Raw genomic sequence first — 144,179 nt, forward strand, 5'->3', positions numbered from 1 at the left:
CTTCGGAGTTACCTGTTAAGCTCAATGAACTCCTGTCCTGAACTCTTAGGAGTTTCCTATTTAGCCCAGATAAGCATCCTGTTACATGGCTCATCTGAGTATCCTGACATATGGCTTGAGAGTGTGTTTCCTGATCATGTGCCCTAATTGGGTACCCCTGGATATGAATTGACGGATTTCAGTTTTGTACACTTTAAGTGTACTACATGAACGTATCCATCGATATTTCAAATAAATTAAATGGGTAAAGTTTTGACATGGCTAAAATGAACTTGAAATGATTTGTCATGGAAATGTACATGTAATATGGAATAATGATATGGAAAGCATATGTATATGAAAATCATTAAATGATGAGCTCATCCATGTTCTTAGTATTATGTGAAATACTTGACTAACATGATTGATGAAGTTGTGTTTTAGGCTATTAGCCAAATTGCTTGGATGCATTTTTGTGTGCTTATCTTAAATGAAAATATATGGTAATTAAATTTATGTTATACGAACTTACTAAGCATTTGAAATGCTTACTCAGTTTTCTTTCATCTGTTTTACAGTACTTGGAAGCTTGTAAAGGTTGGAGAACGGTCGGAGCATCATCACACTATCCTCTAGCTTGTTTTGGTATAAATAGGAAACTTACTTTGATATAATGGCATGTGTAGGCTAATGGTGACAAGTAAGGGTATGTAAATGTTTTGGTTGTAATTAGCCATTAGAATGGCTAGTGACAACATATTTAATATATTGATGCATGAAGTTTTATCATGTTTGGTATGTGAGTATGCTAGGATTAGTAACTTAGTTCTAATCACACTTGGTATGTGAGCAACATGTCATGTATAAAACTTGAATATTAGTTTATTTATATGCCTTGAATTGGTTTGTGAATATATTGAAGTGTTGATGTAGGTGCAAGGTAAAAAGGGTGAGAAATAAGGCTTGGAAAATGGCCTTATTCTGTCCACACGGGCAGACACACAGGCGTGTGTCTCAACCATGTGTGACACACGGCCATATGCACGGGTGTGTGGTTTGGCCGTCTGTCCCCTTCATTTTAAAAACTGAGGAACAAAATGCTCAAAATTGGTCACACGAGCAAAGACATGAGCGTGTGTCTCAGCCGTGTGAGTCACACGACCTAGCACATGGACGTGTGACATGGCCGTGTGAATCTTGCAACTAATTTTTGAAAAATTAAATTGTCCACACGGCCTACCACATGGGCATGTGGATGGCCGTGTAACCCAAGTCAGAGAATTACACCGGTAAGGACACGGGCTGGGACATGACCGTGTGCCTTACATCGAATGCCCACACGACTTAGGACACGGGCGTGTCATTGGCCTTGTGAGCCACACGGCCTAGCCACACGGGCGTGTGTCCCCTGCACTTAAGAAAAAATTTAAGATTTTTCGAAATATTTACTGTGATTCTGATTTAGTTCCGATACGACTCTAATATGTATTTTGGGCCCCAAGGACCCATATGAAAGACATTATGATTGATTGTGATTGATTCATAGAAACAAATAGTAAATGATATAATTTAATTATAATTGAACTCTAAACTTTGGTAATGCTCCGTAACCCTGTTCCAGTGATAGATACTGGTTAGGGTGTTACATGAGATTTCTACACGGTCGTGTCTATTTTGCACTTAATTTTGGCACTTTTGGACAGTGAGTTACACGGGCTACTCATACGACTCTGTAGCTTGGTCACACGGGCATGTGTCTCTTCCACACGGGTACGTGTCTCCTCTACACGGGTGTGTGTCTCCTCCATACGGGCGTGCGTAGTTTTCACATGGGCGTGTAGGCTTCCACACGGCCTAGGCACTTCCACACAGTCTTGTGGCCCTATTTTGCAGATTTTTGTTCTGTGTCAAATTTTGACTCGTTTTATGTTTCTATGTGTACCGACTCTCGACTAGGCCTTAGTAAGGGTGATTGGGACTCTGTTTCAACTTGGAATCGTGTGTTAATTCGTAATTATAGAATTATTTTAACGGTCTGTTAAGGTAGTAAAGTGTTGTATCAGTTGAATTTGAGATGATACCTAGTAGTTGAATACAGGTATAACTATTTATGAAATTGATTGACTGAATATGTGAAAATCTGTTTTTGTACGATTGTCTATAAATTGTGTGCACACATTCATTTGCATAAATTTTGGGATTTTGGTTGTGAAGAGAAGGAAGACTGATTTGGAAGTTTAAATGTATTGTTTCCTTGCAGCGGGTTACCGCACTATTTTATAAATATGTCAGCTCAGCTACATATTCGATTTGAGTGGCTGAGACCCACTACGTGGTGTGTAGGGTGGATGTGTCTATCATGGTCCTATGTGGTGTGTAGGGTGGATAGGCTTATCATAGCCTATAAGTGGTGTGCAAGGTGATCGGAGTGGCATTCGGTTAGTGGGGTGGAATTATTTTTAACTTATTGCATTCATCACACATCTGGATATATGTTTGTCTATGTGAGCATTGGTATGTTGAGAACATGATTAATATACAAATGTGCATAAATCATATGTGTTACGGTATGCTTGGATATATGTTATACTGTTTACCATTATGAGCTTTTTGCATGTGATTCATGAGCATTTACTTTTCTGGACCAACCGTTGAGTTACTCTGTCTTTTGGTTGATTTCTTTTGGTTTCGGACTCAACTAAGCTCGCGTAGCTCACTCCCTTTTAGTTATTCCTTTCCAGTAATTCGCGCGGTTGAGTTTTGGATTCAGCGTTGGAGGTATTAGAAAATGAATATGATTTGATTTAGTTAAGTTTTTCATAATTTTTTATATGGTTTGTTTAAAATTGTCTGTAAAACGATTATATAAACTGTGGTATGGGTAAACTGTAATAAGGGTTCAAGTTTAAAGTTTTCGTTAAACTACATGTTTTTTATTTTGAACCACAATTTGAAAGTTTCGCGCACGATTTTTAATTGGATTTTCTATTATTGTTTCAAAGTTCATACTTATTTGAGAAAACAACATATGTTTCTACACAAATTCTAATCTGGAATTTCAAGGTACATTTAGAAAAATTGATGCATTTTGAAATTGTATAAGGACATCAATTTGATTTATTTCTAATTTTTTGTAGTGCGAATTAATTATTGTTTGTAAACATAAATTGCATAAAAATTCAGTACGATTTTTGCAAACTGTATTGTAAATGAGTTTTAAACAAGTTTCTTTTAGTAAATTGCTTTTAGATCACTTTGGTGATCAATGTGACCTTCGGTATCTGGTCGAAACTTTTGGGCCAGGTTTTAGGGTGTTACAATACATGTCCTTCAAGGCGACACCACGAAAAGGGTTTACTAATTCTTCAAAATTAAAAGTTCATGGTTAGTCATGGCATGACTCAGTGGTAAATAGGTACACCTTATGGCTAAAATGGACTCCCCCAACACAGTGAACAAGGAAGCCTGCCAATGAATAAAAAGGGAAGCCATTGTATGACTTGCGCAGCGAGCAGTCTAACATGGTGATCATAGAGAGTTTGAGAATGTTGACAAGCGTGCTAACAAGAGGATCAGCCAAAATGCGAAGGTAAGAAAAACTGGTAGAGGTGTCTTAAACGCGGACATATGTGAAAGGAATGGGTATTTCTTTCAAAGTCTTTGAAAATAAGTATCCACCATTATGAGTCTGCCAGAGTTTGACGAGTAAACCAACATTCGTTATGATAGAGCGAGATGATTATGTAGATTTTAATCATAAGTATCTGTGGGTATAAGAGGTCGCCAGAAATGGGGAAGAGTCTGCCAATGACTCTCTTAAAAGGGAAATCCACCGGGAATTAAAAAAAGAAGCAGATGTTTGTTAGGACTATATAGCGCGAGAAAGTCCACTTAGGGCTATCAAATGTGGAAGTCCACTAAGGGTAATCTAAGTAACAGATAGTCCACTGGGAACTATCTATTGTTGGGAGATAGTCCACTGGGAACTATCTATTGTTGGGAGTATCTTAGAAGAATAGTTTGAAGTGGGAAAGTCCTATAGAACTATCTTATAAGTATGAGTTCACAAAAAGGGGGTGCTTATTTATAAGCCAAATCTCAAATTCAAGGCCGCAAATGAGGATATCAGTAAGTGGGTCTTGCTTAAAAGTGTGGTTTATGCATAGGTTAAGTCATAAGAAGATAATTGTCGAGGTAATAGAGTAAGTCTATATTAAATACAAAATGGAATGAAGGGATTAAGGTAACAATCTGCAGTTGTGGTGAAATACCTACTAATCCGCCAATAGTAGTCGTTAATCTGTATATTTGCACATATGGTTAGCATTAATAAGTCAAACCAAGAAAGGTAAAATGGAAATCTAAAATGAAGTTAGACAAGTTCAAGTTTAAGAAAGAGGTCGTCAGTAAGAGTGAAACTGCAACTAAATCAACCTGATTTGTCTGCCAACTATTCATTTGAGAAGAATGTGTGGGCCCTGTCTATGCTAGTCAAATACGAAACCTTCTATGACATACAGGGAGTTTAATTATGTGTCTTAGTAATGTAACACCCAAAATTCGACCTAGAAGTTTAGACTGAATCCTGGATGTCACATTGATCACCGAAGTGATCGTAAGTAATTTTTTACAAAACAACTGATATGTCAAATTGTGATATTTAATCGTTTAGTAACCAGTCAGAAAAATTACAATTAATATCGTGTATATATATATAAGCAAATTAAAACTTAAAATAAACCGAATAAAACTTAAATCAAAATTTGTACCACAGTTTTATAAAACTTTACATTTCGAAACTGAATGGCAAATAGATCTGAAAATATAACTTATATTGAATTTTCACCAAGACTGCCCGAGACCTCCTCATACCTAGTCTAGCATCAATAATCAGAAAAGGTACCTGAAAGGGAAACACTAAGAGGGGGTGAGCTACGCGAGCTCAGTGTGAGTTCGAATCAAGACAAAGAACAGAAATGCAATATTCAAATCAGAAACGCAACAGAATTTCAAACACACACAGAGTCAAAGAGTATGCTTGGAACTAACATCCCAACCAAACGTAACAACCAGAGCATACCAAATTCATACAGAAAACTCTACACGAGTGATGAACAGACAACTAATCTTATAGACAGAACCCATAGACAGATACAAATGAAATGCAGTCAGATGATAAAACCCACCTATCCAGGCAACACACTTCCCCGTCCCCCGACCACATCCCAAAAAAGCTGTTAAAACTTATCCAACCAATCACACCAATTTGGACCACGAAAGACCCATCCAACCCTACACGCCACATATGTGGACTAAGCCACTCAAATAATACGAAGCAGAGCTGGCATATGTGCTATACAGTGCAATGCGGTAATCCGTTATATAGTCCTGTTGCAGTTATCTGCCAAATCAAATAATAGCACGCAACAAAGCTGACGCCCATGCAGTACAGTGCGACAAATCGTCGTACAAAAATGATGCAGTAAAACGGCTAAATTAGATCAAAATCAGACTCCCTTCTCTTTATACAAGTGTATGCATGCACACAGATTCAAAGAATAGAGACTGTTAGACAGACAGTCAGACAGAATAGATATGCAACACACCCCATAGACCAGATTCAAAATCTTACATCACATACACAATCATCGCAGATAACAAGTTTGAAGCACCATCACTAAATTTAGCTAAGGGTCGGAGCACACACAAATACAATTTCAGATCAGAAACACACTCGGAACTGATATATGTGCCTAAGGACCACACGCCCGTGTGCTCTGGTAGTGTGAAAATGCCTAGGCCGTGTGGAAGGTCAATAGCCCATGTAAAAAGGGGCACACGGTAGTGTGGTAGAGGCACACGCCCATGTGAAGAAAGGCACACGCCGATGTGGACCAGGGTCATGGCCGTGGGAACAGGCTGTGTAACTCTCTGTCCATTTGTACTAAATTGGGGTACAGAGCAGACACGACCATGTGAGGGTCTCACATGCCCATGTGACTACTAGACACGGTCGTGTATCCAAAACACACGCTTGTATAGAATCCTTAAATCTCCAAATTAGCCTCATGGCCGTGTGGCACCAAATCACTCAAACCCTAATCCCCAAACACACAAGCCCTTGTGCCCAAGGGACACGGCCATGTGAAAATTGACAAAATCCCTAAATTAGCCACACGACCGTGTGACGCCAAATTTTACCCAAAAACCTTAATTCCTAATTCCACATGGCCGTGTGAACCGGCACATGCCCGTGTGGCCACAAAAATGCCTACAAATAGCCTGAAAACTAAGTTTTTTGGTCACTAAAATGACCCTCAGTCATGCTGCTTCAAAACTAACCATAACACACTACCTTTCAGAAAATTTCAAACAACATGAGCCTAACTTGCCCAATTACTAGGCACGCTAAAAGATTGCCGAATTTCCACAGCAAATCAAATTACGCAAATAAAGTAAAATAAAGGAGTTTCGAATCCCACACCTGATCCAGCGACGAAAGGCGAAACTCTTTGAAATCTGCCAGCAAAGCCATTTCCAATAAAAATGAAGCAAGGGAAAAAACAAAGAAAACCAATACAGAGGGAAAACATCCAGCAAAGAAAAGAAAAGAAAAATAAGAAATAAAAATAAAATAATAATCAACCTTTTAATAAAATATAAAAAAATTTATATATATTAACTTAAAACAAAACTACTATTTAACAAAACAAAACAAATCTAAAATACTTCTCCAAACCGTTCAAACAAGGACTCAGACCTAGAACCCAAGGACAAATTAACACAGAACAAACCACCAAACCAGAAAACCCATTTTGTCACTTAAACACACAACCATACATAATAGTTGCCACCTTGTCACTGGCCCTAACCATAAAAGTCAAAACTTCCAGCCCCAAAATTCGGATTGTTACAAGTAATTTATTTCTTAAACTTCAAGACATTTGTAAACACTATTGTATAGATTCTCACTAAGTTTTTTTGAACTTACGTGTAATTTACCTTAAATGTAGGGTCAGGGATGACTCAAGGACCGTGTGGAGGGACCAAGCCAGACACCACCAAATTCACGCGAAGGATGTAGTAGTTGTTTCATGTATATAGAGGGGTACCCTTAAAGGCTACGTCTTGGGGGTTGATTAAGTGTATTTGTAGTGAAGTCTTAAGTTTCAAGTTAATGTAAATATTATTCATGCCTAATAAGGTAAAATGATAGTAAGAACTTTAGTAAACTTAGAAAGTGTATTTGAAATTATAATTCGCACATGTTTTCATGTAAAATATTAGAATAACGTTATGTGGTAGATATGGATTAAGTTAGGCGTGGATTAAGTTGTAAACAAACCAAATTAGAAAGGCAGTTATGTAACTCAAGTCAATTGTGACCCTTGGTACTCAGGCCTAGCGATTGGTTGGGTATAGGGTGTTACAGAAGTTGATTGACAAACCTTATTTGGTATTATTTGCTAGAAGCTTTAGAAACAAATGAATCTTTGTGTGATCTAAGGAAAGCAGTTCAACACTATCCACATCCTTCAGTCTTCGTGGTATTTGACAAAAGCCATCAAGGATATGACTGGTAGTTTAGATGGTACTCCCAAAAGACAGAATCGATGTCGAATTTGGTCTCCTCCGCCTATAACATCCATTAAGTTGAACACAAATGGGGCATGTAATCTAGGCTTGAGCTTAGCCCTCGACAGCAGTGGCTAGAGATGAACACAATAGGTGGATTTGTAGGATTGGAAGAAATATCAGCAAATAGAGTGTTGAACAAGCAGAGTTTGGGTGATTTATGATGGTCTCCAATTGGCTTGGTCTACCGAATGGACTAATATCATTGTCGAAACTGATTGTGCTCTAGTTATTGAAACCCTTAATGGTAGGCTTCAAAGACAATTGAATAGGGATTTGGTTCTAAGAATTCAAGAACTTTGTAGAAGAGATTAGAGGGTGAAAATTCAGTAAGCTTCGAGGGAGGCAAATATTGCTGCTTACACTCTGGCTAGGTTGATGAAGGAATTTCGTTATGGTTCCCACGTTTTCCAGGATTTACCCACCGTGATTGTTGTTCAAATAAGGAATGAGAGTTAGAATTTGTTTTATGATTTTAATGTTCTTTATAATTAATCTTTCACCTTTTCTACTAAAAGAGAATTAAATTAACATTATTTTTCATAATAATTCGGAAAATACTATTATTCTCGTAAAGTTTCAATTTTAAAAAATAATATACTAATTTATAACCTTTTCTTTAAATATCAGACATTTATTATTTCTCACTAAAAAAAGAGATGAGAGTTTCTTTTAGCAAAACACACACACACACACACAAAATCGTATAGAAGAAATAAAGACAAAAAGAGAAAACGGTGAACTCTATGTACCGATTTTTGCCAGAAACTATGGAGAAAAGCCTAATGACTAGTTTGTCTTGCTAGACTTTGTAGATTTAATCGAAGAATATATTATAAAGAGAAGCCGCAGATCAAACCTGGTTCAATCGAATGGATTACCTATAAATATTTCTACCTATACCATCAAATCCTTAAATCAAAACTACGTATATTGAATTTACATAAAGAGATGTCTTTCTTAAACCATCTCCTTATCTGTACATATATTGAACTACATGATCAGATTACATACATAACCAGAAAAAAGAAAATCTAAAACCTTAAAAGAAACACAAGATTAATTTACATCACCTGAGCTTAAGCGACGAACAGCTATGGTGGACATCTCGGTCAACCCTCTATTATGGGCAAAGTGTAAGCTAGCAAACACCACCTAGTCTATTCTAACACAAAGCAGCTAACAAAAAAAACTACTCAGTAGTGGTTTGATCTAGTTGAATTTGTAACCACGCTTCATAGTATATTTAACAAGCTTGTCAAATTCAGCCTCGTTGATATACCCATCACCGTTGACATCCGCATGCTGCAACGCTAACCACGCTCGCACACCAGGCATACGAGAACCGAGGCTGGAAAAGGCGTTCTTCAGTTCTTGCTTGCTAAGAAGGCCATCTCTGTTAGTATCGTAACGATGAAAGATACCCCTCACCTGCTCCTCAGTTATCGGAACCGACGCACGCTTTTTTCCGGTGGCTGGCCAAGTAGCCCTTGGGCAAGCTTTGTCTATGCCTTTAGGAACAAAAGCACCCTCGTCCAGATTGCTGTTTTGAGTTGAAGTAATTGAACTGAAGATGTGCATCATTGTGAAAACTATGTTATAATTAGAAAGAAACAGTAAAAGAAAGGTTAAGAAGATTGTTCGTTTGGTTTTTTGATGTTGTGGATGAACAAGCAGGATATATATATAATCCTTATAAAGTAACAATTTTCAGATGCCTTCAAATAATTTAGGAAAAAAAGTAGGGAATAAAGTATGAGAAAGTTTTTTCTTTTCAATAAAATACCAAAGAATATAAAATAAAGTGAGATGCTAGAAAGTGGAACAAGAGTGTTACTTAAAAGTATTATATATTTTGCATATAACGAAGTTGGAAGTGTAAAATTATGTATAGGTTTGTATTAAAAGTTAAGTTATATTTTATCTTTTATTTAAAATATAATAAAAATTAGTCTTTATAAGTTAGACTAAACAATAAATTAGTTTTTTATTAAAATTTCATCTTTTTACTGTTAAAACTAACATGATTAACAGAATAACTGGACAATTATATGTGGTATGCACATATACCTTATTTTGACTTACAAGACCAATTTTTAACCATAAAAATAGATGAAATTTTTATGAAAATGATCAATTTCCTTTTTGATATAACGTTTAGAGACTAATATGTCTATTTTATGAGTAAAGGAAGCAATTTAACTACTAGTACAATGACCTCCATAATACTTTTACCGAGTTGGAAATTTAGCCTTTAAAAAACAAAAGCTTTGAGCTTTGCTTATACATATTGTAACGATATGGCTAGTGCAATTGTTTAAAACAAGTTTGTGCTCGATTCAATTTAGTTTCAACTTAATTTAATATAAAGATACAATTACTTAAACAAAGTTCATCAAAGTCAATTACTTAATATAAAATGATTTTTCTCGATTTTAAATTAAATTATTTGTCCACAAATGAAATTTAAATTAAACAAAAGAAAATTTTGATTGAATTCACCATACAACCATAAATATATATAATTCAAGTTTTTCTTTTAATCAAATTCAAATAGTTTGAGAGCTCAATAACTATTATGAGTTATATGGATAAGCTTTGATTGATAGTTTATGAGATAATTTGATCTGATTAATGTTAAAATAATAAAAAAGTTCATTTAAAGTTAATTATAAGTATAGAACAATAATATATAAAAGTAACTTTAAAGAAAATGAATGGAGTTTGGTATAGACAAAAAGAAAAAGGTAATGGAATCCATATTCATTAATTATTAGGTTTTAGCTTTTTTTCTTCAAATTAGTTAGGAGATGAAAATAAATTAAACCCAACAAAGAGAAATAGAAAAAGAAAAAGCTACCGTGATCAACAAGTAACTAGTAAGACATACTTATGGGTATCTTATTTAGCTCTTTGAATCGCATTAGTGGTGGAAGAATATATTATCAAAATGTTTAAGGGTTTGATTGCTGGTTTTAGATGGTAGGATTTTGAATAAGATATTTTTTTTGCTAAATTTAAATTTATTTGATTCAGTCTGAAATTTTGTTTAATAATTAAAATTTTATGTAAATTTAAATTTTCTTTTTGTAGTTAAAAGAGGCTACATCGTTGTAAATTCTTTACAATAACAATGGAGCCTCTCCTCTAAACAAGGTAGAAGAGCCTCATAAATGACCACATTTAAATCTTGAGATGGAGCAAGTTTAGCCATTTCGGTATGTTGTACTATTAGGTCATAAAGAGACATGAGCAATCTTCACATCCTAATGTGTTCCAAGTAATGCCTTAATTGTCCGAGCTAGCGGTATGTTGTTTTCCCTTCATGCGTTCGACATTTTAGCAGCTATTAAACTGTCAGGTTCCATATCAACTCGCCTAAGCCCTTACCCCAAGTAAGATTTAGACTCTCATAAATCACTCACAATTCAACTTCAAAAGTAGAGCATATTCCAACTAATTTGGTGAAGCCAACACCCCATCTCCCAAATTCATCTCGAATCAAACCCCATTTGAAATGGTATTCACCATTGTATCTGTATTAAGCTTAACACATCAACTCTCTTAGTGGCCTCCACTTCTTGCTCATAGTATTACCATGCCGCCAAGGACTACAAGCAACATAAGAGGTTTTCAATTGCCTTGCCTACTCAAAGTTACGAGTAATCACATTAACAGTATCCATTACAAAATGAGAAATAATTCTTGCATTCCTATTCTTCCATGCTTTCCAACTCACATTTGCAAATAAAGACATTCAGTCCAGATCATTAAATAATTAAAAATTAAAGTTGTTTTTACAATTAGCCAGCAACGAATTGCTCAAAAATAATTGAAAGAAACTATGGTAAGCTAATTGTGGGACTACATACTTCCATACAGTTCTTGCTTGAAAATAGTCTCTAAGGACATGCAAAATGGATCCATCACTGTAGCTACAAGCAAGTCATCGACCAAGCCCCTTTTGCGTAATTCAATATTGGTTAAAACTGTTGAACTAAGAAAACAAATGAATGAAGTTTGACAAAAACTTGAGCTTAAAGGCTTGATGTCTTGCTGTGCAGACAAGAAAATCAGCTGTGACCTTTGAGCAAATTGCTTGAGTAAAAACCAGAAAAAATGAATAAGAATTCTGAATATTTTCATTAATTTTGAATTGAAGCATAATGCCAATGCATATACCAGTCAATAAGTTTGTCAAAACAAGCAAATGTCACTTAAACAACTACCTACTACCACTAAGTAGTCTTGAAACTAGCTAAACATAGCTTGCACACATAGCTATGCTAATTTATCAATATATCAGCATTTAATTTCATCAAAGCAATACCAACTTAGTTCATTTTCAACTAAGTAACAAAACAAATACTTGAAGTAACAAAATAAATCAGTAACGTGAACTTCAACTGCAACTTCATAGCTCGGGCAGCTTCTTTGCTTCTTGTTTGCATGCAGGCCAGCTTTATCACTCCTCCTTGGCTTACATGCTACAAACTCCCATTTTAGCTCTCAAATACTTAAACTTTCACACACAAAGAGGCTTTTTCAAGATATCAGCAAGCTGGTCCTCAGAACTGCAATTAATCAGTTTCACTTCTTGAGATTGTTCCATTTCCCTAACAAAATGAAACTTTATCTTGAAATGCTTGGTTCTCCCAAGAAACACTGGATTCTTTACAAATGCAACAGCAGATTGGTTGTCACATTTGATCTCTGTTACTTTCCTTTGGTATAGATTCAAATCAACCATGATTTTTCTTAGCCAAATGGCTTGATTATCAACTTCTGCAGTTACCACATACTCAGCCTCAGCTGTCGATTGGGCAACAACACTTTGCTTCTGAATGACTGAGCTTTTTGCAATGTGGGCAATGTGTATATCTTCTTTTTGCTCCATCATTTCTAGGCTTGTTTGACCAAATCTTATTCCCTTTGCAGCTAGAGGAGCACGAGGTTGGTCTACTCTTGGCTTGGAAGGCACCTTCTTGATGCTTTTCTCGTCTGTTGGCTCTTCTTTGCTTCTGAGCATAAAGAGCATTAATCAGCTCAGTCAAAGTAATGCTTGATAGATCTCTTGAATCTTCAAGGGATGAGATCTTGGCTTCATATCTCTCAGGCAAGGTTGCAATAACCTTTTTCACTATTCTTGCTTCACTAAACTGGTCCCCAAGCAATCTAATGCTGTTCACAATAGACATGATCCTGTCTAAGCATTGCTTCACTGTTTCTTCTTCCTTTATCTTTAAATTTTTAAAGTCCAATCTCAAATTCAAGAGTTGTTGTTGTCTTATTCTTTTAGTACCTTGAAACTCCTTATTGAGCTTATCCCAGGCCTGTTTTGGAGACTTACAAGCCATGATCCTTGTGAAAATCACATCAGACACACTGTTTTGGATGCATGATATGGCCTTGAATCTTTTGGCTCTATCATCAGAGTGTTGCCTGATCTGAGCCACTGTGGGATTGGCTCTCAAAGGTGTGGTTCAACATCCGAGTTGACAACCTCCCACAAGTTGAATGCCTGCAGATAGGTCTTCATTACTACCCAAATGTGGTAGCCTTCACCATTGACCACTGATGGTAGAGCTAGAGAGAATCCGGATGAAGACATGGTTTTAAGGATTGAAAAATGATAGGTCCACTAAGAAAATGAACTCTAGATACCAATTGTTAGAAGTAAGAAAACAAATGAATGGAGTTTGATAGAAAATTAAGCTTAAAGGCTTGATGTTTTACTTGCAAACAAGAAAATCAATTGTGACCTTTGAGCAAATTGCTTGAGTAAAAACTAGAAAAATGAATAAGAATTCTGAATATTTTCATTAATTTTTAATTGAGGCATAATACCAATACATATACTAGTCAATAAGTTGGTAAAAATGATAAGCCATAAAAGTAACATATTTTAATCCCATGCTTGACAGGTTTTTGGATGTTTTATTATTTAATTTAGTGAATTTGATGCTCCTAATCCTTTAATTTCATGTTTCCATACTTAAGAAAGCATAGGGGAGTAAAAGGAGAAGAAAAAAAGCCAAAACCAGACAAAACAAGCTTCTTTCAGAATCTACACAGCCTAGCCATTCCCACACGGGCTAAGCACACGCCTGTGTGAGCCACACGGGCTGGCCATACGCCCATGTGCCAGCCCGTGTCGATATCGCTCCCTGTTTCTCAAACACGTGAAAAAAGCCAATTTTTAAGGGTTCTAAGCATTCTAAAATCTATAAATACACACTAGAAGAGGACCTAAGGGAACACGTAAAGTAGGACGAAGAAATTACTTGAAGAGCACTGTCGGAATCAACTCAGAAGCAAGATCTCCTTCAAGATTGAAGATCTCCAGTCATCTTTTCTAGAAGTTTTTGGGTTTCTTTATGTTTTGTAGTTTTTCAAATTTTGAGATGTTTTCCTCCCAAAGTATAAACTAAATTCCCTAAATACCTAGGGAAGATGAAACCTTTGATGGATCTTATTATTTAATTATTCTGAATTACATGATAAATACTTGTTTTCTTGATCTCAATTATGTGTGCTTATTCCATGTTTTAATGTTTTCAGGATATTAATTCATGATTGATGTGCTTAATTCAGTGGAGCAAAAGTCCCTGTTTAAGAGTAGATCTGCCATAATTGAGTGGAGTTGCATGCCATCCTAGAAATAAGACGATATAAATATAAAGATTAGAGCCAAATCTAATAGGGGAATCCGTTGATCGAGTTAATGCGACAATAGGGGCTTTAATTAGAAAGAGATTTCAATTAATCAACCTAGAGTCAGTTATTTTTACTCTCGAAAGAGATATTAATATAATTTAGGGATTTCTACGGATCAAGGCAAGTGAATAAATTGTTTAATTCAGATTCTGAATAATAAGTGAAGTCTAGGTGGAGTTATTCCTGGGTATTGTCTCTCATATTGGTTTATTTGATTATTTTCTTACTTTATTCTCTGCCAAGTTCTTAATAATTAGTTTAGATAATTTTAGATTAAGACAAACTTCTTTAATTTACCAGCTAGATAATAGAAAGATAGTAAGTACTAGTAATTTTAGTCCTTGTGGATACGATATTCCCGACTCACCAGCTATACTATTATTCGATAGGTGCGCTTGCTTTTGTCGTGATTTTAGTTAGTTAAGTGAATCACCATCAGGTTTTTGGTGCCATTGCTGATGACTAAAATATTAGGAACACTTGATTTTTATTACTTTAGCCATTTTATTTTATTGCATTTTATTTTTATTTTTAGTTTAATTTTGTTTACTAATTTTTCTTTTTTGTTTGCTTCTGGCAAGTTCCTTTAGTATATGACTAGAAGAAACCCATCAGGACCTCTCGTATTTGACAGTGAGATAGAAAGTACAGCTCACAGAAATCATAGAGAGGTAAGGCAGAGTCGACAAAGTACAGTGAAAGAGCAAGAGGAAATCATTAATATTACTGAAGAGATGGCTGAAAATCAGAATAATCAGCTACCTCTTGTAGTTGCCGCAAATCCTACTCCTCGTACTATGTACGACTATGCCAAGCTTAATTTAACTGGGCCGAATCGAGTATTGTTAGACTTGCTATTGCTGCAAATAATTTTGAAGTGAAACCTAACACTATTCAAATGATTCAATAGTTTGTTCAGTTTGATGGTTTGCAGGACAAAGACCCAAATACTCATTTGGCTAATTTCCTAGAATTCTATGACACTTTTAAGATAAAAGTCGTTTCTGATGATGCCATTCACCTTTGGTTATTTCCCTTTTCATTGAGGAATAAGGCTAAACAGTGGTTGAACTCCCTACCACGAGGTTTTCTCACTACATGGGAGAAAATGACTGAAAAGTTTTTATTAAAGTATTTTCCACCAGTTAAGACAGCCAAGCTGAGGAATGATATCTCTTCATTCGTGCAAATGGATTTAGAAACCCTTTACGATGCATGGGAGAGGTATAAGGATTTATTGAGAAGGTGCCCTCACCATGGGTTACCTCTATGGCTACAGGTTCAAACTTTCTACAACGGTTTGAACCCCTAAACTAGGCAACTAATCAATGCAACCTCCGGTGAGACTTTAAATAACAAAACATCTGAAGTGGCTTATGAGTTTATAGAAGAGATGTAACTGAAAAATTATCAGTGGAAAGTCATGAGAACAAAGTCGATGAAAATAGCCGGTGTTTTTAACGTTAATGCGGTCACAATGTTATCAAATTAGGTAGAACTTTTAAGTAAAAGGATTGATGGTTTATATGGTTCTACGCAAGTACATCCAGTGATGCAATGCGATACAAAAGGAAGAGGAATGAACAATCTAGAATGTCTATCCTACAAACCTAGCAGAAAAAACAAACAAGTCAACTATATGGGTAATAATTCTAAACCTCAAAATAACCCCTATAGTAACACTTATAATGCAGGTTGGAGGAACCATCCCAATTTCTCTTGGGGTGGTCAAGGAAATTAAAGACCACAACCCCCTCTAGGCTTACAACAATAACCTTACCCGTAAGAGAAGAAGCCGAACCTTGAAGAGATGTTGACAAAATTTATTTCGGTGTCAAAAACCTGTTTCCAAAACACTGAAACAGCACTCAAAAATCAACAAGCATTGATTCAAGGACTCAAGAACCAGATAGGTCAACTTGCTAAGCTGATTTCAGAGAGACCACAAGGTAGCTTGCCTAGCAACACTGAAACTAACCCAAAAGAGTAGCTTCATGCATTTATAGTTCGAGATGAAGAAGGGTTAGCTGAACCTGAACCAGAATTAAGGCAAGAAAGTGTGGTAAGTCAAGGTAAGGTTGAGGTGAGCCACGGTGTACAAAAGCTAGTAAGTAAGGAATATAAACCTCATGTGCCCTTTCCAGATGCGACAAGGAAAGACCACACAAACGAACAATTCGATAAATTCCTTAAACTGTTGAAAAAGTTACATATTAACTTACCATTTATTGAAGCACTTTCGTAGATGCCAAATTTAGTAAAATTTTTAAAGGAGCTTTTAGCAAACAAACGGAAGTTCGATGATTCGTCGCATGTGGAGCTAAACGCAGTTTGCTCAGCTATCTTGCAGAATAAACTACCCAACAAATTGAAAGATCTAGGGAGTTTTACTATTCCTTATTTAATTAGTAGTTTAAATGTTAATAATGCTTTAGCTAATTTAGGGGCAAGTATTAATGTCATGCCTTATAAAATGTTTAAACAACTAGGTCTTGGGAAACCCAAACAAACTAGGATGAGTATTCAATTGGCAAATAGAACTATTAGATTTTCTAAGGGTATTGTTGAAGACGTGCTTGTTAAAATTGATAAATTCATATTCCCAGTCGATTTTGCTGTTTTAGACATAGATGAGGATAGTGACGTACCATTAATTCTAGGTCAGCCTTTTTTAGCAACTGCTAGAACCGTCATTAATGTTGGTACAGGTGAATTGATACTTCGTGTAGGTGATTACACGATTAAACTTCAAGCTCGTGATTCTGCTAAGTTATCTAGTAACCAAGATGATTATTGATGGTCGTGAAACTAACTAAAAATTTAACTTAAGGCAAGTGCACCTATCAAACAGTAGTATAGTTATGATGAGACCATAAATATCGTATCCACGAGAACTAAAAGTATTAGTAATTACTATCTTCTTATTATCTAGCTTAAAATTTAAAAGAATATTTTATCTAGAACTAATTACCTAATTAACTAAGATTAAGAAAGAGGCTAAAGTTGAAAAATACTTTTTAAAAAACCGAGGGAGAAGACAATACCCAACGAAGAATCCACCTAGACTTCACTTATTACCTTTGAATTAGACGATTTATTCACTTGACTTAATCCGTAGAAATCACTGATTTATGTTAATATCTCTTTCGAGACTAAAAATAACTAACTCTAGGTTGATTAATTGAAATCTCTTTCTAATTAAAACCCCTATTGTCGCATTAACTAGATCTATGGATTCCCTTATTAGATTTGACTCTAATCCTGCAGATTTATGTCGTCCTATCTCTATGATTGCATGCAACTCCGCTTAATTATGGATTATCTACTCTTAAATAGGGACTTTTATTCCACTGAATAAGCACATCAAAAACCTGAATTAATATCCTGGAATATTAAAGCAAGGGTTAAATTCAAAATTAAGAATAAGAACAAGTATTTATCATATAACCCAAATAATAATAAGATCCATCTTAGGTTTTATCTCTCTTAGGTATTTAGGGATTTTAATTCATAATAATAATGGAAAACATCTCAAAGTTTGGAAAACAACAAAACATAAGAAACCCAAAGAACTTCTAGGAATTGGATGGAAATCTTCAGTCTTGATGTAGATCCTGCCTCTGAGGTGATTCTAATGGCTGTCTTTGAGTATTTTCTGCTTTTCTCTCTGTGTGTCCCTTCTAATCCTCTTCTAGGGTGTTTATATAGACTTTCAAATGCCCAAAATAGCCCAAAATTAGCCTTTTTCGAGTAGAACTAGACTTGGGTTCGATAGGGACACGGCCGTGTGCCACACCCGTATGAAGGTGCTAAGGCCGTGTGCAATTTTGACTTGGATTAATGTCGACATGGCCATGACACACGGGCGTGTGGTATACTTGTGTGTCACACAGGAGCGTCTAGATCACCCATGTGGAAGTGCCTAGGCCGTGTGAAACACTGATTTAGGCCTAATTTGTCCATTTTTGGCCCATTTCTCGCTCTTTTTGCTATCCTAAGCTTTCCTGAGTATAAAACATGAAATTAAAGGATTAGGAGCATCAAATTCAATGAAACCAAGGAAAAATCATCCATAAATATGCCAATCATGGGGTAAAAATATGTATATATTATAGTTTATCAGATATCCCCACACTTAAGCATTTGCTTGTCCCCAAGCAAAATCTTCAACTCACAAATAAAATAAATCCTTCTTAACTTATAATTCTTATTAATATTGTTTGAAATAATCCATAAGTATTCATACGTTAAGAGCTTAACTATAAGAACATTAAAGTTTCAAGCAATCCAAATTGAGCATTTCAATCATAAAATCATAGGTGTCCCCATTTATCTAAGTAATCACATTTAATTCCAAATTGACAAGGTTGACATCTTCACTAATGATTCACTCAAATCACTCAAAGTGTTTAAGGTTTAATAATTAAGCACTCAATAGTCAAACATGAAAAGTTATTACCATAGGCTTGCATGAAAATCAAATCTCCACCACTGTAATGAGATGATATACAAAACAAAAAGGTCTTTAATAAGGTTGTAATGGGGCTTGGGTTAAAGTTGTGGATAGAGGCTAAAAAAGAGGGTTAATATCGAGATTAATTTAATAGATTAGCAATCTTAGAAAAACAAAGCTAATCACTGAATTACAAACAAGTGCCAGAATTAACACTAACTAAAACTAATGAAGGGAGCTTTTCTCTTAACATGATAACTTATCCAAGCTCTTTAGAACAATATGATCCAAGCTTTTTAGAACAATATGTAATTTGAATGAATATACGGGTTTTTTTTTAAGAACAAGAATAATAATGGAAAATACATAATAAGAAATAATTTTGCAACTGGAATGAACGAACATAACTAGGTAACTAATCAAATTAAATCTCGATAAAAAGGGAGACAATAAAAAGGGAAAAATTCTTAATTAATCAAAAAGGGTTAAGTTGTGGGTTAAGATTAAGGGGAAAATTAAGAAATAATAGTTAAGGCTCAAAGGGGTTCACTAGGGGTCAATTATATGGGTAGGCTTTTTATGGGGTAAATGGGTTAAAACCTAAGTGCCTTTATCATTTTAGTATATCAAATCAAAGGTGTGGTCTTGACATGTATAATTGGTGCAAGTTCTAGAATAGCAAATCAATGTTGACATATTCATAAAAACAATCAGTGAGCAAAAAAGATATATGCTCTAAAAGGCTCAAAATATCACGAAAGTTATGGGTGTTTGATGTCAATCCTGTAAACTCAAAACTTCAAGATAATACTTCAATTCAGGGAAATAACCTAACAATTTTAATTCTCAAAATTCAACTTATCATGCTTGATCCTCTAATGTCTAAAAGTTTAAACAATCAATGCACAATTACCTATGATTTAATTCAAAACATATCAATAAAAATCATAAATCAATCAAATTCATTCTAATAGTAATATGAGAGATTTACTTGAGAACAAGATAAATATTCAGGGATTTTCTGATAATCATAAATAACCTCCCCACACTTAATATGTACATTGTTCTCAATGTACAAAGTTAGATAATAATATAAGCATAATATCAAAAGAGAGGGAGAGAAGCGAAACTGTGCTGAATTTTTGGATGAAATCCTTGGAATAGTAAAAGCCAGAGTTGTGGATAAGGCTAATGAAAGGTATTATTCTGAGTTGCTAATAGGAAAATAAACACAACTGTGGAAGATAATTAAGGGATCACTCGATAATAACCATAAAGATAAACATAGTTCAAAATATAAAACATAAGTCTTAAGAAAATTAAATAAAAGACAAATAAAAAGAAAAAGAAAAAGAAATAAAATAAATGGACTCAGAGGTCCTCATCATCAGATGCGTCAGCGTCACAGGGTGGTGGTGGAGGCGTGGGGGTGGATCTTGGGTTCGGACGGGTGAAGGGAGAAGGGGAGGAGAGGAAGTAAAGAAGGGAAAAGAGAGGGGGAAAGGGATGGGAAAAGAAGGAAAGGAAAGGTGAGAAGGGATGATGGTGGCCGGACGGAGAGTGGAAGGTGGCTGGAGTAAGAGGATTAAAAGGTTGTGACGGCTAGAAGAAAGGTGGGATGAAAAAGACAAGAGAGAAAAAATTAGGGTTTGGGGGTTAAAATAAGGGTACGGTCGTGTGAAGGCCAGTGTAGCTCGATTTCAGCCCATGTTAATCACAAAAATTAAATGCCCAATCATCACACGGCCTGGGACACGCCCGTGTGTCCAGGTCGTATGGTTCTCACGACCGTATCGTATGGCCGTGTCCTTCGTTGTTCGCTTCTCCTATGCCCATGTGGTATCCCACACGCCCGTGTGTCTGAACACACGACCGTGTACCTTGCTCGTGTAACTCTCTGACTTGTTTGAAAATTAAAAATTTAGTTCTAGTTTTCACATAGTCTAGGACATGCCCGTGTGTCCAGGCCATGTGGTCCATACGGCCGTGTCGCACGCCTGTGTGGATTTATCGTAGGCCGTGTGGCTCGATACTTGGGAATTTTTTAGTCCTATTTCCACACGGCCAAGGACACGTCTGTGTGTCCAGGCTATGTGGGTCATTGTTCCTATATAAAGAAATACGAAAAATAGCTAAAATAAACTAGTTAGTGGTGTTAGTGCTCGGGTTGCCTCCCGAGAAGCACTTATTTAGAGTCTAAGCTTGACTTTCCTCTCATTCGCATAGTCATGGCTGATCACGGAGTTGAGACTCTTTTTTCTCATTATCGATTCTATTATCCACATAAAATCTAAACCGAGTAATATTTACCTTAAAAGTGTCGAATTGAGAATGATTTACCTCGATTGTACAGTATGGGAAAACATTCAATACCGTGAAAGGAATCATTCCGTTTGCATTAAGCTCTAAAAACATTCAATACCGTGAAAGGAATCGTTCTGTTTTCATTAAGCTCTAAAGTAGCAATTCGGGAGTCTTTTTCATCTAACAATACTTTATCATCGACCTTAAATTGCGTTGTTTCATCCCTACGCCTATCGTGGTGCCACTTTGATTCATCGTGTGCTTTTGGTTTCTCCTTGACATGTGTTCACCATTCGTCTAGTTCATCGATTTGTAGTTTTCGTTCCTCATGACTCATTCTGTTTTTATCATATGGACTAGAATGTGTCTCTATCACATTCTTCCTAGGGGTTTCCTGAAAATAAGTTTGAGCCATAATGTTATTTATATCAACAGAACTTGTATAGCCATCTTGCTTACTGGATAATTTAATCAAATCACGAGCTTGGAGAGTAATCGTGTCATCTCCTACACGAAGTATTAGTTCTCCTGTGCCAACATCAATGATAGTCCTAGCAGTTGCTAAAAAGGGTCATCCTAAAATCAAAGGCACATCACTATCTTCTTCCATGTCTAGAACAACAAAATCAATTAGGAATATAAATTTATCAATTTTGACAAGCACGTCCTCAATAATACCCCTAGGAAATCTGATTGTTTTATCTGTCAATTGAATGTTCATCCTAGTTTGTTTGGGTTTCCTAAGACCTAGTTGTTTAAACATTTTATAAGGCATGACATTAATGCTTGCCCCTAAATCAGCCAAAGCATTGTTAACATTTAAACTACCAACTAAGCAAGGAATCATAAAACTCCCTGGATCTTTCAACTTGTTGGGTAGCTTATTTTGTAAAATGGCTGAGCAAACTGCGTTTAATTCCACAAGTGATGCATAATCTAACTTTCGTTTATTAGCCAAGAGCTCTTTTAAAAATTTCACTGCGTTTGGCATCTGCGAAAAAGCTTCAATAAACGATAAGTTAATATGTAATTTTTTTAATAATTTAAGGAATTTACCAAATTTTTCGTCTGTGTGGTCTTTTCTTGTCGCCTTAGGGTATGGTACATGTAACACCCCGAACCCGAGACCATCGCCGGTGTCGGACACGAGGGGTTAACGAGACAAATCCTCTTAAAGTACCGACCAATTTGGCATTTCCAGACAGGCTGGAAAACTGCGTCACTGTCGTCTTAAAAATCATATCTTGAGTTTCAAAACTCGGAAACTGATTCCGTAAATTTTCCATTAATTTAGACTCATATATCCATCCATGGATTTATTTCTAGAATTTTTGGTTGGGCCAATTGGTACAGTTTATTAGTTAAAGTCACCCATGTTACAGGGGTCGACTACACTGACCTTCGCGCATTACAACTTGAATATCTCTCTGTACAGAGCTTTAATACTGGTGCCGTTTGTTTCTAATGAAACTATACTCAAAATGGAATCTGAAAATATAATACATGACTTCTAATTTTTTCTGGATAATTTATAGTAAATTTTCAAAGTTGCGTCAGGGGACCCAGAAACCGTTCTGGCCCTGTCTCACGAGAACTTTAATATCTCTCGGTATACTGTTCATATGATTGTTTCATTACTTTCATATGAAAATAGACTCGTCAAGGTTCATTTTCATAACTTATTCACAATTTAATACCCTTCCTACAAATTTTGGTGATTTTTCACATCCACATCACTGCAACTGGCAGCATCTGTTTTTAAGGTAGGCCTTACCTATTTTGTAGTTTCCATGGACCAACTATAGTCTAGTCATACATAGGTCCACCTATGATCATGTTTAGCCATTCAAATGGCTGATCATGTGACCAACACTCCCATTCCAATCCATAATAACATCATGAAACCATATAAAATTACAAACCACAAATGGTCTAATTCCATACTCCACTTTTACAAACCATTTTCGCATGGCCGTACACATATACATCACAAAAGCACTTGAAAACAACCGAGGGTAGTCCTATACATGCCATATCCAAAGTTCAACTAAAAGAGTACCAAAGGGGGTTTGATAGTGTGGATGACTTCACTTCAATGATCCCGAATCCGATCGCTAGCGAGCAAAATCTATAAAACAGAGAGCCAAAACAGCAACGGGTAAGCATGTTTATGCTTAGTAAATCTCAAGCAATGAAATCGGCTTTAACTAAAGCATTACATTCACATAATCATACTTACTTCACACTTCATCAACATATACATTCACAAGATATCAACCAATTCAAGAGCTGAAAATTCGTTAGTCGATTGACGAATATTATTCAAACGTATCGACTTTTCCATTGCACATGTAAACATACCTTATCCTTTGGGCTTTTCGAGCGTACTAATTAAATGTATTACAGCAACCAACGCTCACCTTCAACCCAAGCTTCTTCGGAATACAACCGGATATAACCACACGCACGAATGCCTTCGGGTCTTAGCCCGGATATAACGACTCGCACAAATGCCTTGGTATTAGCCGGATATAACAACTTGCACGAATGCCTTGAGTCTTAGCCGGATAAAGTCACTAGCACAATTGCCTTGGTCTTAACCGGATATCATTCAATTGCTCATGCACACATACATCCATAATCATTACACATTCATGTTTCATTTTCGTTACTAAGGCTCAAACACAAATATAATCACTAGCGTAATTGCCTTGGGACTTAGCCGGGTACCATTCAAATACTCATACACACGTATATTAGTAATCATTACACATCCATAATTTCATTTCACATAATTCAAGTAGGGTCATTACTTGAAGACTTACCTCGGATGTTGTCGAACGGCTTCAACGGCTATTCGATCACTTTTTCCTTCCCTTATCCAATTGTGGCCTCTAAGCTCTTGAGCTAATTCAAACAAATTCAATTTATTAAAGTCTCGCACTAGCCTTGGCGAATACACACATCATTGACTCAACATCACATAACTAAGCACTTTAGTCAATTTTCTTTAATTACGCACACATTCGGCCTTAGCTCACAACAAGGTAGCCGATTACCTAAGTCAAGAATAGGCACCATTAAGCTTGCCTCTAACCGAATGCATGCACAATAATTCCCCTCATGTGGCCGATTATACTTAGTCATACTTGCACAAAATCAACAATAAATTGCAAGATTTTCACATCATATGTGTACTAGGCCGAATGTACTTGCAATTTCACAAACATTCTTCAACACTTTCTTCTTTAAACAAACATATTTATCACTTACTTCATAACCAAAACATCATGTGCAAACATATATACACATATAGGTGCAAGGTCAATTTCAAGGTGTCCATAACCATCCAAAACACAAATTTTAACTAACATGCAAGAAGCATAAACCATGCTCATGAGCATACCATGGCGAATACATCACACACCATACCCCTTTTAATTTTTTGGTCATGGTTAAACAAAGGATTCAATGTCTTACTCAAGAATGCTAAAAGAAATTTCAAGAGTAGTCAATCCATCATTGCATGCATCATCAACAAGCTTCACATTTAGCATGCAATGGCTTTAACACAATATCAACCTTGGCCAAATACCATTTCCATGGCACAACAAGGATTTGGACCATGGGCTAACATGAACATCAAGTTAGCAACTAAAACATGCATGAATCTCATGACACAACCTCAAACATACCTTAATCTTGATGCAAGTATAGCCAAATCTCCTTCTAGATCTCTTCTAAACCAAAAATGGAGCAAAAATCCCTCCTTCTTCCTTAGTTTTGGCTCAAAGAAAGGATGAACAAATTTTTTTCTTTCTTTCTCTACAACTCACGGCAATGGGGGGGAATACCACACTCACACACATTTTTTTTTCATTCTTTTCTTACCCATACTCCTTTGTTTATTATTTCTCCCTAATGCACCAACAAAACATGTTTATGACATGTTTTGCCCATCTCTCTTGCCATGGCCGCCACCACCTATAAAAAGGGGGTATTTGACATGCAAGTCCATTGTTTTGCATGCATGCTTTAATTAGTCATCACACATTTCCCTATCATACTTTCAAAGTTTACTACTAGGCCCTTTCTAGTGAAATTCACATTTATAACACTAAATCAAATCATCAAAAATGTCACACACAATTTAACACATATCATAGGCATCAAAATAAATTTTAAATTATTTTTATGCCTCGGTTTTGTGGTCCCGAAACCACATCCCGACTAGGGTCAATTTTGGGCTGTCACAACTCTCCCCCACTTAAGAAATTTTCGTCCCCGAAAATCTTACCGGTAAATAGGGTTGGGCGATCTCTTTCATAGAGTTCTCGGTTTCCCAAGTAGCTTCTTCTATCCCGTGTTTGAGCCATAACACTTTCACTAGCGGAACCCACTTGTTTCGCAACTCTTTCACTTCACGTGATAGGATACGAATCGGTTCTTCCTCATAACTCATATTGGCTTGAATTTCAACCTCTGATGGACTAATCACGTGCGATGGATCAGATCTATAGCGTCGAAGCATCGAGACATGAAAGACGTCGTGAATCTTTTCGAGTTCAGGGGGCAAAATCAAACGATATGCAAGCTGGACCGACTCGCCGGATATCTCATATGGCCCAATGAACCTCGGGCTCAACTTGCCCTACTACGGTAGAATCGAGTATCTTTTTCCAAGCGAAACCTTAAGAAGCACTTTATCCCCACCGATACTCAATGTCTTTTCGTTTCAGATCCGCGTCGACTTCTCGACGATCGGAGGCTATCTTTAGATTTTCACGGATTACTTTCACTTTTGTTCAGCATCTTTAATCAAATCCACCGAAAATTTTGCTTTCACCGAGCTCGTCCAAAACAATGGTGTACGGCATTTACGAATCGTACAAAGCCTCGTAGGGTGCCATCTTAATACTTGATTGAAAACTATTGTTGTGGCGAATTCAATCAAAGGCAAATACCGTTCCCATGAACCATCGAACTCGAGGATGCAACATCTCAACATATCCTCAAGTATTTGAATTATCCGCTTGGATTGACCATCGGTTTGGGGGTGAAAGGCGGTCTTTGAAATGCAACTTGGTACCCAAAGCTTCTTGCAACTTCTTCCAAAATCGCGAGGTAAATCTCGGATCTCTATCCGACACGATGGAAATAGGCACCCGTGTAATCTCACAATCGAGAAGCGTACAATTGGCTAGTTTGTCCATTGAAAAATCCGTGACGACGGGGACAAAGTGAGCCGACTTAGTCAATCTATCTACCACGACCCAAACCGTATCCTTCTTACTCACGACAATGGCGGTCCGGATACAAAGTCCATTGTGACTCGATCCCATTTCCACTCGGGTATCGTGATCGATCAAGTAATCTCAAGGCACTTGATGTTCCGCTTTCACTTGTTGACATATTAAACATCTCAAACAAAGTCGAGATGTCTCGTTTCATACCATGCCACCAAAACCGACGTTTCAAATCGTTGTACATCTTCATACTCCCGGGTGGATTGCCATTCGGCTACAATGGGCTTCGTCGAATTATCGAAATAAGTTCAATTCTTTGGAACACACAGACGACCTCGAACCTCAAACAATCGTCATCATCGATCCGAAACTCCGATTCCTTGTTCGAACACACATTTCGCGTTTTGCAACCAACTCATCGTTGACTTTTTGAGCTTCACAAATTTGATGTATCAATAATGGTTTGCCTTTCAATTCAGCTACTAACACATTGTCGGATCGAACGGACAAGTGCACGTTCATCGCTCGTGAAGCGAATAATGATTTACGACTTAAGGCATCCGCAACCACATTCGCCTTTCCCGGGTGATAGTAAATGACCAGCTCATAATCCTTTAACAGCTCGAGCCAACGTCTTTGTCGCAGATTTAAGTCTCTTTGAGTCATCAAATATTTGAGACTTTTGTGATCCGAATACACATGGCACTTCTCACCAACTAAGTAATGTCGCCATATCTTTAAGGCGAATACGATGGCAGCCAATTCGAGATCATGGGTCGGATAATTTTTCTCATGTGGCTTTAATTGCCTCGACGCATAGGCCACAACTCGACCTTCTTGCATCAATACGCAACCTAACCCAAGTAGGGAGGCGTCACTAAAGATGACAAACTCTTTGCCAGATTCGGGTTGCACTAGAATTGGGGCTTCAGTCAAATAAGTTTTCAGTTGATTGAAACTTTTCCGACATTTCTCCATCCATTCGAACTTAACATCCTTTTGGAGTAGCCGTCATTGGCGTGGCTATCGTTGAGAAACCTTTACAAATCGTCGGTAATAACCCAGTAAGCCCCAAAAAGCTCGAACCTCGTAATATTTCTGAGGCTTCCAGTTAAGTATGGCTGAAATTTTGTTCGGGTCGACTCGAATACCCGATGCAGATACCACATGCCCCAAGAAGCTAACCTCTCTTAACCAGAACTCACACTTGCTGAACTTAGCATATAATTGCTTATCCCGTAAAATTTGCAGCACTAACCTCGGTGTTCAAGATGTTCGGTCTCATTTCTTGAATAGACCAAGATGTCATCAATGAACACGACTACGAACTGATCCAAATATAGTCTGAAGATCCGATTCATCAAATCCATAAATACCGCAGGGGCATTAGTAAGCCCAAACGGCATCACTAGGAACTCGTAGTGACCATATCTCGTTCTGAAGGCAGTCTTGGGTACGTCCGAATCTCGAATTCAGAATCGATAATAGCCCGATCTCAAATCTATTTTCGAGAACACCGAGGTTCTTCAGTTGATCGAACAAATCGTCGATACTGTGATAACGGATATTTGTTCTTTATCGTCACTTTATTAAGTCGACGATAGTCGATGCACAGCCTCATGGTTCCATCCTTCTTTTTCACAAACAACACTGGCGCACCCCAAGGTGAAAAACTCGGACGAGCAAAACCTCTATCCACCAATTCTTGCAACTGAGCTTTCAACTCCTTTAATTCCATTGGTGCCATACGATACGGAGCTATCGAAATTGGAGTGGTACCGGTACCAATTCGATGCCAAACTCTATTTCCCGACGGTGGTAAAACCGCAATTCTTCAGGAAAACATCCGGTATTCACAAACCATCGCATGATTCGGGTCTCTTTTCGACTCCTTGTCATCGAGCACATACGCAAGGTACGCCGCACCCTTTTCTTACATATTTCGGGCCAACATTGCTGATATTACAGCTAGCAACCCCTTTAAGTCCGTAGACTCAACCCGAATTATCTCGTTATTCGGGCACCTCAGATCGATAGTCTTGCTTTTGCAATTTACAACCGCATCGTGCATGGTCAACCAATCCAAACCAAGAATAACGTCGAATTCGTCAAACGGCAAAAGCATCAAGTCCGCCGGAAAATAAGAACCTCGAAATACTAGGGGACTTTTCTTACACACTTTGTTGACAAGCACGTAATGACCCAAGGGGTTTGACACCAATTACAAACTCGAGAGACTCAATAGGCAAAGTCTTCTTTGGATGCTAAGGTTTCGCATATATAAGAATGAGTAGAACCGGGTCAATCAAAGCAATCACATTAGTATCGAAAAGAGTGAATGTACCGGTAATGACATCCGGTGAGGCAAAGATCCTCGCGTCTGGCAGATGGCATAAGTCCTAGCAGAGCACGAGCCTCGGGTCTTGTTGTAGCATCTCTCGACCCTCTCGGCTGCCACTAGCATTGCCCGTATTTGGATGGCCTACTTGACGTTGGTAGCACCGGGTTTCCACTCGACTTACATTTTGTTCAAGCAACCTCGGGCAATCCTTGATAAAGTGGTCGGCCGATCCACACTTATAGCAGAGCGATCACGGAACCTACAGCTCCCGAATGCCATTTGCCACAATGTCGACACTCCATTCGGTTTCGACGATCATTCCCAACACCGAGACAAAGTGCCTCAGATACCCATTGTGGGGTCGATCACGATTTCGTCTAAAAAGCCCGGCGCCTCTAGACCGGCTCACATCTTCTCGAAATCTCTTCGATGCTGTTGAAGAGACTTTCCGAGGACCTTTTCAAATTCTCCGGTTCCCATATCAACTTTTTGATTCTCCTTTCTAAGCTCTTTGGCTTTACAAGCTCGCTCAACAAGTACTACGAACTCTCGATTTCGAGAATGCCAACAAACATCCTTATATCATCATTCAGCCCATCCTCGAAGCGTTATACATAATAGCTTCGGACGAAACACATTCCCGAGCGTATCTCATCGAGTCTAACAAATTTTCGCTCGTAGTCGAAGAACGGACATAGAGCCTTGCTTAAGATCAAGAAATTCCTTTCGCTTTTGGTCGATGAATCTCGACTAATATACTTCTTTGAACTCGGTTTAGAAAAACTCCCAAGTTACTTGCTCCGTAGGCACAACCGAAGTCAGAGTACTCCACCAATAGTAGGCGGAATTGCGTAGCAAGGAGATAGTACACTTTAAGCACTCATCGGGTGTACAAGATAGCTCATCGAGCACCCGGATAGTGTTGTCCAACCAAAATTCAACTTGCTCGGCATCGTCGTCATCCGTAGCTTTAAATTCAGTGGCCCCATGTTTTGAATCCTGCCGACTGGGGCTTACTTGACCTTATTTGGTCGATTCACGGAGGTATTGTAGGTCTTGGGGTTGCATTAGTCGGGAATGGAGGTTGTGGAACAACGTGTTAGTTCGAATGTATTGGTTGAACCAATCATTCATCACGCTATAAAAGGCTTGCCTAGCCTCATCATTCGGATTGTTGGCCATAGGTTGAGAGTCCGCCGCGCTGTCCCTTGCGGGAGCAGCGCCACACTCTCCACATCATCAGCTATTGCTCGGTTGGGATCGGGATCCATTTCTATAAACAAACACAAATTCAGAATGTCAGAAATCACCACACTATCAATTATCACTTAACGGCATGTATAGCTAGACCCCAAACATATCACGGTAGTCCTAGAATCGACTAAACCGTAGCTCTGATACCAATAAAATTGTAACACCCCGAACCCGAGACCATCGCCGGTGTCGGACACGAGGGGTTAACGAGACAAATCCTCTTAAAGTACCGACCAATTTGGCATTTCCAGACAGGTTGGAAAACTGCGTCACTGTCGCCTTAAAAATCATATCTTGAGTTTCAAAACTCGAAAACTGATTCCGTAAATTTTCCCTGAATTTAGACTCATATATCCATCCATGGATTTATTTCTAGAATTTTTGGTTGGGCCAATTGGTACAGTTTATTAGTTAAAGTCACCCATGTTACAGGGGTCGACTACACTGACCTTTGCGCGTTACAACTTGAATATCTCTCTGTACAGGGCTTTAATACTGGTGCCGTTTGTTTCTAATGAAACTAGACTCAAAGTGAAATCTGCACATATAAGGCATGACTTCTAATTCTTTCTAGATAATTTATAGAAAATTTTCAAAGTCGCGTCAGGGGACCCAGAAACCGTTCTGGCCCTGTCTCACGAGAACTTTAATATCTCTCGGTATACTGTTCATATGATCGTTTCGTTACTTTCATATGAAAATAGACTCGTCAAGGTTCGTTTGCATAACTTATTCACAATTTAATAACCTTCCTACAAATTTTGGTGATTTTTCACATCCACGTCACTGCAACTGGCAGCATCTGTTTTTAAGGTAGGCCTTACCTATTTTGTAGTTTCCATGGACCAACTATAGTCTAGTCATACATAGGTCCACCTATGATCATGTTTAGCCATTCAAATGGCTGATCATGTGACCAACACTCCCATTCCAATCCATAATAACATCATGAAACCATATAAAATTACAAACCACAAATGGTCTAATTCAGTACTCCACTTTTACAAACCATTTTCGCATGGCCGCATACATATACATCACAAAAGCACTTGAAAACAACCGAGGGTAGTCCTATACATGCCATATCCAAAGTTCAACTAAAAGAGTACCAAAGGGGGTTTGATAGTGTGGATGACTTCACTTCAATGATCCCGAATCCGATCGCTAGCGAGCAAAATCTATAAAACAGAGAGCCAAAGCAACGGGGTAAGCATGTTTATGCTTAGTAAATCTCAAGCAATGAAATCGGCTTTAACTAAAGCATTACATTCACATAATCATACTTACTTCACACTTCATCAACATATACATTCACAAGATATCAACCAATTCAAGAGCTGAAAATTCGTTAGTCGATTGACGAATATTATTCAAACGTATCGACTTTTCCATTGCACATGTAAACATACCTTATCCTTTGGGCTTTTCGAGCGCACTAATTAAATGTATTACAGCAACCAACGCCACCTTCAACCCAAGCTTCTTCAGAATACAACCGGATATAACCACACGCACGAATTCCTTCGGGTCTTAGCCCGGATATAACGACTCGCACAAATGCCTTCGGGTATTAGCCCGGATATAACAACTTGCACGAATGCCTTCGGGTCTTAGCCCGGATAAAGTCACTAGCACAATTGCCTTCGGTCTTAACCGGATATCATTCAATTGCTCATGCACACATACATCCATAATCATTACACATTCATGTTTCATTTTCGTTACTAAGGCTCAAACACAAATATAATCACTAGCGTAATTGCCTTGGGACTTAGCCCGGTACCATTCAAATACTCATACACACGATATTAGTAATCATTACACATCCATAATTTCATTTCACATAATTCAAGTAGGGTCATTACTTGAAGACTTACCTCGGATGTTGTCGAACGGCTTCAACGGCTATTCGATCACTTTTTCCTTCCCTTATCCAATTGTGGCCCTCTAAGCTCTTGAGCTAATTCAAACAAATTCAATTTATTAAAGTCTCGCTTGCTAGCCTTGGCGAATACACACATCATTGACTCAACATCACATAACTAAGCACTTTAGTCAATTTTCTTTAATTACGCACACATTCGGCCTTAGCTCACAACAAGGTAGCCGATTACCTAAGTCAAGAATAGGCACCATTAAGCTTGCCTCTAACCGAATGCATGCACAATAATTCCCCTCATGTGGCCGATTATACTTAGTCATACTTGCACAAAATCAATAATAAATTGCAAGATTTTCACATCATATGTGTACTAGGCCGAATGTACTTGCAATTTCACAAACATTCTTCAACACTTTCTTCTTTAAACAAACATATTTATCACTTACTTCATAACCAAAACATCATGTGCAAACATATATACACATATAGGTGCAAGGTCAATTTCGTGGTGTCCATAACCATCCAAAACACAAATTTTAACTAACATGCAAGAAGCATAAACCATGCTCATGAGCATACCATGGCGAATACATCACACACCATACCCCTTTTAATTTTTTGGTCATGGTTAAACAAAGGATTCAATGTCTTACTCAAGAATGCTAAAAGAAATTTCAAGAGTAGTCAATCCATCATTGCATGCATCATCAACAAGCTTCACATTTAGCATGCAATGGCTTTAACACAATATCAACCTTGGCCAAATACCATTTCCATGGAACAACAAGGATTTGGACCATGGGCTAACATGAACATCAAGTTAGCAACTAAAACATGCATGAATCTCATGACACAACCTCAAACATACCTTAATCTTGATGCAAGTATAGCCAAATCTCCTTCTAGATCTCTTCTAAACAAAAATGGAGCAAAAATCCTCCTTCTTCCTTAGTTTTGGCTCAAAGAAAGGATGAACAAATTTTTTTCTTTCTTTCTCTACAACTCACGGCAATGGGGGAATACCACACTCACACACATTTTTTTTCATTCTTTTCTTACCCATACTCCTTTGTTTATTATTTCTCCCTAATGCACCAACAAAACATGTTTATGACATGTTTTGCCCATCCTCTCTTGCCATGGCCGCCACCACCTATAAAAGGGGTATTTGACATGCAAGTCCATTGTTTTGCATGCATGCTTTAATTAGTCATCACACATTTCCTATCATACTTTCAAAGTTTACTACTAGGCCCTTTCTAGTGAAATTCACATTTATAACACTAAATCAAATCATCAAAAATGTCACACACAATTTAACACATATCATAGGCATCAAAATAAATTTTAAATTATTTTTATGCCTCGGTTTTGTGGTCCCGAAACCACATCCCGACTAGGGTCAATTTTGGGCTGTCACAGTACACGAGATTTATACTCTTTACTTACATCAACCTTACCGTTATCTACCAGATTGTCTTGCCTCGGTTTCGGTTCATCCTCAACTAACCCTTCATCATTGTGCACAGTAATGGCATGAAGTTGCTCCATTGGGTTAGTTTCAGCGTTACTTGGTAGGCCACCTTATGGTCATTTAGAAATCAACTTAACAAGCTGTCCTATTTGAGTTTCGAGCCCTTGAATCGACGCTTGCTGATTCTTAACCGCTGTTTCGATATTCTGAAAATGAGTTTCTAACATCGAGATGAATTTTGTGAGCATCTTTTCAAGGTTCGGTTTCTTCTCTTGTTGGTAAGGTGGTTGTTGAAAGCCTGGGGGATGTTGTGGCCTTTGATTTCCTTGACCACCCCACGAGAAATTGGGATGGTGCCTCCAACTTGCATTATAAGTGTTACTATACGAGTTATTTTGAGGTTTAGAATTACTACTCATATAGTGGACTTGTTCTTCCTTGGTGCTAGGGTTGAAGGATGGACAATCCGTGTTGTGTACTCCTACTCTATTTGAATCACACCTCATTACTGGATGTACCTGAGTAGAACCATACAAACCATCAATCTTTTCATTTAAAAGTTCTAGTTGATTATATAACATAGTGACTGCGTCGAGGTTGAAGACACCGGCTGCTTTTGTCGACTTTGTTCTCATGACTTGCCATTGATAGTTATTTAGTAACATCTCTTCAATAAATTCGTAAGCCTCTTCAAGTGTTTTGTTGTTTAAGGTTCCACCGGTGGCTACGTCGATAAGTTGCCTTGTTGAGAGGTTCACACCTTTGTAAAAAGTCTAAACCTACGACCATAGAGGTAACCCATGGTGAGGGCACCTTCTTAATAAGTCCTTGTACCTCTCTCATGCATCATAAAGAGTTTCTAGATCCATCTGTACAAAATAAGATATATTATTCCTTAATTTACCTGTTTTAGCCGGTGGAAAATATTTAAGTAAAAATTTTTTGGTCATTTGTTCCCAAGTGGTGATTGACCCTTGCGGTAACGAGTTCAACCACTGTTTAGCCTTATTCCTTAATGAAAAGGGAAATAACTGAAGGGAAATAACTGAAGGCAAATGGCATAATCAGAAACACCATTAATCTTAAAGGTTTCGCAGAGTTCCAGAAAATTTACTAAATGAGTGTTTGGATCCTCGTCCTGCAAATAATCAAACTGAACAAACTGTTGTATCATTTGAATCGTGTTAGGTTTCAGTTCAAAATTATTTGCAGTAACAGTAGGCCTAACTATACTCGATTCAGTTCCTGTTTAAGTAGGTTTAGCATAACCATACATAGTAAGAGGAGTAGGATTTTGATCTACTGGATTTGCAGTAACGACAGGAGGTAACAGATTATTCTAATTATCAGCCATTTCCTCGGTTGTGGTATGAATATTGTCCTCTTGCCCTTTCTCTATGTATTATAGGCTTCGCCTTATTTCTCTTCAGTTTCTGCGAGTTGTGCTTTCAATCTCAATGTCGAAAAGTAGAGGTCCTGATGGGTTTCTTTTAGTCATAAACTATAAAAACCTGCAGAAGTAAATAAAAGAAAATTTAGTAATTTAAAATAAAAACAAAATTAAATTGCAATAAAAATAAAAAATGGCTAAAGTAATAAAAATTAAGCGTTCCTAATATCTTAGTCCCCGGCAATGGCGCCAAAAACTTGATGATCGTGAAACTAACTAAAAATTCGACTTAAGACAAGCGCACCTATCAAACAGTAGTATAGTTATGGTGAGACCGGAAATATCGTATCCACGAGGACTAAAAGTACTAGTAATTACTATATTCTTATTATCTAGCCTAAAATTTAAGAGAATGTTTTATCTAAAACTAATTATCTAATTAACTAAGATTACGACAGAGACTAAAGTTGAAAAATACTTTTTAGAAAACTGATGGAGAAGACAATACCCAAGGAAGAATCCACCTAGAATTCACTTAATACCTTTGAGTTAGACAATTTATTCACTTGACTTAATCCGTAGAAATCCCTGATTTATGTTAATATCTCCCTCGAGACTAAAAACAACTGACTCTAGGTTGATTAATTGAAGTCTCTTTCTAATTAAATCCCCTATTGTCGCATTAACTCAATCTATGGATTCCCTTATTAGATTTGAATCTAATCTGGCAGATTTATGTTGTCCTATCTCTAGGATTGCATGCAACGCCGCTTAATTATGGATTATCTACTCTTAAACAGGGACTTTTGCTCCACTGAATAAGCACATCAAAACCTGAATAAATATCCTGGAATATTAAAGCAAGGGTTAAATTCACAATTTAGAATAAGAACAAGTATTTATCATATAACTCAAATAATAATAAGATCCTTCTTAGGTTTTATCTCCCTTAAGTATTTAGGGAGTTTCGTTCATAATAATAATGGAAAACATCTCAAAGTTTGGAAAATAACAAAACATAAAGAAACCCAAAGAACTTCTAGGAAATTGGATGGAAATCTTCAGTCTTGATGTAGATCTTGCCTCTAAGGTGATTCTGATGGCTGTCTTTGAGTATTTTCTGCTTTTCTCTTTGCGTATCCCCTCTAATCCTCTTCGAGGGTTTTTATATAGACTTTCGAATGCTCAAAATAACCCAAAATTAGCTTTTTCTGAGTAGAAATTGGGCTCGATAGGGACACGGTCGTGTGCCACGCTCGTGTGAAGGTGCTCAGGCTGTCTGCAATTTTGACTTGGATTAATGTTGACACAGCCATGACACACAGGCGTGTGGTATACTCGTATGTCACACCCGGGAATGTGGATCACCCATGTGGAAGTTCTTAGGCTGTATGAAACACTAATTTAGGCCCAATTTTTTTGTTTTTGGCCTGTTTCTCGCTCTTTTTGCTATCCTAAGCTTTCCTGAGTATAAAACATGAAATTAAAGGATTAGGAGCATCAAATTCAATGAAACTAAGGAAAAATCATCCATAAATATGCAAAGCATGGGGTAAAAATATGTATATATTATGGTTTATCAATTATATGAGTTCTATTAATATGAGTAACCTTGCGACTCAACCTTCTTTGTAGGAAATTCCTCGAAAAAAGGTGATAGAGCCACGGTCCAGCTCAAGCGACAAAAATAGAACAACTCATGAAGAATGAAGGCTTCAGATCAATGAACTAGACGAATAGCGGACACATGTCAAAGAGAAACCGAGAATACACAATGTAAAACTGAATTGACTCCATGACAAGCTTAAGGATGGGACGAACCAATTTAAGGTAAGGGACCAGGTACTGTTAGATGAAACCGACCCTCGAATAACCACTTCAAAGCTTTAAGCAAATGGAGCAACTCCTTTTACGGTACTCAATGTCTTCCCATATGGTACAATCGAGGTAACTCATTCTCATTTCGGCACTTTTAAGGTAAACATTACTCGACTTAAACCTTATTTGAATAAAAGAACTGACAGCGAGAAAGAGGAGTTTCGACTCTGCGAACCACAGTAACTGTGCGAATAAGAGGTAAGTCAAGCTTAGACTTTAAATAAGCACTTCTCAAGAGGCAACCCGAGCGTTAACATTCCTAATTTACTAATTTTATCTTATTATATTTTTTAAAATTAATTAATTTAAAAAATTGGTTTTTTAAAAAATCCACATGGCCTGAACACACGGGCGTGCCCTTTGCTGTGTGGATCATATGACTTAGTTTTTAAAATTGAAAAAAGTCGACAGTAAGTTACACGACCTGGCGACATGGCCATGTAACCCACACGGCCTGGGCACACGGGCGTGTCCTCGGTCGTGTGAACCTTGGGATTTGATTTTTCTAAAAATCGACAGAGACACAGCCTAAAATAGTCTACACGGGCGTGTGGCACGGCCGTGTACAACCTGGAGTTAAAATTTTCAATTTTAAAACAAGTTAGAGAGTTACACGGGCAAGGCACACGGCTATGTATGCAGTCACACGGGCGTGTGGGCGGTCACATGGGCATGGGAGAAATGAATGAGATTTCACATGACTGTGTGAACCACATGGGTGTGTCTTAGACCGTATGAATACTAGGCTTGAAATTTCATCAACACGGGCTAATAAGAGACCACACGGGCACGAGACATGGCCGTGTGGCCCAACATAGGCCTCACATTATCGTGTCACCCTTTTAAACCCAAAACCCTAAATTTTTTTTACTTTTTCTTCTTCTTCAAACTTCCCCACCCCAGCCGCCATTTCCCTCTCCCCACCATCCAACCACAATCAACCTACAGCCTGCCTCATCTCCCCTCTCCTTCCCTTTTCCCATTCTTCTCAACACCTATTTACTTGCGCTGACCCCTCCCTATCCCCATATGTCGAACCCCTAACTCTCTCTTTCCCTTTTTCCCTTGCGCTCCCCCCTCTGGCCCTCGTACAAACACACCTACACACAACCCATGCCCCACCAACCCCCTCCATTGTCCCACCCGCACGCCCCTCACACTACCGCCGTATGTACCTCTAACTCCCACTCTATCGGTCTCATCTTTTACCCATTCTTTATTTTATTTAATCTTTATTTATTTCTTTATTACTTATTTTCTTTATTTCTTTATTATTTATTTGTTATTTGTTATTTTATTTTCAGGTTACTCCTTATGTTATTTCTAGTTTATGTTAATTAGTTTTTCCGTTTTTATGATATTGCCTTCTATTTAGATAACTATTACTCTCATACTTATTCTTGTTACTAGCTATATTATATATTATTATTTCTACTTAAGTCTTGTATATTATTATTTCTACTTAATTTTTGCTACTAATTTTATGTTTATTTTTCTTGTCTTTGTGATTCTTTACGTTAACATTACTCATTATTAACTCATGTTTGGTAATAGCATGATGTTTCTTAACTTTATTTTGTTTTACATCTATTTCTTTATTAGTTTAATTGTTGAGTTTAACTTAAATTTCAGTTTCTTATTAGATGCCTCTTTAATGTAGGTTTGTCTTTTTTTTTTCTTTATTTGACCACTATTTTTCAGGCATACCATGACAAATACTCGTGGCAAGACTAAAACCCCTGTCCCCACTTTAAAAAAACGGAAGGGCCTCTGTGGGACCTCCTCCTCGAACGCATCCACCGAGGCTCGCCACCTTTTTCTTCGATTTGCAACAGGCCTATAGGAGGATTTATATCAACTCCTTCAAGCACGACCACTCGGTCTAGGCCGCTGCATTGATTGGCCTCGTTTGAGCAGGTCCAACTCGCTAATGACATGCGCGCCCTTATTGCCATAGCTCCGTAGGACAGATTCTTCGACATCATCGAGCCCACCTACACAGAGCTTACCTTTGATTTCTATGCTACAATTTTTGTCCAGCAGGTCATGACGACCCATAATGAGCTAGGCACCATCATATTTCGCCTTGGTGGTTTGGTGCACCAGATGACTGTGCTTGACTTTGGAGCTACTATAGAACTTTACACGGAGGAATTTATGAGTGCCGAGGAATTTCTTAGACTTTATCGGCACATCTACCATGCGCCATCATATTGTTAGACCCACATTACAGCTAGTCAAATACCTTATGAAGTGAGTCACTCGAAGGCGACTTCTCTTTCTCTCTCTAGCCTTACGGTACATTCACACCCTTTTAGCTTACACTTTGACAAGTCAGAGAGAAAGCACTAGAGTCGTTAGCACTCACGACGCTTACTTTCTATGGAGCATTGCGCATGGGCATATATTTGACTTGGCATACTTCATTGCTCTAGCCTTCTGTCATCAGACCGATCACCACAGGAAGGGTCCCATCTGCCTAGGTCTTTACGTGACTCCCCTCGCTTGACACTTCGGTCTCTTAGACACACCGGAGTAGTCCTCCATACTCACACTTGTCGGCCAAATATCCCTACAGGCCATCTCGAGCATGATACACAAGAGGATGAACGACCGGCATCGTGGAGTAGATCCTCATTAGTACATATTGTTTCATTCTGACGCTCAAATTGTACCCAAGGACTTCACTGATGACGTTCCTCCTTATCACGAGGACCCACCACAACCTCCACCTTTGAGTCACTGTCCTGTTCCTTCTGCTGCTAGCTTTCAAGGAGTATCCACCGAGGAGTTCACTAGCTTCCGTCAGTACTGCATTCAGAGGTTCGACAGTATTAATGCGGCATTGTAGCAAATTTGTCAACATTTCCATATTGCCCCTCCTGTGCCAACGACTCACAATGCTGATGTGTCTGATGATGAGGACCATTGAGTCCATTTATCATTTATTTTATTTTTATTTTTATTTTTATTTTTATTTTTATGTTTATTATTATTTTTTTAGACTTCTTTTGTTTTTATATTTTGAACTTCTTTTAATTATTCTGGTTGTTTCTAATTGAGTAACCCTTTAATCTTCGTCAGCATTGTGTTTATTTTCTTATCAGTTGCTCAAAATCATTCCCTACATCTATATTTATCTACTATTCCGCTTTTCACTATTCTAGGCATTTCATCCAATATTCAGGGCAGTTTCAATTCTCTCCCTCTCTTATGATATTTTGTTTCTACTTGATTATCTATTTTTTTACATTGAGGACAATGTGCATCTTAAATGTGGGGAGGTTATTTATATAATTATTAGAAAATCCCTGAATTATGTCTTGTGTTCAAGTAATTTTCTCATTTTACTATTAAAATGAATTTTTTTCGATTTGTTATTTTTATTGATATGTTTTAGATTAAATTCATAGGTAATTGTGCATTGATTGTTTAAACTTTAAGACATGAGAGAATCAAGCATGATAAGTCTATTTTTAGAAAAAAAATTGCTAGGTTGTTTCCCTAAATTGAGGTATTACCTTGAAGTTTGAGATTTGCAAGATTGATATCAAAAATCATAATTTTTGTGAGATTTTGAGCCTTTAGAGTATACACTTTTCTTACTCACTTTATTATTGGTTATAAGTGTGTCAATACTGATTGGTTATTCTAGAACTTGCTTCGATTATACATGTCGAGACCACACCTTTGATTTGATATACTGAGATGATAAAGGCACCTTGGTTTTTAACCCACTTATCCCAAAAAGCCTACCTTCATAATTAACCCTTAGTGAACCCCTTTGAGCCTAATAAACCGTTTCTTGATCTACCCTTAATATTAACTCCTAACTCATTCTTTTTGATTCATTGATAATTTTTCCTATTTTATTGACTCCTTTTTGTCGAGATTTGATTTGGTTAATTGCCTAACTATGTTCTTTTCTTCAGTTGTTAAATTATCTCTGATTATCTTTATTATAAAAAAATGAATGAAAAAAATTATTATTATATTTATTTACATTTATATTTATTTATTGTTACGTAGTTTTATGTCGATTGAGCTTAAACAGTTAATTTCGCATTTTGAGAAGAAGCTCGTGCTATTATTGACAAGTTTTTAAATGATGTAATTATTCAGTATTAGTTTATTTTTCTAGTTAGGTAAATTATCAATTCGATTTCGATTCTAACCCTGATTTTCAGCCTTTATCCACACCTTTAACCCAAGCCCCATTACAACCCTTTAAAGACCTTTTGATTTTTGTATCATCTCATTTTACAATTGTGGAGATTTGATTTTCATACAAGCCTATAGTAATGACTTTTCATGCTTGACTGTTGAGTGCTTATTTTTGAACCCTAAACATTTTGAGTGAATCTTTAGTGAGGATGTCAATTCTTGTCGGTTTTGGATTAAAGGTAATTACTTAGATAAAGGGAAATACCTGTTTTCATGCTTTAAAAGTGCGTGACTTAGATTGTTTGAATCTTTAGTGCTCTTTTAGTTGAATTATCAATTTATGATTATTTGTAAACTACATTATTGATGAGAATTATGAATTGAGAAAGTTTAATATTTATTTGTGAGCTTAGGATTTTTCTTAAGGACAAGCAAACGCTTAAGTGTACGGATATTTGATAAGCCATAACAGAAACATATTTCAATCCCATGCTTGACATGTTTTTTTGATGTTTTATTATTTAATTTAGTGAATTTGATGCTCCTAATCCTTTAATTTCATGTTTCTATACTTAGGAGAGCATAGGGGAGCAAAAGGAGCAAAAAACGGGCCAAAATCAGACAAAACGAGCTACTTTTAAGATCCACACGGCCTGGCTATTCCCACACGGGCTGAGCACATGCCCATGTGAGCCACATACCCATGTGCCAGCCTATGCCGATATCACTCTCTGTCTCCTAAACACGCAAAAAAAAGCCAATTTTTATGGTTTCTGAGCATTCTAAATCTATAAATACACACTAGAAGAAAACCTAAGGGAACACGCAGAGTAGAACGAATAAATTACTCGAAGAACGTAGTCGGAATCAACTCAAAAGCAAGATCTCCTTCAAGATTGAAGATCTCCAGTCAACTTCTCTAGAATTTTTTAGGTTTCTTTATGTTTTGTAGTTTTCCTAATTTTGAGATGTTTTCCTCCCAAAACTAAATTCCCTAAATTCCCTAGATACCTAGGGAAGATGAAACTTATGATGGATCTTATTATTTAATTATTCTGAATTACATGATAAATACTTAATTTCTTGATCTCAATTATGTGTACTTATTCCATGTTTTAATTTTTTTAGGATATTAATTCATGATTGATGTGCTTAATTCAGTGGAGCAAAAGTCCCTGTTTAAGAGTAGATCTGCCATAACTGAGTGGAGTTGTATGCAATCCTAAAAATAGGATGACATAAATCTACTGGATTAGAGTCAAATCTAATAGGGGAATCCATTGATCGAGTTAATGCGACAATAGGTGTTTTAATTAGAAAGAGATTTCAATTAATCAACCTAGAGCTAGTTATTTTTATTCTCGAAAGAGATATTGTAACACCCCTCACCCGTATCTGTTATCAGGATAGGATTCGAGGTATTACCGGAACTTCAAATTTAAAACATACTGAATCGACTCACCAGGTTTAGCTCAGATTTGAAACTTTCAGACAATCACATCTTGTCCCTTAAATGGACCTTCAAGGCCCTAAATATACAAAGAGATAGTTCGGGATAGGACCGGGAACATTTAATAACTTTAGAAAATTTCCTTATTTAGAAGTGTCGCACGCCCTTGTATGATGGGCTGTGTGGTCACCCACGCCCGTGTGGCCTAGGGCAGATCCATGCCTCTAAGCCATGGGTAACACTAACTTTTAGGCACGACCAAGACACACGCCCGTGGGCTCACCCCGTGTCCAAAACTTGAGCATTCTGTTAAATTAACACGACCAAGACACATGCCTGTGTGTCCTACCCGTGTACTAATTTGACTTAAAATTTTAGGTGCAGGGGACACACGGCCATACCACACGCCCATGCCTAGACACACACCCGTATGTCTAACCATGTAGACCTTAATAGGCTATTTTCCAAGCCTTTAGTCACCCATTTCTACTCCCTCTTCTTCTTATAGATACCAAATTCAAAGTAAAACATGATTATACACTTGTAAATGATCTTAGTGAAATTAGTTGTATGAAAACCTCATATCATTGGTTTCATACAAAAAGGTTATTTCCCACCTAGTATTTATGGGTTCTTGTGTTGTTGTAGCACATTCAAAATTTGGCTCGTTTTTGAACTCATTGCCAATTGTAGCAACTCATCATATAAAAACATAAACTTGCATATAAAGGCAGGTCATAGCCTACTTTCAAATATGCCAATTTCCATGGCCTTATATAAGAAGATGAATACATCTTTACATGCCTTCATTTGGCAATTCAAATAACACATATGACAAAATACTCAAAGCCCTATACATGCCATTAACAAAATAGAAGTGTCTTTATACCAAAGCTTGACTAATTAATAGTGTGTTGCTTCTCCAACCATCTTCCAATCCTTATGAGTCATTGAGCTCTGTAAAATAGGGAAAAGAGAGGGGGTAAGCATTTTCATGCTTAGTAAGCTCGAATAACCGAAAAGTAAACTTACCGAGTAATTAGCATACATCCCACTTAAATCATGAAATCATCAATTATGAAGTGATTTCCTATCACATACACTCAATCAATGAGTTAGTCACATAACAAAGCATCATGTAATTTATGTAGATGAGCTCATCATTCATCATCTTATTAACATACATCATATTAATCTCGTTGAGTTTCTAGGAAATCTCGATGGAATACCCATTATCCGTCAATTCTTACGAATGATCATTTCACATATATGCACTCCCGCGAACCTCACATCTCATGGCAGGATTACCAGTCCAGGCTAAATCCCCCATATCATAAACTCATAAGGTGATGTCGGGATTACCAGTCCAGGCTAAATCCTTTATAAAGACAAACACCCTTAATGAACTCAGATCTGAATTACCAGTCCAGGCTAAATTCAGACCCTAATAGGATTACCCATCCGGGCAAAATCCTCAATGCACATATATTCTTCGGGAGGCTCGATCATTAGAGGAACACCCATCCAGGCTAGATCCTTTCCATACTCGAGATCACGGATTACCCGTCCCCGCTAAATCCTTACTGCAACACATGCAGGATCTCTTTACACATATCAAATTCCATCGAATTCCCTTTGTCAACCTCATCCGAGACATTTTTCACATGTTACCATCAAATATGCATTTCCATGATATTTCATGCTAATGATAAATGCAATCATCATGCATTCATAAATCATTCAATTACGCATATTAGGGGTTTACTTTAAGTTATCCAAATTTACCCAGTATTCGTTTTAGAGATATGTTTCGGTTATTTCGAAACCTTGCGTTTACCACGATCGACCTCCGAAATTTGTTTCTCGGGGTCTATAATAGAAAAATTAACTCATTAATACCCCACATTATACATTTCAAGTTTAATATTTACCCCCGGTCCAAATGACTGTTTTGCCCCTAACCCTTTACATTTTTACGATTTAATCCCTAGGCTCGTATAATGAAACACATGCACTTTTTATCTTACCCAAGCCTAGCTGAACACCTTTCCTTCTTATGGTAGCCAAAATTATCCATTATTTTCTCATTTCTACCACACATTTATATCTTTTGCAAAATAGTCCCTATAAGGGTTTTTCATGAAAATCAACTAGGAAAAAATGTTTAACGCACATTAATCTTTCATATTCCTCGATAATCTATCAAAACACAAGAAACACATGCATGGCATGAAATATGGGTAGAAATGGAGAGAGCAAGCTACCGGGATTTTAAAAATACAAAGAACATTAAAAACGGGGCTTGGGAGCACTTACTATTGAACTTGGAAAGCTTGAAACCCTAGCTATGGTGACAAGAGAAATTCGGCAGCTATGGGGAAGAAAATGGCTGATTTTGGCTTGATTTTTCCCATTTTATTTCATTAAAAATCTAAATGACCAAAATGCCCTCATGCCCTTTCTTTAAAATTTTAACCATGCAAGCCCATTTTTGTCCAAAAATTTAGAATTTGTGCAAATTGCTCTCCAAGACCTTCTAATTCATAATCTAAAGCAATTTCATACAAATTGCTTCTAGAAATCAAGTTTTGCAATTTATTCAATTTAGTTCCTAATTTCCAATTGAACACCTTATACTTAGAATTTCTTCATGAAACTTTAACACATGCTTATACTCATATTCTAGGCCTTATAATAATCATCAAAACAAATATTTTGATGTCGAATTTGTGGTCCCAAAACCACTATTCCGACTAGGCCCTATTTTGGGATATTACATTTCTCCCCCCTTTAGGGGCTTTCGTTCTCGAAAGTCTTACCAGAAAAAAAAATTGGATATTGGATTCTCATGGTTTCTTCCGGCTTCCATGTAGCCTCTTCTACACCATGTCGATGCCATAAAACTTTTACAAGAGCCACATCTTTATTTCTCAACTGTTTAACTTCACGAGCCAATATTTTAACCGGTTCCTCTCCTTCAGTTATGTCCGGTCGAATTTCAATATCAGTCGGTGAAATCACATGAGAGGGCTCTGATCGGTATCTCCTTAACATGGATACATGGAACACGTCAAGAATATTTTCCAGTTCGGGTGGCAACGCCAAATGATAGGCTAACGGTCCAACTCTTTCAGTAATCTCGTACAGTCCGATAAATCGTGGACTCAGTTTACCTTTCCGACCAAATCTCAATACCTTTCTCCATGGAGATACTTTTAAGAACACTCTATCTCCAACTTGAAACTCAATTTCCTTTCTTTTCAGATTAGGATAAGACTTTTGCCTATCTGATGCCGCTTTTAAACAACCCCGTATCACTTTAACTTTTTCTTCAGTTTCTTTAATCAGGTCAACTCCATGAATCTGATTTTCTTTGAGTTCTGTCCAATACAATAGAGTTCGGCACTTCCTACCATACAAGGCCTCATAAGGCGCCATCTTCAAACCTGTTTGGAAACTATTGTTGTAGGCAAATTCTACCAATGACAGATATTTTTCCTAGCTACCCTGAAATTTGAGGATGCAACAACGCAACATGTCCTCGAGAATCTGAATCATCCGCTCAGACTGGCCATCGGTCTAAGGGTGAAAACATGTACTAAAGCTCAACTTTGTACCTAAGGCTTCTTGTAACTTCTTCCAGAATCTCGAAGTGAACCTCAGGTCTCTTTCCGAAATAATCGACAGTGGTACTTCGTGTAATCTTACTATCTCAGAAATGTACAAATCAGCCAATCTATCAAGACAATAATTTGTCCTTACCGAAATGAAATGAGCCGACTTTGTCAATTTATCCACTATAACCCATATGGCATCTTTCTTTTTCGGAGTTATAGGTAGTCCTGTCCCAAAATCTATAGTAACTCTGTCCCACTTCCATTCGGGAACCATTACAGGCTGTAACAAACCTGAAGGCACTTGATTTCAGCTTTAACTTGTTGACATACTATTTGATACAAATTTAGAAATATCTCTTTTCATGCCATTCCACCAGTACATTTTTTTCAAGTCGTTATACATCTTGGTACTTCCGAGTGAATAGACAAACGAATGTTATGTGCTTCTTGCAAAATCTTCTGAATAAGTTCATTGTCTTTGGGTACACAAACCCTATCTCTGAACATCAAACATCCATCAGGACTGATTCAGAAATCTGACTCAAGACCGACTCACATTGAGCCCTTTTTGCCTGCAAGTCGTCATCATTAAGCTGAGCATCATGAATTTCCTGCAGAAATGTCGGCCTAACCTCCAGCTCGACCAAAACTGAACCATCATCAAACAATGTCAAACGAGCATCCATAGCTCTCAAAGCATACAGGGATTTCCTACTCAATGCATAGACGACCACATTTGCCTTTCCCGGGTGATAGTCGATAATCAAATCATAATCCTTAATTAATTCCAACCATCTCCGCTATCTCAAATTTAATTCTTTCTGAGTCATCAAGTATTTCAAACTCTTGTGGTCCGTGAATATAGGAAAGTCTCGCTATACAAATAATGCCTCCAAATTTTCAAGGCAAAAACTATAGCAGCTAGCTCTAGGTGGGTCAGATAATTCTTCTCGTGGGGCTTCAATTGCCGTGAAGCATAGGCTATCACCTTGCCATTTTGCATAAGCACACAACCCAATCCGTTTAAGGATGCATCACTATGGACCGCAAATTCTTTCCCGGTTCAGGTAGTACTAAAATAGGAGCTTCGGTTAGTAATGTCTTTAACTTCTTAAAACTTCGCTGACACTTCTCTGTCCATTCAAACTTAACGTCTTTCTGTAGCAGCTTCGTCATCGGAGTCGCTATCATGGAAAATCCTTTTACAAACCTTCGATAGTAACCGGCTAAGCCCAACAAGCTTTTAACCTCGGTTATATTCTTAGGCGATTTCCATTCAATAATTGTAGAAATCTTTCTTGGATCAACTCGTATACCTTCACCGAAACTATATGACCCAAAAATCCAACTTCCTGGAGCCAAAACTCACTCTTGCTAAACTTAGCATACAGTTGCTTCTCCCGCAAGGTCTGCAACACAATTCTCAGGTGCTTCGCATGCTCTGTCTCATCTTTAGAGTAGATCAAAATGTCGTCAATAAACGCAATGACAAACTTATCCAAATATAGCTGAAAGATCCTATTCATTAGATCCATGAACACAGCCGGTGCATTCGTCAACCCAAACGGCATGACAAGAAATTCATAATGACCATACCTCATTTTGAAAGCTATCTTGGGTACATCTGAGTCTTTAACTCACAGCTGATAATAGCCAGACCTCAAGTTTATCTTGGAGAATACGGTGGCTCCTCTCAACTGGTCAAACAAATCATCGATCCTTGGCAAAGGATACTTATTCTTGATAGTCACCTTGTTCAGTTGCCGATAATCGATACATAGTCTCATCGAACCATCTTTTTTCTTTATTAACAACACAGAGGCACCCTAAGGTGAAAAACTTGGCCTAGTGAATCCTTTATCCGTCAGCTCTTACAACTGTGCTTTTAACCCCTTCAACTCGATAGGTGACATTCTATACGAGGCACTAGAAATGGGAGTCATCTCTGGCACCAATTCAATACCAAACTCTATTTCCCTTTCAAAAGGTAATCTGGGTAATTCCTCCGGAAACACATCTGCGTATTCACAAACTATCGGCACAGACTCGATCTTCAGCTCTGTTTCCTTAGTGTTCATCACAAACGCAAGGTAAGCTTCATATCCTTTCTTCATATATCTCTGAGCAACCATTCCTATGATTACAATCGGCGGTGAGCCAAATTCTCTTAATTTGACCCGTAGAATCTTACTATCGGGACATTTTAACTTAATATATTTGCTACCACAATTTACAGTTACATCATGAAGGGCTAACCAATCTATACCAAGTATTACATCAAATTCGTCAAATGGTAACAACATAAGGTTAGCCGGAAAAAAATGACCTTAAATCGTTAAAGGACAATTCTTACAGACTTTATCAACTAGGATGGATCTGCCTAGTGGGTTCAACACTCTAATGATGAATTCTGTAGGTTCAACAAATATGTTCATACTAGATGCCAATCTCATACAGATATATGAATGTGTTGACCTCGGGTCAATTAAAGCAACGACACTTGTATTAAAAAGAGAAAGTACCCGTAATAACATCAGGAGCAGCGACTTCCTCTCAGGCACATATTGCATACGTTCTTGCCGCGGCTCGAACTTCTGATTTTGCACGACTCGACTGCCACTAGCACTCCCAGGGTATCTCGGAGGTCTACCTCATGGAATGGGAGCACCCGACTTTGGAGCTATTTTCTCATCTTTTTCAACTCGTTTCGGGTAGTCTCTGAGAAAGTGATCAAGAGAACCACATCTGAAACATGCGCCGCTCTTCATTCGGCACTCTCTGAAGTGAATTTTGTTGCATCTCTTAAACTTCAGTTTTTGATCATCTACACTCCCAACACAAGTCACCATCGGAGAGGAAGATTTTTTACCTCGTCGCATAGAGCTTCTTGATCTACTAGAATATCCCACTGACGAAGTGGAGCGTTCATGTTGGCTCCTGACTTTCTTCGTGGAGAACGAGAGTGTTTTACTGCTAGGCCTCTTGCTTGCAACTCGAGCCTCTCTTTTAGCTTTTTTTCTTTCACTATTAAGTTCCTCGGCCTTCTTGGCTCGATCGGCCAATGCGAAAAACTCCCGTATTTCCAAGATCCCAATCAACAACTTGATGTCCACTTTCAGGCCTTCCTCAAAGCGTTTACATATTTCCAATTCCGTTTGGACCCATTCAGTCACGTACTGACTTAGTTTTATGAACTCTCTCTCGTATTCCACCACAGTCTTGTTCCCTTGTTTGAGTTTCAAGAACTCCTTTCGCTTCGAGTCTAAAAACCGTTGGCTAATATATTTCTTCCTAAACTCTGCTTGGAAGAAATCCGAAGTAATATTTTCCTTCGACACTATCGAGGATACAGTCTTCCACCAATTGTATGCAGTGTCCTTCAAAAGGGACACAACACACTTCAAACATTCCTCGGGTGTGCATGACAAATCATCTAGCACCCGTATAGTGTTCTCGAGCTAGAACTCGGCTGTTTCAGCGTCATCATCAACTTTCACTCTAAATTCCTCAGCCTCATACTTTCTAAGCTTATCTACTGAGGCTTTACCGATTCTTACCGGTGCCATACCTCGTGGCATATCCTCATCAGGTTGGTTAGGGGGCAGAAGAGGTCTTGGTATATTGAGGCGATTTCTCAGATAATCCCCAAACCATTCATCCATCATATCAAAGAAGGTAGCTCGGGCCTCTTCTCGGCCTTCTGACATTAGCATTCTACTATTACTAGATACAGCTCATTGTACGGAAGCTGGAGCATGGCTCTCGGCTCCCTCGGACTCATTTTGTGCTTGATTGGAAGACATTTACTATAATCAAAACAATTTAAACAATTAGGAGACGTCACACTATCAACATTCAAATAATGGCATGTATAACAAACTTTAACATCCTCTACAGTAGTCCTAGAACCGACTAAACCGTGGCTCTGATACCAATAAATGTAACACCCCTCACCCGTATCCGTTATCAGGATAGGATTCGAGGTATTACTGGAACTTCAAATTTAAAACATACTGAATCGACTCACCAGGTTTAGCTTAGATTTGAAATTTTCAGACATTCACATCTTGTCCCTTAAATGGACCTTCAAGGCCCTAAATACACATAGAGATAGTTCGGGATAGGATCGGGAACATTTAATAACTTTAGAAAATTTCCTTATTTAGAAGTGTCACACGCCTGTGTATGATGGGCTGTGTGGTCACCCACACCCATGTGGCCTAGGGCACGTCCATGCCACTAACCCATGGGTAACACTTACTTTTAGGCACGGCCAAGACACATACCCATGGGCTCACCCCGTGTCCAAAACTTGAGCATTCTGTTAAATTAACACGACCAAGACACACGTTCGTTTGTCCTACCCGTGTACTAATTTGACTTAAAGTTTTAGGTGTAGGGGGCACACGACCATACCACACGCCCATGCCTAGACATACGCCCGTGTGTCTAACCATGTAGACCTTAATAGGCTATTTTCCAAGCCTTTAGTCACCCCTTTCTACTCCCTCTTCTTCTTATAGATACCAAATTCAAAGTACAACATGATTATACACTTATAAATGATCTTGGTGAAGTTAGTTGTATGAAAACCTCATATCATTGGTTTCATACAAAAAGGTTATTTCCCATCTAGTATTTATGGGTTCTTGTGTTGTTGTACCACATTCAAAATTTGGCTCGTTTTTAAACTCATTGCCAATTGTAGCAACCCATCATATAAAAACATAAACTTGCATATAAAGGCAGGTCATAGCCTACTTTCAAATATGACAATTTCCATAGCCTTATACAAGAAGATGAATACATCTTTACATGCCTTCATTTAGCAATTCAAATGACACATATGACAAAATACTCAAAGCCCTATACATGCCATTAACAAAATAGAAGTGTCTTTATACCAAAGCTTGACTAGTTGATAGTGTGTTGCTTCTCCAACCGTCTTTCAATCCTTATGAGTCATTGAGCTCTGTAAAACAGGGAAAAGAGAGGGGGTAATCATTTTCATGCTTAGTAAGCTCGAATAACCGAAAATTAAACTTACCGAGTAATTAGATACATCCCACTTAAATCATGAAATCATCAATTATGAAGTGATTTCCTATCACATACACTCAATCAATGAGTTAGTCACATAACAAAGCATCATGTAATTTATGTAGATGAGCTCATCATTCATCATCTTATTGACGTACATCATATTAATCTCGTTGAGTTTCTAGGAAATCTCGATGGAATACCCATTATCCGTCAATTCTTACGAATGATCATTTCACATATATGCACTCTCGCGAACCTCACATCTCATGGCAGGATTACCAGTCCAGGCTAAATCCCCTATATCATAAACTCATAAGGTGATGTCGAGATTACCAGTCCAGGCTAAATCCCTTATAACGACAAACATCCTTAATGAACTCGAATCTGAATTACCAGTCCAGGCTAAATTCAGACCCTAATAGGATTACCCGTCCGGGCTAAATCCTCAATGCACATATATTCTTCGGGAGGCTCGATCATTCAAGAAATACTCGTCCGGGCTAGATTCTTTCCATACTCGAGATCACGGATTACTTGTCCAGGCTAAATCTTTACTGCAACACATGCAGGATATCTTTACACATATCAATGAGGGTTTATCCATCGAATTCCCTTTGTCAATCTCATTCGAGACATTTTTCACATGTTGCCATCAAATATGCATTTCCATGATATTTCATGCTAATAATAAATGCAATCATCATGCATTAATAAATCATTCAATTACGCATATTAGGGGTTTATTTTAAGTTATCCGAACTTACCTGGTATTCGTTTTAAAGATATGTTTCGGTTATTCCGAAACCTTGCGTTTACCACGATCGACCTCTGAAATTTGTTCCTCGGGGTCTATAACAGCAAAATTAACTCATTAATACCCCACATTATATATTTCAAGTTTAATATTTACCCCCAGTCCAAATGACCGTTTTGCCCCTAACCCTTCATATTTTTACGATTTAATCCTTAGGATCGTATAATGAAACGCATGTACTTTTTATCTTACCCAAGCCTAGTTGAACACCTTTCCTTATTATGGTAGCCCACATTATCCATTATTTTCTCATTTCTACCACACATTTACATCTTTTGCAAAATAGTCCCTAGAAGGGTTTTTCATGAAAATCAACTAGGAAAAGATGTTTAACACACATTAATCTTTCATATTCCTCCATAATCTATCAAAAGACAAGCAACTCATCCATGGGTAAATTTTTAAACATGAACCCTAGCATGAAATATGGGTAGAAATGGAGAGAGCAAGCTACTGGATTTCAAAAATACAAAGAACATTAAAAACGGGGCTTGGGAGCACTTACTATTGAGCTTGGAAAGCTTGAAACCCTAGCTATGGTGACAAGAGAAATTCGGCAGCTATGGGGAAGAAAATGGCTGATTTTGGCTTGATTTTTCCCATTTTATCTCATTAAAAAGTGAAATGACCAAAATGCCCTCATGCCCTTTCTTTAAAATTTTAACCATGCAAGCCCATTTTTGTCCAAAAATTTAGAATTTGGGAAAATTGCTCTCCAAGACCTTTTAATTCATAATCTAAAGCAATTTCATACAAATTGCTTCTAGAAATCAAGTTTTGCAATTTATTCAATTTAGTTCCTAATTTCCAATTGAACACCTTATACTTAGAATTTCTTCATGAAACTTTAACACATGCTTATACTCATATTCTAGGCCTCATAATAATCATCAAAACAAATATTTTGATGTCGGATTTGTGGTCCCGAAACCACTATTTCGAATAGGCCCTATTTTGGGATGTTACAGATATTAATATAATTTAGGGATTTCTATGGATCAAGGCAAGTGAATAAATCGTTTAATTCAGATTCAGAATAATAAGTGAAGTATAAGTGGAGTCTTTCTTGGGTATTGTCTCTCATACTAGTTTATTCGATTATTTTCTTACTTTATTCTCTGTCGAATTCTTAATAATTAGTTTAGATAATTTTAGATTAAAACAAACTTCTTCAATTTACCGGCTAGATAATAGAAAGATAGTAAGTACTAGTACTTTTAGTCCTCGTGGATACAATATTCCTGACTCACCAGTTATACTATTATTGGATAAGTGCGCTTGTCTTTGTCGTGATTTTAGTTAGTTAAGTGAATCACGATCACAAAACAAGCAAATGTCACCTAAACAACTACCTACTACCACTAAGTAGTCTTGAAACTAGTTAAACATAACTTGCACACATAGCTATGTTGATTTATCAATCTATCAGCACCTAATTTCATCAAAACAATACCAGCTTAGTTCATTTTCAACTAAGTAGCAAAACAAATACTTGAAGTAACAAAATAAACCAGCAACATGAACTTCAGCTACAACTTCATGGCTTGGGCAGCTTCTTTGCTTCTTGTTTACATGCAGGCCAGCTTCATCAAAAACTCACCCCTTAGCAACCAACCAAAGAAATTGACTAACACGTCGAGGAAATTTAGTCCTCCAAAAAAACCCCCATATACATTCTTCTGGTTGTTAGTGGTCCTTGTTCAAAAAACAACCTCTAATTGACATACATCCTTCCAATTCACCGAATATATTTTTATTGTAGATGATGACCCTCTCTAGAAAAAACAACAAACAATTTGCTAAACCTCTTCACAAACCTTTAAAGGTATGAGTGTTGAATATAATAATTCAGAATTGATATAGAACTGATTTCGCCAAAGTAACTCTACTAGCCAACTTTGCATCCCACTCGTTCAATCTACTATGAACCTTGTCAATTACAAACTGAAAAGTACTTTTCTTGTCACGATTATGAAAAAATGGTACACTAAGGTACTTGCTAAGATCTAACACCCTTTGAAAACCCAAGAAAATACTTGTAGCATTTGCATCAACCTCTCCCACATTCTGCGAAAAATAAATATATGTGTTAAAAGCATTAATCCTATGGCCTGAAAACATACTAAACTAATCAAGGATATTACAATTCATTCTCTCTTGTGCCATATCAGCCTCATACAACAACACTAAATCAATGGGAAAAAAAACAAATGGGGGATTAGCGGACCCTATCTAGCCAGTCGAACCGATCGCCATTCATTAACTTCTATAGACTTCTCAATGGTATGTCCTAGATACTCCATCCCAAGAATAAAAGATAAGGCAACAAAGAATCACCTTATCTAATTCCCCTCATTGATTTGAACTCCTCAACTATGCTCCCATTTCATAAAACCTACATCGAAAACGAAGAGATGCATCGCATAATTTATGGAACTAGCGTTTTCCAAAATCTTACTTCATGCAATGCGTCTTTTAAAAAAAAACTCTTAGCCGCACCGTATAATATGTTATCTCTAAATAAACCTGAATAGCCATACACTTTAACTTACCTTTATTGATCTGCACAAAATGAATAACTTACTGAGCAATGAGAATATTATTAGTGATTATTAGGTTTAGTCTTCACTCTTCAGCAAAGTAATTGAAAAAGGTTAAAAAAGGAAAAGAAAAAGATGTTTAGATTATGCCATAGATACCTACATTTTATAAAATACAAAATTGAAAAATCTATATGATATTGTGATTATGAAGTTGGATTTGAAATTTAATTAGTTAGTCGAGATTACTCAATTTGAAATAAGTAAAGCTATTCAATTAACTATTAATATAATTAATTAATTCTAACTTTAAAAGAATTTATATAAGCTCCTTTACTACTATTCTAAATTCTTTTAGTACCCAACCCTAAAGAATTTGTCTTTTAAAAATGTTTTTCTTCATACCATTTAAAAATTAATGTCAAGGTAAAACTTCTCTTTATCTATACAATTTTTGAGAAATAAAATACAAGATGGTTGATTAAGTTTAGAATTATCATAAGTAAAACGTAAGCTTATTCCTTCTTATCTCAATATTAGGCTTACTACTTTTATTAGTTTTTGTATTATTTCAATTAATGTTTAATACATATTTTAGAAAAGATATGTTGTCATAAAAAACATAATGATTTATTTGACTCTTTAATTAAAAAAAAAATTATTTTAGCCTTTCAATTAATTATATCTTTTTTAGCCTTTAAATTTGTGTTGTTTGTCAAATCACCTTAAAATTAACGAAAAAATTAACCTTGTTAGTTTTGCTGATACACGTGGATTGCCATAATGGATACCATGTCAGTAGTTAATTAATTTTTTAAAATTTTAAAAAAAAATTAATTGTTGATGTGGTCACGTGGTCATTTCAGCAAAATTAACAAATATTAACTTTTTTTTTATGATTTGACAAATAATATAAGTTTCAAAAGCTAAATGAAGCAAAAAATTAAATAAAAAGTTAAAATGACTCTTTTTAAGTTAGAGGGTTAAATAAGTCATTTCCTCTTATCTCTCTAATAAATTTTATAAAAAAAATATTAACTGAACTATAAAAGGAATAATATCACAAATGATCCTTGAAATTTATTAGAAAATATAATTTACAGTCCCCAATTTCTTTGGTCAATCCGAAGTAGGCTTCGGTAACATTTTAAACCCAATAGACTGAAATGGGGTTGAAGCCCTTATAACGAATTGGACCATCGAAAAATGTCCGTTGAACAAAACAAATTACATTTCAGGCTCATAACTTCATTTTCTTTTTCCCTCAGAAAAAAAAAATGGAATTCCCAAAACCTCCTCCATTCCCCTCAAACCCTCTCTTATCCCTCTCCACCTTCATCCACCGTCTCGGCGCTGAGCTCGCCACCCGCCTCCACCATACCAACCGTCTTGCCTCCAACTTTGCCGCCGGTTTCTCCCCCTCTGCGACTTCCCACCATCGTCCGCTCTTTGCCTCAGTTTCTCAGCCGAAGGCTGCGGTAGCGGCGGCTGCCACGTTGAATCCCGAGCAAGTTGCGAAAACTCTAGCCGGCACCGCTGTCTATACAGTGAGCAACTCCAACAATGAGTTCGTGCTTATCTCTGATCCCAATGGAGCCAAGTCTATTGGCTTACTTTGCTTTCGCCAAGAAGACGCCGAGGCTTTTCTTGCTCAGGTTAGTTAAATTTTTTTAAAAAATTTAGAGGAAGTTTCGAACCTTTTTGTGTTTATTTTATTTTATTTTTTCATAGGTTCGATTACGGAGAAGGGAGCTGAGAAGTAATGCTAAAGTCGTGCCGATTACACTTGATCAGGTTACGCTTTTTTTTTTGTTTCTTTTTAATTACCGGTTTTCCAATTGTCATTTATGTTCAAAAAAATTTAAAATATTAACTAAAATTGATTTGGAAATAACAATATTGATTTTTATGATTGCTGGTTTCATAATATATATACAGGTATACTCACTGAAGGTTGAAGGAATTGCATTTCGTTTTCTACCGGATCCAATTCAAATAAAGAATGCACTAGAGGTTAGTGTTTAATGCAATTTGGTTTTAAAGTTGTTCTTAAAAGGGAACATAAATAGCTGAACTTTGCTACTTAATGCAGTGGACTTATTTCATCTAGATTGTGTTTCTTTTAAGAAATTTTAACACAATGAAGGAAAAAATGTTTCAATTTTCATTTAGGTGTAAGATTATTGGGTGTCAGTTTTTATGTGGACTGGTTGTTGGGTACTTAGAGTAGACAACTATGCTTCAAATGAGATTACAATGATTATTCTTTTGTACTTGAGTGAAGATGTTACTTACTTGGGCAATTCTACACCATTACTCACAATAGTTTCTCATATCTATTAGCTGAAATCTGGTGACATCAAAAGTGGGTTCGATGGAGTTCCAGTTTTCCAGGTATGCTATATATTTTATTCAATATATATGTATACAATGTATCGCATGGTTTTTTAGTTGGTACCAAAACCTTATTTATGCATGTATATGGTTACTCACAGTGGCGCATTGAATCATTCGCAATTCTTTTTTCTGTATTATCATAGCATAAAGAGACTTTCCTTACTTCTTGTTGTGAATATGAGACACTTCCGGTGTTATTATAAATTGATGAATCAGAACGTTTTTTACTGAAAGATATTGCCACTTCCAACATGCTGTTTTTCCATTAGGAGTGCATGAGGAGCTGAACTGTGATAACAATTTCTATGTCACCACAAATTAATGTTAGATTTTTTTTCTTTAATGCCTCTTTCTACAGTCTGACCTCCTTGTTGTGAGGAAGAAAAACAAGCGTTACTGCCCAATATATTTCAATAAGGTTAGCTTGATCCATCAAGTTGTTATAGACACTTTTTTTTTTTTTTTTTGTTTATTATTCATTTATAAATATTTGTTAACCATACATGATTTCTATTATTTTCTTGTTATTGTGTAGGAAGATATTGAAAAAGAACTTTCAAAGGTTTCAAGGGCATCGAGAGGACCTGGTGTTTCTCAGCAAATCATGGTATCGCGCATGTGTGTGTGTGTGTGTATTATGTGTCTGTTTTGGAGATTCAAATTGTACATGCATGCATGGATTAAAGATTAGACATCAAAACCCCTCCACTCTCTCTCCTAAATGCTTTCAATTGTTCCATCTGTGTATAAGTGCTTTATTAATGGTATGATTTTCGGTTTGGCTTTGCCTTTCTTAGTATTCATTTCATCCAATATGTTGGAGCAGGTTGGAAGCTTGGAAGACGTTCTGAAGAAAATGGAGGTAAGAGAATCTAATTGCTGAGTAGGTCTATGTAACACTTAGAATAAGGAACTGGAATCTGATAGTTCAACATTGTTTGATGCAGATGAGCGAGAAAAACTCGGGCTGGGAAGATCTAATATTCATTCCACCCGGTAAAAGCTATTCTCAACACCTCCAAGATGTGGTGAAAGTATGAGGCAGTTGGGATGTGACTTTCGCCTGTCCATTTGATAACATAAAAAATGCGATTACAGCAACTCAGAAGCTCTTGAAGTAGAATTTGGAATGGAAGAGATGGTAATTAAGAGTGGGATGTACACTGTCTGATGGGTTCTCCATATGTTACCGGAAAAAAAGGAAGAGAAAAGAAATAGGCAAGGAAACCTAGTAGTGCGGTCATTGATATGCATATTTATACTTTGAACGAGTAAATTGGTAGAGAAAGCATTAGTTGTGTCTTGGCTTACATCTTACATTTCTTCATCAAGGAAGAGTTTTAAGAAAAGCAAACATAGAATTGCAAATTATTTGCTAAAAATTATTCTTGTTTGAGATCCCTCATGAATCCACTTTTCTTCTCCGTGATTTGTTGGCCTTAAAGTAGTTGGTCTAATGTTGATCCAATTAGTTTTGATCATCTTTAAACTTAATTGGCAGACATAGTTTTAATCAATTTAATCCAGTCGATTTAATATCAGTAGGTTAAATTAGTTGACTTTTTATTTGTTATGTTTCACTAATTAAATTAGCTCTAAATAAAAGTTAATTAACAAAGAAATTAATTTGATGTATCTCGAAAGTAACATCATTCTGAGCCGGTCTACTTAAACAATCAACAACCCTACATGGCAAAACTTTTTTAAAAATCAAATAAAATTTTCATGTTCTGAGCCTCGTGTAACATATGGCCCAATAACGACAAATGTAGTAATAATAATAGCAGAACCGCTTTCCACACGGAAGCCCATGGAGTGCGCCGCCTCCGTCCACAATGACTCCCTCAATCAGCCACACTCGTCGCTAGCCCATCAGAATCACGGATCACAACCCCAATGCCCACCCATCAGCATTTACCTTTAGAACCTGTCGAAGGAATCGGTGGATTAACCAAATTATGAATTCGAAAATCATCGTTAAGCCCTTTCACCCCGTCCAAAATCATGTGTGGTGCTGTCCAACGGCCTCGCATCACCACGTTGTTACGCTCATTCCATAGGTTCCAAATTAGGACCAACAAATCCACAAAAGGCGGCCTCATCCAAAATAGGCATGGCCATCTCCGACCAATCAATACAACTAACATTAGCTTGTAACTGGTCATCATGAATACTAGCAAGAACTGAGGTGTTGTAAGAAGCTAGGCAATCACGCAATGCATCCATAGGGTGAGCACATCGGTGGCATCTTGCATAATTAGTCAGTGGGTTCGAGGCACCAAGCAAACACCCGATTCTTGGGAAGAGTCACCACTTTCCTAGTAGCTTTCCAATAGAACTGGTGAAGACCCAACCCAAAATTATGAAGCAGAAACCATGTATAGCTCGATTTGGTCGAATAACAGCCCGTCTGCTAATGTCCCCATACTAACATATTCGGTGGCCCCGGCGTGGCAATTGTAATGCACAGAATCTGATCCGCCTCCTCCACTGAAAACAACTCCCGAACCCCCTTGGCATCCCACCCTACACCTCTCCCGAAATAAACATTAATGGCACGTTTGGTTCACTGGAATGAAATAGAGCTGTAATATAATAGAGCTGTAATCAGTAATTCAATTATTTAGTTGAATGAAATGGAATAGATCTGTAATAGTATTATTATGTTTGGTTGAATGGAATAGATTTGTAATAGCATAAGGAGAAAAGTTAAAATGACCAGAGTACCCTTAACAAAAAAATTAGATAAATGATTATTTTATTAAATTTTAATAGAATTATTATTAAATATGATTTAATAAAATAATAATAAATAATTTAATTATATTTTAATATAATTATTATTAAATATAATTTAATAAAATAATATATAATTTAATAATATTCTTAATATAATTACTTTTATATTAAATTATATTAAAATATTTTTATTTTTATATTAAAATATTTAAAATATTTTATTTAATACATATTAAAATAATGAACTATCATTTGAATCCTTTGTTTCTCAAATTATGTTCATTATAGTTGACACACAACAAATACATTCTATAAGCTTAATTATGAATGAATTTAATATTTAAAAATATTTTAGATTCGACAAGTTCATATCTTCAACTCTTTTTAATCTAGTTTTATTTGTTTAAAATATATACATTTTATTCTTATTATTTACATCTTCCTTTTTTTTAAAAAATAATTAATATTAATGGTTAAAAATATTTAAAATTTAAAATTTATATATCAAAAATTAATAATGAGCGAATAATAAATTATTTTCTTTTATATCCTTACTAAAAATAATATAATATTAGTGAATTTAAACATCATATAAATACATATTTTATATCATAACATCACCTCTAAAGTAAACATTTTATCTATCAAAAGTACTTTTTAATAGTAAACTAAACACTTTTAAACTAAATTCTTTAAAGTATTTGTTCTCTTTTGTAATATCGTCGTTCCAAATTGTGTTGTAAAAAGAAAACAATTTGCTCTTTACTTTAACGTAAATGTACTAATTTGTATATTTCTTAAATAGAGATCAAAATACTCTCAGACTCAAAATATAAGAGTCTCAATGATAATTCTACCTTTAGGCAATCTCACCACCAGTGATGAAAGCTTTCCATGGCCGAGTTTACAAGCTAATCCAATGTTTAGGGGTGTTCAATCGAATTAACCGACCTTTTTAAACTGTTAACCATTAAATGAACTGAATTTTTTTCAAAAAAATTAACCTAACCGAACTTTTTTGATTAATTCGGTCGGTTAACCGAATTAAACGAAATTTATATATATATTTTTTATTTTTGGTTAAAACAAGTATAAAACATATAAAAAATTAACCAGCTTAACTAACCGATTAATTTATATTCCCAAAAAATTAACTGAACCGACTGAATACTTATATATTATACTATTATTTATTAAATTATGTTAATTAGATTAACCGACCAATTTTGAACCAAATTAACCGTTAACCAAACTTCCAAAAAATTATTAACTGGCCGATTAACTGAATTCGGTTGGTTAATCGAATTAATTCAGTTTTACCCAAAATTTGCACACCCCTACCAATGTTAGACTTTATGCCTATACCTTTTACCAAGTTCTATACCAAGTAAATATTGTTCTCAACAAAAAAAAAGGTACAACTCTTATTTTCCTTTATTAGTAAACTCCATGAAAAAAACAAAGAGTGCCTCTAAAAAAAATTATGGGACAAATCAAAGGTATTTCACCTCAATTAAACAAGGAATGAATAAAAACAATTATCACATTTTTTTCACTTTATTCTTTTTTAAAATGAAAAACCATTGACATAAAAGGGAAGATGACAACACCATGAAAGTCAACAACAATCTAGAACTTAAAAAATCTTTTTAAGTCTACCATACTCTTACCAAAATGAGTTTTTTTTTTAAGCTCTCAAAGCTTGAGTGTCAAAGCAAGTTTGACCTTAGGGCTCTTATCGATGGACTTTGTATCCACCTCTCTAAAATTGGTAAAGAGGGATTTCGGGCTCCACTCGTGCTGAATGAGTGTGCTTGCCTTGTCGGCATTGTTCACCGGTGCCTTGATTGTGGTTAATGGATCCAATGCATGTTGTGTACCCATAGTGACAGTGTTCACATTGCTAGAGAACCTGTGGGTCACCTCAACACCAACAACAATGTTGGTCAATGGATTCACAATATGGTAATAAGATGCGTTAACTGAATCACCCTTTTCATTCCTGCATTGACAAACAGGGTATTAAACTTGAGATTATATCATTTGGAATGTTCAGCTGTAGATAAGCATATAGAACATAACCACATGAAAAGCCAAAAAAGCAATAAGGTCTGCATTGGTGAAGCTCAATCCCGTGTTGCATTTGGTAAAATTCCAAACCTTTGTGTCGAATGAGATATCGATACCTAGTGTAAGAACATTTGTTCTAAGCACACTCGAGAACTTAACTATCGGTTTGGCAGTCAATCCAATGCTTGAGCTTATCCTAGCATACTCATGCAAATACTGGAGTTCAATCTAATATATACAAAAGTGAAAAAATAGACATGTCCAACAGCATCTCAAAACAGACATAAAGATTCACGACCTTCAACTCAAAATCCTCAACACATGGTATTTTTTCTGGTTGGCCATATACAGTTGCAGGGGATGAGAATACCATTTGCTTAGTAAAAAAAACGTGTGAATACGTATAACACCAAAGTAAGAGAAGAATAAGGACGCAATCGAGTGGTGTTCATGTTTACTAACACTTGAAAAATTTAGTGGAATTGAAGCAGTATAAGCAAAAAGTATTGTTTTCTTGGCATAAAAGCATTGACATATAATAAGCTCCTTGATTCTAGTAAATAGGAACAATTATACTAGTTTAACATCTTCTTAGATAAAATCATAGAGATAAAAATGGGCCTTCTTCGAAGACTAGAACAAATAGGAACAACTCAACAAGGAATTCTAGCAATTATACTAATTTAACATCATTCTTAGATAAGTTGAAATGCAACTATGAAACCAAAAAGATACCATATAGAGGAAAACAAAGAGTTTTGAAGAAATTCTCATAACTTTTTGCAATTATATTTGGTCATGATCTCATACAAATTGATAGTGCCAATCAAATTATTGTCAAAATACTGACTGTTAGAGTATGCCCAAGGACCAATAATGAGATTATTGTAATAACATACTTGTTTTACCTCATTTATTAATATAAAGTATTGCCATTATTATTTCAGCTTCTTTTCTGTGTATATAAATAAATTGTTTTATAATAATATCTTGAGAATAATATGATTTTTATTAAAAAGTCTTTAGTCGAGTATTATTGTGGACTTGGACAACAATAATGTATTAAGACTAACATGGAGTTGATTGATGATAAAGTGTTGCCATTGACATAGAGATGTCAAAATCAATACATGAGTATATGTTAGAGAACGACATATTGGACTGACCCACTATGAGTATGTTTCTTGCATTATTATGTAATAGTCACAACATTACTTATAGTGATAACTATGTATACAATCCTTAGACTTGATATCATCATTATCCCAACATCGTGAGTCGTATATTTTGATACAATCAAACGTCTACTGTAATAGGTTGTACTATAAAGACTGGCGTTGGGTATGCCACAATCTATGTAGTGGGATATGATCAAGATAGGATTTGTCCCTCTTAAATAATGGAAGCAATATCTTAGGCCACTTCATAAAGTGAGACTAGAAATGCATGGCCAATCTCAAATAAGTTAATATGAGATATTACACTTATTAGTTTATTGTAGTCTACTTCAAGTATTAAGAAACATGAGATCAGACTTTGCAAGTGTGACCATTCCATGACTAGTGTCCAACCGAGATATAAAGGACAAAAAGATATTATACATGAAAATTTATAACAAAAAGGTTATGTTGAACCACGACTTCTTGTAACTTGGGTAGTGATGATGCATTGCTAGATGCCACTCATAACTTGTAATGTTAAAAGTGTTCTAGTATTACTACCAATGTTACAAGAGTCTACAAGGTCACACCTTATGGTTGAAACAAACAGAATCTAAACACAATTGATATTAAATTTAACTGTCATGAGAATTATATTAATTACTGAATTAATTTAATTCGAGAGTTAAATAATGAACACAATACATGTACAAATTCATTGTACAAGAATAGAGAACATAATTAAAAAAATGTATATATTTGATTCATATAAAATATTAAATATGACTTATTTACGAAATTATTAAAATAAAGTATTATAATAATTAATTTTGGTCAAACATAAAATATATATGGAAATTAATATCCTTTCAAAAAGGATATTACAATGTGATATTTTCATATATATTCTAGCACCAAAAAGGGGATTCCATTTTTTTAAGGAATATTAACCCTAGGGTGCAGAAAAGTGTTGACCAACATTAACCACAAAAGAAAAGGAACCTAGGTCTAGCAGCCACATTTTCTTTTCAGAAAAACTTTTTGAAATGTTCTGTGAGAGTTTTTTTTCATTCGTTTGTAACAGGGTGGACTATGTAGAGGCTGGGGCAATTCTGTTGCGGCTTTGGATCGGCAGCACTCGAAGGGGATTAAAACAGAAGTGGTTCCTTCCTATTTTTAGAGTACGAAAGGTATATTTTTCAAACCTTTTCTTCCTGATTCGTTCCTTGTGCATAGATTCCTGGTTTGGTTCGCCAAAATAATTTTTCCACTGCACCATAGGGCTTCCCAGCAACCCATTACTGACAAGGGTTACCGACACTCTCCTCAACAACCTTAAAGGCAGCAAAATGTATGACGACATCAAACCTAAGCCAATTGTTACAAGTGAAATCCAATTCAACATTAGTCAAATTACATTTATTTTAAGTCATTTGCAAGCATAATCTCAAATGAAACTGTAAAATGACAATAAATTTATGGACCATTGTGATGCAAACAATCAAAACAAAAAAAGATTACAATATATATTCAACTGGCAGTACTTTGTTTTAGAGAAAAGCTTGTCCAAGTCATCCCTGTTCCTCAAATCATCCTGCAAGCAAACAAAACCAAAAATCTATATGAAAAAGCTTTGATCCCATCATAGATCTTAAAACAAATAAAAACACAAATGTGTGATCATCATAATAAAATGATACATACAACAAAGGTTTCATCTTTGGAGTAAAAGATGGAAAAAAATTTGCTTTCCAAGTTGAACTGGAGTTTCTTAGAGAGTTCAGGACCCACTAATTTCTTAACCCTATCAATAGCTTCAATAATAGAGTTATCATGATTGTCAATAATTGACACTTTAAAACCTTCATTGAGTAGTTGTACCATAGTGTGAGTGCCAATGAACCCAGCACCACCAGTAATAAGAATAGTTTTCTATGAAGCATCCATTTGTAAAAAACAAAAACAAAAACAAAAAAAGATTATAAAGTATGTAAGGCCCATAACGATTTTTCTGACAACCTTATCATCGATTTCAACAGCAAAAAAACACTTGGTCGTTTCTTTTTCTTGCAACTCTGCAACCATAGGTGAAGAAAAACAAGAAGAAAATGGAAAAAAAAAAAAAGGTCCATGGAACTAATTAAAACAAAAAACAAAACAACTATTGCTTTCACTAAATTATATATATAATTTTTACAATCACCTAATTCATCAAACTGCAAATACAAGCTAGAACCAAATCAAGAAATGAAAATTAAAAGAAATTTACCTATTAGAAAAGAGCATTCCAGCATAAAAGTAACCAATGCAAAGCAAAAGATTCAACTTTTTTGTTACCATAGATTTTGGATTTGGATCAAATCTTTTGCTTTTCCAACTCATTTTTTCTTCTTCTTTGATAGTACTGAAAAATCTAAATCAAAAGAAAAAAAAACCCAATTCTTATCTCAAATCAAACAAAGTCAAAATAACCCAGAATTTCAAATCCAAAACCTTCAAATTTCTAGAAAAACAAAACAAATAAAAGGAAAAAAACAAACCTAAAAATGGTGAAAACGAACCTAAAAATGGACAAATCAATAGAGATATTTATTTCGATTCAAATAGAGGCTATGACAACTCTATTGAAAAAAAGAAAAGGAATTCAAAAAGAGAGAAAAAAAAAAGGGCAGAAAAATTGGAAGAGAGGAAAATGAAAGGAATGGAGGGAGAAAATGTTTACTTGAAGGACACTGCGATAAAGGTGAGGAGTGCTATGGCCAGAGTCAAAGGAAGTAAGAGAGTGACTGTCTCACTACGTGGGAGCTTTTTTGAGGTGAGAAGGGAAAGGGTAAAGTAGGGAGCATCTTTGTGGTGATGGCCTCCTTAAGCACCGAATCAGTAATCAATAGTGAGGAAACGAAATAGAAATCAAACCATTTCACTGCATAGGCTCGTAATGAAATAAGCCCGGGCATTCCATTTAACCAAACATCTGTTTATGGTGGGCCCGCGAAATAATTTAACGATTATGCCATTACATTGAACTAAACATGACCTAATTGTCGAGTCTCGAAATTGACACATTATAGCTCGACTCATTTCCCATTAAACTCTCTACCCCTAACGGTCATGCCAAATATGGATAGATGACCCCGTACCAACCTACCAAAAGAACTCCGAAGCTAGCTTCCTCGAAGCTGCAAGTGTAACTACTCAATTTTTATCGATGTTGAAAAACTCGATTTAAGGTTGAATTTTCTTAAACCGAGATAATCCGAGTATTAAACCAAAAAATTATGAATTAATTATGAATATTTGTAATGAGTGATTTATTTAATTTATTAAAGAAAATAGTACGGAGACTAAATTGTGTAGTTGTTAAAACTAGTTGAACTTTAATTGGATTTGAGTAGAGGTTTAAATGTGAATTAAATCAAGGGTTAAATAATGATTTAACCATTAATTAATTAGGACTACTAATCTTGGCCGTTCATGTCCATTAATTGTTGTAGATTAAATGATGGCCTTTGATTTGGTTTTAATTAATTAAATAAATATTAATTATATAGATATGGGATAAGGGAGAGAAGAAAAAAAACATGATTTTCATCTCATTTTCCTCCATCGAACATCAAGAGAAAGAAAAGAAAAACTTGTTTTCTTATTTCACTATTGTCGTGTGCTATACGTTAAGAAATAGCTGAGTTTTCTTTTGAAACTTTGTTAATTCTTGATATAGAATAGTTGGGTTTTCATGGATATATTATAGTAGATTAGTGAGAAAGGTTTCCTGGTAAAATTTTATGGATTTTTTTTTATAGAAAGCTTGTATTAAGTCAACCCATTGATTAGTTTTTATAATTGTTAGTAATTTTTAAAATTGCGATTAGAGAAGTCTTAATGTAATTGAGACTAGAAACATGAAAATCATAATAGATTAAACTTGATTATATGAAAATTATGAAAATGATGAAATAGGTTAGCTTGGAATGTAGTTAGATTAAGCTCAAATCTTAGAAATTATATTTAACTTAACAAGGACCCAAGTGTAAGGGAAAGTATAGAATGGATTTTCTAATAAATAAATACAAAGTCAGATTTAGATTCGATTAAGTAAATTGTAAAATGTAAGATTTAAGATATTAGCGACATAAAGGACTAGATTGAAAAGTATGTAAAATGAGTTTTAATTGAATAATTATAGGTTAGTAAATGAGAATTCAATATATTTTTTATACTCGATTTAGTGAATGAGGTTAAAAACAAGATTGAAACGTCGAGGGACAACAAAAAGATGAGAATGGACACAAACAACGAATCTAGTTTATGCTTTCATAATTTGTTTCTAATTTATTTTTTAATTAAGTAGTTATTTATAATCGAATCATATTGGTAACGAACATAATTGAAGTATGTATACATTTGGCTACGTGATTCGATTGAGCTATGTCGAATTATATACACATATATTATTGCGATCATGAATTAGGTTTGATAATGTGATACTATATATGATACAATGAGTTTTAGTAATATTAAGCAATAGAGAATAATGCCCTATTTGTTGGAAAGATTCTGTTTAGAAAACGATTTTCACTCACAAGGGTAAATTAAAATTTTGAAAATCGAGCTGGTTTGTGATATTTATAATAATAAACTTTTTTTCGAAAAGTACATGTGTTTTGTGCGAGATGGATCTGAAACATTCCCGTCTTTCAACCGAACGACCTTCTCTGCTATCTCATACCTCAAATTGCATCGAGTGTGGGCTCAAACAACGAGAACCAAATACAGAACCAAAAACAATTTATTACTTCCAGTAGAAAAAATAATTCTCTCAAATAGAAACCAATGCAAATTATTATTCCTAGAAAATAAAATTTATTCTTAGAAAATAAATTCTCACTACTTTCTCGCAGAATAACAATATATGCAACTTTTGTATAAAAACTTGTTTAATAGCTCTACCAAAGAAATATTTGTTTTTATTTCTAAAATAAATATTAATTAATTTTAAAATTAACTAAATTAATTTCTCAATTATATCATTTTCTCAACCCAATTTTAAATCAATTAAAGTTATGACGACTTTACCGTAAAAGAATCTTTGAGGAAAGATATGTTGATAAACTGTAATTTATACATATTTTTACCCCATGCTTGGCATATTTATGAATGATTTTTCCTTGGTTTTAGTGAATTCGATTCTCCTAATCTTTTAATTTCATGTTTTATACTCAGGAGAGCTTAGGATAGCAAAAGGAGCGAGAAACGGGCCAAAAACTGACAAATTGGGATTAAATCAGTGTTTCACACGGCCTAGACACTTCCACACGGGTGATCCATACGCCCGTGTGTGACACACGGGTAGACCACACGCCCGTGTGTCATGGCTGTGTCGACTAGGAACCAACTCAATATTGCACACGGCTTGAGCACCTTCACACAGTCGTGTCTCTACCGAGCCCAAGCCTAGTCCTATTCGGAAAAGGGTACTTTTGAGGGTTCTAAAGCATTTTAAAGCCTATATAAACACTCTAGAGGAGGATTAAGGGGGATACACAGAGTTGGAGGTAGAAAATACTCGCGATTAGCCATCGGAATCACCTCGGAGCTAAAATTTACAAAAAGACTGAAGATTTCCATCCTAGAAGTTCTTGGGTTTTCTTTATGTTTTGTTGTCTTCCAAACTTTGAGATGTTTTCCATTATTATTATGAACTAAACTCCCTAAATACCTAAGGGAGATGAACCCTGTTACGAATCCTATTATGCTTTGATTTATATGATAAATACTTGTTCTTATTCTTAATTATAAGTTTTAATTCTTGCTTAATATTTCAGGATATTAATCCAGGTTTTTGATGTGCTTATTCAGTGGAGCAAAAGTCCTATTTAAGAGTAGATCTTTCATAATTAAGCGGAGTTGAATGCAATCCTAGAGATAGGACGGCATAAATCTATCGGATTAGAGTCAAATCTAATAAGGGAATCCATAGATCGAGTTAATGCGACAAGAGGGGTTTTAATTAGAAAGAGATTTCAATTAATCAACCTAGAGTCAGTTGTTCTTAGTCTCGAGAGAGATATTAACATAAATTAGGGATTTCTACGGAATAAGTTAAGTGAATAAATCATCAAAGTCAAGGGTAATAAGTGAGTCTAGGTAAATTTTTTCTTAGGTATTGTCTTCTCAATTGGTTTTCCTAAAGTATTTTCCAACTTTCGCCTCTGTCGTGATCTTAAATTAGAAAATTAGTTTAGTTTAAAAACAACCTTAAATTCTTTGGCTATATAATAAAAAGAGAGTAACTACTAGTACTTTTAGTACTCATGGATATGATATTTCGGTCTTACCATAACTATACTACTGTTTGATAGATGCGCTTGCCTTAAATCGAATTATTAGTTAGTTTTGTGACCATCAAGTTTTTGGCACCGTTGCCGGGGACTAAGATATTAGGAACGCTTAATTTTTATTACTTTAGTCATTTATTTTATTGCAATTTAATTTTTATTTTAATTTTTTTATATCACTAAATTTTCTTTTATATACTTTTGGCAGGTTTTTAATAATTTATGACTAGAAGAAACCCGTCAGGACCCCTACTTTTTGATAGTGAGATCGAAAGCACAGCTCGCAGATATCGAAGAGAAATAAGGCGAAGCCTAAGATACATAGAGGAAGAGCAAGAGAAAGATATTCACGCCACAACCGAGGAGATGGCTGAAAATCAGGAAAACCCGCTAACTCCTGCGATTACTGCTGATCCAGTAAATCAGAATCCTGCTCCTCGTACTATGTATAATTATGCTAAACCTAACTTAACAGGAACTGAATCAAGTATAGTTAGACCTGCTATTGCTGTAAATAATTTTGAACTAAAACCTAACACGATTCAAATGATAGAACAATTTGTTCAATTTGATAGTTTGAAAGACGAGGATCCAAACACTCATTTAGCGAATTTTCTGGGACTCTGCAACATATTTAAAATCAATGGCGTTTCTGATGATGCCATTCGCCTTCGGTTATTCCCCTTTTTATTAAGGAATAAGGCTAAACAGTGGTTGAACTCGTTACCACGAGGGTCAATCACTACTTGGGAACAAATGACAGAAAAATTTTTACTTAAATATTTTCCGCCAGCTAAAACGGCTAAATTGCGGAATGATATCTCTTCTTTTGTGTAGATGGATCTAGAAACTCTTTATGATGCATGGGAGAGATACAAGGACCTATTAAGAAGGTGCCCTCACCATGTGTTACCTTTATGGTTGCAGGTTTAGACGTTTTACAACAGTGTGAACCCCTCAACAAGGCAACTGATCGACGCAGCCGCTGATGGAACATTAAACAGCAAAACACCTAAAGAGGCTTATGAATTTATTAAAGAGATGTCACTAAATAACTATCAGTGGCAAGTCATGAGAAGAAAGCCGACAAAAGTAGCCGGTGTTTTCAACCTCGACGCGGTTACTATGCTATGTAACCAAGTAGAACTATTAAATAAAAATATTGACGGTTTGTATGGTTCTACTCAGGTACATCTAGTGATGACGTGCGATTCAAATGGAGGAGGAGTACACACAGAATATCAATCCTTCAACCCTAGCACCAAGGAGGAACAAGTTCAATATATGGGTAATAATAATTCTAGACCTCAAAATAACCCATACAGCAATACTTATAATGTAGGTATAATGCATGTTGGAGGAACCATCCCAACTTCTCATGGGGTGGTCAAGGAAATCAAAGGCCACAACATCCCCCAAGTTTTTAACAACTACCTTACCAGCAGGATAAGAAGTCGAACCTTGAGGAAATGCTAACGAAATTCATCTCAGTGTCAGAAACTCATTTTCAGAATACCGAAACAACACTTAAGAATCAACAAGCGTCGATCCAAGGGCTCAAAACTCAGATAGGCCAGCTTGCTAAATTGATTTCTGACCGACCATAAGGTAGTTTGCTTAGTAATACTGAAACTAACCCAAAGGAGCAGCTTAATGCGATTACCTTTTGAGATGAGAAAGAGTTAGTTGAACTTAAACCAGAATCAAGGCAAGGACTTGTGGTAAGTAAAGGTAAGGATAATGTGGACCATAGTGAACAAAAATCAGTAAGTAGAGAATATAAACCTCATGTGTCATATCCAAGTGCAACAAGGAAAGACCACACAGATGAACAATTTGGTAAATTCCTTAAATTATTAAAGAAATTACATATTAACTTACTGTTTATTGAAGCTCTTTCGCAGATGCCAAACGCAGTTAAATTTTTAAAGGAGCTTTTAGCAAATAAACAGAAATTGGATTAGGCGTCGTATGTGGAGTTGAACACAGTTTGCTTAGCCATTCTACAGAATAAGCTACCCAACAAGTTGAAAGATCCAGGGAGTTTTACGGTTCCTTGTTTAATTGGTAGTTTAAACATTAACAATGCTTTGGCTGATTTAGGGGCAAGTATTAATGTCATGCCCTATAAAATGTTTAAACAACTAGGCTTTGGGAAACCCAAACAAACTAGGATGAGCATTCAATTAGCAAATAAAACAATCAGATTACCTAGTGGTATTATTGAAGACGTGCTTGTTAAAATTGATGAATTTATATTCCCAATTGATTTTGTTGTTCTAGACATGGAAAAGGATAGTGACATGCCTTTAATATTAGGAAGGCCCTTTTTAGGAACTGCTAGAACTATCATAGATGTTGGCACAGGTAAATTGATACTTCGTGTAAGTGATGACACGATTACTCTCCAAGCTCATGATTCTGCTAAAATATCTAGTAATTGAGATGATAGTTTAAGTTCGGTTAATTTAAATAATATTACAACTCAAACTTCTTTGCAGGAATCCCTTAGGAAGAAGTGATAGAGCCTTATTCTAATCCATACCAAAAAATGGAGCGACTCATGAAGAACGAAGGCTTCAGATCGATGAACTAGATGAATGGTGAACACATGTCAAGGAGAAGCCAAAAGCACACGAAAAATTAAAGTAGCACCACGATGAGCGAAAAGATGTAACAAAGCAAATTAAAGTTGGGGATAAAGTATTGTTAGATAAAGAGGACACCCGACTGATACTTTAGAGCACAATACAGACGGAGCAACTCCCTTCACGGTAATGAACATCTTTTCACATGGTACAGTCGAGGTAACACGTACTAAATTCGAAACTTTTAAAGTAAGTATGCTCGACTCAGACCTTATTTTGATAAAATTGATAGCAGAAGTGAGGAGTTTCAACTCCTCAATCCACCATAATCATGCGAATGAGAGGTAAGTCTAGCTTAGACTCTAAATAAGCGCTCCTCGGGAGGCAACCTGAGTACTAACACCACTAACTAGTTTATTTTAGCTATTTTTAATTTTTTTTTGCAGGTACAGTGTCTCACACGGCCTGGACACACGGACGTGTCCTTGGCCGTGTAGAAATAGGGCTAAAAATTCCCCAAGTATAGAGCCACACGGCCATTAATTCAATCCACACGGGCGTGCGACACGGCCGTGTAGAGCACACGGCCTAGACACACGAGCGTGTCCTAGACCGTATGAAAACTAGAGCTAATTTTTCAAATTTTAATTAAGTCAGGGAGCCACATGGGTAAGGCACACGGCCGTGTGTTCAGACACACGGGCGTGTGGTAGACCACACGGGTGTGAGAGAAGCGAAGAACCTAGTACACGACATGCGACGCGACCATGTGCACTACACGGCTTGACCACATGGGCGTGTCCCCAGGCCGTGTGATGATTACACATTCAAATTTCGCGATAAACATGGGTTGGACGTGAGCCACACGGCCGTGTGACATGGCCGTGTGGTCCAACACGAGGCTCATACAGCCGTGCCCCTTTTTAACCCCCCAGATGTCTCCTCAGGGAATTTCTAATATGATCCATATAAGGAAGATAGAGTGACGCTGTGGATTCGACCCCCTTCAGTACCGACTCGTTCAATCTGATGACCAGGATGAGCCAGAGGACATTACTGATGATGTCCCTCCCCCTCACGAGGATCCACCATAGCCTCCACCATCGAGTCACCACCATGCTCCTTCTACTGCCAACTTTCGAGGAGTTTACTGATTTCCGTCAGTACTATGCTCAGAGGTTCGACAGTCTTGATGCGAGGTTCGATAGTATCGACGAGACTTTGTGGCAGATTCGCGAGCACCTCCATATCGCTCCTCCAGCGCCACCGGCTCACGACACCGATGATGAGGACCTTTGAGTCCATTTATTTATTTTTTTTTTCTTTTTCTTTTTCTTTTTAATTTTATCTTTCTTTTTAATTATTTTTGAAGACTTATGTTTTTATATTTTGAACTATGTTTATCCTAATGGTTATTATCGAGTAAGCCTTAATTCTCTTCTACATGTTTATTTTCTTATTAGTAACTCAGAATCATGCCCTTCATTGGTCATACCTACAAATCCAGCCTTCGCTATTCCAAGGATTTCATTCAAAAATTCAGGGAAGTTTCGCTTCTATCCCTCTCTTTTGATATTATGCTTATATGATTATTATATATCTTTGTACATTGAGGACAATGTACATCTTAAGTGTGGGGAGGTTATTTATGAGATTATCAGAAATCCCTAAATTTTTATCTTGTTCTCAAATAATTTTCTCATATCATTATTAGAGTGAATTCTTATTGATTTATGATTTTTATTGATATGTTTTTGAAGTAAATCATAGGTAATTGCATTGATTGTTTAAACTTTAAAGACATTAGATAATCAAGCATGATAAGTTGACTTTTGAGAATTAAAATTGCTAGGTTATTTCCCTGAATTGAAGTATTATCTTGAAGTTTTGAATTTATAGGATTGACATCAAATACCCATATATTTCGTGTGATTTTGAGCCCTTTAGAGCATATATCTTTCTTGCTCACTAATTTTATTGGTTATGAGTGAGTCAACATTGATTTGTTATTCTAGAACTTACTTCGATTATACATGTCAAGACCACACCTTTGATTTGATATACGAAAATGATAAAGGCACTTAGGTTTTAACCCATTTACCCCATAAAAGCCTACCCACATAATTGACCCCTAGTGAACCCCTTTGGACCTTAACTTTTATTTCTTGATTTTACCCTTAATAATAACCCACAACTTAACCCTTTTTGATTCGTTAAGAATTACTCCCTTTTCATTGACTCTTTTTTATCGAGATTTGATTTAATTAGTTACCTAACTTTGTTCTTTCATTCCAGTTGCAGAATTATTTCTTATTATGTATTTTCCATCATTGTACTTGTTCTTATTCTTAAAAAAAACGTATAGTTACAATTAGTTATTGTTATAAAGAGCTTGGTTAAGTAAATTTATTATATTGAGAAAAATCTCTCATCATTTGCTTTAGATAGTCGAATTCTGGCACTTTCTTGTAATTTAGCAATTTGCTTCATCCTTCTAAATTTGGTAATTTATTAAATTAATATCGATTCTAACCCTCTTTTGCAGCCTTTATCCACACCTTTAACCCAAACCCTATTACAACCCTGCTTAAAACCTTTTGATTTGTGTATCATCTCATTCAATATGGTGGAGATTTGATTTTCATGCAAGCTTATGGTAATAACTTTTCATGTTTGACTATTGAGTGCTGGATTATTAAACTTAAACATTTTGAGTTATTTGAGTGAATCTTTAGTGAGAATATCAACCCTTGTCAATTTGGAATTAAAAGATAATTACTTAGATAAATAGGGACGTCTAAAATTTTATGATTAAAATGATCAACTTTGACTATTTGAAACCTTAATGTTCTTTTAGTTAATTTTTCAATGTATGATTACTTGTGAATTATTTTGAAACATTATTGATGAGAATTATAAATTGAGAAGAATTTATTTTGATTGTGAGTTGAGGATTTTGCTTGAGGATAAGCAAATGCTTAAGTGTGGGGATATTTGATAAACCGTAATTTATACATATTTTTACCCCATGCTTGGCATATTTATGAATGATTTCTCATTGGTTTTAGTGAATTCGATGCTCTTAATCTTTTAATTTCATGTTTTATACTCAGGAGAGCTTAGGATAGCAAAATGAGCGAGAAACGGGCCAAAAAGGGGCAAATTGGGCTTAAATCAGTGTTTCACATGGCCTAGGCACTTCCACACGGGTGATCCACACGCCTGTGTGTGACACATAGGTAGACCACATGCCCGTGTGTCATGGCTGTGTCGACTAAGAACCAACTCAATATTGCACACGGTCTGAGCACCTTCACACGGGCATGGCACACGACCGTGTCTCTACCGAGCCTAAGCCTAGTCCTATTCAGTTGGGGGTTCTGAAGCATTTTAAAGCCTATATAAACACCCTAGAGGAGGATTAAGAGGGATACACAGAGTTGGAGGTAGAAAATACTCGCGATTAGCCATCGGAATCTCCTCGGAGCTAGGATTTACATCAAGACTGAAGATTTCCATCCTAGAAGTTCTTGGGTTTTCTTTATGTTTTGTTGTCTTCCAAACTTTAAGATGTTTTCCATTATTATCATGAACTAAACTCCCTAAATACCTAAGGGAGATGAACCTTATAACAAATCTTATTATGCTTTGATTTATATGATAAATACTTGTTCTTATTCTTAATTATGAGTTTTAATTCTTGCTTTAATATTTCAGGATATTAATCCAGGTTTTTGATGTGCTTATTTAGTGGAGCAAAAGTCCCTGTTTAAGAGTAGATTTTTCATAATTAAGTGGAGTTGAATGCAATCCTAGAGATAGGACGACATAAATCTGCCAGATTAGAGTCAAATCTAATAATGGAATCCATAGATCGAGTTAATGAGACAATAGAGGTTTTAATTAGAAAGAGATTTCAATTAATCAACCTAGAGTCAGTTGTTCTTAGTCTCGAGAGAGATATTAACATAAATTAGGGATTTCTACGGAATAAGTTAAGTGAATAAATCGTCTAAGTCAAGGGTAATAAGTGAGTCTAGGTGGATTCTTTCTTCGGTATTGTCTTCTCAATTGGTTTTCCTAAGGTATTTTCCAACTTTCGCCTCTGTTGTGATCTTAGATAAATTAGAAAATCAGTTTAGTTTAAAAACACCCTTAAATTCTTAGGCTAGATAATAAAAAGAGAGTAACTACTAGTACTTTTAGTCCTCATGAATACGATATTCCGATCTTACCATAACTATACTACTGTTTGATAGGTGCGCTTGCCTTAAATCAAATTATTAGCTAGTTTTGCGACCATCATATGTAATTTTTATATTCAATGGATTCATAATGACTAATCAATTTAATTTCATTTTCAAACTTCAATTATTTAATTAATTAAATAATAATTCAAAAGCCTTAAAGCAATTCTCAAGTCATTTCTATACTAAAAAACATTCATTTGTGAATGTGACTCATTTCTCTAATTTCATCATTTCTATTCATTTCTGTTAATTTGGTTCTACTTGCAATTCATTTCTGATTTCAATAAGCTAGCAGAGGGATCAATTGGACATATGTAATTAGGGCTCAAATAATTTATAATTAAGTTTTAATTTTTTTCTTATTAACTATAAACTTATTTAGTTGCGAAATCATTCCATTATAATATCATAATTGAGTTCTCCCTAATTATATACTCTTATGAAAGCTACTTAATCAGTGCTCGTCTACTGACCTTGTGATCAACATGTTACCCTTATAAGATATTCTTAATCTCTTTGAAATAAATCCATTCTCCCAATATGATCTTATTTATCTCTTGGTAACCATTACATCTTCCTTCATTAAAAACCAATTACTATCAAATAGTAATTAAGTCATTTATCACAAAGACAAACAACCCATGACCACTTTTAATTTTCATCTATCATGTAATGCCGATGAGAGGATATAATTTACCTATTAGTTGGACTACGAATTCCACTATTGTGAATGATGCAACATACAACAAAAGTCTACACCCAACACACTAGCTTTCAATTTCTTATCTTTTTACTTAAACTTTTACTTGTATCAAAGTATACGAGTCATACATACATCATCAAGCATCCACTTAGGATTAAAGTATGCCACACTTTGAATGTTATAAGTGAATAAGATCTAGGATTTATTCTACTTGGGTCCTGTCTGATGTATTGTCAGTCCAATCAATCACATCTATGTCTATATCTTCTAGGAGTCATTCACTTTTATGCTCAAGAAAAAGCATCTCCCCAATTAGACTTGACAGATGACAAATTAGTCTTTCAATCAGTTTACTCAGAAAATTGATTAGACTAAGTACATGTGTAGGTTCATCTACTAATACAAGTTGTCTTTCCGTATTACTATCTGACCACATAATACCGCTTGGTATTAGTTAAACGATAGATAACCAGTGAGTCAATATTTGTTTCCATTTTGCTTTGCTTACAAAACATCGAGGACAATATACAAAGGGTATCCATGTAATTAATGAATATTATTATTAAACCAATTTATTCAAAAAGATAAAAATGTAAATAAATGAAAATACTACAGTTAAGGCATCAGATCCAATACTATTAATAGTATCAGATAAAGTTACATGTATAGTTGGTATGTCATAGGATTTGTTATACAAAGTTACTTAGTTCAGTCACATCTTACTTTGGTTATGTTCCGTGAGTGTTGGGCACCATTACTTTGGTTTATACCGATAAGTGTTGAGCGCATATTACTTCGGATGTATTGATGCGCACTGGGTGCAAATATATTTAATGTCAGTTGTATATTACTTCGATAGTTCTCTAGAGCACTAGGCGCCCGCGAGAACATACCAATGAGCCCTGTGTGCATTTTATATTGGTGTGATGGTGGATTAATTTGCGTATCCAGTCTTGATAATAGGGATGATAATACAAGTATGAAATGTTAAATAATATAAAAATGATATGTGTTATGACTATGAAAATGGTAAAATACTATTTGATAATTGACATTAATTATGAAAACTTGAATAGCATGTGAAAGACCATGCGAGATTATGGGAAAAGAGTCTTAAGAGCATAACAATATGTACTATACGAAACATACATCGAATCACGACGATCTTAAGAAATCATTAAATAACAATATTGTGATGTAGTAATTATACCATATATTGTTTATAATTGTTTTAGTAGCTTGATATTTGTTTATCACATAGAAGAATTGTTGTCATATTATATAAGCACAACTGAGATTTTTTGGCAGCGTGTGAATTGTTTGTTTCAATGTGCAGATGGCGACTAGGTTTGGACTGATTGAGAGAGTTAATAGCATCCAGGTCTCACATCTCGACTAAGCTAAATCTTTGTAAAGTTCCATTATGTTTGTGAGTTATAATGGCATGTACCTAGGTATTTGGGGCCTTATAAGGTCATTTAAATTAAATGAATTGTTAATTGATAATTAAGTGTTATATGGTTTCATATAGGAATGAGTTGGCATCCTTATAGAGTGGAGTAAAATTGCATTTTGGCAATATTTTCCAATTGGTCTCAAGACAATAAGGCTATTGTGTCAAGACAACACAAACAAAAAAGCCTTTCCAAACATTTTTACAGAATGGTCTTGAGACACGTTGAACAATAGCTACTAAGTCTCGATACAAGAACCCGTTTGTCTCGAGACACCTAAACAACAAACCAAAAAGTCCAAAACAAAGGAGTTAAGTCTCGAGACATGAACACATCAAAGTTAGGGGTTTAAAAATAGGGGAAGCCTATCTTGAGACATCGTTCTCTATGTCTCGAGACATGGTTCTCTATGTCTCGAAACACAACATTGAAATTTGATATTTGGATTTGGATTTGGGTCCTAGCTCTAAATTTGACCTTACATAACTCCGTAAAATGATGAAATTGAATCCTAAACATTATGAATGGATGTCTGAATATGATTGGTGTTTAAATTGAATTTATTTGTATTTATGAACTAAATTTTGTGATATTGTAATGAGATAGACTAAGTTGCTTTGGTAATGTAATTTGGCATTGCACATTAGGATGCGAAGACCAGGTAGGGTGTAGGGTGTTACAACAAGAATACTCGACTAAGCATATGACATTTTTCTACTCTTTTCGTGTTAAAGACATGTCCCTCGAGAAAATATTTAACACTAAAGGCTTTACAACAAAAAGTATTTTTATGATTGACCAACTACTACACCTATTGACCTAAGAGTGCTAAGTTAAAACCCCTCAAGTCAAGAAAACCCAATCCTCCCACCCCCTTCAACTAACACAAGTGGTTATAAGCTAACATCGACCATCCGCATCCTTCCTTCCCTCTCACCAACCAAAATTGTCTAATGGCTTCTAGTACACCATCAAGAATAAATAGAGATAGCATGTAACACCCTTAACCCGTAACCGTCGCTGGAATAGGTTAAGAGGCATTGCCGAACTTATAACTTAATTCAGAACAAATAGACCTCATATTTCAGTCAATATCATTCATTCACATTCCATATGTATTCAAATCAAGCATATAAAGCTTTAATCATACATTCGGGACTAAATCTGTAATATATAAACATTTTAAGAACTTAGAAAATTTTCAACATTTCAAGGGGCACACGCCCGTGTGAACAGGCAGTTTACCTTACACGGTTACCAAACACGCCCGTGTCATAGACTGCGTGAAAATAGAGTGTACATACTGACTTGTACCACACGGCCGGAGACACGCCCGTGTGCCTTCGTCGTGGTCGAAACTAACTTGGGTCACATGGCTGACCACATGCCCATGTGTCTAGCCCATAAACACTTTGAAATGGCCGCACACGCCCATGTATCAAGGCTGTGTGCCTCGCACGGCCACCAGACACGCCCTTGTGTCTAGGCCATGTCAAAACTGTAGGGTATACTGCCTTAATTGAAAAGGGTACCCTAGGGGACACACGACCATATAGCATGACCGTGTCGCACATGGCTGAGACACACGCCCGTGTCTCTGACTGTGTGGACAAAATAGGCCATTCACAAGACCATTTTGCCACCCAATTTGGGTCATCCCTACAAGCATCAAAACAAGCATATATCATGTCTCAAAGACATTCAAAAACATACCAAATCATGTGCCAATTGAACCATAATATCATCATTCATTCTCATATACAAATCCAATTTAGACATACCAATTCAATATACTAACTTCATATCAAAAGCATATTATTCATACATCATATTAATCCATTTCAATTTATAGCATTTCTCATCATTTCAACTTCCCAAAATCAATCATAAAACTTACCAAAATTGACCATTTCATTTGGCCATTCATAAACGCATTAAAACATATTATTTTTGAACACAAAGCATATACCAAAATTCATTCATAATCAAGCCATATTAAATTGCTAGATATACACATCTCAAAACATACCACATTAATCCTAGCCTATACATGCCATACTTTGATATATATATATATATATATATATATATGTTCAAAAGGTACCAAAATAACATTTGATAGTGTGGTGATGATCCTCGACGATCACTGAGCTTCCAGTAGCTTCGATATCTAAAATAAAAACAATGCAAACACACACAAAGTAAGCTTTCAAAAGCTTAGTAAGCCATATACAAATAAACTTATCATTTTAAGCATATAAGCATCATAAAATACATATACTCCATAGTTAAATACTATCACAAACCTCATAGTTCATATACATTTCATATATTTCTAATTCATTTGCACATATGGTATATTTTCTCATTTTTGAATCGCATATCATCACTTGCACATATACTTCCTTCACATTAACAAATGTTGAACACATTTCAACGTACCTAATCAGTTATTCATTCATTCAATCACATATTTCTCGAAAATGCCCGTTGAACCGTATGGAATCAAATAGGATAAGCGGATAGCTCAGAAAGCTTGTACAATGCCAACGTCCCAGACATGGTCTTACATGTAATCAAATATCAATGCTACTGTCCCAGACAGGGTCTTACACGAAATCAAATGCGATGCCGATGTCCCCGACATGGTCTTACACTTAAATCTCAAATCGATGCCAACGTCCCAGACGTGGTCTTACAAGAAAACACATATTGAAATCCTATGTCATGACATATGTATCTAACTATTCCTATAGTTCGTACGGGACTTTTCGGACGTCGTCATATTATCGAAACTTTCTCGGATTTCTCATATTCAAATCAAAATAGCCATTCATCATTATTCATTAACACATAAGCAATAACAATTCAATTCAAACACATTTATTTGCATATCAACTTACCTAGTACGAGAATTAAAGGAAATGAACGGCTATTCAACTACTTTCGATTTCCCCCGATCTAATTCTGTTTTCTTTGGTTCTTAATCTATACACATTAAAATTTAACTCTTTTATGCACCAAATCATTCAATTCAATCGATTTACACATATTTAGGGTATTTTACAAATTAGCCCTCATATTTTCACATTTTAATACTTTAGTCCCTAATTCATAAAATCACAAAATACACATAATTTCCTTATACACATACTTAGCCGAATATTCATGTAGTTCATATAAGCCCACATATTTCATTTATTTTACATTTTAGTCCCTCCAAATATCATTTTCACAATTTAGCCAAATTACTCAAATTCATCAAAAATTCAAATACAAAACATATTAATTTAACATATGACTTTCATTTTTCATCAATTAACATCACAAAGCTCACAAAATCAACAATGACATAACTCAAAATCATCATTGTAGAAAGCCCAATTTGCCCGGAGCCTATAAGCAACCTAAAACCAAACCAACCTAAACTATATTTTTCTCTTATTTTTCTCTCAACCTTCGGCTATATGGATGATTATAACACCAAATTTACCATATTAGCCTTACTGTCCAACTATGTCCATGCATTAATTCAATGGTATAATTGCATCATAAGGACCCCACATATATAAAGACAAATCAATTCGACACTTTAACAAATATTACACATCTTTTGCATTTTCTGCGATTAGGTCCTTTTATCCAATTAAACACATAATCGATAAAATTTTCATACGAAACTTTCACACATATCAAATATCATGCTGTAAACACGAAAAATGATATTAAAATATTTTTCTGACTCAGATTTGTGGTCTCGAATCCACTGTTCCTACTAGGGTTTAAATCGGGTTGTTACATAGCATAAGTGGGAATCGACTGAAAAATCGCCTTGATAAATACCTATTTACCCCCATACAATAGAACCTGCTTGAACCAACTCTAAATACAAGTAGAGATCTTTTCAAGGACCTGCTAGAAAGCTGATGTTTTATTCCTACCCACCAACAAGGGAAGCCTTAAATTCACCTCCGAGAAATCAAGCACATGCATCACCAATGAATTGGCTATTATTCCCCTATCCTTTAGTCTAGTGTTCAGGCTAAAATAGACCGTAGACTTTTCTACATTAACCTTTTAGCCTCAAGCATTCTCAAATAGTAACGAGATTTCCATTAAAGCATCCACCTCTTCCATTCTAGTTTAAACAAAGAGTAAACAATTGTCCATGAAAAATAAATGATTAACCTAAGGGCTATTCTGACTAACTCAAATACCCCTAATTCATTTTTCACTTTGGGCCTTAATCAAAATTGTAGAAAAGGCCTCCATGCAAAGAAAAAATAAATAGGTAGACAAGGAAACCCTTATTGCAAGCCTCACTTAAGATAAAAGGTCTTTAAAATCAAATCGATATATTTAACCACATAAGAGATAAAAGTCACACACTACATAATAAGTTCAATCCACCTTTGATAAAAGCCCATTTGATATATAACCTATGCCAGGAAGTTCCATTCCACACGGTTATAATCCTAGCTCATATCCAATTTAACCGCAAAACCCTTATTAGGGTCATTCGTAGAGCACTGAAGATAATGCATCAACTCTTGAGCACTAAAACATTATCATGTATCATATGACTCGGCACAAATACACTCTAATTTTGGCTAATGCAATGAGGAAGGACCACTTTTAATTGGCTAGAAAGCACATTAGAAACAATCTTATAGATAACCCTACAAAGACTAATCGGTCAAAAGTGTGACATATTTACAGGATCTTTCCTTTTCGGGATCAAAATAATAATTGTATTATTCAATAAACCCATCCCAACCAAACCATTCAACAAGCCCAGGAAAAGATCAACCACATAACAACTAATAAGATCCTAAAAAATTTGAAAGAATAAACCTAGAAAACCATTAATACCTAGAGCCTTAGAAGAATCCATATACTTACCTTAGTTGTAAAGGGAGTACATAGCACATCATTCATGGACTACGTAATAGAAGGCTTAATTGCCATGAGCATCTTCAAGCTCTCCCTTGGCCAAGATGACCGAAAAAGATTGACAAATTAGTCTAGTGCTACTCGTTTAACCCCCTCTGTCCCTTCAACCCGAATCCTATCATTAGCCACAAGGTAAGTAATCAAATTCTTCCACCTTTACCTTGATTCTCTCACATGGAAAATTTCTCTTATTAAATTAAAACATTGATTACTATCCCACTCCTCCATCAACTCCTTACAAGCCAATTCACCAGCCCAACATGCGTCATATCTAAACCGTACCCTCAGATCACCTCCACCTGTCCACTAGCCGAATCTAAATACGAAACTCTTTTATTTAGTATTTATCTCTTATCAATTAATTAATTAAGAGATAAGATAATCATTTAAGGTTATCCTTAATTATTTTAACTTAATTAGTGATAATATAAAATTTTTATTATTTATATCTTAATTAAATAGGGAAAAATAATTATGACACAAATATAATGTTATCATTTTCACCATGTGGTTTATTCTTTACTTATGATAACTTCACTTGACACATGGTGCTTTGTAATTAGTTTGAAAATTCCTCATTTATATAAATATATATTTAATATTAAATACAATCAATACATCCCATCGAAATAAACTAGTTTTTTTAACCATTTCTTAAACTTTAATGAAAAAATATATATTTAAATAATATAATCAATGATAACACTTTTATGTAATTTGAATATTTTATAAGATTTTTAAAATTTTAATAATTTTTAATTCTATAATTATTTTTTATATTTTTGAATTTTTTATTTATAATGTTTTTTTAATTTTTAGAATTAGGATAAAATGTATAAATATTGAGGTTAAATTTGTTGAATGTTTAAAATTGGAACTAAATTAACAAAATATATAAACATTGAGAGCTAAAGTTATTATTATACCAACATTCCATTTGGTAAACAAAGATATTTTAACTATAAATTATAATTGATTTAATAAGAGTGACTAAAAAATGGATGATCAAAACATAAATGCCTAAAACTTGAGTGACTATTAGGATAATTTATAAATAAAAAGATATTTTTCCTAAAAGGTAAGTTATTTTCAATTAATGGAAAATATTTCCAAATAATTTTATTTATTTATTTTAATATTATATTATCTTATAGAACTTTAGAATTTTTATTTAGAATAAAGTGAAATATTTAAGAATTAAAGATAAAAATAGCATATATATATATATATATATTAAAATCTAAAACAATCTAATTAAATTTGAAGTAATACTAAAATTTCAATATTTATTTTTCAACTTAATTTATCAAACAACAGTGTTAGAATCAGAGGTTAGAGCGGTCCTATTTAAGGTAAATGGAATTGTATTGAAACTTATTTATACAAACCAAAAAGGAATAATGAATGTAAGAAGAAAACGAATAATTTTCTCAAAATAAATAAACTGCATGGATTTTACGTGTCACAAAATAAACCATTCACAATCGTTGTTTTTTGCTTAACTTTCGCGTCTGAATCTTTTAAGAAATCATTAACAATGGATCCCTTCCATTTTCTGTCTGTTTGTTTCTGGTTAATCCGGGTAACTTCATTTCCTTCTTCTTCTTCTTCTTTTATGAAATGAAATTTGTCAATTAGCTTTCTGTTAATCTATGATTCAATCAAATAATTAAGCGGCAAACCGTTCGTTTATTTTTTTTTATCTGGAAATGAAGTTCTTAGAATTTTGAAATTGCATGGGATTCGAGTTGAATGAATTTATTTTAACGTTTACTGAGATCACAAGCTTAGTTTCTTCATTTAATCTCATCTTTTTGTTTTTGCTTTGTTTTATTGCAGAAACAAGCGACATTGAAATCGATTTGGCTTACCTGAGCTTCCTTTCCCGTAAGCTTTCATTTACATTTATTTTTTAGAATTTAATTTAATTTAATTTGATTTTCTTTTATTTTACTTTGTACAACCTTTTGCAATTAAATGCAGGATTAGCAGATTTTCTAGATGATAATTTGTGTCCTTATCTCAAAATATAGTTATGATTATTGATTCTTCTGAAAAAGAAGTGAACTTCCAAAATATTAGGGGGAAAGAAAAAGTTAAATTTTGATTAAATTATGGTAATGTTATGCTAAAATTGTTTATCTACTAGTCGGAAAACAATGGGATTGAGAAATAGAGATGCTTCTATTTATGAATTTGGATTGGATTTATGCAGTTTGAATTTCATTCAAGGTAAAGAAGTCTGTCTATGTGCTGTGTTAAAGAGCTACCCCCATATTTTTATTTGAAATTGTCGATTCATTCTGATATGATTAATTATTGATGATGTGTTTGCTAAACATATGTTTCAAGTTTTCATATTAGCTTCATCTCTTTTTTTTTTCTCAAGAATTGGATGGATTAGGAAGTGATTTGTTGTGATTTTTTTTTAGGAAGTGATTTGTTGTGATTTTTTTTTCTTTTTTTACCTGCCTCTTACATGGTTTCCATTTTCTTGGTTACAGACACCTTGCCAGATCCCTTCCCATTTTTCTCATAAGCGGAATGTACAAGCAGAAGAGATATATTGTTTAGATTCTTCCTTATCCTCTTTAAAGTCATTTGTCAGTAATGGAAAGTTCTAAGCCTGATCCAAATGCAGCACAAGTAGAGCCTATAATAGATAATGCAGCTTTAGCTTCATCAGTTGTTATTGATCAAACTGAGATAGATCTACAGAGTAGAATGATGGAAGGTTCTAGGTCTGGAAGAATATATGAGAGTTCAGATGAAAATCTATCTAAAAATACTGGTGTTGAAGATTCTGAAAATGACCATATAGCACCAGCCAGTGAGCTTTCTTCACCCCCTATAGATGTCACCACGGTTGCTATTGAAGGTACACATGGTGTTTCTGATGGTCAGAAACTTCAACAAGCTGTTGTCGATGGTGACAATGACATGATTTTGCCTTCTGCTTCCTCCAATAATTCTGCTGATGGATCCATAAAAGATACTTTGGATGGACAACAGAGTCAAGGTAATGGTTCTCTTGGAAGTTCTCCCAAGGTCAATGACTCTGAGGTAGAAGATGCTAAAAAGGGCGATCATCTAGTCCAAGTCCGTAATCTTGTTTTGCCTCGTAAACGGATTATCACTTCTAGTTTTGAATCCCCAAAATCTGGTACTTCAACACTGACAAAAGAAGGTGATTTAAATAAAGTTCATATTGATACAGCTGCAACTTTTGAATCTGTTAAAGAAGCAGGTTCCAAGTTTGGAGGAATTGTTAGATGGAAATCCAATAGAACACAAACTGTTGAGGTATATTAATTAGACATATTTATAGTGGTATTTATGTTAAAAGAAATTCTATGTTGTTGCAATATGTTTTTGTCTTGTTCATGTCTGCTAAATGTAATTTTTTTTGGCTGGGCAATAGAGAAGCAAGCTTGCAGTCCAGGACCTTGAGAAACTACAGGAGGATATGGTTGTGTATAAGAATCGGTTAGTGGATGCTGAAGAGGCAAAAATGCAAGTATTACAAGAGCTGGACAGCACAATTAGACAAATAAATGAGCTAAAGCTAAGCCTGGAGAAAGCACAAAATGAAGAGAATCAGGCAAGACAAGACTCTGTACTCGCTATGCTCAGAGCGGAGGAGATGGAACAAGGGATTGGTGATGAGGCTAGTGTTGCAGCAAAGCAACAGCTTGAGGTTGCTAAAGCTAGGCATGCTGCTGCTGTTGTGGAGCTGGAATCTGTTAACGAAGAGTTGGAAACATTAAGAAAGGGATATGCTTCTATGGTGACTGAGCGAGATATAGCCATTAAGGAAGCTGAAGAGGCCAAATCTTCTTCAAAAGAGGTTGAGAGGACAGTGGAAGGAATGACTATAGATATGATGGCCACAAAGGAGTCTTTAGAGTCTGCACAGGCTACCCATGTGGGGGCTGAAGAGAAAAGAATTGTAGCGGCCATGGCCAGAGACCAAGATACTCACTATTGGGAGAAGGAACTAAAACAGGCTGAAGAGGAGCTCCAGAGACTCAATCAGCAAATCCAATCAGAAAAAGACATGAAACCAAAGCTAGACATTGCTTCAGCACTGCTACTTGATTTGAAAGCTGAATTAGCTGCTTATTTGGAATCTAAGTCCAAGTTGGAAAATAATGGATACCTCAGCGATGCGTCACAGACACCAGAGAATAGAACTCACACTGATATACCAGCTGCGGTTGCTTCAGCAAAGAAGGAACTTGAAGAGGTGAAGCTCAAAATAGAAAAAGCAACTACAGAAGTGGATTCTTTGAAGGTGATTGCTGTTTCATTGGAATCAGAGCTTGAAAAGGAAAAGTCTGCTCTTGCCTCCATGAAGCAAAGAGAAAGCATGAAAGAAAAAGAGGCCAGAGATAAAATGGTGGAGCTAACCAAACTACTGCAGCAGGCAGCACAAGAGGCTGATGAGGCCAAGTCAGTTGTTGAAATGGCTAATCAAGAGCTAAGCAAATTAAATGAAGAGGCTGAGCAAGCAAAGGCTGGAGCAGGTACCTTGGAGAGTAGATTACTTGCAGTTGAAAAGGAGATAGAGGCAGTTAAGGCTTCAAAGGAGTCAGCTTTAGTTGCTATCGAAACATTGCAAGACATCAATAATGTGGATTCATCAGATAGTGTAGTTCTTTCCTTAGAAGAGTACTATGACCTTAGAAAACGTGCATATGAGGTAGAGGAACAGGCCAGCATGATCGCGGCAGCTACCGTTTCTCAAATCGAGGAAGCTAAGCAATCCCAGTCAAGAAGCTTGGTAAAGCTGGAAGAAGTAAATCGAGAGATGGCTGAAAGAAAGAAAGCACTAGAAATAGCTTTGGAGAAGGCTGAGAAGGCCAAGGAAGGGAAGTTAGGTGTAGAACAGGAATTGAGACAATGGAGGGCTAAACATGAGAAGCGCCGAAAGGCTTCTGGATCAAGTCATGGAGGAAACCCTCCAAGGTCAAGTTTTGAGGGAAAGAGACAAAGTAATAAGGTTGAACCTGTAACCATGTCTCCTTCCAGCACTCTGGATACCTCCAAGGCAATCTATGGGCATAACAAAGAATCTGAATCATCCCCAGAGACAGTGGTTGTAAAGAAAAAGAAAAAGTCACTCTTCCCCAAGATTTTCATGTTCTTCTCCAGAAAAAAGGCAAGCTTTTCAAAAACCAAGTCCAAAACCTAGTAAACTTCTTGGGTATTGTGATTTCACCTCTCTTCTTTTTCTTTTCTTGGTTGTTAAGGTGGCCATTAATGTTCATCAAAGGGTTTACTCTCAGTGTAAATTCTATTGATTCGTTGATGTATGATAAAGTTGAGGATATATTCTTGCTTACTGAGAAGGGTTGTATGGCTGGAGAATCTTAAGAATAAAGGTGGTTCTATTCTCTATTGGCTTTGATATAAACTGAAGTTCATTATGAATGAAAAACAACTTTGTCTTCTTTGCCTTATTCATAATCATGTTAATTTTAAGAAGTTAATAACCCATACATAGGGTAATTTGTGTATATGTATTGCTCGTTTATTTTTTCTGTTAACTATGTAAACATAAACCTGAAATAAATGATCCATCGTGTTAAAATTGTTATATTATATTCATTAATCTATTTTCGTGTTTATTACATATGTCATGTTTAAAAGTAATTGGTTTACAAGTTTTAACTCGATTGGTATCGATATTGTTGTTAGTATTCCATTTTTGTGAAAGCCCTGTTTGGATGCCATTGTTTACCAGCTTTAGGCCTTGAAATCATAAATCTTCTATTGCTTACAGCAGTTGAACAAAGAATAAATGGTAATAAAAATGGGGAAGTAGGAGTAATTTACATTTGCATCAAAGTATAAGCCAATGGCAAAAGTGAAGAAGACAGACCCGCATTTGGTTTTGAGGTTCAAGAAGTAGAGTTAGCAAGGGTTTGAATGATGGTCTTTTGCCATGGATTTGAAAGGTGCTCTACAAGGTTATCAATTGGACCTGCATGTGTCACATAAGCTTGCACAAAGATGCCTAGCATGGCTATCATCGCCAGTCTTCCTGCATGGACACCTGGTTTCAGAACAAAATGAAAACACACACACACACACAATAATGATGGAGGAAATAGGCAAAGCAGACCATTTTTTATCTCTTTCAGCTTCCATTCATGAGCATTTTTAATATCTTTGGCCAGACCAAGTGGATTTAGCAGTGGACCTCCAGGGTAGCTGTTCACCATGAAAACAAAAAAGTCTCTTTAAGTTTGATTTCCATTTTTAGAGATTCAAGCAGCTAATGGGATATGATTGTCTAAGGATCCTCAAAAACATACCCAGGTTCTAAACCCTCCAGTGCAGCTTCCAATCCAAAGAAAGATCCTTCTTTGGCTTGAGAACCTGGATTAATGAAATCCATGTATCTTTTAGTTTCAGCAAACCTGTCCTCATCAACATCAAACCAAGCAATTAGTCTATATACAAAATGCATATTTTTTTACTAACTAGATAAGAAAATTGTGGCGTATATAGTATCTACCCCATTAAAAGAAACTGAACAACAATCAAAGTTCTTGTGCTGGCAAATTCAAATTTCACTGCACCAGCTTCATACCAAACTGGTAAATTGCTGATCCCTGTAACGCGTAGTAACTGCAAAATATAAAGTGAATAAGTTCCACCAAGCCCCAATAACAGTAATCCATGGAAGAATCACTTACATCAGTGAATAGAATTCCAGCAACTCCAGCCATGGCAAAGCGAGCATGGACCAACTCTGCCTGAACAAACCATTTCAAGCTCTTGGGATCTTCTCCTAGGCCAAGAGGGTCAAACCCATAATCACCAGCCAAACTGGATTTACGAAACAACAAAAAGAAGGTCAAAAACTGAAACCAGTGTAAATTCTATTATTGTGTAGGGAACTTCATATGGAACAGTTGCTCACGTTCCATCCAAATATGGCGGAGGGTCAAGTCCAGGGAGCCATGTTGGTCGCTGCTGAGCTTGAACTGCAACTTGTGGATAACGCTGAGGGGCAAAAGTAGACCAAAATGTGGTTGCTGAGCCCAACGAGGGTTTGTATATTTTGTTGTGAAATGTGGGTGAAGAAGAATAAGAACAAGGTTGAACAAGGAAGCCTCTTCCAACCGCAACCGCCATTGTTGTGTTGATTGTTTCCTTATTTTCCTCTTCTTTCTTCTTTTGTATTTCTTTTTATGTTTGCTTATCAGTAAATCTTATTGGAGGCATTTATGGCGTCCACGTCATCATTAAAAAATTATTACAGTTAAATATATAGAAAATGGCACCATATGTGGAAAACATGATAACACAGACCCACTCGCCCCTTCCTAGCCATTGGGTTTGGATATATGGATTATTGGACCTATTGAAAGATATCAACCAGCATAGCCATTCACTTTTGAACCCATAACTGCTACCTTTACAACTAAATAAAACTATAGTAACAACAATTAACTAGCAAAAGGGAGATCATTACAGTAGTAGTGTTGCCAGATACACATGCAAGCCAGCTTAATCTAACAAGGAAAATAACAATTGAGAAAAGAAAAATACAGTTGAGAAGCTCTACAAATGCAGCAGCGACTTCTTTGGTAAAATTCGGAAAGTTACAAATTAGGGAAGAGTGGTAGTGGAACAAATAACTGCCTGCTTGAAATGCTGAACGAACGGACTTTTAGAGGGGTGGCAACAACTAGTGGGGTTTCATGAGAGTCAGTGACTGCAAACTTATCATGCACGAAACGATTGTCAACAATGGAGTCATCCGTAAGGACTCTAACAGCTCTTCAAACCCTCGTGAATATGGTAGCATGTGTGAGATCCGTTTTTCACCTGTTGGAAGTCCCATATTACACTAAACTTGCCTACCGTTCCGACTAGATGGTGCTCTTGCTTCCTGTTCTTGGTGACCTGTGTCATGCAGCAACACAAATGATTAGAAGTTTTCATTTGTGAAACTAAGAAAATGTTGGAAAGAACAACAACCTGAGACCTAAAAGGGGAGAGGAACTGTTGCAAGCACTATGTACGCTATCTATTAAGTGACAATGGAGTCTTTCCGTACTCTATAGTCCTTTCCACCCTCCTCAATCCTCATGCCATTCATCATCCTTTAGTAGTGGCACTCGATGAAACTTGAACTGAAAAAACTTGATTAAAGAACTTTTAAGGATAGAGATGGCATAAAAGGCATGTTGATTGTATGTTGCAGAGGTAATTAGATTTCCAGGGAATAAAGTGGCCTAGCCGCTTTAATATTGATATTTAACCAAGTTGGACAAAGGAATGCAACAAAATGAGAAGTGTGTAGACCTCAAAACCAAGTTCACAAATCAAGCGTGAGGAGAATCTTCAAAATCATGTTAATGATTCAGCATATTAGACAACTGAGGCAACAAATCCAAATATCATGTTTCCACCAGGGGACAATGAAATTGATGCAACATGTGCAATTGGAACACGCAAACTGGATCAGTTTTTAGATCCTTAACCTCGGAGTTCACATAAAATAACATACTGGATCAATGCTGCAAGTAACATATCAAAAAATAATGCAATCCGAAGGAACCAAAATTCAAAAGGATATCAAACAACTCCAGCTAGCTATTCAAAATTTAAAAAAACAAAAAAGACACTGGTAATATTCTGCCAAATAAGCACTTCCTTCAAGATTAGATGGCCAATTAGTAATACCTACATCATGTATATTAAATGCAGCTCAGCAGCTAAAAGCACAAGCAATAGGAAGTTAAAACCTGAATAAGAGTATATGCATGCTTACCCATGAAAGCTGAGCATTTTTGAACTTGTAATTGGCCCCTGCTAAATGTGAATCCAGGGGAGTTAGCTTCAACAAACGTGGAGCTCTATCCTGTTCCCCAAACACCCACTAAAACCTGTCTTTGTCTTTCCATCCTTGTTGCCAAAAAGGGTGCAAATAAGGATCAAATAGGTACCAGTTGATCCTAATACTTCCCATCAAACGTAACATAAACATGAGTCCTGGGAAACCCAAGGCCAGGAAAAGTTGTTCTTGCCTGTCTCATAGAATTGGTTGAATAAAACTGAATCTTCCCATTGAGAGATCCAACAACAGTAGAGCATTCCGAGGGCTTGCAAAGCATTGGAAGTTAGTCCCTCTTGGACGCTGATGATGCACTTATACCCAATAACTAGTAGCAAGATTCTGAACCATCCCATTTTGGTCTAGTGTATCCACCAGCAAATCCTATTGTCATAAAAATGCGGTTTCTGACGGGTTCCAATTGTGATCCCTTGCTATCATTTCTGATATACCTCATTGAAATATCAGCCCCATCTTTCCCGAACTTCCATTCAGTAACAATCTTTCTGGTCTCAATATCCAGCTGATAAAGCCCTGTTGTGCGAGGCTTCCGAATCCCCGAGCTTAGAACTCATTAGAAGCACATTCATCTCAGCTTTCATAAGAAGCACCTTTTTTTGACATCAAATGCACCAAATACAAAGAACTCTTTGGATTCCCATGATCGTAACTTACATAAACACCTTTGCCATGAATCCCATTTGCAAAATTCTTAACTTGGACACCAGAATCACCAACCAAGAAACTATGATCCAATACCCCCAAAGCCAAGCTTTGTATCCCTTCATATGCCACCTCCTCAGACTCCTCGAAGATCCTGATTTGCCGTCACTGGGTCGTAGATTGGGAAACTCTCAAGGAAGCATCCTCAGCATCTTCCCAGATAGAATCATCAGCTGCTTCAGGCATTTCCCAACCAGTAAAATTTGCCCCATAAACTTTAACCATGTTAGCATCATCAGACTCAAACCCATGTGTATTCTCAAACAAACAATCATTAAACTTTCTAACAAAGATTCTATAAACTTCATCACTAAAAAACTTCATTGCCCAAACTCCCTTTGCTACGAAATCGACCAAGGTTCATCTCTAAAAGTTTTCGACTGCATTTCCACTTTAATTTTGTTACCAACCTTCAAAACGCACCAAGATTCCTTGTTTTCCTCCTCGTTACTCTCTTCTTCTCCATCCAGACCAATGATTTTCAAGAAGGGTAAGATGTGAGCTTCTCGAAAGTGATCCATTTGGCTTTAGGGGTGTTACTGCCAATGTGAAGGTAGAGATTTAAGCTTTTTTGGGTTATTCAATGGGCAATTTAACAGATTACAGGTTATTTTATCATTCCTGGTCCAAGCTAGTTCTAAGGTTCTTCTTGCAAGACATTGGCGGCAACATTATTAAGTCAGCTCGATCAGGCTAGTTCCTGAACAGCCATCCCCTCCAGTGTCCTTCATAATTTGCCTCACTCTTGCTACATCATCCCACATCCCTTTTGAAGCATAAAGATTTGACATCAAGACATAAAGGCCACCATTTCTGTGGTCCAAAAAATACAATTTCTTGGCTAAATATTCCCCAAGTTTGACCTCTTGGTGGATGCAACAACCATTGAGCAAAGCTCCCCACACTGCAGAATCTGGCCTGGATTCCATATTCCTGATGAATAACAATGCTTCCCCAAAGTAGCCACAACGGCTAAGCAGTGCAACCATGCTTGCACAGTGTTGAAGGCTTGGTGATATGCCAAATTCTTCTACCATCATCTGGAAGTATCTTCTTCCTTTATCAACGTTACCACCGTGGATGCAAGCAGCTAAAACACCCAAGAATGTGATTTTATCAGGCTTTAACCCTCTTTTTTGCAATTCAGTGTAGTGATTAAATGCTTTATTTTCGAATCCGCCTATACCATAACCTGTAATCATTGTATTCCATGTTGCCAAACATGGTTCTTTGATGCTCTTGAAGATTTGTTCAGCTAGCTCAATGGTTCCACACTTGACATACATGTGTATAAGAGCAGTACCAATAAAATCTTCCATTTCTAGATTATTCCTAAGGATAAAACCATGAAGCTTTTTACCAAACTGTAAATAACCCAATTGTGAACACCCAGATAGCATAGTAGCAATGGTGATGCCATCTGGTACATGTCCATACATCCTCATTTGACAAAATAACTCCTTGGCATCGCCAGTTCTTCCAGCCTGCACACAACTAGATATTATCGAGTTCCAACTGATTAATGGTTTTTCCTGCATCTCAGAGAACAAAGAGAATACAGCTTCTATATCATTGAACCTTGAATACATGCTTATTAGCCCATTTGCAACCAAACAATGTATGAAAAGACCAGTCTTTATTCCATAACCATGAAAAGCAAGTCCAATAGCAATGTTAGCAGGATTTTTAACCCCATGGAGAATGCTAACCATTGCAACTTCATCCAATTCCATATCGAGCATCTGACTCCGAGTAAAGCATGGTATTACCTTATCCATGTTCCCTTTCTCAGCATAGCTTGAGACAAGAGCAGTCAAGGAAACCAAATTTTCTTGAGACAATGACTTATGAAGCAATTCAGCAGATTCACTATCTCCACATTTCGCATATACACAAACTAAAGAAGCAATCACAGAAGCATTGTTTACAAAACCGACTTTAATAGCCAAACAATGAAGTGTTTCAGGGTCTGCATTAGCAGATAGAAGGCTCATAAGTGTTACAGAATTAGCTTCCAAAGCTTGCGCTCTCATTTTATTGAATGAAACCATCGCTTCATCAAACAAACCGTTTTGTCCATAAGCACCAATCATGGTATTCCAGGAAACTACACTTTTTTCTACCATTTCTTCAAACAAAATTTCTGCCCCTTCCAATTCCCCACATCTTGCATACATCGAAGTAAGCGCATTTTTCACCTTAGAGTCCTTATCTAACCCAGCTTTAACTCCAAATCCATGAATAGATTTCCCTTGAAACGCTAACTCAAGCGTCCCGCAAGAAGGAACCAAACCAACCAACGTCGTAGCTTCAGGCCTGAACCCCTCTCTGACCATTTCAATGAAAAGATTAAAAGCAAAAATATCATAACAATTTTTTGAATACCCGGAAATCAGGGCATTCCAAGCAACCACATCTCTGTCAGGCATTTCTTCAAACAAAAAGCGAGCATTTTCAATGCAACCCAATTTTACATACAAGTTAAGAAGACCAGTTTTAACGTACACAAGTTGAATAATGCCGGATTTAAATAAATGGGTATGTATTTGATTGGCTTCTATCTTAGATTTAAGTGAATTTGAAGCAAAGGAAGATGAAGCTGAGGCCTTGATGAGAAGAGAGAAAGTGAGATCAGATGGCTTTAAATTGGATTGTAGTAACTGACGAAAAATAAGTAAAGAAGATTTCAATGTTTTAGTTTGAAGCTGTGATTTTAGTAATGAATGGAAGAAACAGAGACCAAATGAATTACCCAAGCTCATACTTGGGACTTTTGCCCTTATCCTTGAAGTTTACTTTTGTTGTTGATGAAGGAAGGTGCATAACAAGACTTGTAAGGATCATTTCACTCCATATCAGGAGAAATTCTTTTTCTTTATTAACCGAGAAGATGTAACGAGGTAGGAGGTAGGGTGGCTAAAATTCGATTTAACTTTCAAATAATTTTAAAAAAATCGAATTTTAAATTAAATAAATTAAATTATTCAAGTTAATTTGAAATATTCTTTTAAATTTTGATTTTGAAATGTGTTTAATTTTTAAATTTGAATAAATAAAATATTAAATTATAATATTTTATATTTTTACCAAACTTTTTACTCTTCTAAAGTTCAAAATTTTATTTTCTCTTAAATTTTACTTATCACTCTTTATTTATAAATATAAAATTATCAAAAAAATCCTAAACTTAACTAGTAATAATTTTATTTATATCTACTATTTATATTATTAAATTAGTTTCACATTTTGTATTGTTTAATCATATTAAATCTTTAAAAATCTCTTTTAAAATTGAATTATTGATAATATCATAAAATATTTATGTTAAAAATTTCATATTTACATTTTATTTTTAAGATAACTTTTATTAAAAAATCAGAAGCTAACCTGTATATAAAATATTAGTAAATAAATTATGAGGAGATGAAAATTAATAACAATCTAGTAGGAATTCATATGTGATGAGATATTTTTAAATTTGGGATAAAATTTTAATCAAATGATTCATTTATTTTTTTATCTAAAATACATGAATGAATTAATTTATTTTTAAATAAAAAGATTTTGAAATTTTGAACTGTTGTTTGATATAACATTGGGCCTTTCAATGTTTGAAGAAATCATTTGAAGCAATAGAGGAAAAAAGCGGTGATGATTCAAACATTATTAGATTGTCCTTTATATAGAAAACCAGAATTTTGGTTAAAGATACAACAATGACCAGTGTTTGGAACATAATCCAAATGTCACTTTTTTGTTTAAATTATCATTTCAATTTGTCACTTCTTCTCCCATACAGCATAGTTATTCCCTGAGGTAGCAAGCTGGTAGTTGGGAGGAACAAGGTTTGCCAGATCCATCTTTGGCCCAATCTTCATTATGATTTTATCATCAATAGATGCCATATAAAGTTCAGATTCTGAAGCCAGAATAGTAACTGTGCTTGTGCTTTGAATCCCATTCCTATTCCTTATTTCCACCAGTTTGCTGATCTCATCCTTGAACCCCAAGTCGAAGAAATGATCATAAAACTGCAGAGCAAGAAACTCAAGTTTTCATTTCATTAAGAAAGTGATGATAAGAATAAGAAAATGCAGAGTAAAACTTACTATGGAGGGGATGCCAGGATGGGTTAGAATATAAGCATATCCTTGCATTATCTTATCAGATGGGAATGGCCATATGTTTTGTGTGGATCCAGTGTCATGATTATCTATAAAAGTCACAGCATTTTGAGGTAAAAGTCCAATCATTCCTGGAGGTTTCCCATTGGAGTCCTTTAATCGCCATAACTTCCCTTGCACTGCATCATTTAGAACCCCTTTGGTAGTGAAATCGAAGGCTGTCACTGCGCCTCCGGCGGCTTCGACCCAATCTTTTAGCGCAGCACGATGTAATTCTTCTCGTCCATCAATAAAGTCTTCCCATTTCTCCCCCACAGCAAAGTCGGGTGAAGTTCGGTCCATATAGATTTTGGTTATGGTTGGGGCATACCCTCTTACGAAATCGAAACGCCATCCATCGAATCCGATTTCAGTCTTTAACCAATTCAACCAATCTGATAATTCGTTTTGTACCCTTGGGTTGAGATGATCAATGTCTGGGGCAGGATCATAGGGTAGTCCGGTGTCGGGATTCCCAGTGCCGTCAGAATAGGCAGTATCATCCTTGCAAATGAAGGATGGTCCCCAATCTAGACGATCATCCGAAGTTCCACCCTCGAAGAGGCAATATATACCCCTGTTATCTTGCCTCTCGGCTGTTCTATGATTTATGACGATGTCAGCTACACATTTGACTCCCTTTTGATGGAAAGCATCGATTAATGACTTCAATTCAGCCTGAGATCCATACTTTGATGCATCAAGATCATATAGCCTTCCTGGCAAGTATCCTGAACATAAAAATTCATTCATGGTATCATTCACATTAGTTAACCTATACATATGTGATGAATGAAGAAATTCAATCGGAGAGTACCCTGGGGAGCGGCTGACTGGGAGGGTGGTGGGAGCCAAACATGAGTAACACCGGCGTTAGCAATATCGGAAACAGAACTCTGGAGAAAGTTATACCATCCACCAGCGTTGTTGGATGATTCCCAGTTGAAACCCTGAAAGAAAAAAACAGAAAAGCATCCAAATTCAAAGACCCAAAACATTCAATCATAAGTGCAGAAGATAAAGATAGACATTACCTGGAACAATAAGGTGGGGGTTGCGAAAGGGGAAAAGACAAAGATGAAGATAAATACGAAGCAAAGTGAAGTAAGCATTTTTGCCTCTAATTTTGTTTTGTTTTGCGTCTCTGGGAGCAGAGCAGCGAGCTAAGGGATTTAAACTGTCTCTTCAATGGTCTTCTTCAACTTAATGGAGTTGGAAAAGAATTGAACTACGTGTGAAGGGGAGAAGATGATGATCAATTTCTGAATTTTCACTCTGTTTTCTTGCGTAATGACCGGTTAGTGGACTTGGAAAAAACTAAAAGGTTAATGAATTTTTAAAAATAACACCCACTATACAAATAAAGGGTAAATTCCATCCAAAGTCATTACATTATTGATAAATTTACGTTTTGATTACTTAATTTTAAAAAGTTATAAAATGATCACTAAATTATTTAAAATTTTTCATTTAAGTCACTAGGTTGTTAAAGTCATTCTAGTCTAATCTTCTATTTTTGCACCACCTGCACCAATCCAAAGTTTTTCTCCTCCTCTTCTAGATTTTAGATTTTTTTTATGAAACAACTTTAAATGTTATGAATCTACGAATCAAAATCCAAGTAGCTTTCTTCTCTGATCTCCAACATTAATAATCAAATTGACTTGGATCTAAGGTATGTTTTTCTGCTCATCAATTGGTTCAGATCTAAAGTACCATTTGTCAAATTGTTACTTGAAGCTCTCTAGTCAAACTTAAAAAAAAAATTAATAGACTAGTGATTTTAAAAAAAAACTTTTGAATAGTTTAGTGAATTAAATAAAAACTTTCAAATAATTTAGTAATCATTTTGTAACTTTTTGAAGTTTAGTGACTAAAACATAAACTTACTAATAGTTTAATGACATTGGGTGTAGTTTACCCGAAAACAAATTAAGCAGTATTTAGAAAGTCACTTAACAATTAGATTTAGGTTTAATTGTTTGTAATTACAAATTAGATTTGGGTTTACTTGTTTGTAATTGAAAGATACAAAGTTTTTGGATATTAAGGTTTGAGGGACAAAATCGAATGAATGCATTCATAATTGATTATTGTTAATACGTGTATTTCATTGAGAAATTGATATTATTTTTAAAATTGTATTGTCAAATGTAGCTAAGGACAATGTTGAAACGCTAAAGGCAAAGGAAAAGGAAAAGGCGAATAGCTATTGCGATTTGTGCAACTCTAATTCAATTTCAATGATTTGATATGTTGTCTTGCTAGTTCGTATAACTGAATTTGAACTAAATGTCGAGGTAACTATATCTTTTCCTAAAAGCTTGAGATGATGAATTTAGTATTGTGTTGTTCAAATTATGTTATATGAGTTTGATTTTGATGATCAAGACTATTACATGCTTGATTTATAGATATCGAAATCTTGATATTTAAATGGTGATGATATGTGCTATGATAATAGTTATAATTGATATTGCCCCTTTAAACAATGTTAAACATGGTCCGGGTATAGTTGGCACGCCATGAGGTTATAGATATTAGTGATTTATTAGCTCCAATTCTTAGAGGGTCGTGAGCAGCCTCAATTAGCAGAAGGTCATGGGTGCTCCCAATTCCTAGAGGGTTGTTGACATATATTGACATATAGATTAAGTAGTCCCAATTCCCAGAGAGTTGTCAATTTACTTGTGTACATATCTAAGTATCCATCTTAATTTCTACAGTCGATTAATAGGGGCCGAAATGAGTAAGTGACGAGAATGATGATAAATGACATGTTGAAAATTGAATACATTATGATATGAAATCATGAAAAGTTGAAATAAATATGAAATGAGTAGATTTGGGGAAAAGTATGATTATTGATTTTGTAATGAAAAAGAAAAGAGTAAAATAGTGAAACTTGTTGTTTTCTGTGCATATTTGATTTAGTTTTAATCTTATTGTATTGAATTTGAATTATATTAGCACCACTAAATGTATAATATTCAACGTATGATTATATTTATTTTCATACGTAGATCTTGGATGAGAATTATTGTAGATTAGAAGTCTTTGAGCATCTAACGTTACAACTCAGCTTGGAAATCAACTTGTTTCCTATGTTGTATGCATATATATGTTTTGGTTACATGATGTACCTAGATTATTTTGGGCTCGTTGCTTAAGTTAATATTTTGGCATATTTGGTACTTTACCTATATGATTTGTAAATCTGAGTTTCATCCTTTGATTAGTATATAGTTATGTTAGTTTATATGAGTTTGGTTATGTTAATTAGTTGGTTGGGCATTGATGATGTTTGATTGTTATGATTTGATGATGTTTGATTGTGTTTGCATATGCCAAATTGATGGTTTTGCATTGGTGTAAAGCTTATATATGTTTAGGGTACAAATTGGTATGGTTTGGATACTTGAAAATGTGTATTTAGGGCCATTTTACCATTGAGTCTCGAGATAGTAATAACATGTCTTGAGACCATTAGAACAAAATTTACCTTTGTTCTTTTAAATGCTTTATGTCTCGAGACTTTTTATGCTAGTCTAGAGACAACCCCATCTAGGTCTTGGGATAAAGTGGCCTTTATCTCGAGACAAGGATACATTGAAGCTAAATTAATTTTGTGTTGTTCCAAATCTTGAGACAAGAGCTCATTCTCTCTAAACATCCAAACACCGAAACTAAAATAAAAAAATAGAGAGGTTTGTCTCGAGACATGAGGAACCTTGTCTCAAGATGTGATCTATATAGTCTCGAGACATATTAAGATCAAAGAAATCTTTTTCTAAATTAAAATGAGGCATATCTCAAGATAAGGAACTCCATATCTCTAGATTTAACATTGAATTTTAGCAATTGGGTTTGGATTACAATGTAAAATTTGAATTTTAAATAAATTTAGAGCAATTATATTCATATTATTGTTAAATTAAAATTTTGAATTTTGAATAAATTTATTATAATGTAAAAACTTAAATTACGAAATTTAAAGCTAGTAATATATATAGTTAAATGTATTTTCTAATAAGATAATGCATCCATCTATACTAGATTATGACACACCCATCATGTGAGTGAAAAAGGGGTCAAGTACAGAAATGATCACCAAACTATTGCCCACGTTCTATTTTGGTCACTGAACTTTTTTTTTTTTTCTATTTTGGTTATTAAACTATTTAAAATCTTTTTTTTTTGTCACCAAATGTTAACTGTAGTTTGAAATTTGACGGAAGTATTGATGTGGGTTTTTTATTAGTCTAATAACAAATTTAGCCTTTAATATTTACACATTCTATCAAATTGATCCTAAATATAAAAATTCAATAAATTTAGTCCTTAATGTTTACAAAATTGTCATTTTAGTTCGGTTTCTAACATATACAATAAATTTAGCCCTTAACATTTACAAAATGACAAATTTTGATTTTAAAATTTTTCTATATGCTTAGTTTTTAAAAATATGTTAGATTATGTTAGGAAAAGTTAAATTCATTTTAACATGGATAAAATGCCGAGAGATTCGATTGAATCTGGAATAGTAATGGGTATCAGGAAATTTCTACTAATAGAACCATCTATGGTTTATTTGCTCTTATAGATTTTATTCTAAAAAAAACTTGATTCTAATTTTAAAATTTTAAAATTTTTTCCCCTATCAACTTTAGGACTTTCTTAATGCAAAAACGGTTTTTTCAATTAGACTTTGTGTCACTTGTTCTTTATTTTGTTTCTTTGGTAAGTTTGAACTTAGATGTTACAATTTGAACTATAGGCTTGGGGCTATATTTTGTAGTTGTTCAGTATCATTGATTAACTTGTATTATGCTTTTTATCTTTTAGGCTTGGGAGCAACGGGATACTTGGAAACTTTTTTGAATCGTTATCTACATTGAAGGGTTTTACAACTACAACTACTCAACCTAGACAACCTTTTGATAATTTTGATTTTGCTCAGGAAATAGGTTGTTGCTTGCAGTGCATGTAGAATTATAAACAAGATCTTGCTAAAATTTTAGCGGCCAAGGAACTTGAGCAACACTCCTCTGATTTTAAATTAGAATTAACTCGGCCAGCATTGCCATAGTGGTTGCAGAATGCTAAGTCCCTTTATAGTGCTATCAAAACTGTAGATCAAGCACAGGTAACAAGCTTATCAGTTTTTTTTTGTGCACATGTGTTTTGTGTTGAATATTTGCAGTGGTAATTTTTTTTATTTTTCCCATTTTATCGAAGCTTTGTTTTTATGTGTCATGTTATATATAGACTAAGGATCAATATATGATACAGATGCAAAAGTCTTAAGAGTTGTAGAATAAATGGAACAATACATGCTTGTGTTATGGGCTGCGAATCAAAGCATATGACCATTGCGCACAGGACGTCCCATGAAGGTTAACAAATTAAATGGGGTTCATTTGACCCGCTTGAACTGGTCTACTTATGGACTATATTAAGAAGCCCATTTTCTTGAAGCCTTGGTGCCCTAGTGAAACACTTTAGTAAACCAAAGTTACTAGGATAATTAATGTGAATCCTAATGGATAAATATGCATAAAGTTTAAACCCCTTAGTACTCTCATCTTGTAGATAATCACAAATCTTGATAGTTGATGTGACTCAATCTGTACTGTTGAATTTGGGAGAGCTCAACGTTGAATAGATGTTTTTCTTCTCATTTGTAATCACTCGATTGTAAACCTTCAAAGTAATAGAATATTTAAGAAAGAATTTACTTGAACACTTAGTGTGTGCTATTTTTCTGTGGCTTTTTGTTCGTTTGTGACTTCTTTCTATTTTGAGTTTGTTTTTTCTTTCTTTCAGTGCCTTAGACAATTTCTATCAAGAATTTTCCTTTTTCGAGTGTTATATTGGATTAGGCAGATTTGAACCCAAGAAATTACCTAAGGTCGCATGATTTTCCAGACTAAAGCTCTAGCCCCGTGATAGTTGGTATCAGATGCGTTTGAAGGTGCCAATTGAGATGACAAAAAGAGGAGATAAGTATCGCCTTTTAAAAGACCTTTAATGCCTTTATGAATGATCAGGATGAGAAACTAATAGAGAAGAATGATGCTCTCAAAGCCATGGTAACAACTTTGAAGGAACAAATTGCGGAGCTAAAGAGACAACTCACTATTTGTAAAGTTGTTCTGGTAATAAGATGTTGGTTTTGGCTCCTAAATAACCTAGAATGGATGATCTCAATCCGAAAGAGTTTAAGGGGACGAGGTCCACAAGAGATGTGGACAATTTTCTCTAGGGGATGGAATAATACTTCCATGCGATGGGCATCGAGGATGATGCCACTAAGGTAAACATTGTTGATATCTATTTTACTGATGTCGCTTTCTTGTGGTGGGGTCATAGGTCCACAATTGAGAAACAATGTGGGGTTGCAATTGAAACTTAAGAAGAGTTTCAAAAGGAGTTCAAGAAGTAATTTTACCCCAAATTTTACTGAGAAAGAGGCTCAAACTAAATTGCACCAGATTACACAACAAGGCATTATTTAGGAGTACGTTCAAAAGTTTAGTGAGATATAAGTTGCACCAGATTACATAACAAATCAGTTGAAATTATCAATGGATGAAAATTTTGAACAACTTATTTAAATTATTTTGATGTTTGAAATTATTTTAAAAAAATCTACGTTATTTGTTGAAAGCTTGAGGTCCCTTGAGGTTATATAAAATCCACAGTCCAAATAACACCTTACGAAAGTCCAGCATAAAAACTTGCACCACAATTTATATAATCATTTTACAAACCAACTTAAAATTAACCACATTAAACTTATGAGATTTTGGGCTACGCTTTGCAGATCGAGGCTCCAACCTCAAAGGACTACGATCTCTTTTCTTCCCACATTCCACACACCCACCTTGAACCATTTCTGTAGTTCTCTCTAAACTAGCCTCGAAGACTTTCTTTAACACTTCTCTCACAACTCGAGTCAATGTCTCAGTGCCAACCTCTGGGTCATCGCTACTCGAAGCTGTCAGAACCGCATTGACTTCCAACTTCTGAACAGACACACGTCTTGGAGAAGCCGATGACTCCTTAAGTGTCTCACTAGACTGACCTTTACGATCTTGCTTATCACCAGAATCTATATCAAACTTTAAATTAACCTCAGGAATCTACAATACCAAAATCGAACACAAAGATAATTGTCTAAACATTACCATTCTAATATTACAAAACTAATTTGACAAGTTCAGTGTTTTGCACAAACCAAAATCGGAGTCTCAGACATTTTATTTTCTTAAAAACTTTTCGAAACACTGTGGCATAATTTTTTTCAGAAAATTTTCTTAAACACGCGCGCTCACGGATACGTAAAAACACAGACTGAGTTTTTGTAAACCTTGCTCTGATATCAATAAATGTAACGCCCTAAAAACCGACCTAGAAGTTTAGACCAAATCCTGGAGATTACATTGGCCACCAAAAGTGGTGGAAACAAAAACTTTAATTCAAACCAAGAAAACCTTATTGTTCGTTATGTTTGAAACAATATTAAACCAGCGTCAAGTATTCAGAAATAAAATCCACAATTTTTAAAGTTCAGTCCAATTAACACCTTACGAAAGTCCAACATAAAAACTTGTACTATAGTTTATATAATCGTTTTACAAACCGGCTTAAAATTAACCGTATAAAACTTATGAAATTTTACTTAAAATGAATCAAACCGTATCTTTCTGAGACCTTCGATATGCAGAGTCCAACTCCAGAACATAAAAAGTACCTGAAAGGAAAGACACTACAAAGATGAGCTACGCGAGCTCAATGTGAGTTTGAAACATGAAAAGACGGAAAAAGACAGAGTGACACAATAAATACATCAGACAAGCATGTGCATAAAAATATCACTTACAAAAGTCTCAATCGGTATGTCAAATACAATATCAAACCACAGAAATGACTTTCTAGTCATACGCAATAATCATATCATATTACATGACATTAACTAAATTGCCAATAACTAGAAGTTCATACAAACAGACAAAATGTTTTGACAAACAGACGTATATTCAGATGCGAACAGATGCACAAGTCAAAATCCCACCCCACCAACCAAACACCACTTCGTCCATCCAGCACACCACATAAGGGCTATGGTAGGTTCGTCCACCATGCACACCACATAGAACTATAATAGGTTTATACACCCAACATACCACAACGTGGAACTAAGCCACTTGAGTAACTGTATATAGCTGAGCTGATATACATATAGGATAGTGCAGTAAATCGCTGTACAAAAGTATCGTAGTTAAAGTTGCTAAGTCTGTCTTCCTTCTCTTCAGAACCAGATCCTAAAATTTTCATGCTATGCAACAATGTACACATTATGCCGACAATATACAGAAACATACATTAACATTTCCAGTTGAACAGATTCAGATTTGATTACACTTGTATTCTAATATTCAGTTACGACAACAATAATAAACTCATACTTATTCATCACATAAACGAGCAATAAAATTAAAGCCCATAAACACATATATATACACGAAACAACCTAAATTGAGTCCTAAACACACTTATCGAGGCTTGAACGAGGGTCGGATTACATAGAAACATAAAACAGATAGTTTACGACTCAAAATAAAAATGTTCTACACGCCCCAGTCATGTGGAAGTGCCTAGGCTGTATATGTTCTACACACCCATGTGAAGGCTACACACACCCGTGTGGAGGGGACAATGCCCATGTGAGCAGCCTGTGTAACTCACTGTCCAAAAATGCTAAAAATTAAGAACAGAGGAGACACGGCCGTGTGGAGATCTTACACGCCCGTGTGGTATACATTCCCGTATGGTCAGGCCGTGTGACAGTAAAATTTTCCCAAAAACCCTAATTCCCAATTTCATACAGTCATGTGAACCACCCATGTGGGGCACACGCCTGTGTGGCCACTCGTGTGGTCACGAAACCATACCAAAATAGCCTGAAATTCATGATTGATGTCGAAACGATCCCTAACCATTGGTAACCCAGAATTATGCCAAAACATATAGAATTTCATGCATCAAAAACAATATGATACTTCAAATAACAAGTCTCATAAACATACAAGACATTATCGAATTTCACCGCAATTTGATTTCAAAGTTAAACCGTTTCAGAACACATACCTTAGAACGTGATATCAAGCAGCAAAAACCAATCAATTTACCCTCACCAACTGTTCGGAAACCTCAATTTCACAAATAAACTTAAACTATAAGAACTTTAATTAACAAATAATAGAAGCAGAAGTAATTCTATCGTAAACCTTCATGAATAAAACTTACTCGCTTCACCTCTGACAAAATGAAACACACAAGGAAGATTAGTCTTGTTAGAGAACAAGTAACGTATATAAAATAAAAGAAACAAGAAACAAACGAAATTGGACTTTGGAAAGAACAAAAAAGGAACGATGAGGAAGAAAAATAAAAAGTAAAAGCAAAAGAATGTAAACTTATTTTCTATTTAAAAGTTAACTTCCCCTTTTAAAACAAAAATAAAATAAAGTAAAAACAAATAATATCAAAAACACTCACAAGGATTCGAACACGAGACCCAGAGATACACTAACACACAACTAACCATCAGACCAGTAAGCCCATTCTGACATTAAAACGCAAAACTGAACCCAAACATTCAACCCACTCATTGACCTTATGTAACACCCCTAACCCACATTCGTTGCCAGAACAGGGTTACAGTATGTTATCGGAGTTTACAGAATAATTACACATAATTCCACTATTTGCTCATATTCCAGTCAAGCTGTCTTCTCGAGTCATAGTCACTAAATTATTTATATCTTGAGCTATAGAACTCCAAATTAAGTTTTGCTAATTTTCCCTGAAACTAGATTCATATATATTCTTACCTTAAAATTTTTAGAATTTTTGGTTCAGCCAATAAGTACAGTTTATTCTTCAATCTCACCCTATTTTGTTGTCAGACAGTTCTGACCCCTCTTCACTAAAGATTAATTATTTCCTCATACGAAATTCAGATAATGTTCTTGTTTTTTTCTTTTGAAAATAGACTCATTAAGGATTTTAATCATATAAATTTAAGCCTCTAATTATTTTTATTCAATTTATTATGATTTTCCAAAGTTAGAATAGGGGAACCCGAAATCATTCTAACCTTGTCTCACAAAAATTCAAATATCTCATAATATGAAATTCTTTTGATTACATTATTTCTTCTATGTAAAACTAGACTCAATAGGATTTAATTTCATATTACCTCTAAGTCGATCCACAAGTTTTGGTAATTTTTCAAAGTATCGAACCTCTTAGGCAAGTATGTCCTAGTTGATAAAGTTTGCAAGAACTGTCCTTTAATGACTCGGGGTTACTGTTTTTCAAAAAAATTGTTGCTTTTACCATTTGATGAATTCGATTTGATTTTGGGTATGGATTGGTTGACTTTGTATGATGCTGTTGTGAATTGTAGACAAAGACTATTGAATTGAAATAACAGAATAGTGAAATCCTTCAAATTGAATTAGATGAGTCGAGCGGATTGCCTATTGTGATTTCGTCGATGTCAACTCAGCGATATGTGAGAAAAGGTTGTGATGCTTACCTTGCATATGTACTGGATACAAAAGTATCTGAATCGAAGATTGAATTAGTGCCAGTAGTCTGTGAGTATCCAGATATGTTTCCAGAAGAGTTACCGGGGTTGCTACCAATCAGAGAGGTTGAGGTTGCCATTGAATTAGTATCGGGAACATCACCGATATCAATAGCTTCTTATAGAATGGCTCCGACAGATTTGAAAGAATTGAAAGCTCAGTTGCAAGAGTTAACAGATAGAGGTTTTGCACGACCTAGTTTTTCGCCCTGGGGTTCACTAGTGTTGTTTGCAAAGAAGAAAGATGGAACGATGAGATTGTGTATCGACTATCGTCAACTCAACAAGGTTACAATTAAAAATAAATACCCATTGCCGAGATTTGATTATTTGTTTGATCAGTTGAAAGGTGCAATAGTATTTTCAAAGATTGATCTAAGATCTGGCTATTATCATTTGCGAGTTAAAGATTCAGATGTACCGAAGACTACGTTTAGAACAAGGTACGAGAATTATGAATTTCTTGTTATGCCTTTTGGATTAACTAATGCTCCTATAGTTTTTATGGATTTGATGAATCGAATATTTAAACCGTATTTGGACAGGTTTTTTGTTGTATTTATTGAAGACATTCTGATTTATTCTCGAGATGAATCTAAGCATGCTGAACATTTGAGAATTGTACTACAAACATTAAGATAGAAGCAACTGTTTGCTAAATTTAGCAAATGCGAGTTTTGGCTTCGAGAGGCCGGATTTAGGGGACATATTGTTTCAGCAGAAGGTATTCGAGTTGATCCGAGTAAGATTTCCACAGTTGTTGACTAGAAACCACCAAGAAATGTGCCCGAAGTCCGAAGCTTTTTGGGATTAGCTGGCTAGTATCGACGTTTTGTGAAAGGATTCTCGATGATTGCTACACCGATGACTAGATTGCTACAGAAAGATGTAAATTTTGAGTGATTCGAGAAATGTCAACAGGGTTTTGAACAATTGAAAGCATTGTTAATTGAAGCACCGGTTCTAGTTCAACCTGAGTCGGGTAAAGAGTTTGTGATTTTCAGTAATGTATCATTGAACAATTTGGGTTGTGTTTTGATGCAAGAGGGAAAAGTGATAGCTTATACTTCCAGACAGTTGAAATCGCATGAAAAGAATTATCCGACGCACGATTTAGAGTTGGCTGCTATTGTATTTGTATTGAAAATTTGGCAACATCATTTATTCGGTGAGAAGTGCCACATCTTTACCGATCATAAGAGTTTAAAGTATTTAATGACTCAAAAATATTTGAATTTGCGACAATGAAGATGGCTTGAATTACTAAAAGACTATGAATTAGTGATTGATTATCATCTAGGGAAAGCAAATGTAGTCGCAGATGCTTTGAGTAGAAAATCTTTGTTTGTGTTGCGAGCGATGAATACACAGTTAACTTTTTCTGATGATGATTCGATTTTAGCTGAGTTAAAAGCTAAACCGTTATTTCTTCAGCAAATTTGTGAAGCTCAAAAGTATGATAATGAATTGCAAGGTAAAATATTGTAGTATCTACTGATTCTGAGTATCAGATTGGGTCAAATATTGCAAGCTAAAAGATTGCAGTATGAGTTTTCTACTGATTCAGAGTATCAGATCGGGTCAAATGATTGTTTAATATTCTGAGGTAGAATTTGTGTACCAAAGAATTTTGAGCTTATTCAGAAAATTCTACATAAAGCAAACAATGGTTGTTTATCTGTTCATTCGGGAAGTACTAAATTGTACAATTATTTGAAATAGTTGTATTGGTGGTTGGGCATGAAACAAGACATTCCAGAGTTGGTGTCGAGATGCTTGGTTTGTCAACAAGTTAAAGTGGAACATAAAGTGCCTCCAGGACTACTACAGCCGGTGATGATACTAGAGTGGAAATGGGATAGAGTTACGATGGATTTCATATCAGGATTACCTCTGTCTCCGGAAAAGAAATATGCTATTTGGGTTGTCGTTGATCGACTGACGAAATTGACACATTTCATTCCGGTACGTACAGACTTTTTGCTTGATAGATTAGCTAATTTGTACATCTCTGAGATCATTCGATTGCACGGGGTGCCAGTTTCTATTATTTTAGATAGAGATCCGAGGTTTACGTCTTGATTTTGGAAGAAATTGCAAGAAGCTTTGGGTACACAGTTGCACTTTTTTACTGCATTTCATCTGCAAACCGACTGTCAGTCTGAGAGAGTAATTAAGATTCTTGAAGATATGCTTCGTTGCTGTGTTTTAGAGTTGGAAGGCAATTGGAAGAAATATTTACCATTGGTTGAATTCGTGTATAACAACAGTTTCCAATCGAGTATAAATGTAACAACCCAATTTCAGTGAACTCGAAACAGTGGTCTTGGGACCATAAATCTGAGCTGAAAAATAAAATTTATTTTTATTTTATTGTATGGCCCGTATTATGTTAGAAATGTCATGTGAAAATTTTGAAAAGAAAATTTTATCGATTATATGCTTAATTACAAAAAGGACCAAATCGCATAAAATGCAAAAGTTTAATTCTAGTAGCTATAAGGATTAAATAGCTATGGAATTCAAGACTTGAGGTCCTGATATGGTAATTAGACCATTAAAGAAAAGTATGTAGATATTTTGGTGACTCATCTGTGTAAATTTAGAAAAAGGGTAAAGACTAAATTGGAATGTGAAAATATTTAATTAATTAAAAGATGATAAAAGAGATATCATCTTATTTTCTCATCTTCTTCCCCAAAATAATACATGGAAACCCTAGGAGAGAGAGAAGAAACTTTTATGGCCAAATTGGGTAAGTTTCCTTGGCCCGTTTTTAGTAATTTTTATATGTTTGAAACCGAGATAGTTTAATCTATCTATTTAGGGGATCAATTTGAGAAGTTATCAAAGTATGAAAAATGGGTCATGGATGTATTGCCGAAAATTAGAAATTTATGGTAGAAAATGAAAGGTTGTTGTTAGGTGAACAACTTTTACAAAGTGATTTTTAATGAAAACATGATTTATGGACTAAAATGTAAAGTTTTGAAATTGAAGAAAAATGCTGATTTTTTATGAATACATGTGTTGTAAATTTTGTAATGGGATTTTGGTTAGGCTTGAATAGGGGAGTAAATTGCAAAAATTTTATTTTCCGAGCCTAGGGAGGAAATGAGAATTTATGGAAAAGTTTGGGGCAAAATAGTAATTTTGCCTAGGATGAAAATTAAGTCCACTTGAATGTGAAATATGGTAAATTGATGTTAAACTTACTCGTATAGATTCGGATAGACCAAATTAGAAGCTAGAACGAGGAAAGAGGAAAATGTCGGATTAGTAGATTTTATGTACACGAACATTGTCGAGGTAAATTAATGTAACTAAATTGTATACGCTTTTATTCTTGAATTAAATGTTATGTTTGTGAATTGTATAAATGTCATAAATGTGTGCAATGATCACATACTCGTTAAAGCCCGATAAATGAAAGTGCCTGATCAATTATAATGCTCGACAAATGATAAATGATAATAATGTTAATTTTATGCTTGAGTTGAATGTGAACATTTGAATTGCATAAATGCATAAATATATGAGATTGACCACATGCTTGATAATGCTTGAAAGATGCTAAATTTTGTTTGAATAAAGGGAAAATTCGATGGATATGTGATTTCCCGAAATGAATGATGTCCTGCATTTGTTGCGGACGGGATTTAGCCCGGATGGGTAATCCAGATCAAGCTCTTTAGAGCATATGTCATAAAAAAGATTTAGCCTGGATTGGCAATCCTATCGTATACATGTGAGGTTCGAGAGTGCACTATCTGATATAGTACTTTGTGGGTACCATTGGACATGAATTGACGGATTCTGATTCATACACCTCGAGTGTACTACCTGCGTATCCATCAATATTTTAGATAAATTCAACAGGTAAAAGTTCTCGACATGAGAGTATATGAATAAGAAATGAGTTAGTACACATATCGGCTTGAAATAAATGAAAATGATGATACGTAATAATTAATATATGGAAATATGAAATGATGATATTGTACATAGAATTTATTTGATGAGTATGTACATCCTTGATTATAGACTTATACACCTTGAGTGTACTAATCGTGATCTTGATATTTCGAGTAATATGGGTAAAGTTCTAATATGAAATGATCTGAACTCGAGATGAACTATTATGAAATTATACGTGTAATGTAAAGAGATGATCTATACATGTTAAATGAATACATGTTGTGGAAAGCATATGTGCATGGAAACTTGATTGTTGTTGAGCCCTTATTGTTTGTGATGTTATTATGGATTATGTGACTAACAAGGGCAATGAGGATATGTATAGGGCTTGAGGGCAAATTGATTGAATATGCCTTATATAGTTACCTCAAATTAAAATGAATGGTAAGGTAAGTACCATGTTATACGAACTTATTAAGCATTTTATGCTTACTTAGTTTTATTTCCCTATTTTAGAGTAAATCGGAAGCTCGTTGGATTGGAATCTTGGCGGATATCACTCATACTATCCATCGGCCTATATCTGTATATATGGTAAATCAATTATGGTTGTAATGGCATGTATAGGTTATATTGGCCATGTTGGCATGTAAATGTAAATGATGCTTGTAATCTAGCCATTGGAATGGCTAGTAATGGTTTATGTTGATATATTTGTAATGTCATACTATAGTAGCTACACATATGTTAAGTAGTTGATCAAATTATGCCTATCATATGGATTAAACCAAATCAATAATATGAACATGTATGCATGTAATTGTATGCCATGTTGAATGATAGAATTTGTTTAATTTGAATGCTTGGAATAGTTGGTATTGGATGTGTGTTTCAAGTGCAGGTCATGAGTGTGATTTTGGGTGAGAAATGAAGCTAGAAATGGCTTTATTTTGTCCATACGGGTAGACACACAGGCGTGTGTCTAGATCGTATATGACACACGGCCGTGTAAATGGGCGTGTAGTTAGGCCGTGTGTCTCCTGCACCTTAATTTTGAGAAACAAAATGCTCAGAATTAAGCACACGGGCAGAGACACGAACGTGTGTCTCAGCCGTGTGTGCTAGACGGCCTAGAACATGGGCGTGTGTCTTGGCCGTGTGAAACTTGCACCTAATTTCAATTGAATTAATTAACTACACGGCCTAGCACACAGGCGTGTGGCATGGCCGTGTGCACAAGTCAAAGAGTTACACGGGGTCGAAGACAGCCTGTAGCACGGGCTTGTCCCAGGGTCACACGGGCGTGTCCTTGGACCACACAGGCATTTGAGCTTTGTACCTTGGAAAAATTTTGAAATTTCGCGAAAATTTTTTAGAGTTTCTGATTTAGTCCCAACTCGATTCTAATGCTCGTTTTGGGCCTCGAGGGTTTATTTAAGGGACGTTATGAATGATTTTGGAAACTGGATAGAAATTAACTTGAAATATCTACAAATGTTCTGAAAATTTCTGGTATCGCTATGTAACCCATTTTCGGCGAAGGATATGGGTTAGGGTTGTTATATTTAGTGGTATCAGAGCTACGGTTTAGTCAGTTCTCAGACTAAATGTAGTGTATGTGGAATCTAGAAATACATGCCATTATATAACTTGTGATAGTGTGATATCTCCAAACTCTGATGAAAATTATTTTGCAAATAGATAGAGATGCTTTCCAACCGAGCTAATTCTGATACTACTGAAGGTGATACACACGTGCTTGAGTAAAAATATTACTTATGATAAAAGAGGACTTGTAAAGGTATGAAATAAATGTTTTACAGTGAACATGTTAATGATAAATGTTAAGTGAGATGTGTGTATTTATGAAAGTTAAATTTTGAGACTTATGATCTCCACCCCCTTACCAGTATAGTTTTATACAATGAAATTCACAAGATTTATATGGATTAAGCTCATGAATGTGGAACTAAAGAGTTCAAAGGCTGAATGATTAATGATGTGGTCAGAATGAGAATGGGTTAGTAAGTAAAGACGGCATTAAAAGAGATATCAGATTTTTCTAAAGATTATTCTAAATATGTGATGTCATAGTTAAGGAAGAAGTTATTCATGAGTAAACGACTTATCCAAATATGATATTTACAGAACAAATTAGCCAAAAATTCTTTCAAATTGACTCTTCCTGTGAACTGAATAATGTAAGATTATTGATGACTTAATTAGTTAGTAGATTGGTGATGAAATTGAAAAGATATTTGAAGGTAGCTGTTATAATTGAGTACATTACAACAACATCTCCTGGGTACTCTATAAATTCTTTTATTCTCAGAGGCATAGAAATTGTTCATGTTCAGATGTAATATTTGTCGTATTGAAAGGCTAGTAAATCATGATAGATGAAATTACTGTAAGTCAGGTTGATTTATGAGCAATATTGCTCTACTTTACGTGGGTTTTCTAATTCATCATGATTGATATAAGATTTTAGGATAAGATTCATATGATGTTATTTTCTATTTCTACTGATTGAAGTCCTGAATTGCAAATGTGCAAGTTACATTATCTTTATCACAGTTGTTTCTACTGAGTATGCGTGATAGTATCCTTCTGAATTTTCTCTGAGATGTCATCAATCTCTTTATTATGTAAACATGGGTTACTTGTGAAAGATATTCTTTGTTCGAAGGTAATTACATTTATTACCATTATAAATATTGACTTGGTCATGAGGTATGGTGATAGAGATCACAGATTATAGAAACTGTGTTACTGCATTACTTATTATTAGGGCCACTTTCGGTTTCCCTCTTTTAAGTTGAGGTGCATTATTGATGTTGAAGTGTTGTTTTATCTATACAACAAAAATGTTAGTCATATTATTGCACAATGGTTTAAAATCTATCTGATGGTTGTGGCTTTGGAAAAACTCAAAGCTTCAATGTTAATAATTGAAAGAGTTACAATGATGACCCAGTTATTACAGAAAAGAGGTAAGATTTGAATGGACTAATAAATACCAGTAAAGTTTTGACCAGTTAGAAGCTTTGTTGACCGAAGTATTACTTCTAGATCAATCTGAATTGGGTAAGGAGTTTGTTATTACAGAGATGTATTATTGAATGGGATTAGATTATGTTTTGATACAGTAAAGCAAGGTAATAGCCTGTACTTTCAGATAGTTAAAAACCACATGGAAAGAATTACTCCATACATGATCTAGAAGTGCCGACTATTGTTTTTGTATTAAAATCTGACAACATTACTTGTTTGGTGAAAAATGTCATATATTCACCGATAATAAAAGTTTGAAGTATCTGATGTTGCTAAAATATTTGAATCTGAGATAGCGCATATGGTTTGAAATGTTGAAAGATTATGATTTGATAATTGAATATCACTCGGAAAGAGAGAATGTGATTACAGATATTCTGAGTAGAAAATCTTTTTATACTTTGCAAGCCATGGATACCTATTATGATTGTTTGATAATAGCTCAAATTTAGCTGAGTATAAAGCTAAACAGATGATTTTACGACAGGTCAGTAAAACTCAGAAAGTAATAATGAGTTGTAAGATAAATGAATATAGTGTGAAGTAATTTTTGATTCAAAATTTTAGAATAGATCTGATAAATGTCTGTTATTCAGAGACAGAGTTTGTATACTAAAGAATTTGGAGTTTATATAGAAAATTTTACATGAATGATCATAATGGTACTATGTCTGTTTATTTGGGGAATGATAAAATGTATAATGATTTGAAAAAGATGTATTAGTAGCTTGGAATGAATGTGGTATTTCTGAATCGGTGTTTAAATGTTGGATGTATCAGTAAGATAAGGATGAAACTTTCAGGATGATTATAGCCAGCGAAGATACTGAAATGGAAATGAGACAAAGTTACCATGAACTTTATATCGAGATTATCCTTGTCCATGAAAAAGAAAGATACTAATTGAGTAATTTTTGATTGTTTGATGAAGCCTGCACATTCCATTCTGGAATGAGTGGATTTCACACTTGATAGATTGCTTGAATTATCTATTTTTGATATTGTCAGATTATATGATGTGCTAGTTTCTGCTATATCTGATGGAGATCTACAGTTTAAATTCCGATTCTGAAACAAGTTACAAGAAATTCTGGGTATACAGTTACATTTTAGTATCGTGTTTCATTTTCAAATGGATGATCAATCTGAACATATGATTCAGATCTTGGAAGATATGCTACGATGTTGTGTACATGAATTTGAAGGTAACTGAGAAAAGTATTTGGCTTGGGTTGAATTTGCTTATTATAACAGTTAATAGTCAAGTAAAAAATTATACTATGAGAGGTCTTATATTGTCACAAATGTAAAACTCTGGTGTTTTGGACGGAGTTTAGTGAGAAAACATACATGTAGTAGGTTTGATTTTTTGAAATCGAAGAAAGATGAAGTGACCTCAGATAGTTTAAAAATAGCATTTGATCGTTAGGAATCTGATGTAAATTTGAAATGAAAAGAAATGGAGTTTTAGATTGGTGACAAAATATTTTTAAAAGTTTCGCCATGGAAGAAAGTTCCCCGGTTTGGCCGTAAAGGCAAATTAAGCCTGTGAATTATCAGGTCATATGAGATTATTGAAAAGAATTGGACCTGTTGCATATTGATTGGTATTATCATTAGAGTTCTACAGAGTTCATAATGTTTTGTGAGTATATGTGTTATGACAGTACCGATCAGACCTATAATCTATTATTGCTTTGATAAATGTTAAATTCAGCCTGACACGACTTACAGTGAGAGACTGGTTGAAATTCTAGCATGTGAAGTTTTTTGGCAATAACATGATATAGAAGAAGCTACCTAGGAACTGGAGGAAACTATGATAGATTAATGTCTGAATCTCTTTACTAGTAAATTTTTTTAGAACAAAAATTCCTTAAAGGGGGAGAGTTGTAAAGCCCAATTTCAGTGAAATAAAAAAAGTGGTCTCGGGACCACAAATTCGAGGCAAAAAGTAAAATTTATTTTTATTTTATTATATGGTCTATTTTATGTTAGAAATGTCATGTGAAAATTTTGAAAAGAAAATTTTATCGATATGTGCTTAATTACGAAAAGGACTAAATCGCATAAAATGCAAAAGTTGAATTCTAGTAGCTATAAGGATTAAATAGCTATGAAATTCAAAACTTGAGGTCTTTATATGCTAATTAGACCATTAAAGAAAAGTATGTAGATATTTTGGTGACTCATCTATGTAATTTTAGAAAAAGGGCAAGGACTAAATTGGAAAGTAAAAATATTTAATTAATTAAAAGATGATGAAAGAGATATCATCTTATTTTTTCATCTTCTTCCCCAAAATAATACATGGAAACCCTATGAGAGAGAGAAGAAACTTTCATGGCCAAATTGGGTAAGTTTTCTTGGTTCGTTTTTAGTAATTTTTATATTTTTGAAACTAGGATAGTGTAATCTATCTATTTAGGAGATCAATTTGAGAAGTTATCAAAGTATAGAAAATGGGTCATGGATGTATATGTTGAACATTAGAAATTTATGGTAGAAAATGAAAGGTTGTTGATGGATAAACAACTTTTTATAAAGTGATTTTTGATGAAAACATGATTTAGGGAGTAAAATATAAAGTTGTGAAATTGAAGAAAAATGCTGAATTTTTATGAATACATGTGCTGTAAATTTTGTAATGGGATTTTGGTTAGGCTTGGAATAGAGAGTAAATTGCACAAATTTTATTTTCCGAGCCAATGGATGAAATGGGAATTTATGGAAAAGTTAAGGGAAAAATGGTAATTTTGCCTAGGATGAAAATTAAGTCCACTTGAATGTGAAATATGGTAAATTGATGTTAAATTTACTCGTATCTGAATAGACCAAATTAGGACCTAGAATGAGGAAAGAGAAAAATATCAGATTAGTAGATTTTACGTACATGAACATTGTCGAGGTAAGTTAGTGTAACTAAATTGTATATGTTTTTATGCTTGAATTAAATGTTGTGTTTGTGAATTGTATAAATGCCATAAATATGTGAAATGATCACATACTCGTTAAAGCTTGATAAATGAAAGTGGCCGATCAATTATAATGCCCGAAAAATGATAAATGATAAAAATGTTAATTTTATGCTTAAGTTGAATGTGAACATTTGAATTGCATAAATGCATAAATATATAAAATTTACCACATGCTTGATAATGCTTGAAAGATGCTAAATTTCTCTTGACTAAAGGGAAAATTCGATGGATATTTGATTTCCCGAAATGAATAAGGTCTTGCATTTGTTGCAGATGGGATTTAGCCCGGACGGGTAATCTTGATATGAGTCCTCTCGAGCATATGTTATGGATTGGATTTAGCCCGGACGGGTAATTCAGATCAAGCTCTTTAGAGCGTATGTCATAAAAAGGATTTAGCCATGACTGGTAATCCTGTCGTATACATGTGTGGTTCGAGAGTGTACTCTCTGATATAGTACCCTATGGGTACCATTGAACATGAATTGACAGATTCTGATTCGTACACCTCAAGTGTACTACCTGCGTATCCATCAATATTTTAAATAAATTCAATAGGTAAAAGTTCTCGACATGAGAATATATGAATAAGAAATGAGTTAGTACACATATCGACCTGAAATACATGAAAATGATGATACATAATAATTGATATATGGAAATATGAAATGATGATATTGTACATGAAATTTATTTGATGAGTATGTACATCCTTGATTATAGACTTATACACCTTGATATTCCCAGTAATATGGGTAAAGTTCTGATATGAAATTATCTGAACTCGAGATGAACTATTATGAAATTATACTTGTAATATAAAGAGATGATTTATACATGTTAAATGAATACATGTTATAGAAAGCATATGTGCATGGAAGCTTGATTGTTGTTGAGCCTTTATATGTTTGTGATGTTATTATGGATTATGTGACTAACCAGGGCAATGAGGATATGAGTAGGGCTTGGGGGCAAATTGATTGAATATGCCTTACATCGTTACATCAAAATAGAATGAATAGTAAGTTAAGTACCATGTTATACGAACTTACTAAGCATTTTATGCTTAGTTTTATTTCCCTATTTTAGAATAAATCAGAAGCTCGTTGGATTAGAAGCTTGGCGGAGATCACTCACACTATCCATCGGCCTATATCTATATATATGGTAAATCAATTATGGTTGTAATGGCATGTATAGGTTACATTGGCCATGTTGGCATGTAAATGTAAATGATGCTTGTAATCTGGCCATCGGAATGGCTAGTAATGGTTTGTTTTGATATATTTGTAATGTCATACTATGGTAGCTACATATGTGTTAAGTAGTTGATCAAATTATGCCTATCATATGGATTCAACCAAGGCAAGAATATGAACATGTATTCATGTAATGGTATGCTATGTTGAATGATAGAATTTGTTTAATTTGAATACTTGGAATGGTTGGTATTGGATGTGTGTTTCAAGTGCAGGTCATGAGTGTGATTTTGGGTGAGAAATGAAGCTAGAAATAGCTTTATTTTGTCCACACAAGTAGACACACGGGTATGTGTCTAGACCGTGTGTGACACATAGCCGAGTACATGTGCTTGTAGTAAGGCCATGTGTCCCCTGCACCTTAATTTTGAGAAACAGAATGCTCAAAATTGAGCACATGGGCAAATACACGGGCATGTGCCTTAGCCGTATGTGCTACACAGCCTAGAACATGGGCGTGTGTCTTGGTTGTGTGAAACCTACACCTAATTTTGAATTGAATTAATTAACCATACGGCCTAGCACACGGGCATGTGGCATGGCTATGTGAACAAGTCAGAGAGTTACACGGAGACAAAGACAACTTGTAGCACAGGCGTGCCTTAGGGTCACACGAGCGTGTCCCTTGGACCACACAGCATGTGAGCCCTGTACCTTGGAAAAATTTTGAAATTTCGTAAAAAATTCTTAAAGTTTCTGATGAAGTCCTGACTCGATTCTAATTCTCGTTTTGGACCTCGAGGTTCTATTTAAGGAACGTTATGAATGATTTCGAAAATTGAATAGAAATTGACTTGAAATATCTACAAATGTTATGAAAAATTTTGGTAACACTCTATAACCCTGTTCTGGCGATGGATACTGATTAGGGGTGATACAATTAAGATGGCATCGTATGAAGCATTGTATGGTCGCAAATGTCGAACCCCGTTATACTAGACTGAACTTAGTGAGAAAAAGATTCATGGGGTTGATTTGGTTAGAGAGGCCGAGATAAAGTGAAAGTAATTCATGACAGTTTGAAAGTAGCTTCAGATCGACAAAAATCGTATACGAATTTGAAACATAAAGATATTGAATTTCAAATCAGCAATAGAGTATTTTTGAAAGTTTCTCCATGGAAGAAGATCCTTCGATTTGGTTGCAAAGGAAAATTGAGTCTACGATTTATCGGGCCGTACGAGATTATCGAAAGAATAGGTCCAGTGGAAAATCGACTAGTTTTACCATCAGAGTTAGAAAAAATTCATAATGTATTTCATGTGTCGATGTTATGACGGTATCGATAGAATCCATCGCATACCATTTCTCCCACAGAGATTGAAATTCAACCTGATATGTCGTATAATGGAGAACCAATAAATATTTTAGCTTGAGAGGTTAAAGAATTGAGAAATAAAAGCATAGCTTTGGTGAAGGTTTTGTGGCAACAGCACGGTGTTAAAGAAGCTACGTGGGAACCTGAGGAAGCTATGAGAAAATAGTACCCTAACCTTTTTTCTGGTAAGATTTTTGGGAAAAAAAATTCCTAATGGGGGAGAGTGGTAACAGCCCGTTTCTAGTTAAATCGAAACAATGGTTTCGGAACCACAAATCTGAAGTCGAAATAATTAATTTATTATTATATTGAGGTCTACAGTATAATAGTATGATTGTGTGAAAATTTATCGTTTGCTTGCTCAATTTGATAAAAAGAACTAAATTGCGTAAAGTGTACAACTTGTGTTCTATAAGCTAAAGGTGTCTCATAGATATAGAACTTCAAAGTGGAGGTCCTTATGTTGTAAATACCCCAATAATATGATAGTGGATGATAATGGCTTGGTAATGTTGTAAATTGAATTAATTTTTACTATTAATTTAGTAATTAGATAATATAAGTTAATGTAAATAAAAAAAGATGAAATAAAATATCATCTTCTTCATATTTTTAACCTAAAAACTGTCCATCATTGTTGAGAAAGGGAGAGAGCATTCGGCCAACATTTTCTTGAGCATGTAAGTGCATTTTTGCTCAGTTTTTAATGATTTTTATGTTTTTGAGATTGTTGTAGCTTATTTTAGCTAGCCCAGGGACAAATTTGCAAATTTTTTAAAGGTTTAGGGTTTTTCCATTGATGAATATAGGTGTATTTTGATGTTTTATGATAGAAAATATATGCTTGTTGTTACATAAACATTTGTAAAGTGATTTTTGGTAAAATTGTCAATTAGGGATTAAATTGAGAAACGTGTGAATTTTGTGGTAGAAATGTGAAATAAATGAAAAATATGGGCTACTATGGTAACAAGAGAAATTCGGCTAGCATGGGTAGGGACCAAATTGCATGAATTTGTATTTTTATGAGATAAGGACTAAATTGTAAAAATGTTGAAATATTAGGGGCAAAAGTGTAAAATTACCTTAATGTGTATTTTGGACTAAATTGAATAGAATGATAATGAAATAAGTTAATCCTGATCACATTTAGATTAAGAAAAGCGAAATTCAAATTTAGATCGAGAGAAAACAAGGTTTTGGATTAGTCGATCCATTTCGTCGTTTTAGCGATCGAGGTAAGTTTGTATGTTAATAAGCATTATTATAATTGTGTTTTAAATGCTTTAATATTGAATAAATTGTGTATACGACCTTACAGATGTGTTCAACAACGATTCGACAAATGCGAAATCCCAATTGAACCTTAGGAATAGATTAGGATACGATTGACATGTCATTAGGAGTTATCTGATTTGGGTGTTGGTCCGTACGTCCTATCGGTGGTTGAGTTATCTAGCATGTGTTGCAGATTCTAGTCAACTTGTTTGAGCGGCACCGTGTAGCTTCGTCATGACTGTCAGCTTGTGTAAACAGACCCGTTGATAGCTCGAGAGTTGGCATTATATGTGATATGAGATTGAGATAGCTTCAGCTTGTTTTTGGCACTTAGGGTGTGAGATTCCTGAGTATCCGATAGTATTTCGAATGGTTAAACTGGTATATTAAAGATATGAAATGGTGAGAAATAGATACATATTAGTTCAAGTATGTATGGAAACTATATGAGCATTGAAACTATGAAAGTTCTGAAAACTTGATTAATTGTGTGATTGAATATATGTTAACATTGTGATTAAATGTTTAGGATTATGTTATGTTCATATTCTTGAATGGTAATTGATTTTTGAGTTTTTCTTATTATTTCATATGAGCTTACTAAGCTTTATAGCTTACTCTGTTTACTTTTTCATGTTTTATAGTGAATTTCGAAGCTAGCTCAGTTGGGAGTCGATTGAGATTGCATCACACTATCGAGCTTCTACTTTGGTACTTTTGAGTTTATGTTTTGGTTATATGGCATGTGTAGGAGTTATGGTCATTTTGGTATATGTTAGTAATGGTTTTAGCCATTTGATTTGACTTGTAATGGATGAATGGTTTGTAATGTGTATAGCCATGTGAGTTGGCTTATTTTGGCATGTTTGATAATGTTTGTATATATGTGCAAATACCCTTTTTCCATGTGGTTGGTAATGGCTATGTGATGTGTATTATGAATTGGTAATTTGAGTACCTTATGTTTGAAATTTAGAGATTTGGTAAGCATGAAATTTTAGGTAAATTGTTATATAATTAAAAGTGACCATTAGGTGATTTGTGAATGTAAAATTTGGCATGAATGGAATGGCTTATTTTGATATTTGTGTATCTTGTGTTTGATTGTATGGAACTAGCACGAACTAGACTTGGTTGAGGTTGGTTTGAATGCCTATTTATGCCATGTTTTGTGCCATTTGGTTTGGTATAGGTGAATGCAAATTAGGTGAGGAAGATGGCTTGGTAAATAGCCTATTTTTGTCCGCACGGGCAGAGACATAGGCGTTTGTCATAGCCGTGTGTGATATACGTTCAAGTGACATGGTCGTGCATCCCTTGGTGTTTAATTAAAAACCAAGTTAGTATACTCCACACGATTCAACACATGGGCGTGTGTCTTGGCTGTGTAGTATAAGTCAGTATACCCTACATGTTTGGCACGGTCTAGCATATGGACTGACAAACGGGCATGTGTGACCTTTTCGAGGGGCACACGGGCTGGTCACATGGGCGTGTGGTTGGCCATGTGACCCAAGTTAGAGAGTTACACGGGGTTAGACACAGGCTGGGACACAGCCATGTGATCCCATTTCGAATGTCCACACGGCCTGTAACTCGGGCGTGTCTTTGGCCATGTGAGACACACTGTCGTGCCACACAGGTGTGTGTCCCCTGTATTTTGAAAAATTTTCTAAGTATTCCAAATTTTTTTTGAGTTATCGGTTTAGTCCCGAGCCACTCCAAATGCATGTTTTGGGCCTCGTAGGCTCGTATTAGGGACAATGTGAATGATGTTGAATGATGATTATATGTGATGTGAACAAATCGTGATAAGTTTTAATTTTATAATTGACCGTTCTTGAAAACTAACTATTATCACGACAAAGGCAAATGCACTTTATCAAACAGTAGTATAGCTTATGGCAAGACCGGGATGTCGAGCCCACGAGAACTAAAAGTAATAGTAGTAACTTTCTTTTTATTATCTAGCCTAAAAATAAGGGGTTTGCTTTATCTAAACTAATTACTAAACTAAGTATGCACAGAAAGTGAATTGGGGAAATAACTTTTGGGAAAACTGAATGATTTGGACAATACCTAAGGAAAAATCCACCTAGACTTCACTTGTTATTGACTCTGAATTAGACGATTTATTCATTTGACTTGATCCGTAGAAACCCTAATTTATATTGTTATCTTTCAAGAGACTAATAACTTCTAACCCTAGGTTAATTAATTGAAATCTCTTTCTAATTAAAACCCTAGTGTTGCATTAACTCAATTTATGGATTCCCTTATTAGGTTTCACCTTAATTCGGCAAAATTATGTCACCCTATCTCTACGCGTGCAATCAACTCTGCTTAATTATGTTGGATCTACTCTTAGACAGGGACTTTTGCTCCTCTGAATAAGCACATCAAAACTTGAATTAATATCCTGAAATATCAAAACAAGAATTAAGAACACATAATTAACAACAAATCAAATATTTATCATATAATTCAGATAATAATAACAAGGTCCGTCTTAGCTTTCATTCCCCTTAGGTATTTAGGGGGTTTAGTTCATATTTATGAAAGAAAACATCTCAAAAGAATAAAGATAACAAAACATAAAGAAAACCCAAGAACTCGTGAAGGGAATTAAAGGGAGATCTTCAGTCTTTAAGGTGAATCCGACTTTTGAGATGGATCAATCGGCTTCCTTCGAGTAATTACTTGCCTCATACTTCGTGTGTCCTCTTTAATCCTCCTCTAGTGTGTTTAAATAGGCTTTAGAATGCCTAAAAGCCTCAAGAGTGGCCTTTTTCGAATAGGATTAGACTTGGGCTCGACAGGGACACGCCCGTGTGAGGTGGCTTAGGCCGTGTTGCAATCTGTTAAATAGACATGGGCGTGTGAACTACTCGTGTGAGGAAGTCCAGGCCATGTTGATTTCCCACGTCACCAATTTTCTCTGTTTTTGGCCCATTTCTCGCTTTTTTTACTCTCCTATGCTCACCTAAGTATAAAACATGAAATTAAAGGATTAGGAGGATCGAATTCCACAGATCTGATGATAATTCATCCAAAAATATGCTAAGCATGGGATAAAAATATGTATAAATTATGACTTATCAAATACACACACTTAAGCGTTTGCTTGTCCTCAAGCAAAATCCTCAACCCACAATCAAAATAAATTCTTCTTAACTTATAATTCTCATCAATAATGTCTCAAAACAATCCATAAGTAATCATACATTGAGAATTCAACTAGCAGAACATTAAAGTTTCAAACATTCCAAGTTGAGCATTTTATCATGAAAACATAGGTGTCTCCCCTCATCTAAGTGATTACCTTTAATTCAAAATGTCACAGAGTTTAACATCCTCATTAAAGATTCACTCAAATCACTTGAGGTGTTAAGGACAACAAATTAAGCACTCATCAGCCAATATGAAAAGTTATTACCATAAGCTTGCGTGAAAAGCAAATCTCCACCACTATATATTGAGATGATACATCAATCAAAAGGTCTTTAGAGGGTTGTAACTTGGCTTTGGTTAGGGGGTGTGGTCACAAGTTGAAAAAGAAGGTTAGAATTGAGATTGAATTGATAAATTACCCAACTAGAAAAATACTACAATTGACAATTTACATTCCTAATTGAGCTTTTCTTCATGGATAACATCGTTTTAATCTAAGCATTACATAATTTCATAATTTTTTTTAAGAACAAATCAAATATTTTAAAACTTTGCTAAAAATTAAACATAGCTAAGCAATTTATTCAAATCAAATCTCGACAAAAATAGGGATGAAATTAATTGAGGGGATTTCAACAATAATGGGTTATGGGTTAATATTGAGGGTAAATCAATTAATGGCTTGTTAGGCTCCAGGGGGTTCACTAAGGGTTAATTATAAAGGTAGGGTTTTATAGAGTAAGTGGGTTAAACCTAGGTGCCTTTATCATCTTAACATATCAAATCAAAGGTGTGGTCTTGACATGCATAATCAAGCAAGTTCTGGAATAACGATTCGATATTGACGCACTCAAAGCAATAATAAAAGTGAGCATGAAAGAAATAATAGATGCTCTAAAGGCTTAAGATCTGACAAAAATTATGCCTTTTTGATGTTAAACCTGTGAATTTCAACTCAAGATAATACCTAAACTTGGGGGAACAACCTAAACATTTTAATTCTCAAAAATCAACTTATCATGCTTGATTCTCTAATTCCTTAAAGTTTAAAAAATCAATGCATAAATGCTTATGTTTTAATTCAATATTTATCAATAAAAATCATAAATTAATCAAAATTCATTCTAATAATGATATGAGTGATTCACGTGAGAATAAGACAAAATTCAGGGATTTTTCTAATAAAGATATAAATGACCCCCTCCACACTTAAGATGTACATTGTCCTTAATGTACAAAGATATATAATAGCGATATAAATATAATATCGAAAGAGAGGAAGAGAAGTGAAACTGCCCTGAGATTGTGGATGAAATCCTTGGATTAGCTAGAGCGAGAACTGAAGACAAAGCTGAAGGAATGGCATGATTCTGAGGGATAAATGAGAAGACATCACTATGAATGAGAATTAAGGGAATAATTCTATGATTACCATAAAGATAGGTAGAGTTTAAAAATATAAAACATGAGTCTTCAAAAATAAATAGAAATAAAAGTAAAAAAAAAAAAAAATTCAGTTTAAAAGAGGCACGGTCGTGTCGCCCAACATTGGTCTCACACGGCTATGTCACACGCCCGTGTGGCTCGCTTCCAGGCCGTGTTTATTGTGAAATGAGGAATCTCCACCCGGCCTGAGGACACGCCCGTGTGCATAGGCCGTGTGGTCATATGGTCGTAATGCACGACCATGCGCGATGTGGTTCGGTTTTCCAATACCTGTGTATAAATGCGAATGCCCGTTTTCTTTTGACAATCTCGACCAAGGGTGGTGACACGGGCGTGTCGCACGCCTGTGTTAATTTGGCAGTTTCGACCATGGTTAATAGACACAGGCGCGTCGTACACCCGTGTTTTTTTAATAGGATTGCCCATGGCCATGTCGCACGGGCGTGGCAATGTATCGAATCCCGTGTTGGGAAAAAAATTTGCTCTGTTCTCCCACAGCCGTATTGCACGGCCATGTCGCATTCCGTGGTGGGCACACGGTCGAAGACACGCCCGTGTGCCTTGCCGTGTGACTTTGGAAAACCTGTGTTTAAGGACTCAGTTAATGATTTAGATGTTAAAAACAATAATTTAATGAAGTTAACACTGTTAGTGCTCGGGTTCCCTCCCAAGAAGTGCTTATTTAGAGTCTAAGCTCGACTTTCCTCTCTTGTTGTAGTCATGGTGGTGCGAGGAGTTTATACTCCTCATTCTCATCAAAATAAGGTTTTAGACGAGTACTATTTACCTTAAAAGTGCTGAATTTGGGATGAATTACCTCAACTGTACTGTATGGGAAAATGCTAAAGATAGTAAGAGGGATTGCTCCATTAGGTTCAAAAATGGTAATACGAGGGTCTGCTGCATCTAGTAGTACTTTGTCTCCAACCTTAAGTTGATTTGGTGAAACATTGAGCTCGTTATGGTGTGGTTTTGGTCTATTGTGTGCTCTCAGTTTATGTGTCTGCCATTCATCTAGTTCCTCGAGTTGTAGCCTTCGTTCTTCATGGCTGGGTCCTTTGTTGTTATTTGAACATGGATCATGTATGCTTTTCGAATGTATTTCCTGCACAGAAGGTTACACCACATGATCAGTATTAGTAGAATTTTGAGCTTGAAGAGTGATTGTATCATCACCCACACGAAGTATGGGTTCACCTATACCAACATCAATTATAGTTCTAGCAATTTCTAAAAAGGGCCTTCCTAAAATTAAAGGCACGGCACTATCCTCTTCTATGTCTAGAACAACAAAATCGATTGGGAATATAAAATTTTCAATTTTAACGAGTATATTTTCAATAATACCCCTAGGAAATCTAATTGTTTTATCTGCCAATTGAATGCTCATCCTAGTTTGTTTGAGTTTCCCAAGACCTAGTTGTTTAAATAGTTTATAGGGCATGACATTAATTGTGACAGCCCAAAATAGACCCTAGCCGGAATGTGGTTTCGGGACCACAAAACCGAGGCATAACAATAATTTAAAATTTATTTTGATGCCTATAATATGTGAGTATTCATGCATGACATTTTTTGATGATTGATTTAGTGTTATAAAGGTGAATTTCACTAGAAAGGACTTGTGTGAGAAAATTTAGAATTTGAGATAGGCAAATGTGGAAGTGGCCTATTGATGCACACTAGGAAATGTTGTCCTTGCATGTCAAATTCCCCAAATTTGACTATAGTGGCCGCCATGGTGATGAATATGGGCAAAAGAAAACATGTCTTAAACATGTTTTGCTAGTGGTGCATGTTTGAAATAATAAAATAAGAGTATGAAAAAAAAAATGTGTTCATCCTTCTCCATAGGCTTGGCGAATGTACTAAGGAAAGAAAAGAAAAATTTGTTCATCCTTTCTCATCTTCTTGGCGAAATTACTAAGGGAAAGGGGAGGATTTTTGCTTCATGCTTGGGTTGGAAGAGACCTAGAAGGAGATTTGGCTAAGTTTACATCAAGATTAAGGTATGTATGAGGTTGTGTTAGGAGTTTCATGCATGACTTGGTTGCTAACTTGATGTGCATGTTAGCCATGGCTCAAATCTTTGTTATGCCATGGAAATGGTATTTGGGCAAAGTTGTTATGGTGATAAAGCCATTGCATGCTAAGTGTGAAGCTTGATGATGATGCATGCAATGATGGATTTTCTACTCATGAGTAAGATTTTGAGTTTTCTCTTTGTTTTATCATGATTGAAGTTGAAAAGGAACATGATTGTCATATTCGCCATGATGCATTCTTGAGCATGATTCATGCTTCTTGCATGTTAGTTAAAATTTGTGTTTTGGATGGCTATGGACACCTTGAAAATTGGCCATGCTCATATATGCATATATATGATTGCACATTATGTTTTGGTTATGAACTAAGTGATGAATATATTGGTTTAAAGAGGAAGATGTGGAAGAATGCTTGTGAAATTGCAAGCACAATTGACCTAGCACACATGTAGGTGCTTGATGCTATATTATAAGTTTTGGGCCACAATGTGCAAAGCATTAATTAGTAAATTGCATGCTGTTTTTGTGAGGTATTAAGTGCAAAATTGACCTCAACATGTACATGAATATTCGGCCTTGGGTAGCCTATTGAAGGCCTTAGCATTTCCTTGATGCTCAAATAAATTGTATTGAATTGCTTGATGTAGTATAAAATGTGCATGACCATTGTGTATTCAAGTTAAAGAGTGGCCATATGACCATTTAAAATCCTTGTCATATTCGGCCATAAGCAAGCACAATGAGGTTTTAATAAATTGAATTTGTTGAATTAGCTCAAGAGCTAAGAGGGCCACAATTGGACAAGGGGAAGGAAAAGGTGATCGAATAGCCGAAAAAGCCGTTCGACAACATCCGAGGTAAGTCCTCAAGAAGTGACCTTACTTGAATTATGTGAGATGAAATATGGTTGTGTATGATTATTGATTATGTGTGTATGAGTATTTGAATTCCACGGGCTAAGTCCCGAAGGCGAATATGCTAATGATTATAATTGTGTTTGAGCCTTAGTAACTGAAAATGAAATATGTATGTCCAATGATTATTGATGTATGTGTGCATGAGAAATTGAATGATATCGGGCTAAGCCGAAGACAATTATGCTGGAAATTATATCCGGGTTAAGACCGAAGGCAATTGTGCTAGTGGCTATATCCGGGCTAAGGTTCAAGGCATTCGTATGAGTTATTCCATCCGGGCTAAGACCGAAGGCATTTGTGCACGTGATTATATCCGGTTATATTCGAAGAATCTTGGGCTGGAGGTGAGTGTTGGTTGCTGAAATGAATTCAATTAGTACACTCGGAAAGCCCAAAGGATAAGGTACGTTATATGTGCATTGGAAAGTCGACGTGTTTGAGCAACATTCGCTCAATCGACTAATGAATTTCAGTTATTGAATTGATTGATGCTTTGCGAACTTATATAATGATGAAGTATGAAGTAAGAATGTGTGTTAATGAAATGATGCATTTGGCTATGTGAATGTATTGCTGTAATTAGAGTTAATTATATTCCTTGAGACTTACTAAGCATAAAAATGTTTACCCCGTTGCTTTGGCTCTTAGTTTTCTAGATTTCGCTCGAAGCTATCGGATTTGGGATCGTTGAAGTCGAAGTCATCCACACTATCAAGCCTCCATTTTGGTATAAATTTTTTTGGTTGAACTTGAGATGGCATGTATAGGACTACCCCTTGTTTGTTAAATATGTTGTAATGTAAGCATGTACGGCCATGCGAAAATGGCTCAAAAGGAAGCATGAACTTAGACTAATTGTGGGTTGTATGTATATATTTTGTGTCATGATGTGGCTATGGCTTGGAAATGGGAATGTTGGTCATATGATCAGCCATTGGCATGGTTAAAATGATCATATATGAACCTATGTATGGTAAGACTAGTTGAATCATGGAGACCACCAAATAGGTAAGTCCTATCTTAAAACAGATGCTGCCAGCTGCAGTGGCATGAATGTGAAAAATCACCAAAATTCATAGGAATGGAATTAAATAGTGAATAAGCTATGTAAATGAACCTTGATGAGTCTATTTTCATATGGAAGAAACGAAATGGTCATAGGAGTTACAGGTTAAGAGATATTAAAGCTATTGTAAGACAGGGCCAGAATGGTTTCTGGGTTCCCTGTCGCAACTTTAAAAATTCACTACAAATTATCCAAAACGAATTAGGAGATATACCTTATATGTACAGATTTCATTTTGAGTCTAGTTTCATTAGAAACAAACGACACCAGCATCAAAGCCCTGTACAGAGAGATATTCAAGTTATACCGCGCGAAGGTCAGAGCAGTCGATCCCTGTAACAGGGGTAACTTTAACTAATAAACTGTACCAATTGGCCCGACCAAAAATCCTAGAAATAAATCCATGGATGGATATATGAGTCTAAATTCAGGGAAAATTTACGAAACCAGTTTCCGAGTTTTGAAACTCGAGATATGATTTTTAAGGCGACAGTGACGCAGTTTTCCAGCCTGACTGGAAATGTCAAATTGGTGGGCAAAACATGTGAACTTGGCTTGTTAACCCCTCGGGTCCGACACCGGCGATGGTCTCGGGTTTGGGGTGTTACAATTTTATTGGTATCAGAGCCATGGTTTAGTCGATTCTAGGACTACCGTGATGTGTTTGGGGTCTAGCTATACATGCCATTAAATGATGAATCGATAGTGTGATGATTTCTGACAATTTGACTTTATGTTTGTTTATAGCAATGGATCCCGATCCCAACCGAGCGATAGCTGATGATGTGGAGAGTGTGGCGCCTGCTCCCGCGCAAGGGACAGCGCCGGCGGACTCTCAACCTATGGCCAGCAATCCTAATGACGAGGCTAAGCAAGCCTTTTATAGTGTGATGAGCGAATGGTTTAATCAATACATTCGAACCAACACTACTGTTCCACAACCTCCATTCCCGACAAATGCAACCCCAAGACCTACAATACCTCCGGTGACTGACCAAATAAGGTCAAGTAAGCCCCAATCGATAGGATTGAAAACATGGGGCCACTGAATTTAAGGCTACGGATGATGATGATGCCGAAGGCTGAATTTTGGTTAGATAACACTATCCGGTGCTTGATGAGCTATCCTGTACACCGATGAGTGCTTAAAGTGTACCATCTCCTTGCTACGTGAGTCCGCCTACTATTGGTGGAGTACTCGACTTGTGGTGCCTAGAGAGCAAGTGACTTGGGAATTCTTTCAAACCGAGTTCAAAAAAGTATATCGATCGAGATTCATCGACCAAAAGCGGAGGGAATTTCTTGATCTTAAGCAAGGTTCTATGTCCGCTTCTGACTACGAACGAAAGTTTGTGAGGCTTAGCCAGACGCTGCGAGAATGCATTTCGTCCGAAGCTATTATATGTAAACGCCGAGGATGGGCTGAATGATGATATAAGGATGTTTGTTGGCATTCTCGAGATACGAGAGTTCGTAGTACTTGTTGAGCGAGCTTGTAAAGTCGAAGAGCTTAGAAAGGAGAAACAAAAAGCTGATGTGGGGATTGGAGAATTCGAAGAGGTCCTCGGAAAGTCTCTTCAACAAGCATCGAAGAGATTTCGAGATGATGCGAGCCGGTCTAGAGGCGTTTGGGCTTTCCTAGACGAGGACGCGATCGACTGTGACCACACGAAGTCACCTCGATCGCCGGTGGCGGAAATGATCGCCGAGAGAGGCGAAGTGTCCACATTGTGGCAAATGGCATTCGGGAGCTGTTGGTTTCGTGATCGCTCTCGCTATAAGTGTGGATCGGCCGACCACTTTATGAAGGATTGCCCGAGGATGCATGAACAAAATGCAAGTCGAGTGCAAACCCGGTGCTACCACTACTCGAGGTAGGCCACCTAGAAATATGGGCAATGTCGATTGGCGGTCGAGAGGATCTAGAGATGCTACCATCGATCCGAGGCTCGTGCTCTGCTAGGACTTATGCCATACGCGCACGCCGAGGATCTTGCCTCTCCGGATGTTATTACGGTACTTTCACTCTTTTCAATACAAATGTAATTGCTTTGATTGACCTGGTTCTACTCATTCATATATATGTGAAACCTTAGCATCCAAGAAGACTTTGCCCATTGAGTCTCTTGAGTTTGTAATTCGGTGTCAAACCCTTGGGTCATTACGTGCTTGTTAACAAAGTGTGCAAGAAAAGTCCCCTAGTGTTCGAGGTTCTTGTTTTCCGCGGACTTAATGCTTTTGCCATTCGATGAGTTCGATGTTATTCTTGGTTTGGATTGGTTGACCATGCACGATGCGGTTGTAAATTGCAAGAGCAAGACTATCGATTTGAGGTCGCGAATAATGAAATAATTCGGGTTGAGTCCACGGACTTAAAGGGTTGCCACCGTAATATCGGCGATGTTGGCCCGAAACATGTAACAAAAGGGTGCGGCGTACCTTGCGACGTACTCGATGACAAGGAATCGAGAAGAAACCGAATCTGTGCCCGTGGTTTGTGAATACCCGGATGTTTTCCCGAAGAATTGCGGGTTTACCATTGCTCGAGAAATAGAATTTGGCATCGAATTGGTACTGGTACCACTCAATTCGATAGCTCCGTATCGTATGGCACCAACGGAATTGAAGGAGTTGAAAGCTCGGTTGCAAGAATTGGTGGATAGAGGTTTTGCTCGCCGAGTTTTTCGCCTTGGGGTGCGCGGTGTTGTTCGTGAAGAAGAAGGATGGAACCATGCGACTATGCATCGACTATCGTCGACAACAAAGCGACGATAAAGAACAAATATCCGTTGCCACGTATTGATGACTTGTTCGATCAACTGAAGGGAGCCTCGGTGTTCTCGAAAATAGATTTGAGATCGGGCTACTATCAATTGCGAATCCGAGATTCGGACGTGCCCAAGACCGCCTTGAGCGAGATATGGTCACTATGAGTTCTGGTGATGCCGTTTGGGCTCACTAATGCCCTCGCGGTATTTATGGATTTAATGAATCGAATCTTTAGACCATATTTGGATCGATTCGTAGTCGTGTTCATTGATGACATCTTGGTCTATTCAAGAAATGAGACCGAACATCTTGAACACTGCGGTTAGTGTTGCAAATTTTACGGGACAAGCAATTATATGCTAAGTTCAACAAGTGTGAGTTACGGTTAAGAGAGGTTAGCTTCTTGGGTCATGTGGTATCTCATCGACGGTATTCGAGTCGACGAATAAAATTTCAGCCATACTAAATTGGAAGCCTCAGAAATATTATTGAGGTTCAAGCTTTTGGGGCTTGCCGGTTATTACCGACGATTTGTAAAAGGCTTCTCAACGATAGCCATGCCGATGACGAAGCTACTCCAAAAGGATGTTAAGTTCGAATGGACGGAGAAATGCCAAAAAAGCTTCGATCAACTGAAAACTTATTTGATGAAGCCCCAATTCTAGTGCAACCCGAGTCCGCAAGGAGTTTGCCATCTATAGCGACGCCTCTCTACTTGGGTTAGGTTGCGTATTAATGCAAGAAGGTCGAGTTGTGGCCTATGCGTCGAGGCAATTAAAGCCACATGAGAAAAATTATCCGACTCATGATCTCGAATTGGCCGCCATCGTATTCGCCTTAAAGATTTGGCGACATTACTTATTTGGTGAAAGGTGCCATGTATACTCGGATCACAAAAGTCTCAAGTATTTGATGACCCAAAGAGACTTAAATCTGCGACAAAGACGTTGGCTCGAGTGTTAAAGGATTATGAGTGATCATTGACTATCACCCGGGAAAGGCGAATGTGGTTGCGGATGCCTTGAGTCGTAAATCGTTATTCACTTTACGAGCGATGAATGTGCACTTGTCTATCCGATCCGACAGTGTGTTAGTGGCTGAATTGAAAGCCAAACCATTATTGACACACCAAATTCGAGAAGCTCAGAAAGTCGATGACGAGTTGGTTGCAAAACGGGCTGCGTATGTTCCGAACAAGGACTCGGAGTTTCAAATCGACGATGACGATTGTTTGAGGTTCAAAAGTCGTCTGTGTGTCCCAAAGAATTCGGAACTCATTTCGATAATTCTGAATGAAGCCCATTGTAGCCGAATGGCAATCCACCCGGAGTCTGAAGATGTACAATGATTTGAAACGTCGATTTTGGTGGCATGGTATGAAGCGAGACATCTCCGACTTTGTTTGAGATGTTTAATATGTCAACAAGTGAAAGCGGAACATCGGTGCCTTCGAGATTACTTCACCAATCACGATACCCGAGTGGAAATGGGATCGAGTCACAATGGACTTTGTATCCGGACCGCCATTGTCGCAAGTAAGAAGGATGCGGTTTGGGTCGTGGTAGATCGATTGACTAAGTCGGCCCACTTTGTCCCCGACGTCACGGATTTTCAATGGACAAATTAGCGGAATTGTACGTTTCTCGGATCGTGAGATTACACGGGTGCCTATTTCCATCGTGTGGGATAGAGATCCGAGATTTACCTCGCGATTTTGGAAAAAGTTGCAAGAAGCTTTGGGTACCAAGTTGCATTTCAAGACCGCCTTTCACCCCAAACCGATGGTCAATCCGGCGGATAATTCGGATACTCGAGGATATGTTAAGATGTTGCGTCCTCGAGTTTAGTGGTTCATGGGAGCGGTATTTGCCGTTGATTGAATTCGCCACAACAACGACTTTCAATCGAGTATTAAGATGGCACCCTACGAGGCTTTGTACGGCGTAAATGCCGTACACCATTGTTTTGGACCGAGCTTGGTGAAAGCAAGATTTTCGGTGGATTTGATTAGGGATGCTGAATGAAAGTGAAAGTAATCCGTGAAAGTTTGAAGATAGCCTTCGATCGTCGAGAAGTCGTGCGCGGATATGAAGCGTAAGGATATCGAGTATCGGTGGGTGATAAAGTGTTTCTCAAGGTATCGCCTTGGAAAAAGATACTCGAGTTCTAGTAAGGGCAAGTTGAGCCCGAGGTTCATTGGGCCATATGAGATATCAGGCGAGTCGGTCCGGTGGCATATCGTTTGATTTTGCCCCCGAACTCAATAAGGTTCACGATGTCTTCCACGCTTCGATGCTTGACGTTATAGATCCGATCCATCGCACGTGATTAGTCCATCGAATTGAAATTCAAGCTAATATGAGTTATGAAGAAGAACCGATTAAGTATCCTATCACGAGAAGTGAAAGAGTTGCGAAACAAGCGGGTTCCGCTAGTGAAAGTGTTATGGCTCAAGCACGGGATAGAAGAAGCTACTTGGGAGACCGAGAACTCTATGAGAGAGCGATATCCGAACCTATTTACAGTAAGATTTTCGGGACGAAAATTCCTTAAGAGGGGGAGTTGTGACAGCCCAAAATAGACCCTAGCCGGAATGTGGTTTCGGGACCACAAAACCGAGGCATAACAATAATTTAAAATTTATTTTGATGCCTATAATATGTGAGTATTCATGCATGACATTTTTGATGATTGATTTAGTGTTATAAAGGTGAATTTCACTAGAAAGGACTTGTGTGAGAAAATTTAGAATTTGAGATAGGCAAATGTGGAAGTGGCCTATTGATGCACACTAGGAAATGTTGTCCTTGCATGTCAAATTCCCCAAATTTGACTATAGTGGCCGACCATGGTGATGAATATGGGCAAAAGAAAACATGTCTTAAACATGTTTTGCTAGTGGTGCATGTTTGAAATAATAAAATAAGAGTATGAAAAAAAAATGTGTTCATCCTTCTCCATAGGCTTGGCGAATGTACTAAGGAAAGAAAAAAAATTTGTTCATCCTTTCTCATCTTCTTGGCGAAATTACTAAGGGAAAAGGGGAGGATTTTTGCTTCATGCTTGGGTTGGAAGAGACCTAGAAGGAGATTTGGCTAAGTTTACATCAAGATTAAGGTATGTATGAGGTTGTGTTAGGAGTTTCATGCATGACTTGGTTGCTAACTTGATGTGCATGTTAGCCATGGCTCAAATCTTTGTTATGCCATGGAAATGGTATTTGGGCAAAGTTGTTATGGTGATAAAGCCATTGCATGCTAAGTGTGAAGCTTGATGATGATGCATGCAATGATGGATTTTCTACTCATGAGTAAGATTTTGAGTTTTCTTTGTTTTATCATGATTGAAGTTGAAAAGGAACATGATTGTCATATTCGCCATGATGCATTCTTGAGCATGATTCATGCTTCTTGCATGTTAGTTAAAATTTGTGTTTTGGATGGCTATGGACACCTTGAAAATTCGCCATGCTCATATATGCATATATATGATTGCACATTATGTTTTGGTTATGAACTAAGTGATGAATATATTGGTTTAAAGAGGAAGATGTGGAAGAATGCTTGTGAAATTGCAAGCACAATTCGGCCTAGCACACATGTAGGTGCTTGATGCTATATTATAAGTTTTGGGCCACAATGTGCAAAGCATTAATTAGTAAATTGCATGCTGTTTTTGTGAGGTATTAAGTGCAAAATTGACCTCAACATGTACATGAATATTCGGCCTTGGGTAGCCTATTGAAGGCCTTAGCATTTCCTTGATGCTCAAATAAATTGTATTGAATTGCTTGATGTAGTATAAAATGTGCATGACCATTGTGTATTCAAGTTAAAGAGTGGCCATATGACCATTTAAAATCCTTGTCATATTCGCCATAAGCAAGCACAATGAGGTTTTAATAAATTGAATTTGTTGAATTAGCTCAAGAGCTAAGAGGGCCACAATTGGACAAGGGGAAGGAAAAGGTGATCGAATAGCCGAAAAAGCCGTTCGACAACATCCGAGGTAAGTCCTCAAGAAGTGACCTTACTTGAATTATGTGAGATGAAATATGGTTGTGTATGATTATTGATTATGTGTGTATGAGTATTTGAATTCCACCCGGGCTAAGTCCCGAAGGCGAATATGCTAATGATTATAATTGTGTTTGAGCCTTAGTAACGAAAATGAAATATGTATGTCCAATGATTATTGATGTATGTGTGCATGAGAAATTGAATGATATCCGGGCTAAGCCCGAAGACAATTATGCTGGAAATTATATCCGGGTTAAGACCCGAAGGCAATTGTGCTAGTGGCTATATCCGGGCTAAGGTCCGAAGGCATTCGTGCGAGTTATTCCATCCGGGCTAAGACCCGAAGGCATTTGTGCACGTGATTATATCCGGTTATATTCCGAAGAATCTTGGGCTGGAGGTGAGTGTTGGTTGCTGAAATGAATTCAATTAGTACACTCGGAAAGCCCAAAGGATAAGGTACGTTATATGTGCATTGGAAAGTCGACGTGTTTGAGCAACATTCGCTCAATCGACTAATGAATTTCAGTTATTGAATTGATTGATGCTTTGCGAACTTATATAATGATGAAGTATGAAGTAAGAATGTGTGTTAATGAAATGATGCATTTGGCTATGTGAATGTATTGCTGTAATTAGAGTTAATTATATTCCTTGAGACTTACTAAGCATAAAAATGCTTACCCCGTTGCTTTGGCTCTTAGTTTTCTAGATTTCGCTCAAGCTATCGGATTTGGGATCGTTGAAGTCGAAGTCATCCACACTATCAAGCCTCCATTTTGGTATAAATTTTTTGGTTGAACTTGAGATGGCATGTATAGGACTACCCTTGTTTGTTAAATATGTTGTAATGTAAGCATGTACGGCCATGCGAAAATGGCTCAAAAGGAAGCATGAACTTAGACTAATTGTGGGTTGTATGTATATATTTTGTGTCATGATGTGGCTATGGCTTGGAAATGGGAATGTTGGTCATATGATCAGCCATTGGCATGGTTAAAATGATCATATATGAACCTATGTATGGTAAGACTAGTTGAATCATGGAGACCACCAAATAGGTAAGTCCTATCTTAAAACAGATGCTGCCAGCTGCAGTGGCATGAATGTGAAAAATCACCAAAATTCATAGGAATGGAATTAAATAGTGAATAAGCTATGTAAATGAACCTTGATGAGTCTATTTTCATATGGAAGAAACGAAATGGTCATAGGAGTTACAGGTTAAGAGATATTAAAGCTATTGTAAGACAGGGCCAGAATGGTTTCTGGGTTCCCTGTCGCAACTTTAAAAATTCACTACAAATTATACAAAAAGAATTAGGAGATATACATTATATGTACAGATTTAATTTTGAGTCTAGTTTCATTATAAACAAACGAAAGCAGCATCAAAGCCCTGTACAGAGAGATATTCAAGTTATACCGCGCGAAGGTCAGAGCAGTCGATCCCTGTAATAGGGGTAACTTTAACTAATAAACTGTACCAATTGGCCCGACCAAAAATCCTAGAAATAAATCCATGGATGGATATATGAGTCTAAATTCAGGGAAAATTTACGAAACCAGTTTCCGAGTTTTGAAACTCGAGATATGATTTTTAAGGCGACAGTGACGCAGTTTTCCAGCCTGACTGGAAATGTCAAATTGGTGGGCAAAAACATGTGAACTTGGCTTGTTAACCCCTCGGGTCCGACACCGGCGATGGTCTCGGGTTTGGGGTGTTACATTAATACTAGCCCCTAAATCAGCCAAAGCATTACTAACATCTAGGCTACCAATTAAACAAGGAATCGTAAAACTCACTGGATCTTTCAATTTGTTGGCTAGCTTATTCTACAGAATGGCTGAGCAAACTGCATTCATCTCCACATGCGACGTCTCGTCCAACTTTCACTTATTTGCTAAAAGCTCCTTTAAAAATTTAATAGCGTTTGGCATCTGCGAAAGAGCTTCAATAAACGGTAAGTAAATATGCAATTTCTTTAATAATTTAAGGAATTTACCAAATTTTTCATCTGTGCGGTCTTTCCTTGTCGCATTAGGGTATGGCACCCGTGGTTTGTACTCTTTACTTACCGATTTTTGCTCATTGTGGACTACCTCACCTTTACCTTTACTTACCACAATTCTTTGCCTTGATTCTGGTTCAGGTTCAACTAGCCCTTCCTCATCTTGAATGGTAATCTCATTGAGTTGTTCCCTTGGGTTAGATTCAGTGTTACTCGGCAGTCTACCTTGTGGTCGTTCAGAAATTAGTTTAGCAAGCTGTCCTATCTGAGTTTCAAGCCCTTGGATCGATGCTTGTTGATTCTTAAGTGTTGTTTCGGTATTCTGAAAGTGAGTTTCTAACACCGAGATAAAATTTGTTAGCTGATCGTGTGATTCGTAACAAGTAATAAATATTTATAATGAAGATCAAACCTAGACTAACTATTATCACGACGAAAAGGCAAGCGCACCTATCGAACAATAGTATAGTAACGGCAAGACTGGGATATCTACCCAAGGGAACCAAAAGTACTAGTAATAACTATCTTTTTATTATCTAGCCTAGGAATAAAAGGATTTGTTTATTAAACTAATTATCTAAACTAATTAAAGCGAAGAGAAAATTTGGGAAAAGACTTGAAGAGAAGTAATTGATAAAGACGACACCCAAGAAGGAATCCACCTAGATTTCACTTGTTAACTGACTTTGAACCGGACGATTTATTCACTTGACTTGATCCGTGAGACTCTCTAACCTATGTTATTATCCCTTTCGAGAATAATAACGTCTAACCCTCAGTTGAATTAATCGAAATTTCTTTCTTAATTAAAACCCCTAGGGAAGCAGTAAATCACTCTATGGACTCCCATATTAGGTTTCACCCTAATCTGGCAAAATCTTGTAACCCTATTTCTAGGTGTTCGATCAACTCCGCTTAATTATGCCAAATCTACTCTTAGGCAGGGTCTATTCCTCCTCTACATAAGCACATCAAATCATGAATTAATACACGGAATATTAACTCAAGCATTAAGAACACATAATTAAGAATAAATCAAGTATTTATCATACAGTTCAGATAATAATAAGAAGATCCATCATAGGTTTTATCCTCCTTAGGTATCTAAAGGGTTTGGTTCATAATAAAATAAGAGTACATCTCAAAAGTATAAAAATAACAAAATATGAAGAAAACTCTAAAACCCCTAAAGGAATTCTGAGAGAGATCTTCAGTCTTGGAGTAGCTCCGACTTTTGGGATGGATCGTCTGACTTCCTTCAGGTAATTCCTGGCGTGTGGTTCTGTATTCCAGAAAAGTTCTGGAAGAGGCCCCCCTCTCTGGGTCATACTTAGGGTGTTTATATAGGCTTTGGATTGGCTTTCTTCCTCCCTAAGTACCCTTTTCCGTGTAAAATACAACTTTTTGAAAAAGGGACATGCCCTTGTGCCATGGCCGTGTGACATGATTGCCAGGTCGTGTTCGATCCGTTAAATTGCCACGGCTGTGTGGGCTCAATGGCCAGGCCGTGTGAATCGTGTAAACCTTGGTCGACACTCCCGAAGGCCACGGACGTGTGAGATACCTGTGTGGCAAGGCTTAGGCCGTGTGATCTTCTCTATTTGGTCTGTTTTGTCCCTTTTTAGTTCCTTTTTGGCTCCTTTTGACTCTTGGTGCTCTCCTGAGTACAAAACATGAAATAACTGGATTAAGAGCTCCAAAATCCACAAATCTAGTAGTAAACATCCATAAATATGCTAAGTATTTGGGGTAAAACTATGTATAATTTGGCGTTTATCAAATACCCCCACACTTAAGCATTTGCTTGTCCTCAAGCAAAACTCTCATTTACTGCTAGAATTCATTCTTTTCAATCACATGATCAGTATTGATAATGTTACAAACTATTCCACGGAAAATTATACAGTGAGAATTTAACTATAGGGGCATTAAAAGCCTCAAACAATCTAAATCAGATATTTTGATAATAAAAATCATAGGTAATCTCCTTCCTCTAAGTAATCAACTTTAGTCCTAAATATACAAGAGATGACATCCTCACTAAAGATTCATTCAAATCACTCAAAGTGTTTAAGGTTCAAGATTAAGCACTCTATTGTCGAACATTAAAAGTTATTACCATAGGCTTGCATGAAAATCAAATCTCCACCACTTGTAAATGATATGATACACTAATCAAAAGGTCTTTGCATGGTTGTAATGGGGTTTAGGTTACAGGTATGGATACAAGCTGAAGAACAAGGGTTAGAGTCGAGATAATTTCAATATGTTACCCCACTATCAAAAACTTAATTACTAAACCACAAAAAAATATCTAGAACTATTTTACATGAGTTCATGACAACTTTATCTTGCTGAGAATTACATTTTTTTTAAGAACAAATCAAGTCAATACAATACAGAAATCATACTTCATGATTCAGTAACAAAAAATGGGAACATTGTGAGGTAATAATATTAAATTTAATCTCGATAAAAAGGTAAATTAAGTAAGAGGATTTAAACAATAATGGGTTAATGGGTTAATGATAAGGGTTAATCAATAAAAAAAAGTTAGTAGGCTCAAAGGGGGTTCGCTAAGGGTTTAATTATGTGGGAAGGCTTTTTATGGAGTAAATGGGTTAAATCCTAAGTGCCTTTATCATCTCAGTATATCAAATCATACGTGTGATCTTGACATGTATAATCAAAGCAAGTTCTAGAATAACAGTTCAATGTTGACACACTCAAACCATAAAAGAAGTGAGCAAGAAAGAAAGCTATATGCTCAAAAGGCTCAAAAATCTCACCAAAAATTTGGGTTTTTTATGTCATTTCTGTATACTTAGGATTTCAAGATAATACCTCAATTTAGGAGAAATAGTCTAAAAATTTTATTTCTTAAAATATCAATTTATCATGCTCGATTCTTTAAGGTCCTATAATCAAATAATCATGCATAATTCCCTTGGTATAATTCACGACATATCAACAATAATTATAGATCAATCAGAATTCATTCTATCAATATTATGAGAAAATCACTTAAGCACAAGACCAAATTTAGGGATTTGAGAATAATGCAAAAAGTCAGGTTTCATGTTCACCCCCCACACTTAAGATGTACATTGCCCTTAGTGTACAGAGATAGATTATTCAAAATAAAGAAAATCATAAGAGGAAAGGAGGTGAAACTCCCTGTTATATGGATGTGGAGCTTGATTCTGAGGATGGAGTGTTCGGGGAAAGTGGTAGCTGCCATTGTTTTTGGCTAGATGAAGAAATTAGGTCGTTGAACATGGCACTCATGAGGTATTGTTTCCCATTTGTTTCCTCATTCCGTAAAATATTCTTAGCGGCTTTGCTTGGAAGTCTGTAGAATCATGAAGAGCTTATTAAGAGTTGGTATGGAAGAGAGCGTAGTGGGATTACTTTTTAGAAATACCAGAAAATGGAAAAAGTAAAATTTACTAATATAGATATGTTTTTCAAAATAAAATAATAAAATTGAAATGAAAATAAAAATCAAAAGAAAAAAATAAAAAAAATAAAATAAAGTAAAAATAAGAATAAAAAAATAGGAGGATTCAATGATCCTTGTCGGTGGGGCCCTCAGGTGGTGGTACTGGAGTGGCGATGTGAAAGCACTTACACAACTGCTGCATCATGGCCTGCATATCGTCCATCTGTCGGTCCCATCACCGATTTCACTCGTGAATCATCTCGAACTGTGTAGTGTAATACTGCTCGAAGTAGGCGAGTCGGTCGGAAAGATGTGCTAATGAAGCATCCGCATGAACTGGTCGTTCCTTAGGTGGTGCGGTGGAAGGCTCCTCATGTTGTGGGGGAACATCATCAGGGATGTCCTCAAGATCCTCCTTGTCAATGGCATGCGAGAGACGGTACTGAGGAGGATCGGTCTCACGTCGGCGCTCGATCATTCTCATGTGTAACATAGTCGTAATACCCTGTGGGGACATCTGACCTATCAGGGTAAGCGCTAATGACTGGGCCACGGTGTTAAAGAGGCTGAAGTGTCTGGCAAGACGCATCACGTAGGAGCCGATAGAGATCACTCCCTTCTTATGCCACTCGGTCTGATGGCGAATGGCGAATGGCGAAAGCAATGAAGTCTGCCAAGTCAGTCACATGTGCATTCGCCATGCACCATAAATAGTAGGCGTCGTGGGTGTTGACGATGTTGGTTCTCTCTCTCTTTCAGTTCAAGGTGTGTGCCAATATGGCATGGAGATATCATAGGGAAGGGGGGGAGAGCTGAGGCCTTTGAGCAGCTGGGGTCATAGGTGGAAGAGAGTGGTGCCAAAGCCTTCCAGCACAAGGAGGGGGAGATGTGGATATTGCGTGGTAGTGCATTCATGTCCTCCTCCTCCATAAACTCATCGGTATAAAGTCCCAGAGCAACTCCAAACTCTGGGACACTCATCGCACGAACTAGACTGCCTAATCGGAATTGAATGGTGTCTGGGTCATCATTGTTCGTCATCACCACCTGTAAATGAAAAGTAGAGCATAATTCTAAAGTTAGCTCTAAATAAGTGGGCTCGGTAATAGCGAAGAACCATTCCTATGGGTCTATGGACAGCAGGGCGCGGATGGCATCAGCGAGCTAGACTTGCTCTAAGGCAGCCCAATCAATGTAGTGACCTGTACTGATGGGTCGCGCGTGTAGTATCTGAAATAGCTCCTCCTGCGAAGCTTGTAGAAATTCAAGGAACAGGTGCTGAACTTCGGCTGTAGCACGCACCGAGGAAGAACCCGGTCCTCTACGTCTCTTTGAGGATTGGACTGCGGCCTTCTTTCCTCTCGATGACGATATAATGTTCCTGAAAATTTATGAACATTGATAGAATCCAAGATACATTAGTAGTTAAGTAAGAGGCCTAAAACTAGTATAAGCTATTTAGTGGCTTAAATAATTCAAATATAGAAAATTCTAAAGCAAATTCCTAACTTGTCTAAAGCAAAATAGTACAATATCTATGTAAAGCATGTAGAATACTAATGTAGCAATACAAATTGGAAAAATAAAGTTGAGAAAGTGAACCAAGGGCTGCTGTATGGCAGCGCACGGGCTTGTTGATGTCAAGCACGGGTGTATGATGCGGGGATATAGCTGTGTGGAGGAAAAATGGAGGGTATAGAGAGGGGAAAGTGGGGATTAATGCAAGGGGAATGGATTTCAGGGTGGTTTGAGGGTTGGGGAAGTGAGAATCTTGGGAATGGTGGCCGAAATAAGGATTAGGGAGTGGGGGAGAGGAGTTTTCGGCTAGGGTTTTGAAAGGGGGAAGAAGATAAACAGTGGTTTGTTTATATAGGGAAGGTGCACACGGCCTAGAGCCACGCCCGTGTACTCTGAAGGTGAGCCCGTGTTTTTCAAAATTTTCAATTTAGGTCGTGCCCAGCTACTGTCCCACGCCTATCTGTCTTGGGCGTGTGTGGCACACGGCCATGTCACACAGTCGTGCCTAGCTTTGTTCGCTTATCCCACACCCGTGTGTTATGGTAACACGCCTGCGGATTGTTGTACACGACTGAAGGGCACGGGCGTGTCACACGCCCGTGTCGAAGAAACAAAATCGAGCCTTGTCCCTGGCACGCTCGTAATTTTTCATTCCCACGCTCGTGGTCTCCTATCATGTTCACCCACTGCTATGTTGCACGGCCGTGAGGATTTATCGCACCCCGTGTTTTGGGGA

At 36.0% G+C, this 144,179-nt stretch overlaps 8 protein-coding genes, 3 non-coding genes and 1 pseudogene across 13 annotated transcripts; 3 read left to right on the forward strand and 9 right to left on the reverse strand.

The window, feature by feature from the left end:
* Window positions 1-8,422: 8,422 nt before the first annotated feature.
* LOC108482687 (calcium-binding protein CML39-like) lies at window positions 8,423-9,275 on the reverse strand. Its single transcript, XM_017785808.2, has one exon. The coding sequence runs from the start codon at window positions 9,196-9,198 to the stop codon at window positions 8,827-8,829; it is 372 nt and encodes a 123-aa protein (XP_017641297.1). The 5' UTR covers window positions 9,199-9,275; the 3' UTR covers window positions 8,423-8,826.
* A 6,212-nt stretch (window positions 9,276-15,487) lies between these two features.
* On the reverse strand, window positions 15,488-15,594 carry LOC128281848 (small nucleolar RNA R71). Its single transcript, XR_008272116.1, has one exon. It is a non-coding gene; the product is annotated as a small nucleolar RNA R71 (small nucleolar RNA).
* Window positions 15,595-34,080: 18,486 nt separating this feature from the next.
* Window positions 34,081-34,187, forward strand: LOC128282016 (small nucleolar RNA R71). The gene has a single exon (XR_008272323.1). It is a non-coding gene; the product is annotated as a small nucleolar RNA R71 (small nucleolar RNA).
* A 21,198-nt stretch (window positions 34,188-55,385) lies between these two features.
* Window positions 55,386-57,960, forward strand: LOC108480520 (protein TIC 22, chloroplastic). 2 transcript variants are annotated; one of them, XM_017783549.2, is made up of 8 exons: window positions 55,386-55,836; window positions 55,913-55,975; window positions 56,120-56,194; window positions 56,525-56,575; window positions 56,937-56,996; window positions 57,114-57,185; window positions 57,376-57,440; window positions 57,526-57,960. In XM_017783549.2, the coding sequence occupies exons 1-7, from the start codon at window positions 55,459-55,461 to the stop codon at window positions 57,427-57,429; spliced, it is 753 nt and encodes a 250-aa protein (XP_017639038.1). In that variant the 5' UTR covers window positions 55,386-55,458; the 3' UTR covers window positions 57,430-57,440; window positions 57,526-57,960. The 2 variants fall into 2 exon arrangements, with proteins under 2 accessions (XP_017639038.1, XP_017639037.1); XM_017783548.2 differs by having other exon boundaries at window positions 57,405-57,440.
* A 2,859-nt stretch (window positions 57,961-60,819) lies between these two features.
* Window positions 60,820-61,760, reverse strand: LOC128280480 (mitochondrial outer membrane protein porin of 36 kDa-like). Its single transcript, XM_053018633.1, has 3 exons — window positions 61,671-61,760; window positions 61,395-61,615; window positions 60,820-61,319 (listed from the first exon to the last, which is right to left on the reverse strand). Exons 1-3 carry the CDS (start codon window positions 61,758-61,760, stop codon window positions 61,013-61,015), a joined length of 618 nt encoding a protein of 205 aa, XP_052874593.1. The 3' UTR covers window positions 60,820-61,012.
* A 1,426-nt stretch (window positions 61,761-63,186) lies between these two features.
* Window positions 63,187-64,632, reverse strand: LOC108481187 (uncharacterized). Its single transcript, XM_053018637.1, has 4 exons — window positions 64,567-64,632; window positions 64,252-64,479; window positions 64,092-64,141; window positions 63,187-63,881 (listed from the first exon to the last, which is right to left on the reverse strand). Exons 1-4 carry the CDS (start codon window positions 64,630-64,632, stop codon window positions 63,638-63,640), a joined length of 588 nt encoding a protein of 195 aa, XP_052874597.1. The 3' UTR covers window positions 63,187-63,637.
* A 5,057-nt stretch (window positions 64,633-69,689) lies between these two features.
* On the reverse strand, window positions 69,690-69,796 carry LOC128281995 (small nucleolar RNA R71). Its single transcript, XR_008272310.1, has one exon. It is a non-coding gene; the product is annotated as a small nucleolar RNA R71 (small nucleolar RNA).
* Window positions 69,797-79,773: 9,977 nt separating this feature from the next.
* On the reverse strand, window positions 79,774-90,105 carry LOC108483105 (photosystem I chlorophyll a/b-binding protein 5, chloroplastic). Of its 2 annotated transcripts, XM_053029183.1 has the most exons (7): window positions 89,765-90,105; window positions 89,538-89,670; window positions 89,357-89,469; window positions 89,154-89,258; window positions 88,961-89,049; window positions 88,718-88,879; window positions 79,774-80,050 (listed from the first exon to the last, which is right to left on the reverse strand). In XM_053029183.1, the coding sequence occupies exons 1-6, from the start codon at window positions 89,977-89,979 to the stop codon at window positions 88,737-88,739; spliced, it is 798 nt and encodes a 265-aa protein (XP_052885143.1). In that variant the 5' UTR covers window positions 89,980-90,105; the 3' UTR covers window positions 79,774-80,050; window positions 88,718-88,736. The 2 variants fall into 2 exon arrangements, with proteins under 2 accessions (XP_052885143.1, XP_017641806.2); XM_017786317.2 differs by lacking the exon at window positions 79,774-80,050 and having other exon boundaries at window positions 88,569-88,879; window positions 89,765-90,104.
* LOC108483101 (protein WEAK CHLOROPLAST MOVEMENT UNDER BLUE LIGHT 1-like) lies at window positions 84,240-88,302 on the forward strand. Its single transcript, XM_017786311.2, has 4 exons — window positions 84,240-84,415; window positions 84,673-84,720; window positions 85,338-86,136; window positions 86,255-88,302. Exons 3-4 carry the CDS (start codon window positions 85,444-85,446, stop codon window positions 88,025-88,027), a joined length of 2,466 nt encoding a protein of 821 aa, XP_017641800.1. The 5' UTR covers window positions 84,240-84,415; window positions 84,673-84,720; window positions 85,338-85,443; the 3' UTR covers window positions 88,028-88,302.
* A 170-nt stretch (window positions 90,106-90,275) lies between the features above and the next one.
* Window positions 90,276-95,339, reverse strand: LOC108483102 (pentatricopeptide repeat-containing protein At2g04860). Its single transcript, XM_017786314.2, has 3 exons — window positions 91,625-95,339; window positions 90,829-90,983; window positions 90,276-90,753 (listed from the first exon to the last, which is right to left on the reverse strand). Exon 1 carries the CDS (start codon window positions 95,170-95,172, stop codon window positions 93,085-93,087), a length of 2,088 nt encoding a protein of 695 aa, XP_017641803.1. The 5' UTR covers window positions 95,173-95,339; the 3' UTR covers window positions 90,276-90,753; window positions 90,829-90,983; window positions 91,625-93,084.
* On the reverse strand, window positions 90,450-93,082 carry LOC128280482 (protein CYPRO4-like; annotated as a pseudogene).
* A 723-nt stretch (window positions 95,340-96,062) lies between the features above and the next one.
* Window positions 96,063-97,867, reverse strand: LOC108483104 (alpha-amylase-like). The gene is made up of 4 exons (XM_017786316.2): window positions 97,608-97,867; window positions 97,391-97,523; window positions 96,520-97,304; window positions 96,063-96,441 (listed from the first exon to the last, which is right to left on the reverse strand). Exons 1-4 carry the CDS (start codon window positions 97,683-97,685, stop codon window positions 96,190-96,192), a joined length of 1,248 nt encoding a protein of 415 aa, XP_017641805.1. The 5' UTR covers window positions 97,686-97,867; the 3' UTR covers window positions 96,063-96,189.
* Between the last annotated feature and the right edge of the window lie 46,312 nt (window positions 97,868-144,179).

Source organism: Gossypium arboreum, chromosome 1, assembly GCF_025698485.1.
Source record: "Gossypium arboreum isolate Shixiya-1 chromosome 1, ASM2569848v2, whole genome shotgun sequence".
In the NCBI taxonomy this organism is placed as follows: Eukaryota; Viridiplantae; Streptophyta; class Magnoliopsida; order Malvales; family Malvaceae; genus Gossypium; species Gossypium arboreum.

Bases quoted from the DNA above. Each gene is read 5' to 3' on its own strand.
- LOC108482687 (XM_017785808.2), bottom strand. From the start codon at position 9,198: ATGATGCACATCTTCAGTTCAATTACTTCAACTCAAAACAGCAATCTG.
- LOC108480520 (XM_017783548.2), top strand. From the start codon at position 55,459: ATGGAATTCCCAAAACCTCCTCCATTCCCCTCAAACCCTCTCTTATCC. The intron at 55,837-55,912 runs GTTAGTTAAATT...ATTTTTTCATAG, and splicing joins CCGAGGCTTTTCTTGCTCAG to GTTCGATTACGGAGAAGGGA. The intron at 56,997-57,113 runs GTTAGCTTGATC...GTTATTGTGTAG, and splicing joins GCCCAATATATTTCAATAAG to GAAGATATTGAAAAAGAACT.
- LOC128280480 (XM_053018633.1), bottom strand. From the start codon at position 61,760: ATGGTATTCTCATCCCCTGCAACTGTATATGGCCAACCAGAAAAAATA. The intron at 61,616-61,670 runs GTCTGTTTTGAG...TGTATATATTAG, and splicing joins TGAAGGTCGTGAATCTTTAT to ATTGAACTCCAGTATTTGCA. The intron at 61,320-61,394 runs GTTCTATATGCT...TTGTCAATGCAG, and splicing joins TTGGCTTTTCATGTGGTTAT to GAATGAAAAGGGTGATTCAG.
- LOC108481187 (XM_053018637.1), bottom strand. From the start codon at position 64,632: ATGGTTGCAGAGTTGCAAGAAAAAGAAACGACCAAGTGTTTTTTTGCT. The intron at 64,142-64,251 runs GTATGTATCATT...GTTTGCTTGCAG, and splicing joins CCAAAGATGAAACCTTTGTT to GATGATTTGAGGAACAGGGA. The intron at 63,882-64,091 runs GTACTGCCAGTT...GCTGCCTTTAAG, and splicing joins AAGCTTTTCTCTAAAACAAA to GTTGTTGAGGAGAGTGTCGG.
- LOC108483101 (XM_017786311.2), top strand. From the start codon at position 85,444: ATGGAAAGTTCTAAGCCTGATCCAAATGCAGCACAAGTAGAGCCTATA. The intron at 86,137-86,254 runs GTATATTAATTA...GCTGGGCAATAG, and splicing joins ATAGAACACAAACTGTTGAG to AGAAGCAAGCTTGCAGTCCA.
- LOC108483105 (XM_053029183.1), bottom strand. From the start codon at position 89,979: ATGGCGGTTGCGGTTGGAAGAGGCTTCCTTGTTCAACCTTGTTCTTAT. The intron at 89,470-89,537 runs GTAAGTGATTCT...TATATTTTGCAG, and splicing joins CTGGAATTCTATTCACTGAT to TTACTACGCGTTACAGGGAT. The intron at 89,050-89,153 runs GTATGTTTTTGA...CATGGTGAACAG, and splicing joins CTGGAGGGTTTAGAACCTGG to CTACCCTGGAGGTCCACTGC.
- LOC108483102 (XM_017786314.2), bottom strand. From the start codon at position 95,172: ATGAGCTTGGGTAATTCATTTGGTCTCTGTTTCTTCCATTCATTACTA.
- LOC108483104 (XM_017786316.2), bottom strand. From the start codon at position 97,685: ATGCTTACTTCACTTTGCTTCGTATTTATCTTCATCTTTGTCTTTTCC. The intron at 97,305-97,390 runs GTACTCTCCGAT...TTTTATGTTCAG, and splicing joins CCAGTCAGCCGCTCCCCAGG to GATACTTGCCAGGAAGGCTA. The intron at 96,442-96,519 runs GTAAGTTTTACT...CTTGCTCTGCAG, and splicing joins ATCCTGGCATCCCCTCCATA to TTTTATGATCATTTCTTCGA.